Below are 134,466 nucleotides of genomic sequence, written 5' to 3' on the forward strand. Positions count from 1 at the left end.
GCAGAACCACTGGGTGCATTGCACTTATTTGTAATGCCTAGGTATGTTTCAGTGTTGTTTGTGGTCTGGAATACTGAACTTTTTATTTTTAAATTAACTAGCATGGGTATGCAATTTGATGGGGGGAGGGGGCTTCTAAAGGCTATCCTGGCCACAAAAATTGCAGATCACATTCAAATTCCCTTGCAGAATTTCTGAACTTTTACAGACTTTCAACTCCAAACTTATGATCCAGCACCTCTCCTTAAAAGGAGCAATAACGATCACAACTCACAAAGTATTCAAGCCTTCTTTGGGTTTAAGATCTGTGTAGTACAGCACCAAATAAAACAGTATTCACAGTTTAAGCATACCCGTGGAACCCACACCTTGAGATGTCTGTCTCCATTCCCTTCACAGTGCGTGGAAGGACTTGCCCAGCGACGATCAGGAGAGCAGCACAGTGACTAGCCAATATGCAGTGGTAGGCAGTGGGTGGCATTAATGTCCAGGCATACACAAGACTATTTACCTTTATGGAACTCATAAAAACAAGTTAAGGGTAGAAGTAGCCTCTGGAGCAGATTACCCCAAGCCTAGCAGCATGCATCTTTTCCTCCCATGGCAACTGGCACAACTTTATATGCAGGATGAATTCCTTGCTATTCGGTAGGGAACGAGCTAAACAGACTTTGTCTCACATAGCCATTAATATTAAGGGTTCTTTCATTTAGCCAAGCAGACAGAACACGGGCTGGGAAGTTTGGACCTCTGTTTCATCACTCCTCTTCCTAAGTTCCCAAGCCACTAGTCCATAGGGGAAAGGACTCTCTCTCTGTCCTTCCTGCTCCCCTTTTGGAGCTGTTCCATTTTTGTTCCAATGAATGTTTGGTAAGGGGACTGGAATCCAGATTTTTTTTTTTTTCTATCCCTAGGGAGTACTTTAACTGAGCTATATCATCCATTCTTGTGTTGTTTGGGTTTTTTTTCTCCCCCTATGGAAAACAGTTTCAACAGGAGGAATTCGGAGGCATGTATACAACGTTCCCACACTCCAGAGTATCCTGAGCAATACTGCTCAGCTCCCTTTGTGGTATGTCCAACGAACACTCGATGCTCCTTATGCAAAGGAGGTAAAGAGAATTTCAGAAACTGGAATGAGCTGCTTTGCCCGTGTCGTGCAGGTGGTCAGATCACAAATGCACATCCAGAGAATGCTCACAGGGCAAAGCCCATTAGGGAAGATATGTAGGAGAAAACCTTAGGCAGGATTCACAAATAGGAATGAACCACTATCAGGTTCCTCACTTCTGCCCGGACTTTAGTGGTTCTGGGCGCTCCCAGCAAGTGCCCAGACTTCCTGCCCAAACGTAGACTTCTAAAGCCAAAAATTAGATATTACCAACATCCTTGCACTACAAGGGTTGTAATCCCTCAGAAACCATGTTTCCATGGTGCTTGATTGTCGCTTCCACTCATTTGCTTCATAAAAGCCAAATGATGCCTGGCAAATCAGAATTAACCTTTTACATTTTCTCTATGACTGCTATTCTTAAACTGTGATGCTTCACGTGTTCCCCAAGAATAAGCCATGCCATTACTTAAGAAATATATATTCATCCCCATCCCTCTTCATCAAGCAATCCCAGGGGAAACTTCTCCCGATAATCACCTGAGGAAAAGCAAGGTGACAGACTGAAAGGATGAAGGACTAGTTCATCACAGCAGCATTATTTTAAATCTGACAGTCCAATACAGTAAAACCTGTTAAAATAGCTTACATAGTTGAGCTGGCTTTTAGCCAAGTGTTCTAGAGGTGACACAACAAGTTCTATCAGCATCCGACTAGTAGAATTTTCCCTCGTGGTTTGCTAGACAACAGACAGTAAGTTCCTCATGCGGGCTATTAGTTTGGAAAGGCATTCGAAATAATAATAGTACACAAACCCAGCTCATTAAAGGAAGAAGCTTTCTCTTCTCCTCACTTTCACCAACTGTTAATGCTATTTTGCTACACTGTTTGAAAAACAGCTACTAATATGAGCAGGGTAAATAAACTCCCTGCTCAGCACTGGCGGAAGCACATACCCTCTTCTTAGAATCATAGAATCATTAAGGTTGGAAAAGACCTCTAAGATCATCGAGTCCAACCGTCAACCCAACACCACCATGCCCACTAAACCATGTCCCTAAGCGCCTCATCTACACGCCTTTTAAATACCTCCAGGGATGGGGACTCAACCCCTTCCCTGGGCAGCCTCTTCCAATGTTTAACCACTCTTTCAGTAAAGAAATTTTTCCTCACATCCAATCTAAACCTCCCCTGGCACAACTTGAGGCCATTTCCTCTCGTCCTATCGCTTGTTACTTGGGAGAAGAGACCGACCCCCACCTCGCTACAACCTCCTGTCAGGTGGTTGTAGAGAGCGATGAGGTCTCCCCTCAGCCTCCTTTTCTGCAGGCTAAACAACCCCAGTTCCCTCAGCCGCTCCTCATAAGACTTGTTCTCCAGACCCTTCACCAGCCTCCTTGCCCTTCTCTGGACACGCTCCAGCACCTCAACGTCCTTCTTGGAGTGAGGGGCCCAAAACTGAACACAGTACTCAAGGTGCAGCCTCACCAGTGCCGAGTACAGGGGCACGATCACTTCCCTCCTCCTGCTGGCCACACTATTTCTGATACAGGCCAGGATGCCATTGGCCTTCTTGGCCGCCTGGGCACACTGCCAGCTCATGTTCAGCCGGCTGTCGACCAACACCCCCAGGTCCTTTTCCGACAGGCAGCTTTCCAGCCACTCTTCCCCAAGCCTGTAGCGCTGCATGGGGTTGTTGTGGCTGAAGTGCAGGACCCGGCACTTGGCCTTGCTGAATCTCATACAGTTGGCCTGGTCCCATTGATCCAGCCTGTCCAGGTCCCTCTGCAGAGCCTTCCTACCCTCGAGCAGATCAACACTCCTGCCCAACTTGGTGTTGTCTGCAAACTTACTGAGGGTGCACTCGATCCCCTCATCCAGATCATCGATAAAGATATTGAACAAGACCAGCCCCAAAACTGAGCCCTGGGGAACACCGCTCGTGACCGGCCGCCAACTGGATGTAACTCCATTCACCACAACTCTCTGGGCCCGGCCGTCCAGCCAGTTTTTGACCCAGCGCAGAGTACACCTGTCTAAGCCGTGAGCCGCCAGCTTCTCTAGGAGAATGCTGTGGGAGACGGTGTCAAAGGCCTTACTGAAGTCCAGGTAGACCACATCCACAGCCTTTCCCTCACCCATTAGGCGGGTCACCTGGTCATAGAAGGAGATCAGGTTGGTCAAGCAGGACCTGCCTTTCATGAACCCGTGCTGGCTGGGCCGGATCCCCTGGTTGTCCGCACATGCCTTGTGAGCGCCCTCAAGATGAACCGCTCCATAATCTTCCCTGGCACCGAGGTCAGGCTGACAGGCCTGTAGTTCCCCAGATTCTCCTTCCGGCCCTTCTTGTAGATGGGCGTCACATTGCCAAGCCTCCAGTCGTCCAGGACCTCCCCCGTTAACCAGGACCGCTGATAAATGATGGAGAGTGGCTTGGTGAGCTCCTCCGCCAGCTCCCTCGGCACTCTCGGGTGGATCCCATCCGGCCCCATAGACTTGTGAGCGTCCAGATGGCGTAGCAGGTCGTTGACTGCTTCCTCTTGGATTACGGGGGGTTCATCCTGCTCGCCGTCCCTGTCTTCCAGCTCGGGGGGCCGAGTACCCTGAGGATAACTGGTCTGACTATTAAAGACTGAGGCAAAGAAGGCATTGAGTACCTCAGCCTTTTCCTCATCCTTGGTGACAATGTTCCCCCTCGCATCCAATAAAGGATGGAGATTCTCCTTGGCTCTCTTCTTGTCATTAATATATTTGTAAAAGCTTTTTTTGTTGTCTTTAACGACAGCGGCCAGATTGCGTTCTAGCTGGGCTTTTGCCTTTCTCATTTCCTCTCTGCACGACCTAACGAGATCCCTGTACTCTTCTTGAGTCGCCTGCCCCTTCTTCCACAAGCGGTAAACTCTTCTTTTTTTCCTGAATCCCAGCAAAAGCTCCCTGTTCAGCCAGGCCGGTCGTCTTCCCCACCCGTTCTTCTTATGGCATATGGGGACAGCCTGCTCCTGCGCCTTTAAGACTTCCTTCTTGAAGATCGTCCAGCCTTCCTGGACCCCTTTGCCCTTCAGGACCGTCTCCCAAGGGACTCTCTCAACCAGTGTCCTGAACAGGCCAAAGTCTGCCCTCCGGAAGGCCATGGTTGCGGTTTTGCTGCCCCCCCCCCCCCCCCCCCACTTCACCAAGAATCGAAAATTCTCTCATTTCATGGTCACTAAGCCCAAGACGGCCTCCGACCACCACATCTCCCACCAGTCCTTCTCTGTTTGTAAACAGCAGGTTGAGCGAGGCACATCCCCTGGTAGGCTCACTCACCAGCTGTGTCAGGAAGGTGTCTTCCACACACTCCAGGAACCTCCTAGACTGCTTCCTCTCTGCCGTGTTGTATTTCCAGCAGATGTCCGGGAAGCTGAAGTCCCCCACGAGAAAAAGGGCTAGCGATTGTGAGACTTCTGCCAGCCGCTTGTAGAACACTTCATCCGCCTCTTCATCCTGGTTGGGTGGGCTATAACTTGATCAGTCGTGATGTCAGGCTTGGAAAGAATAACTACAGGATTTTTATTACGCATTGAGGTAGCATAAGCAGCACCGTACTCAAATTTTCTCAGTAGCATTAGCTGTTAAAATTACTGCACCTTTCCTGGATTGGCTACTGAAATCTGCTTCACAGATCTGCTTGGTACCGTGTATTCCTGAGACCACGTTTGTTCCTTCCACGGACTCAGGTTTATATGAAAAAGTCCCCAGTGTCCCCATGGAAACATTAGAAAATCCAGCTCTGCTGACTCCCCAGCCCCTGAACCGACGGGTATTTAGCTGTGCTCCCTAAGTAAGAGACCCATGTGGGCATGAGCTTATGCATGCTGTTCCCAGAGAAGATGTCAGAGGAAGCTTTCACATCCACGCCATCTAAACAAATTTGCTAAGGAAAGGCAAAGCTAGTTTTCTGAACTGATGTGGCAAAATATGAAAGATCAGCAGTTCCTATGTCCATTTAATCACTTGAGATTTTACGATTATGATCTTACTGTGACTGATTTGCAAAGATATTGCAGTTACAGAAATAATTTCACTACTAACCTTATGCCCAGGCTATATCCCCCAATAGTCAGTGGCAGACAGATGTGCCCCAAACAAAACAGTTTTGCACTGGAAATAGTAGTCAGTGTGGTATTGTGGTCAGGCAATAAAACCGCTACCTTGAGCTTAGTCTGACTTTTATCTCGTGAGCCAAGCCAGAATGAGGCACATTTGTCTATAAAAAACCCCACAGCCGTATGCAAACTGTGAGGTCCAACAGCAACGCAGCATTGCCATCTCGTATGGCAGCACCTACTAAAACTTGCTTTCCATCACGACAGCTCTACTCGCTCATCTCTCGGCAGTATTATGCCAGACAAATTATTTTTAAAATTACTTTAAGAAAACTTTGCAAAAACTGGAATGCATTATGTGAGCACAGGACTTCAGTTTTAGATTTTAAAGCCAGCTTTAAAAAAAAAAAAAATAGAAATACTGATTACATACTTAAAAGATTTAGGCTTGAAATCATTCCTAAAGAACAAAGCTATGATCATAGCCTGACGTTAATTATTAAGAGCCTGTACTATTTAATTATCTGATTTCAATAGCTCTAGGAAATTAAAGAGGAATATTGGACTCTATTATATGAAATATATGAATAGGCTCTGTCAAAGGCATTCGCTAGAACGTGCATGACAACAATCAACACGCCACTGTCAATAAAACCGATACAAGCATAAAAAGGAAAGGAAGCAACTCCATTTGGTTTGGGGCAAATCCATGGGAGCTCTTTCCTTGGAAACCAAATACAGGACCAAGCAGGAGCGCAAAAGCAGCAGTTGTCACCATTTGTCACAAATCAAATGATACAAGGTAAAGAAAGCAAACCCATCAAGTAGTCACGCAATCAGAAGAAAAACACACGTTTTTACAATATACGCACTACGTATACCCAATTTCAGATGCTGTTTTTAAAGCATTCTAGGTATCTTTTCCCCCGTCAGACACAATGAAGGCCTTGAGAAGCAGATTTGGTTTAAGAAGTCATTTTTCCAGTGGAAATGTGCAGACCAGATTAGAAGTAGACTTGGAGAAAAGTAATTAACATAACATGAGACCATCTGAACTGAAGGTGTTTTATACCAAAGTCGTAGCTTGTTTCTTTTCTACAGCTGCATAAAGCTACATCCTTTCCAAAGCTTCCACATTTAAAAAGGTTCTTTCTACTCACTGTTATGAACAAAATCTTTAAACTCTCATATTATAATCTGACCATTTGATGCCTTCTGAATTCTGCAAATGGTCTAAAATAATGGCTCAGAAGAAGAAAAAAAAAAAAATGATCCCACTCAGCCCAAATTAACCTACCATTTTAACACTATAGCTGGACATTGGGAGGTAAGTACAGAAATAATTAATGGACTGATGTGACAAAATTCCAGTATTCTCCTCTTGGATGGCAAAATGTGGAGGACAGGCTGTCTCTCCTCCTCCTTTTCACAAAGCAGTTAATTTATATATTTATTTATTTTCTGAATGAAAATCTGTATGCCACAAGCCATAGCATGGATGATGGAAACCCAGGGAAAGTGGTGATATATTTACCAATACAATTCAGCAAACCAGTACTCCACTCAAAACTTAACATGAAGGTATCACAAAATTAACCTGGGTGACCTTATAAACACTGCTTCATGTAAGGTTCATCCCCGAGAGGTCAACCTGGAGAGGCATTCTTGTGAGATGTGCTATCCTCTCAGCTATCTGAAGACCAAGTAAGTTCAATTTACATGAGGAAAATGCATCATTTTCTTTTGCTGCCAGAAATGAAAATACGCCATTTAACAAGCCTCTAACTTTCTTTCCCCATTCTTGCTAATGAATTGCCAAGAGTAAATGGAGCGAAGATAAAGACAACCAAATACAACATATCCCATTCAAGGGCTATTAACCAATACAAATACTGAGCAGAAGTAGTATTTTCTAATCATCTTTAAGTACTAGCTATCTCAAAGAAGATGGTGAGGAAATCATATTGCCTACCTCAAGTACTTTTATAACCTGCATTAAAGTGACATCCAAAAAAATTCCACAATACAAAACATCTTTACTCCGTGCAATATCCCAGTAGTAATTGAGGGAAGGTGTTTCTGCATCTGGAGGTCAATGCTACTTCCTCCATTTTGTAGATGGGAATCTAAGGCACAGGCTTGAACGACGTGTTCAAAGCCTCACAAGAAGTCTGGGGTAGAACATGGAACGGACTTGCCATTTTAGCTACGTATCTAAGGATGCCATCATGCTCCCTCCTATCACATACCTTGCACACCAGCCCCAAGCAGCCAAGGTGAACTTGCCAACTTGTCTCGAGTTCTGGGAAAGGTTACGTCTCCCTCAGCAAGACGACATACCAGAGATGTCCAAGTACTCTGTCTCACAGAAAGATACAACATGTCCAGGAATGGTTACTTATGCAAATTTATATGCTGTGAATTAGCTGAGGATGGAATTACTTTTTTCAGACTTGTCACCTGCAAAGTAGTTTCTTTTTACCCTTCCTCCCATTTGCTTTAAAAAATAAAAAAAAATTAAAAAGAATTAAAAAGGGAGACATGGCATACTTTAAATGCCACTGTATTATAAAAAAATACAAAAAACCAACCAAACCAACCACAAACCACTTGTTACTTTTACAATATTCTAGAAGCAGAGGTCTTTTCAGATGGATTAGCCCCAAGGGTGAGGACAAGAGAATCAAACCACTACATAAAATGCTATCCTGGCTCCAGATAGGTTCTTGATCTTTAAAAGAAACAACAAAACCGCAAAACAACAACAAAAAATAATCACTCTCAACAAAGTAAAACCACCTTTAATTAAATTCCTACAGAAAACAACATTTCTATGCAAAACAACTGTTTAGTCAAAAAGTAAATATATATGTTTAATTCTCTTTCAAATGTCAACAAGAATTGAGAGCTACCAGTGTTCCTCGGAGAACAAGCAGTAGTTAAAGTCTATCTTGCTGATGTTCAGAAACAGTATGTTACATCTTTTAACCAGCAGTTCCCTATTGCACGTAACAAATTTGCTCTCCATTTAAGCACCTAAAAGCCTGGTACCTCACTAAATAAATTAAAACAAATCCAGTTTCTTCAGCAACCATCTTCAACATATATATCTTGGTAAAGCAACATTACTGCAAGCTTTTAATAAATACAGAAAGAAAAGATTAATGACTTCTCATTGGTGTTTTATGGAATGATCTTTTCCCATAAACACTTGTTTTTCCAAACTTTTGGGTTTTTTGGTATGTACGCTCTAAAAATCACTGTGTAGTATATTTAATGAAAATTTTCCATACATAAGTCAGTACATTTGCATGGCACAACTAATCTGAGATATGAATTTCAATGTAAGGCTGTAAGGAGCTTCTTGCTGAACCTGAAATAAATGTGCCTCTTAAGGAGTTGAAAACAAAGCCCAGAGGCTGAATGGGAGACGATTACCGATGAGGGATTCTCAGACATGTTTGCAATTGGACTAACTTTCCTCTTACTGAAGGGCTTCTTCTGTGTGTGTTATATCAGGGGAACAAAACTGTGCAACCCTGAACATCTGGATGCTGCATCATTTTCAAAGGTCTCTCCCCTGCCCCCCCATCTTACAAATACCTACTCTTCTTTCGGCAGCAGTATAAGACATTAAGCAGCTCCCTGTAGTACAATGATACTGTGGTTGCTATTTACAGTAGAATTAATGCATCTGTGCCAGCAGGGCAGAGTTCATATGAAAAATATACACAATATGGTCATTTTTAGCTGGATTAGGATATAAAAAAAAAAAATTTACTCTTCAAGTCCCAACTTTAAACAAAGAACAGTTCTGTCAGAGGTCTTCAAACCTCCTGAGTATGTTAGAGTACATTACCCTAACGTATAAAAACAAATATTTACACCTCCATAAAGTACCAAAGAATTTTTAAAAATGCCTAGTAGCTCTCAGCGTGCAAAGTCAGCAGGAACTGATTATCCAGGATGTTCACTATTTGTAGAGACAGTCTTGGAATAAAGCATTCAGAAGCAGAGTGCAAAAGACTCAGGAATTATTTCAGCCCATTCCTTTTTGTTGTTATTTTGTTTTCTTTCTTATTTTAAATAAGTTTTGTTGGTCCCCTTTAAAAACACTTATCAAGGTAACATTCAGCTTAGTGCAAATGCAAAAATCTTCTAGGATCTGTAATCTTTTCGAACAGTGTGAGCCATCCAGTTCACTTTAGTAGTCCAACTTTCCCGGAGCGCTTCATCAAACTTTTGCTTAAATTGTTTTAGTGCTTCTTCCTCACTCTTCCCCAAGGCAAGAGAGTCCTAAGATGATAGGAAAACAAGCGCTGTTAGGAATTTTAAAAACCACAATTAAGGCCTCCTTCACTTTTTAATACAAACCACATTCTGTTTTTTTCTGTTTTGACACTTTTTCGCCTATTATTCATTGAGCAATACATCAGTGGTATTTTCTGGGTTTAAAGATAAAACTAAAGAAGAATTAAGCAAATAATTTTCACCTTTACAGGTCTATGCTTGTGCATGAGCCAAGACATAAAACACCGCTGAAATGACTATATACAAGATGCAGGGGTGCTGAACTCATAGAATGGTTGGGAGGATCATATATTCATAGTTTCCTTTGACCGCTAGGACTGACTACAGACCTTGTTCTATATATCTGAAAAAGAAAGCTTTGAGAACTATATGGAAGTTTTGAGAGAAATGGAAAACAATTAAAATGTATCCATCTTGGAATCAAAATTCACATACTGGAAAAAACACTAAGTCCCGCTGAGCTGTAAATCTTACTTTACCTTGAGATACTGGATGTCCTTGACAGAGGTTAGCTCTGGAAGCCCTGCAGTTAACATCAGTGCAAAGAGTGTAATAAATAGGTTTCCGTGTTTTCGCAGAATCAAGTATGCTTCTTCACAATACTGGCGGAACCTTCATGTTCAACCACAAAACACATCCAATGAAGATAATATGTGAGAACTTACACAGTTGGCAAATATATGTAACTATTTCCAAAAATTGTTATCTGGCCTAACACACGTATCGTAGGAACACAGTAACAGAAAGGACAACAGAGATGTCTACAGAACCTCCAATGCATTCCCACAAAAATATCCCATGCCTCTCCAACTAGCCCTTAAAACATTGGTACAAAAGACGAAAAGCTTTAGAGAAAGTGCTGTTCTTCAGGAAGAGCAAAAAATGCCAAAAGGTAACGCCAGTGTCCCATCTCCCTGAGAATTTGTTTGGTGAAACGCCCTAATGACCCTATATAGTGGGCCTACAGTGGAAAAACAAATGCTCTGTAGCAGTCCCTACCAATCCAGCTTGTCTCTGTAAGGTAATTCCTTCCTGCAAACACGGTCAAAACTGAACCAACTGCCAGATCTGGCATAAAGACCCATCATGCAGACACCTGAGAACTTGCTCAACATCCCCAAACGTGCCACTGCCCAGCGTCTAATCTGTGAATTTCCACAGGAAACGGGAAGACCCCTTCAGACTAAGACTAAAAGTTATACTTCAAAGAATAAATTCTCTCCTGAGGCATTTTTCAAGTGAAAGTGGAATCCTACTACCATTTAAAGTCCTCCATATTCCACAGCTCTTGCAATAGCACAGTCACCTAATAGCCTTTACTTCATGGTTTTAAAAATGGAGCTACAGGTTGATTTGCTCACTCTCCAGGGCAGACATGGGTCACTGGCAGTTGTTTTACATTCATTACATCACACCATTACAAACATGTACAGCTTCTTCTACCAGAAGTAGCCATAAGATTTCTCGTGCCATACCTAAGTACTTAATTTCACGTCTCTGTCAATAAATTCTTCCTGTGAAAACTGACAGCAAAACATCCAGCATGACCCTCCTGTCAATTGGTGAGAATGATACAGAAGGGGAAGAAGAAAAATCTGCCTCAACAAGTAGGATCACAGAGGGTAGTTCTCCTTTGTCACGTGCTTTTGTGTTCCACTGTAGCCCTCTAAACCAAGATGGGAAGGGGCATGCAAAAGTGTTGGATTATGAGCACGACTGTATATGCCTAAGCATCCAAGGCCAGGATTGATTAGCACACTGAACGTGCATTGATGGACAGAAAGGGCAAAAGGGAGCCTGCTTTTAAGTCCAGTGCTTCATCTCGCTTGAACAATAGTCTGTGGAATCCCTCCCTAGTGCCCAGTGCTGCTGAAGGTAAAAAAAGGTGAGCCCAGGAGAATCTGCCATCTCCTGCTGGAGGAGATAAAAAGGAACTGTTATCTTTCCACTGCAGAGCTGCAGTTTCTGATGTATGAAGTAATTTGTTAGCTCAGGTAGAGAAGTAGATAGTATTGTAAATGCATGTTGGCACACGTCCGCACAAGTACAAATGAGCAAACCAAACCCAGGTAAGTTCCTGGTGTGCTGGAAATTATCACCAGAGATCATCTCAGTTACAAAAGGAAGAGATCAAAATAATACTCACCGACCAAATTTTTCAGTGTTCCCTGTTTTTCCTTGTTGAATAACATGAATGAAATCATAGGTGAGTATGAAAGGTACCCGTTCCCTTTTAATTCCAAACTTGGACTTGAAGTTTCCAAGAATATGCCCAAAATCTATATGAAAGAGCTAAAAAAAACAGAAGTGAAAATTAATCTCTCTGGTGAAATATTTCACTTTTCTAATATCTCTACTGGATGCTGGTATCAAGAACAGTTAATTCATAATGCTACTCTCCATAGCCCATAGTTTCAACCCTTTGGGAGTATTTAGTTTTAAGACGTTTCAAGATGTATTTAAAGTCAGTGATAACATCCATGCTCTTACGAGCGACCACTGCTACAAATCAGTGTGCAAAAGATTGATATAATCTTTTGTGTCTGCCAACAGACATCTTGTTGGTAAGATCAGATAGAAAAATGAGCCCAATGATGAGCCCGTGAGGCTCAACATCATCGTATCCAAGGGCTTCCTATATAAAATCAGGAGCAAAGCTAGTAGAACTTACATTAATCTCAAGGAACCCGTGACAGTTCTCCCATTTTAGAATCAAAGATAAGGGCATTTCAGCTTTCTTCTAGTAGGTAAAAACTTAAAAGAATACTGCAAATGTCTATAAAACTCTCACTTTTATAACCCTGGCTAGTTTTATAGGCCGAATAATTTAAATAAAATCAGACAAGTTACAGTAGAAAGTAACAATTAAACAGGAAAATAAATTTCTAAGGGTTTACCTAGGTTCTAGGTTTGGAGACTTATAGTCACAGCATTATGCTGGTACTGAGTTCCATATGGAAAATTTCTGCAGAGGTGGGCTGTAGACACTACCTTCAGGAAGACTACACTGCTCAAAAATGCAATTCATATATTTTTAAGGATGGTCTTTTGCAAGATACTCTAAGACTACTTTTATTCAATGAATCTGAACCATTAACAGGCCTTTTGGATGTTCTGAAAAAGTTCTACAGAACAGCCTCACTTGATACAGAATTGCTTACTAAACAGGCATTAGTCAGTCCCTCCACTGGTCTTGCATTTCCTTTCTTTGAAGCTCTCTTCAATTCTCAGTAAACAGACATCAGTTCTAACAATGCAGGCATTTAATTTTACTGATACACTAAATAAATTAAAAGTTCTTAAGATAATTCTTGCACAACAGAGATACCGTAGTTATTCTGCCTACATGAGATTTTTACCTGACCATTTTTTCTGACCATGATGTTGTCACTGTGTCTGTCACCAATCCCCAATACGTAAGTAGCTACACAGTAGCCAGCACAAGACAGAGTAAATTCTTCAATGGCTCGATCCAAGTCATCTCTAAAAACACAGAGACAAATAACATTAGTGCATACTACTGGTAATTCACGTCATGCGTTGACCTCAGAGAGGATTTTTGCTTGTTTAAACCAGAAGCCCATTAGGATGATGTAAAACTAGACTTATTTGAGAGAAAATACTGTAAAAGGTAGCTATGGAGAATAGGAGAAATGCAAATATTATGAAATGCAACAACATCAAGACTTGAGACCCATATAGTTTTCTTGGGTTTTTTTGTTTTGCCAAATCTAGTATAACTTACTCAACAACATGCAGTCAAAATGCTGCAAATGCCAGAATTTCAGCTGGATCGTTGTTTGGATTCCAAGGGCACCGTGAATCTGAGTCAGAATTTTACATACTAGAAAAATAAGTAGTAACAAACCCGCCAGAGCAGCCACACATTCCTCAATATTGAAACAGAAACTTACAGGAATTTTGTAGCCTACACTATAGATGAGAAAGTAACTGTAGAAATTACCCTAAATTGTATTCCTTCAGCCAGTTTAAGAGAGCATCTTTGTTGAAGGCAGCAGCAGCAGCAACATTGCTACTATTTAACTGAATGTCAGCAATGGTTTCTGAACTAGAAACAGCTTCAATAAGGCCAGAGTGATCTCCAGTTGCTAAACAGCCGTATGGCAATATCCTGAAACAAAACACAGATTCATGTTAAAAACAAAAATAGTAAGAAAGTTTCTTTAGTGTATCAATATTTTGAGGGCTGAATACTCACGCTAACTTGAACATTAAACTCTCAAGGGTTAACATACAGATGTTGCTTGCAAAATTAAAACACAGCAATACATTTAAAACATTGATTTTTCCTATTACATACATATACGTAAAAAAAAATTGTAAGCAACCCTAATTTTCCCCCTTTACTAGGGAACACAATTACTTGTAATTTTATAGGAGAAACCATAGAGGGAGCCCTTTATTTTCATTTGTTAATTTACTGACTAGACAGTAAGTTACACTAGCGTTCATTCTAGACTAAATTATTTGTGTAGGTGGAAAAGAGGATCTTATCCTTTTTCTCCATTCTTTCTATTTCAACTTAAAAAGCTAGAAATCCTTTTGAAGATAAACATAAAATAATATTTTCCAATTCTTACTAATTTTAAGCATAGAAACCTAATGAAAAACAGGCATACATCTTTTAACCTGCCTGATATGTAAGAATATTCCTGTGTGTTCATATACTATGCCTAGTAAAAATATCTACAACAATATCATTGCATTAAAATAAGACACAGATAAAGATATGAATCACGGAGATACGTGTCTAAATAGGTAAGTGTATTTTTCCAAAATGTTTCCTCACTCCAGATGCTTAAAATGCTAAATGGAATGGCAACTTAGATGGGAGCTCAATATACGCAATGGAAACTTAAAGCAAACTCTTCAAAGGCATTGCATCACAAATCGAGGTGTCTACTCTCATGCTAGGCATCTCAGGTCAAGAATATGATCTCAGTTCTGGTCGTGGATCCATGTATAAAAGAACGGATGTCCATGCAAATCTAATGGCAGTACACAAGCTATAAGCTAGCACTCACTAACTTACAAAGCTGTATAAAAATTGCAGGACATACTGAAATTCGTGTGTGTGCGTGTATGTATATATATAGAGAGAGAAGGAAAAAGAACTGCTTAGTGGAGTTGTCATTGGTATTTATGTATAAAACAGATACTAAGTTTGATTGCTACAATGCAGAACCACATCTCTTAACTGACACAGCCTATTATCCCAAGCCATAGAAGAAAAATATGCCAAAACTTTTTGGCATAACAGCTATTAGACAACTGAACTGAAGCGGCGCAAGTACTAGTAACTATATAGTTAGGGATTCTTCTCTACTGGCAACGAAGTGAACTGAAAACCAGATTCAGCAGGGTATTTAGAGAACACCCAACTTCAAAACAAAAAAAGTGCAGATTTGGAACCTTCTTCCCGTTTCTATTCTATTTCCCAATTAAAAACCCCAACTCTCTAGACCAGAGGGTTCTCACAATGAACAGAAGGGTATCTGTAATTAACGAACACCAGCATTCATGATACAAGGAAGCACTGCCCATCCTTATCACGACACGACAAATGTAAGCCAAATATTGCCAGGTTAAAGTGCACGCTGGCCTTCTTCCATGGCATTTCAACCCACCCTACTTGCAGCTTAACCGGGCACATGTCCAACAACTTCCCCTTCAAAAGCAAGCAATGATGAAAGCCTTCAGCCCCTTGAGGACTGTGTGCTTACAACTGGAGGAAAAAACATCCTTGTCAGAAAGACAGTTTGACAGGAGTCAAGTTAGGGACAAATCCTCTGGGCCCTTTCCATCTCATCCTGGTCTTTCTGACTTCAACATCTGTCAGCAGGATATGCTCCCTGCTTTTTAATGCCAGTAAAGACCACAGACAGATGAATACAGCAATCCTGGGCAGGACAGAAAGTTTTCTTCTTCACTCCATTTAATACTGTTCTTTATTTCAAGAGTTTAGTTCTCCAAAGCAGTATCTTTCCAAATACAACACCAAGTTCTGGTAATTTATCAACACATTCTCTGTAACTTCAGGTCCAATGGTTTAAAAATAATTACATTCTTTAGACTTGTAACAAATAAATTTTTCAGTATGTTTGTGAACTCTGATTTCATTCATACACAGCCGCTTAACATCAGACTTCGCACACATTAAGGAAGGTGAAAGTGAAACTCGCTATAAATAGGCAGTGAAATGAAAAAGCAGTTTGGAGAACTCCCTCTACCTGTCCAAAAAGTAACTAAGCACTGAATACTTTTATGACAATTTACCACAGCAAAGGTCACTCAACATAGACCAAACTCCTCAAACTTAGGATTTTCTGTTGCACTGTTACTTTACTAATTTCTCCTTTAACACAACTTCAATGCTGTACTATAGGTAAAGCAGTGGAAATACTTTTTGATGCAAGGATTACTCTCCTAAGTGATGTAACACTGCAGACCCCACAGCATGCTTGGGAAGACATGTTATGCTCCTCTGCTGTGACATGTATCTGTAATATTTAAACATTCCTCATAGAAATAATAGAAAGTTACGTCATCTACTATGAGTATGCCCATACATGACTTCAGACATAGAATTTTTTAAAGCAAAATAACTTGAATAGTTGTAACTTTTCAGGGGGCTTGAACCTCTGAAAGTTTCATTTTGTCACTCTGCAGATGCAACCTCAATATAAATACCATTTAACTGACTAAGTTTGTTCCGTAATTGCCCATATTTAAAGTACAAGAAACAACTAGAGATAAACTACAGAAAGAACTGAGGAAGTTTAGCTGCACATGCTTACTAATGTCTTAGGCCACCTATTTCCTGCTCAATTTTCAGGTAATAGTTTGTCTTAGAAATGAGTAAGTAGCGGTTTCTTTAAAGTATGGGGATTAATTAAAGAACATGCTTTTTCGGTTTTCTAATTTCTCTCTGGTACTCAACTGACTGATGTCTAAGGTAAACTAACTCTGAGCCAGACTTCTCTAAATGACAGAGCAGTGTTCGTCTGGGGTGATGGTCTTTGCTGTGTAACAGTTGGGTCTGTACTGAGAAGGAGATGCGATTTACATCTGAAGTTTTATTTGGTTGAGCACTCCACAGCCCATCCAGTGATAGCCCAGGATGAAGGACCTACTGGAGCACACTGTTGCATCCTGCAGCATACACATACTTCCTTTTCTGATACAAACCCTGGTCTTGTTCTGGTATTTAGTCAGAATGCACACACAGGAACCTAGACAACAGAACACACTATGTGTGAAAGAGGCCAGTTTACCCACGAGACAAATTAGTCGGCAGTTAAAAACAAACCAACAACCAACCAACCAACCAACCTACCTTTCTCCTTCTTCAGCTTTGGAGTTCTCAAAACCAATATATATTTGGTGTTCCTCTCCAGAGCTGAGAAATCCCACTGGGAATATCGTGCTTGCTTTAGACATGGACTGGGCTAAGATTTCATTTTAAATTGCTACTAAATAACTGACTGCAGATTGCAGTGCAATTATAAGGAAACTGATCCTATCCCAAACTCCTCGATGGCAGCATATTGGTTGCCTTTTGATCCATGCTTCATAGAAGCTGTACGATTTGCTTGTGGCGAGAGATTATTGATTGAAAGAGAGGGGCAAACAGCAAATGCTTCTGCTCTTACACTGGTGAAACAAGTGAGAAGCCCTGCTTTTACTGGAATGGAGTTACCAGACTTTCTTCAGTGGAAAAAAGTTGAAAAGCACAAAATCCATTATGCATCCACAAAAGGAAAAAAGGAAGCAGCAGCTTCAGGGAAACTAAAGCCTCAAAGGATGATACAGGGCAAGAAGAAAAGCCTCCACTCATTGGTATGGACGTATGAAGTTGTATTTTTCAGGAAAGCAGATCTATTTGACACTGCTTTTTCGCCTGACGCCATGCCTCTTACCCAAGCAAAAAGAAGCAAGCCAACAAGTCCGGACTCATGAACAGGGCAACAGAACTCATTAGCACTACTGTTAATTCATAGATTTTGGAGTTGCCTCTTCTTGAGAGGCATGTAGACTGTAAACGTGGAGATCACAAAGCCTTACCCTCTTAGCTGCATCCTCATGCTCCAGGCGTTCCAAGTGCTGTTTTGTCCAATTCTGTTTTCAATTAAGGCCATTTCGGAGCCTTCCCTTGGCAACTGCCTGGTTAATCTCTCTTTGATAGACACAGAATTGTAACCCTGCCTCAATCCCAGAATTTTATTTTATAATCATAACTAAAAGAGGATGAATGGAAGGAAGATGCTCCCAGTTAAGTAAATAAATGGAAGAGGCCAATTATAGAACTTCAATTCTCACTAGGAATTTCCCCTTTCTACTTCTTTTCTTCTGAGAGTTTTAAGAAAAATCTTGGCCATCAAAGACACTTTTTGGTTTTCCTTTGTTGAGTTTAAAAAAATGCCTTAGTCAGGAAAAGCATATTTGATGACTCCCAATCACTATTCCTGTTTGCTAGGCACGGTGTGTGGCCCAGGCTGGAACCACAAACTAAGCTTCTGGGAAGGCAGCAACCAAAGAATGCCTCATCTGGGATTCCACAGCTGCCAGAGGTTGTCCTTGCCCCTAAATGCTCGATTAGTCTCCTCACAGTCTATTTATAATGACATAAATTATCTAAAGTTTCCTCAAATCAGTGTTCAACTTAACAGACACTCAGCTACTGCATCGCAAACATACACTTCCAGAAACAATTTATTATTCACATTCCTACTTTATCCCATACTTCACTCAAAAGAATCTTTCAATAAGTAGCATAAGCAACAAGTTTATAATTTTACTTATCTGTGCATGCTCATGTTAACTGCCTTATGAAGCTCACACTATTATGCCTGAACCACAAAAAATTTGAAATGAGCTCAAAGAATCTAAATGAAGTATTTCAAGTAATATTTAAATAAGTACTTCTAGCCATATAAACAACACTTAAAAATTAAACATAAAGGATTACAGCTCTTTCACAGGCATAAAAAATTGAATTTATGGCCTCCAAATGGTTTATAATAATGTGACACCCAGTATCTTCTTTAGAACTATTTTTCTAAAAAGAAATTAGAATTTGAGAATTATATTAGCTAAAACTGGTGCATAGATTTGGCTGGAAAAGTTCCCCATGTACTAGAGGGTTGTATGATAACATTGAACAATGCCTGATACTGTTTCTCTTTGAAATACTCTAGTATTCCCACAATGAAGTCATGCTTATCTTAGCAGGTATATGAAGGTAAGAAAACTACTTTGCAAGAGACTTTGCAAGATACAAAGATATTTCTGGTCTGAAAAATGTTTTATGACATCCAAATAGTGTTTTAGCAAGAAAAGAATGCAAAGTGGGCCTTCAGAATGCAGGCTGAAGATGTTCACGATGACCGCAAGTCTTTGGGTATAAACAGTGATGAGGACTGCTCACTGCAGGAAGAAAAAGTGGCTACTACAAAAAATAGCTGAGTTCATTGCTACTTACACAACTGATGAAAAAGTGACTGGCTTACACAGGAGGAGACATTGCCCTAGAGACTTGACTAATGAACTAGTAAATAAATGAAAATCCCACAACCCTCCTCATCATTCTGAACAAGTTTTCCAAATGCTAGACACTCCTGTACTCGTGGTATCTTGGAAAGGTTTATTACTTCGTTTTTAGAAAAGTGGCTTTGCAGGAGCAGCAGAGCAAATGAGAAGATTCTTCTCAAATGGAGTATTTCTGCCCTAACAGAATACTTAAATTATGAGTTTTCATTTCTACTGTAAGCTTACAACCTCACAAAACCTGCCCAAAGGAAGCAGAAATGGAAGCTTCAGCATGAAATATGGGTGAGTTCAATAACATAAAAACCTCTTTAGTACTTTAGTACAAATGCACTAGAACATTACGCTTTTTCTCCACTGATTTTATAATGGCCGAGTTAGAACTACTTCATTGAAATAGCATTGAAAAGTGAAATTTTAAGGAAGCTGCAACGTATTTTTTTCCCAATATAGTAGTGGTTCTAAATATACCACCTTTCCTGTCAACCTCATCTTACTATAGAATCTTGTCTTGCTCTTGAATGACTATCCACTAGTTATCATGATTCAAAAATACAACTGAAAACATGCAGTAACTGAGATTAGCAGGTGGTAAGCATAAAACAGATGGAGGTACTTTTTCTTACATACATACTTAAATAATGAAAGTCTTGCACCACAGGATGCTGACAAGGCTAAGAATATAAAAATTCCCTTATAGACTCCGGCGATAATCCACTTGTCATGAACCTCCAGGCAGAGTATGTAGTAGTCCACCCACCCAGACTGTAACTTCCTAACTCAAGAGGCAACAATACTATGGGAGTCACTCAAAAGCCTTGCTAAAGTCAAGGTAAGGACATCCACTACTATTTCCCTCCCTCAAAGAAGGCAATCAGATTAGTCAGGCATGGTTTACTCTTGGTAAATCCATAGTGACTGTTCCCAATCATCTTCATTTTCTTTGTGCAGCAGCCCTCTTAGAAGAGAAGCACAAGCAACTAACTTCTCCTCTCCCACGACCCTCATCTTCATGAAGCCTGTTATGCAGTTAATACAAGACAGACATTCCTCTGTTAAATTCTGTAGGAAATAGATCACAAGTATAAAACTTATTTGGACAGTAATACATTCATTTGTGGCCTTGGCTGCACAAACCATACATATCCTTAAGAAATAAGGCCAAGAGAAAAAAGAAAATGTTAAAAAGAAGAACCTGTATTTGTGCGTTCCACAATTCTGGTAATTCTCAACCAGATAGTGAAATTCTATTACAAAGAATCTCAAAGCTCCTACTCCCCCACCCCCAAATTACCAGTACTTAAAGCTGACTAATTTCTAGAGAGCGTTTTGCCTATCAGCTCTACCTATTAGAGAATGTTGATGGTGTATTCCAGATGCAATCCTCAGCAGCTAACTCTTGGCCAGAACATTCTTGTGTTCTATGTTTGTACCTCACTTGCACATGTATATATTAGAACTTAAGAGCTGCAATTCCCATAATCGCTAAGTCCCCATTTTTGCATATCCCTGGAAAATCAGTGACCGTTACTAGATAAGTTTGTTACATGAAGAATTTATGAAACACCTGCTTTTGGAAAGGTCACAGCGACAAACAAACCAAAAAAAGGCACAAAACCTGCTTGCTGGACTGTTAACTCAAGAATTGCTTCCTCACCTCAAACAATGTTTTTTATCTAGATGATTTTCAAAGGATGAAAACAGTGGACTATATAAGAGAACAGTGGAATTTATAATCAGCGTGGCAACTTAGATAAACGACAGGAGATATGGTGCACTAGGAAAAATATTCTGCTTGATAATAAACAAAAATCCCAAAGTTTCACTTCACTTCTTGCATTATTTCTTTTCATGGCTAAATTCTTTTGTAATGTGGGCCATCTGGAGAATGAACTGCAAAGAGAAGTCATCCAATAAGTTAAGGTAACTGCTTTCTATAGCCTGTTCACCCTGGCTATGACTACTGAAACCTTTGGGCATCAATACAGACATTTGGAAAGGGGACAGTAGGGAAGGTATTTAGAAAACAGGAAAGCTTTACTGCTAACAGTGGACTCTCCATCCAAATAAACTAGCCCTCAGGAGATCCTTACCGGAGATCCAGACCAGCTTCTTTCCAAAGTATGTCCATCAAACGCAAAATCTGGAGCGTCAACATATCCTGTCGGAGATCTGTAAGAGAAGGTTGAAACTGCTATTTCAATTTCTCAGTGTGTTGTAGACAAACTTTCTAATGTTTATAAGGCCTTCAGAAAAAAGTATCTAAAAATACTCATCAAGCCTAAAGATTAAAGTGGGATTAACCATAATTATATCATTGTGACTGATAATGTCTATACTTTGAAACCCAGTCAGAAGAAGATGCTTAATTTGTTTACCAATATTAGAGTAAACCACGTTTACATTATGGCAATACAGAGCAACACAGCTTAAGTGCAAGTGTGGGAATGAAGAAGGAAAAGGAAAAATTTAAAATATTTAACATTGCTTACCATCACCATTTTTAAAGATGATCCCTACAAGATCTCCTCCAAACATTTTATTGTTGTATACTATCCATAGAGGCTTCATTTTAGAATCCATATATCTACACTTCTCAACACTAGAAGTAAATACAACAAATGTTTTAGTCAAATAAGAGTAATTCAACTGGAATGTTCAAAACACAACAGAACATGTAGACTTCCAGTTTAGAAGTACTTAAATGTTATCTCTGCTTTCATTCTGCTACTATGCTATGAGCGCTTACCAAGTACGAACGTATCTGTTACAGATGGAATGTATTGGATACCGTGATTGGCATACACGTATCTAATACTTAAATTAAGCACTCACATTTTCCGAGAAAATAGTTTTCTTTATATCCTTTCCCATCAATTTTTAGACTTTATATTTAAATGCTCTTAAAAATTTTAACAGCTTTTGTGCTTATTGTTATAAACAGAAGCCAGGAATGTAGTCCAATTCACTTTTAGGCTTATATTTAAATATATTTAGCTATGGTAATACATTGACTGAGAGAGTATTAAGTTTCATCATGGATCACAAAAATCTTCTAACTTAACTGATATCTTAACCTTAGGAAGATTCCCAACAGACCTTCTCTCACTATAGAAAAAGTTCCCTATGACAGCATATCTGCTGAATAATAAAGCCAAAGGAAGTTAAAGCACATACGCGTTTCTGCTTTACTGTTTCCGTGCAAAAGCTACAGTGAAATTTTATTCACTCATTCTTAACTTACTGTAGTTCTGAAAGTATAACAGAAGGATTCAGAGGAGACTGGAGGTCAGAAAGTGCTTCTCTGTAGGCATTTTGTTTCAAACATGTATGCATTGCATCTTTTCCTTTTGCTTTGCTTTGCTTCATGGCATTCAGCTTAATTAGACTATTTAAAGTCTTCATTTTATTAAGGGCTTCCACCTGAGAGAGAGATTTTATCTTTAAAGGTTATTGCTCTGATTTTACACATAATACAATGCAAAATCCCATTTCAAAACAAACCAGTTAACTAAAGTATGAAATAATTCTACAACTTTTTAAAAATGGAAATAATAGATGGCAATTAAGATGGCATTCCTGAAAAAACATGAGAACAGCCTTTTCTGAGTCACACATGTCCCAGAAATCCCATTTTCTTAAGTAACAAAGACATCAATGGGGTGAAGTGTCCTAAGCTTCAAGTCACTTTTTAAAGCATGACTTAACATCTCAAAAAAAATGGATGAGGTATTTTAATGTATGATACATTTACACAAATTCCTTCTTCAAAATACAATTTTCGTCCACTAATTGAACAAAGCACATAACATAGGTGCCTCTATCCATACTGAAGTCAACAGAAATACTGAGCGCTTCATACCTCTAACAAAATCAAACATTACTTGAGATGAGCTACGGATACAGATACTTCATTGTACGCATTCAGTTAGTTGCATACAATACGATACGGCCATATGACTACTTGCAGACAATTTTCACAATACTTAACTACACATACTTAACTTTCACAGAGCAGAGTCTTAAATGTTTGCTCATTAAAATCCTGCTGAAGTTAGGCATAAGGTAAATGCTGTAATCAATTAAGGTGTTCCAAATCATAATATCTCATCTAAGCAATAGTGTTACCTTAAAAATGTGTAAAAAGGCAAGGCCATTATTTGCAATCAATACAGGTGGGTTTAACCCTTTTTTCTCCCTTCTGTTTTAGAAAGTCTTCTACTGGTACATAATTTCTAAGAAAACAAGTAAACTAGCAATGTAAATATACATAAAACTAACAGAGAAAAGCCCTTCGGTAACAAACCTAGATAGCACATTCAACAAATATAATTTCTACATTGCATCTACATCGAAGCAACTTGTTAGCTGAATATAAAACAGTCGTTATAACAATTAGCCGTATTTGCACTAGCCACAGTTAACATGCTCAGTAATACGCATATTCTCTAGCAAACAGCATCAATTCAACAATTACAAAAGTTGATTTCTATACAAGGAAGCTTCAGTCTAACTTACAAGGTGCTGAGTCAAAACTTACCACTTCTACACACAAACTGAACCCTGTCAGGCAGGATGCTGTGGAAATTGTATGCAGTTTGATTATAAAACTGAGGCAATGGAGACCTGCCAGGTCAGCCATCTGTCAAAACCAAAAGCGCTCTGCTTTTCCACTATTCTAGGAGCTGTACAAACATCAGTGACAAGGGAACAAAATGGAACCTGTGTTGTACAAACAGGAACTTTTTGAAGTATTTCTACTTTGAATTTCTTCCGTGTTTGCACAGTTGGGAATTTTTTTGCCCCTTCTTTGATTGTACTGACATTTGTTTCCTGTGAAGTGCACAAAAACTTTCTGACCTTAAGTCTATTGCTTAAAGCATTTCATCACCTAATCTTTTTATGATTTTGACAATACGAACAACCACACATGCATAAGAGATGGTCTTTTCAATGTCCTGTGAACTGCAGTAATAAAGAGCACAACAGTACATTCCTGTTCCATACGCCCCTCAAAGCATAGTTTCAGCGTAGACAGTATCAAAACTGTTAGAAATAACACTCATCAGACAAGTATCTACTGAGTTAAGTTTTTGTGGCCTGATACAGCAAATACATTAATTCCAGAGAGAGATAATTTTTCAAAGATTTTTACGGTCGCAATCGAAATTAACTTGTAAAACTGCATTAGAGCCTTCAAACATGATTTGAGTGTCTCTATTAATGATCTGATGATACACTTATTAGGGTATTTAAAAGCAAACGTTTTTCCTTGGGTTTTTTTTGTAAACGGCATATCTATATTAACACTAAAATGAGTATTTTGTTTACTTCAGCATCTTTATTTCCAAGGAATACTACATTATACTACAACTTCAGGGTTTTTTGCATCACCTTTTAACAAAAGCCAAAGCTGCAGAAAGTAGTCCTGAAGTCATCTAGATAAGGTTTAGACAGAAAGGTAATAGTTTCTATTGAACAAGCTACCCCTAGGGGAAAAAAGGTCAGAAGTTTCAAGTGCACAGAAACCCTTCTTCAGTTAATAATCCAGGCAGTCTACTGTTCTATCCAGAATATACGCATACTGCTGAAAGTATCTCGCACATCTCAGAACACTATAAAAACAGCTCCCGACCTCTGAGGCCCCACAGCGCTAGCTGCTTTCTGTGCCAGGGAGGACTGCTCCATCATCCATCTATTTAGCCCTTTTATTGCCCTGTCTTCCCATGCTTCCTTCTCTTCCCCGCTCCCCAACAGATGGACTTTGTCAAGGTAACCAATATGCCCCACAGGAGCAATGGAATAAGTATTTGAGTTACAAGCTGGGATAAGTCAAGATTTAAAGGAGAAGGGAAGTCTATACCTGTTTAGCAAGCACTTTCATATGAGCAACACTTCCTCGGCAGTAGGCTTCAAGTATCAAACCAAACTGTACTGAAACGGCAGGTATGTGAACCTCTGACCTATAAGAAAAGCTTCTCATCAGACCACAGCATTTACAGATTAGCATTCTTCAAGCCATTAAAATGAAAAACAAACCCAACACCCCCCCCCCAAAAGCTCATGGTTATGTAGATAAAACAAAAAGCCAGATTAAGAAATAACAAAACACTTATGTGCTGAACACTACGAGGACTGGCTGGTTTCAATGCATGCCACTTGTTTCAAGGTCTAGGACTGTTCTGGAGGCAGCAGTGTTAAGAGGTAGCAATTAGATATTTGTTTTCAGGAACCCCTTTCATTCAAGAAAGTAGTACTGGTAAGTCATAGAAGATCTTGAGAATCAGGGCTGACGTTAAACCACATGTTCTTAAATCTTTGTAAGGGAAAAGCCAAAATTTGCCTGAGGGGGAACACTTTGAAACAAACCACTGAACCTTATACCAGAGCCAATTATCGTCCAAAACATTTTCATGTAGTACTTGTTCTTTTTATTTAGAAATATTAAAATAAGCTGTACTTTGAAGACAGAATCAACCTACAGTCCATTCTGCAAGGTATCTGCCGTTCATGGAACTGATCATCAAAAGTGCAACGACACATAAAACTGCTTTTATTTGCTGTTAGACTCTCAAACATAATGTAAATTTTTCCCAACTGTGAGGTATAAATATTCTACTTTTACTGCACGCACAGCCAAAACAAACACTAAGGTTATATACAAACCTAACTTATCAAATAGTTAGAGCTGAATGCAGTTTCGAATACTTTCGTCAAACAGTAGATTACAAACCACTGTAATATATTTTTAATTATAGGCTTGCTCTAATCTATAAATGCCAAAGGTAAAGAAACATAAAGAGGACTTGTAGGGGACTACGATAATGGCTCATTTAGAAAAATCCTCAATAAATCACATTTGAAAGTCCAATCAGGGTCAATAGTTTCAGAAAGACATAAGGGAAAAACTCCTACCTTAGATGCCAAAACAACATCTGTCCTATTCTCCTATTAGCGAGTGCTCTCTCTAATAGAAATCTGGAGAGAGCGCAATCAAGAAAAGGTTCATACTTCAGGACTTGCACAAGTTGAAGAAGATACTGAGAGAGCTCTTCATCGCTAGAACGAGGTACATAAAAGCAGTTATTAACAGAGTAACTAGGATTACTGATATTTCAGAAATTCAGATGCATATGACAAGTCCAACAATGACAGATTTGTTTCAAAAGCAAGACTGTCCCCCAATTTTTCAGTCACATGGAGAAGGACAATAATAAACAACTTAGTGCGACTGCCAGATTGATGAATTCATCAGTAAGTTCTATCTCTAACAGAACCTTAAGGCCCTCAAACCTGTAAGTAAAAACCTGGTATTCTGTCATGGGCTTTTACAAGATCAAGATCTCAGCCTGAGTGCTACGTTAAGTATCCGGGAGATTAATTATTTCAAATTATTTCAGACTGGACATTGGCTCCCTTTGACCACTCAACCTCTGACTGAGGAGCTGGACCTTTGGAACCACATAAAGAACCACTGTAACCTAGCAGTTAGCTGCAATGGGCACGGACAAGAACTGAGAATACTTGCATATACCTATGAAAGTCACTCAGCTTACAAAGAAGGGGGAGAAGAGTATTCATTCCACTAAAGGAATTCAATTAACATGTCTTTAAAAGTTACTACCTGTCAGTTAATAGTGTTAATTTCTTAAGATACACCTACAAAGTGATCCATTTAACCAAAATGTTTTATTTGGGTTTTTTTGTTTGTTTGTTGTTTGTTTGTTGGTTTTTTTAAAATCATACCAACAACATAAAGGTTTTTAGAGGATAAGGAAAAGTACATCATCTTGGCTAAACCAGCGTCCAAATTACTCCTACTTCAGAAGTGCAAATTTAAGTATTTAGCCACAGTTCATAAACATACCTTTGAAAAGCCTCTATGCTAATTAACTACTTCAAGTAGTATTCTGACATACTAAAAATCATTCCAATAATTTTCTATAAAATCCTGTATTCCCCTTCCCCCCAAAAAACCTCTCACACTTGACAATTGTGTTGTTCTAGAACAAATGTGAATGTTCCTTGACTTTTTACATTTGAGTACCTTTTCTCTTATAAAAGGCCTGCAGAATTCAAATTCTTTGCCTAAGATGGAAGGAAAAGAGTAGAAATTCTTCTGTCCATCACTTGAAGATTTCAGAGATGCAAATACTGAATTCTTTCATTCTCTCCATCTTACTCTGAAAAACTTCAGTAACTTGGTAAAAACTTTCACTTATGCTGTGTTGTATTTATTTTCCCCTATTTTTTTATTTCAGCTAATAGGATCACCTTTAGGTTACATTTTTTACCAACTGCCTTCATCAGACTTTTTAAAGAAGTTGAAAATTTATTTCTGACACCCAGCTTAACACAGTTTTGCTTCAGAGCCAGAATTAAGAATTCTGGAAATAATTCCAGATGTAACAATTCAGTATTATTAGGACAGCCCAGCAGCTAAATTGCTTGTTTGCATTTGAAAGAAGTCAAAATATTTTTTTTTATACCCCAAAAGTCTAGCCTTGACCATTAAAAAAATTAATCATTAAACTATTCACCACAGAGAATTTAGAACTCAAGGACAGGAAATATGCAGTTATGCTGCAAATGATAGCGTTATACAAATCTTGCCCTAGGTTACAGTGAAGAGCAAAATGATATGTGATAAAGGAAGAACTGCAGATAACGAAGGCTACTGTGAAGAACAAACAAATCAGTTAATTCTCTGGTTTTTTATTATATGCTACAGCTTACACTTCTATTAAATGATACAGCCAGTACCTGACACAAAGCGCGAGGCGGCTGGATGGCCACCTCAGTTTTTATAGTATTCGACTATTGTAATATTTTGTCCCTCTGTTACTGAAAAGTTCTCACGCTATCTTGCTCTCCCTTTTGTCCAAGAAAGGGGCAAACACACAACCCTCTCTGGGACAAAGGTACACTGGTGTTCTCCTAGCAGCATGGAAAATAATAATCACTGAATACAAGATGTCAGAATAAGAAGGTTTTATTTGGCTGCCAATGTGCTTATCTAGAAATTAGACTGCTCTGTTTGGTCATCCCTTCATGGCAGGCAGCGTGTTTAAATCCTTCCTCTTTGGGTTCTTTTCTCCCTATAGACAAACAGAATGCAGTTTTTCACCCCAGAAATCCTTGCATGCTGGAGTAGTACAATACACTCACCTCATTTGCTTTAAACAACCCACTGCGTATTCTCTGACGTACTGGTCTGGATAATTGAAATCCAACAATTCTAATGCTTCTCTAGGCAGCAGCTTGGGCCATATCTGAAGGAGAGCCTGAAGCTGTTTTAAAAAGACGACTATTAGGTTACAGGTAAAGTAACTATTTCAGAAAAGAGATGGGTATAACTGCCCATAAAAGCATTCATACTAACAGAAGATTACAGACTGGTCTGGCTTTAAAATAAATAAAAAAAAAAAAAAAAAAAAGGGGGCGGGGGGGCGGAGAGAGAGAGAGAGAACTCTGGGAAACTGGGCCCACTTCTGATTCTTACCCTTTAAAATGATCCAGATTTTTTTTTTTTTTTTTCCCCCCCATCAGGCTTCATTTACACAGTCTGAAAAGTCTGCTTCTTCACACATAGACACAACACAGTAAACAAAAATTAGGTAACCCCAGATGTGTATGATTTAGAAACTGAGTTTCAATAAAATTTAGATAATGTTTTGTAAATACTCTCATACATATATAAATATTTTTATAATGGTAAAGGTTTTCCATTAAAAAAAAAAGTTTAAAGAAGGTTTTTGTTGAGAAAGATCTTAACCAAAAGCATCTATCCACCTCAACTGATGGAGCCTTTTCCCACATGCACTGTGAATAGTAATGAGCTTAAGTTGCAGAAAGGATGATTCAGGTTAGGTATTTTTAAAAAATTCCCAATACTGAAGACGATGTGCTGGAAAAAATTACAGAAGACACTACTGTATTATTTTGGACTACTAAGAAGAAAAACGTCTAGAGTTCTCATAAAATAAACTGGTTTTATTGCATTTTAATGAAGCTACCTGCTGAGGGTATATTTTTAATAATATGTATACAGTTGCATGACTGAAACAGTACACTATTACTCGAAATAAACAGGCTTGAATGTGTGCAGTATATCAACAGCACAAGATTTTTTCTCTCTGTAGGAACAAGTCATAACTCATGACAAAAATACCCTTTCCTACAAATTAGATAATACAGATATTTCATATTTAAATAGGAACTTATAAAATCTGAATGATTAGAAAGATCTTATTTTCCTCCTGATTTAGTAATCATTTTACATCAAAAGTGAAAATTTATATTTTCTACTATATGTCATAATTCAACTAATGCTTCCAGTTCAAGTATGACAAACACGTATGAGTTCATAGTCTCAACCTGCGTTTAACAGGCATGTTCAGAACACTATTTAAACACCTAGGGGGCCAGATTCTGAAACGGTTCATCTGTGCAGTTTTGTGAAATTCAGAAGCAAGAAAAGGTCACAGATCAATCACAAAGCAAAGCCAGTGGCCATGCTACAACTCCAGAAGTGGAGGAAAGATTCAATTAAACTATTTTCATGGGCAAATACTGATATGAATACATGCAAGATTCATAATGATATAAACTAAAATTAAAGATATTTTTAAATACAGATGTCGTATTCCCACAGAAACATACATGCAAAATTTATTCAATCCATAGCCCAGTAAGGGTCAATGACACCATCAACACTTACATATCATGAATACTTGTTCTGAAATTCTGGAAGAAATACTAACACTGAGCAGATACTTAATACCATAAAACAGATGTTGAAAATGCAAGCAGCAGCTATGCTTGTCAGACATGCAAGAAGAAACTTCAAAACAAATGCATCAGAACTTCTAGACAACCTACTTTAAATCAGGTGCAGAGCCAACAAAAATACAGAAACATTTTGTTAATAATGAATGATCAAAATGACTGGAGAACCTGAAACAGTCTGAAAAGACAAGTCAAAGTGGCATTACATGCCTCATATCAGGCAATGAATTTTGAAAGTCATGGTCTACAACATGTACATTAACTGTGAAGTTTATTTGAAGATACAGACCTCCTCACTTTGCTGAAATTATTTCAGAGGTTATTACAATGAGAAAATGTAAAGTGATACGAGCTTAGAGGAAAGCAAGATCTAAATGACCTATGAAACAGTCAAGAAAATTCCCCAAATTCCTACTGCTCTGCTTGCATTCTGCCTTGGAACTTTCATTAAGAGAGAAGTGCAGTCCAACTAGCTCCACATCCCAGGTGCCTTGCACACTTCTCCAAAGTGTAGGTGAAAGGATATCAGAAATACTTGTTGCATTTGCATAAAAGAAACTTGCACCATGAACTGCCCTCATCTGCTTTGGCAGCAGAGAGGTAACTGAAGAACTTCCGAATACATCTCATTTGTAAAAAAATTTTACGTTTCAAAAATATGTTTCAAGTTCTTAAAATTTCTCTGCAATATCAAACACATTAAAATGCTACACACATGAAGTACTGCATACTTCTCCTCTCACATGGTTTGCAACTCCTGACAAGCTGTGAGAAAACAAGGAACTTCAATTCTCAGCAACAACCTAAAGGTTTAGAGAAAGCTCAAGTCTGACTGGCCTTGGTATATCATTTTGGGTTTTTTTTTTCCCTATAAAGAAATAACCATGATTTCTTCCCTAACAAGACAAGTTTACTATAAGAGACAATACAATTAAGCACAGGATAGTATTTTTATTCCAGTTTTTTCAAATATTTCAAAACTTAGCTGTCTGATCAGCTCTCCTTTCTCTAGTTCTCATCAGTGATGGTGTCACTTCACTGAAAGTGGGCAGATTTTTTTTTTTTTTTAAATAATGACTAAGTTCTGTTTTGAGCATAAATACTGCTTGTGAATTCTGCTAACAAGTTCTGCCACCCTACTACTCTGCTGAGCAAGGAGATTATGGCAACAGTAAGAGCAAACACCTTCAGAATTCCTTCAGTGCAACTATTCTACTAAAATATTGCAATACAATGAGAGCTTGGATGAAGTCTATATGGTAAATAACACAAGAAGGCTGATTTAATGCATTGTACATAACTTTAATCTACTAGTTCAATGGTCCATAAAGACTGTCTACAATCAAATGTAATACTCCATTTCTAAAAAAAACTTACTACTTTTGATCTGCATTAATAGAAACACGAATATAGTTACTTAGTTCATTTTTCCTATAAACAGCTGGTGTTTGGTTGTTTTTTGGAGTTTGGGGTTTTTTGCCTTTGCGTTTGGTTGGTTTTGGATTTTTTTTTTTTTTTAAACTTTTTGCCTTAAGTGTCAGACTTTCACTGAAATACTTAAGCTAACAACGGGCATTAAAAAAAAACTCCTAGCACCACGGCATGCATGTTGTTGTAGTAGCACAAATATTGCAATGTACATCTGGTACTATATATATTTAATTTTAATGAGAGGTAAGTTATGAGGCCTGCTAACATTGGAATTCATAAGACTCATGAGGCTGTCTTGCCTCACTTGAAAAGATAAGTCATTGGGAATACTTACATGTCTATGTATTACAGAAATATTTGGCTACAGGCTTGGGGAAGAGTGGCTGGAAAGCTGCCTGGCGGAAAAGGAACTGGGGGTGCTGGTCGACAGCCGGCTGAACACGAGCCGGCAGTGTGCCCAGGTGGCCAAGAAGGCCAATGGCATCCTGGCTTGCGTCAGAAATAGAGTGGCCAGCAGGAGTAGGGGAGTGATCGTGCCCCTGAACTCGGCACTGGTGAGGCCGCACCTCGAATACTGTGTTCAGTTTTGGGCCCCTCACTCCAAGAAGGACGTTGAGGTGCTGGAGCGTGTCCAGAGAAGGGCAAGGAGGCTGGTGAGGGGTCTGGAGAACAAGTCTGATGAGGAGCGGCTGAGGGAACTGGGGTTGTTTAGCCTGCAGAAAAGGAGGCTGAGGGGAGACCTCATCGCTCTCTACAGCTACCTGAAAGGAGGTTGTAGCGAGGTGGGGGTCGGTCTCTTCTCCCAAGTAACAAGCGACAGGACGAGAGGAAACGGCCTCAAGTTGTGCCAGGGGAGGTTTAGATTGGATGTAAGGAAAAATTTCTTTACTGAAAGAGTGGTTAAACATTGGAAGAGGCTGCCCAGGGAAGTGGTGGAGTCACCATCCCTGGAGGTATTTAAAAGGCGTGTAGATGAGGCGCTTAGGGACATGGCTTAGTGGGTGGTGGTGTTGGGTCGACGGTTGGACTCGATGATCTTAGAGGTCTTTTCCAACCTCAATGATTCTATGTTTAAGGATAGGGTCTCATTTTTCAGATAGACTGTTCTTGCTGCCAAAAACAGTATTAAAATATAAACCACACTATTGTCTATACATATGCAAACATAAATACTGTATTTCTTCCAGAAAGTACACAGTAACAAGCAAGATGACTATGTATTTTCAGCCATCTGTTTAAATAAAATGCTTTTTAATATTCCCAAATTTAAAGGACTTTGAGCTGTCAGCTAATAGCCATACTCCAAATAACTTTCAAAACTCTGCTACCGAAGGCCATATTTCAAAGCCCCTAGCAAGCAATCAGAATGCCTTTTCCTTCACATATTTTAATGAATAAACAAATACCTGCTTATATTTCTACAGTTTGTATTTCCAGATAACTTTTAATAACGAACAATACATTCAGAAGCACATAACGGAATTACTAGGGAACAAAGGATTCTGGCATGTGAAAGAACACAAGTGAGCAAGGAATGTGTGGGTGCTACATTTTGTTAGTGTTGTGTTCATGGCATGGACAATGAGCTACAATGAAATTCCATTTATTTTTATAAGTACACTGAACATATACAACTAGCTGGTAGGAAGGATGTAATAGAAAATAAAAACTCTACGCTGAAGGCAAACTAAGATTCTGACTGACTGAATAATCACAAAAATCACATGATGAATAGATGGAAGTTGAGTTTTCACAGAGTAGTTTCCTTTTCTTCCAAGATCACCTAGCTTGTAACAGGCGAAGGTCAGAATACTAAGCTAGAATAGAAATTTATACTACCAATCATAATCCTTCACAACAAATGCTTTTTAGCTCAAAGCTTTTTAAAAATGGAAAAAAAAATAGTTTAAAATTTAAAAAATGAGACTCGTGGAAAGACATAAATATTACCGCAATGTAACAGTCTGCAAGAAGTTGAGCATCATTTAAAGGTGCAATTCCATCAGGATAAGCAGATGAACAAAACAACGTCTGGGGCCACCCCTTAGAGTGAGTACTGTGTTTGTTAACACTGGCCAGACTTTTATCGTTTTGCCCAACCCGCTCTGTACACAATCAGACTAAAAAGTTTCAATACAAATCCAGGGGTCTGTTATTTTACTACTTTTAAGTCAGTCTATCAAGCAGGAATGGTCTTACTATAAACTCATATAATTTTTCCTGTATCAAGGTTCCACCTATTCCCAAAAAGCATCACAAGAGTTGGATTCTATTTGGGTAAAAACAGAAAAAGGCAGCTACACCAACGTCTTCACAGTATAGCAAAATAACCTTGCACATCTATAGAGCAAACAAATGATACAGTTTACTGAAAATGTAATCTTGTATCACAGCACCAGTCTTCAAGTCGTTAATTACTTACAGCTACTTTAAAGGAGACCCTATTTAGTCAAACGGTCAACACGATGAGAATCAAGTATTTTGTACCACTAGTGGGTATCATATCTCTTTGAAAAATCATCTGTCTGCCTCAATGAGGTTTAATTACCCAGTCTGAGATGTGAAGTTTTATAGTCTTTCAGCAGTTTAACAGTTTTTATAAGAAGCTTTATTTCAGATCTTGATTTACAAACTTAAACTTCTTTTTTTTTTTTTTTTTAATAACCCTATAAAAGAAGTTCTTGCTGTGAGGGTGGTCAAATGCTGGAACACGTTGCCCAGAGACATTGTGAAGTCTCCATTAGTGGAGATACTCAAAACTCAGCTGGACACAGTCCTGCTCTAGCTGACCATGCTTGAGCACGGGGGTTGGACTAGATGATCTCAAGAGGTCCCTTCCAACCTAAATGAATCTGTGATTCTGTGAAATTCCTTGCATTTAAGATCAAAGTTGAGCACAAGATTTTAAAATTCACCTGTATAAATAATTGCTGTGCTTTTCTCATCATTCAGAGGACCTCTGAAATGCATTTTGGGTTTGGTTTTGGTTTTTTAAGATAGTAAGTTCTTGCTTATGTGTCCAGGCCACAGAAGGTATACAATGAACTTTGTTTTATACAATAGTACCATTTCAAAATGTCCATACTTGGGAAAGAAACCCTATTTAAAGTCATGATTTGACTCCAGCATTTTTCCCCACCATCATTGTCTTTTCCCTTACCTGAGCAACATCTTCAAGTTTGTTCCATTTTAAAGAGAGCAGCAGTTTTGGCAATGATTGTGGAAAACTTTCACGACAGTCATATCGCAAAGTCCAAATAAGATCCATTTCATTTTCACAGAGTTGAGATAAAGGATCTCTTTCCATTATTTCTTTTAGCACAATATAAAACTTCTTACCACCTCGACCCTAGAAAATGAGAAATGTATAATGTTTTGATATATTCAGTAAGATTCTTGTATTTTAGCTCCAATACTAGAAATCCTACACCAGGAGGAACATCAGATAAAACTCATGAAAACACAGGGGAATGACTACTATGCCTCTCTATCAGATTTCAGATTTCTTAAGGCATAAGAACTGTAACTAATAGATTCAAAATTCAGTGTACAGAAGTTTCTGAAAAAGTACCTAAACTTTAGAGATAATGACACTAGATGGCAATATTTCTGTTTTCCAACTCTAACATGGAAAACTTCCGTTTAGGGTGCATATACTTTTTCCTTTTGTTTTTCAAGTGAGCACATTTAATAGAATGATTTTTTTTTTTAATTAAAAGCTAAAAAATACTTTTCCAACAATAACCAAAAGGGAAGTACATTTGCTAAGTATACTTTTTTTTTTTGTCTTCTAATCCAGACTTGTCTTTTCCAGACATTCTGCTCCATTTTATATCTCTGAAACATTAACATTAGTACTGATTCTATAAATCAGTTTGTATCAATGAGTCTTCACACTGGCTCAATTAATACCTTCTGTCCCCAGCCATGCCCTTATGCAAACTGCAAGGGCAGAAATTAAAGCGATGATATCAGCAACAACAGCATTCCATAAATTAATGAGAGTCAGAGGAAACTGCTGCTTCTGGGTAAGGAGGTAGTGGTTGAAAGGAATAATTAGTTTCAATACATAATGTAAATCTTAGCTGTGTTCCAAATCCATAGAGTATGTAAAGCAATTGTGCTTTTTTGACAAAAACCAGCCAAGTCGTCCAAAATATATTGGGAGAAGTGGATATATATACCTGAAATTTTAAGGCGGTTCACCGAAGTGAATTATGTAAGAAAACAGAGCCAGGAGAACTGTTGTTATTTGAGTAGTTGACTTATTTATTTCTAGATTGATGTAGAAGATAAAAACCAAAAAAACCCAGAAGATTAACTTTAAAATATTCTTTAGCAAATGCTTACCGCCATTGCAGCATTGTCACTGCTTCTTGCAATCTCAGCTGCCTTTTCAAGTATCTGCAAAAAGATGTTTTTAAATACATTAGATTTAAAACCAAATCTGACTGCATTGAAAGAATAAGTATTATAGAAATGAAGCAGATAAGGCAATTTTGCTATCTTTTGGATAATTACAACACTATTATTTTGTATATACAGTGGTATAACATGGACTTCTATGCTGTGTCCCTTTTCTAATCTGTAGGACTATGGAGATCAGGAATAGGAGTGCTCATGATTACCTCCATTTTCTTCTTCTTCACCACTCCTGGACTAAATAGTCTTCCCTATAGCGTCGTTTTCTGTTTCTGTTTGCATTTCCTCCTTATTTTTCAGTACAGCAAACCAATTCCTCAACTCTAAATTATCCTTTGCTTTCTCATCTCTACTTCTGCTGTTTTCGAGGGCGCTGCTTCCATAAGTCATACCTGTTATCCACAGATCCACACTTCTAGCCCTCTATTTCAGTATGAATCCACAAACTTAGTCCTTTCACCATCCTCTCAGATCGCCCACATGATCTCAATTAGCGTTTCCAGTTACTTCTCTAAATCTAGCATCTTCCCTTGTGTAACGTCAGCTTCCAACAAGAACTCATTTAATGATAAAGTGAATATTCCACCAACAAGCGCTCAGCACCAGTTAATATATAGCAACCCTCGGGAACAAAGACTGCTACTTTTATTAACAGCAATGAAACATTTCCGCAGAAGCTGAGCTCCGAGTTACCTTGCTCCTTTTTTTTTTTTATTTTTTGGCCTTTTGAACATTCTACTTAGTTTTTGAAGTTCATGTAATAAATCATGAAGAGTAGTTAAGTATAGATGTAAATACAGTTCTCCAAACTATATTTGCACACTACTGCAACCAACAGAGATGTGTTAGAATGGTGACTGCCTAAGCTAATTAGACCAGCTGAACTGGTCAGGTAGGTCTACAGTTGTCAGATGATGCTGCTTTGAGGATCAATTCATAAAATGAAATATCAATTAAGAAAAAAGTGTAAGGAACTACACCATCTCCTTTCCCTCAGAGGTCTGCCTCTCCCATCACCCAGGAATGTAACACCACCCCCAGACACAGATTCAGCAAGACTCATATTGTCGTTACTCAGGCAATATGAGAAACAACAAAAGACTACAATAATCAGAGCATAAATACCCAGCAGCTAAAATCCTTAAAAAGGTGTACTAACTTGTTTTATTTCTTTCTCTGTATGAAATGCTTATTAATACAATGTGTTAACATCTGCCACTTGCCTACAAAGCTTGTTTACATACTGTGCGTGAAAACATGCATAAACAAAACGACAATGGCCTAATTCTGTTTGGTGCTTGCCTCCTTGTGCTTTTTAGAGTTACTCTGATTGCAGATAAACTTTGAAAGTTTCTGCAAGTCCAGCTTTGTTCAACTGAACTACGAGCCCCTCAGTGTGTCAGCAGCACTGATCACTAACCGGCCCAGTATACGGCTCCTGCATTAGACAACAGTTTTCTTATCAATTGTCAAGGCACTTTTACTCACTCAGCCCCAAACAGCTGTTCACTGCAAGTAGATTGATGCTACGATCAAAAAGATTCATCTATTTTTGCACATTATGTTTCTTAAAATAAAGATTTGGCATCCGATTCTCCATTTTCTTGGCAGAAACAAGTAACAACACTGGGAAAATAGACCAAGCAACCCTCATTGAGACAATTTTGAAAAACATTCTCAGCTGATATAATTCAAGCAGCTATGATGTTACTCCTGATTCAACAGGACCTTCACCAAGAGAACCTTTCTGAGATTGCATATCTTACTCTCTTCTCCGAGGGAGAAATTTCAGTATACCCACAGAAATGGAATGAATTATCAGAGAGTTTAGAACTCAGATTTTCCCAGTGATACTGCAAAACAGTTTCCTAACTCTAGGGAACTGCAAGTGGCAAAAGTTACTGGAAAAAAATAAGAACTGCTAAAAAAAAAAAAAAAGCCCATTTTGTAGCATTTCCTCGAAGTTGAATGCTTTCAATGAATGTTTCATTACCAGCTCTGCAACCACTTTATAAAGATGCTCTGGGATTTTCCTCTATCTGATATGCAGGATTTCTCAGATACAGTTCAAGAAGGGGGCAAAGCCACAAAATAAAAAATGCCAGCAGCCAAATTAAAGTTACAAGGGACAGTGAAGACCATCAGACACCACCTTAATGTCAATACATCAGATAACTTACTCAGTAAAATCTTTTGTCTGTATTCACAAGCGCATTTTAACATACTGAAAACTTGGTATCACAGGTACAAATAAAAGGAACAACAGAGCTAGAACAAATATGCGATTACTTAAGAAATACACTTTTACATAACATCTGTAATATGCACATAAAAGCAGCTTTTTTTTGTCTTTAGAAATTAAATACATATAGTGTAATGAGAAAAAAAACTTTAAGTATTATAAATAAACCAGTAACAAAACTGACTAAAACACGTCCAGTATGAATAGTAAACTGGTCAACCAAAATTAAGGCAGCAATTAGTCAGTACTGTTTTAGCTCTTAAGGCATTTCCAATGCTGTTTTAATAGAAGAACGAGTACTGCACTGACAAGGAGGGGGAAAAAAAAAAGAAAACCCAATCCAAAATCAAAACAAAAAACAAACAAACAAAATCTGTTTTGTTATTTGATTTCATTTTGATAAACCTTAAACCCAAAATCCCTCTTTGATCAAGCTGATAAAGCTTGGTTCTGTCTTTTTGTTCATGCCCCCCCAAAGGTGCAAAACCCTCAAAAAACCCCCCACAAAATTCAGACTAATGTATGTATGAGTTAAACCTTGTTTTTTCAATGCATCATTAGCTGTCTGTTTTAACACTTCTTTTATTACTTGTTTCCTGGTCTTAGCTTTATTTGCTGGTTTGTGAACAACTTGCTACCTAGCATTCAGACTACAGACGTTACCACGTGTATTCCAAATATACACTTCCTTTCTAGACAGACATTCTTATCCCTATCTGTAGAAAGCTGCAGGGCAACTTAAGTGGGTTTAGTTCAAGACCAGATCTTGAGAAATCCCTTTTCATACAGCATTAAAAGTCTATTTATCCTTGAAAGGATTTTAGCTCATAGCGGGAAGAAGTGTTCCAAAGAGTGGGTAACACATCTGTACAAAGAAATAACAGATCTTTATAGATCACAGGCAAGCACACTTTGAAGGTTTCCAGAATGGCAGATTAGCTTTTTGTAAGATCACTGATACTGGAAACTGATTATGCTTCTGACCCTCAAGAGACTACGTACAGAGTAGTTTTAAAAGTATACATCTTCAAAATACTACCTGAAGACCCTGAAGTCAGAGCACTGGCACTCTGACGGAGTGCAAGTTTAAAAAACTGCAGTATATTAACTAAAAGGCAGGAAGTGGGGAATTCAGTGGAAAAGGCAGTGTTGAAAGGAAAGAAGAAATAGCTATTTACGCATAAGCGTTCATGACTGCTCTTTTTGTCATACCTTACCTTATCAAAGGGAGGGTAATTAATAGGCTGTTTTGAATATTCTTGAAATCTGATGTGCAAAGCTGTTGCATTTTCAGTGTAAGGGTTAGTCTGGACGGTTCCCATCGGATTCAACATTTCTTCGAGTTCATCTGAAACGTTAGACAGAACAATTAATATTATCGGCCAGGTATGCATTAGAATTGAAAAATCTGAAAGGCAAAGACGCAATAAGAAATTGTTTACTGTATACAATGGACAGAAGCGTGTTTTGCTGCACAGCACTTTTACTACAATGCACTGCATTTCCAGCATGAACTACTCATACCTCCTACATTCACAAATGTTGGATTATCATCCAACATAATGATTGGAAATGTTGGAATGAGAAACTGATTTTCTCTTTCCAAAATAAACATAACAGTCAAGTGAAGCTGAGATATCCCTATACTGAACCAAATCCCAGTAAGTTCTGCAGCTTCTGTGAAGCAGACAACACGCTGCCTCTATATCAAATAGTATGAAAAAAGAAGAGACTTTTAAGCCAAATTTCTTTCAGCACTACAGCCAAGTTGATAGTGGGTTTTCTCAGGATGGAATGAAGAGTGACATGGAGATTTCAGACACTCTTACTAATCAATCTGAATGTCAGGGAAGGAAGACTTAAAAAAATTCTAATTCATATTTTTTACTGATGCAAATATTGTCACATACAATATAGCTTATCTATTTAGTTTAGGATGCATAGCAAAGGGAACCAAATGAAACCTAAACTGCATCTTAAAAACAGGTAACACTAGATATAAACATGCATCTATTTTTATGTGATTTTCCTTCCATAACAGATAATAACTTTTAGAATACTATTTCCAAGCAGACTCTTGCCCTTCCTCCTTCCTGATACACAATACTTTCAGGAAAGAAATTAAGACATTATGTATTTATCCACATAAAAAATACAAGTCGTAAAGACATTATGACAGGAGAATTGGACATGCATACAGTAAATATTCTACTATTTGATACTACTCTTCTTTAGTCTTATAAGTATTGAAAGTCCAAATCTTAAAAGTTAGACTTTACCAGGAAATGATGACCAGCTGTGCAGTACCAGTTCTCCATTCTTCAGCTGTCCTTTATAATCAAATACCATGGTATTTACCCAGGCTACAGGATAATGCTGTTAAAGGAAAGAATTTTTACATGGAAACTAAGATGCCAGTGAACATTACTATGCAGCAAGCACTACAATATAAAATTGACAGGGTTGCTTTTTTTAAAATGGTGGTATCTTTCAGAAAAGCAGTTAAACACATGCATAGTTTTCAGTATGTACTCCAGTACCACTGAGGACAATAAGACTTAATTTTAAGGGTGTCACTCTGCCAGTGTAAAAATACGCATTTCCCTGAATAAAAAATTAGCATCTAAGCTCACAATCTTTTCCCAATCACAACTCATCTAGAGTTCAGAACAAAACTGACCTTTTAAAATAAAATTCTTTAAACAGCCATTTGTCAACTGGCTTACAACCAAAATGTTGTTCTCAATGTCTGAAAAATATGAAGTTTTTTCGCACCAAGATGTGCAATTCTTAATACATACGCTCCTTTTAATTTTTTTTTCATTTTGCATTCTTGAACGCTAAAGTGAGGACAATGAAAGATCTCTGAATACTCATTTCAATATAATTCAGAGGTACACTCAAGAAAAACAAATGAAATAATTACCACTTTTCCTGCTTTCCTAATGGTTTGGTATTTGGAAGGATTCATTGCCTTGGTTGACTTTTTAGTTTTCATCTTATCCATCACAGCATAAACTGCAAAGCAGAGCCTTGCCATTCTTGGTAGATCGCAGACATTTATTTCAAACTCTAGTATTTCATTCCAAACGTGGTCACTTCTCCCAGATATTTCTGTGCTTACAATAGTTTTACAAAGGAGCTCTGTACCATGGAAAAGACCAGCCCTAACATGAACCTGCAATAAAGAAATGAGAAATTTTGAGCTTGCCACAGAACCTACAGAATTCTACATAGAATATTATGCAGAACATACATATATGCATTTCATCAATATTTCTATCTTAAAAGAAATACTAATTTTGAGGTTTTAAAATGAACCAAACAATTCTTGAAAACAAATTTCTTTACTTTGCTATTCATGTTCCTGGCCAAATCAAAATATATTTGTTTAAATAACATTGGCTACCGATTTTTTCAGTACTGAATTACTTCTATTACCACATATGACTAATAATAACTCATTCGTAGTAACGAATACAATATATGGATATTGTATATGTTGATATACAAATGCTTCTAACTTAACATACTTAACACAGAAAGAAATTGTAGGAAACAAACAACTAAGCAGAATGAAAAAAACGTAAGACTATTTTTCTTAATACAAATTCAAGTCTCCAGGCAGAACCAATTTGTGCTTCTCATGGAGAAAAGTTTGGGGTTTTTTCAGCTTAAGAAAAAATTCACTTTTTACTTCAACTGTTTATAAAAATGTACAGAGGGAACACTGCTGACCCTGACATCAGAAATCACCTGTAATAACAACAATGTACATAATTCCCAGGAATTCTGTTTTGTCTTTAGCACACAGAAACCAACAAAACCAGCTAGCTTGAATGACAAAAATAAGGAACAGGAAAGGAGAAAGGCAAGAAGAGAAAGAAGCTGGAGTTATTAGCACTGAAATTAAACACATTACTGGTCAATGCTAAGATGTGGCTCATTTCTGCATTTCTGTTTAATAACATATGTACACAGAAAACTGCATGTTTCCAAGTATCCATACTCTTGGACAGTTCCAACAAGAATGAGAAGGAGGTCTTTATTTTTGTTGCCTGAGCAAACAACAAAGAGAAGTATGTCAACTTCTTTCAGGTGACCTTCCAATATATCGGGGGGGGGAAAGGGGGAGGAAAGGGGGGGGAATAAAAGAACTTTGAATTCCCAACTGACATAGGCAAGATCTGTTCTGGGAGAGAGCCTATCTTTCCCTCCTTCAAAGAAACAACAGTGTGATCAACACTGAAGCAGTCCCAATCTCGATATATCTTTTTTGGCTACACCAACTACTGCTCAGTACCAAGTTCTCCATTTGTAAACTAGCTGAGATAAACTAGTCATTGGCAAACTGTAATACAGTTTAAATACAGTCTCATGCTAGAGAGCAAATCTGTCTTCAGCCCAGAATAATCCCTGGAGAAAGCATGAGCAGCACCAACAGATGGTCTCCAAATAACACCCATTGTGATCGTTCTGGACTTCCCTGAAACAATTGCTACCACTGATCAAGAGACTGCTGTCACAGCATAGGCATTGGCAGAGGTATTAGGTCCTGGAGAACACACTGTTAGGGGTTATACCACCTTCTTGATACAGGTGCCACAGGAACATCCATTATTAAACTGACTCCTTGACTTACATATATACAATCCCAATTTCATTTCTAAGCTTACAATCAATCACTGAAAGAAAAAGTTCAGTTTAGAAAACTACATTCACTGGAGTCCCAGCGGTACTCAAAAACCACTATTACCTATTTTTGGCATGCACAGCCTCACCACTGTGAACCACTGTGAGTTAAGAACAGCAACATGAACATCCATGAAACAGCTCACATGCAAGTAATCTTACTTCAGGAAATCTAAATGTATACAGACTACATGTGTGTGTACATACCTATATGTTACAATATATACAATCAAAATTCTTGTTGATTCTTGTTGATTACATTTACAGGGTTTTTTTATTTCTCTGTAATTAAAGATTGCAGCCTTATATTCTTCAAAAAGGAAATACTGTGGCTGATGTCAGAGAACTGATTAAAATCAGTTGGTTCATAACCTTCTTGAAACAATTCACCAGATGGTCCTTTATTAATTCATTTGGAGATTCACTGTATGTTCAACTGAATTTATAATCAAGTTCCTTTGCTGATTTAAAGATATCTTATGGAAATATATTATGTCTAGTGTATTATCTGCTTGTGCTTTAACACCAGCAACAGTAAATAATCTAAAAACTGCCTTTTTTTTTAAACCAGGGGTTTAAATTCACATTTGCATAATTTTGAGTATTGTTCTTTGACTTGCTATCATCTGATATTGTAACTATATGCCACCACACTTCCCTGACTTTTCTTTTACTTTATTAATATAAAAAGCATAAGTGATCAAGTAAAATTTGATAGTAACAAAGCATTGTATTGTTGGAACATGCTGCTATTTTGCTTGCCTTCTGGCTAGTTCTAATTTATGATTTCCAATCCTGTTAATGTAAAGGATTGGATCCTAATTTTATTCTTTTCATTCTGACACTCCCCTTTTACTAATGAAATGGTATGTACTGATGGTGCAGCCAAAGAGCAAGACAAAAAGAAAAGCAATTTCAAGTGTCATGTATTTGGAAAATTGGGTGCTAGACAGCTGAATGAAGTCACTTCTGCTCTAGGTGAAAATACTCAATCCAGCTCACATTAGCGGAGTGCTATCCATCTGACAAACGTTTTGTTTCCCACTACAAACACTGCATTTATGAACCCTGTTGGTGGTTTCAGCAAAAATAGATGAATATTGGCTTGATCCAAAGCACAATGAAACTAAGAGAACAATGGCAGTGAATTAAACAGCCTTAGAATCAGGACTAGGAAACAAATACGTTCTCAATAGTGACAATTCCATAATAGCGTAGACAGACAATGCAGGGCAACATGCACAAGCTTGCAAGGTTACTACGTGCATTCTTGTCCTTGGGTAACTACAGGACTTTAAAGTTTTCAAGACCAAAAAGCATTCAAAATACTAAATATTTAGATAGCGTCCACGGGCACCAATACCAAAGAACTGTCATTTTTTCCTGTTTCTCCTTAAGCTTACAATCAACGTATTTTCTTTTTCCTCTAAACGCATACTGAAATTAACCAAAACTCACTTTTTGTAAGCATGGGGGGGAAAAAAAACCCAAACTTGATAGCTATGTTGCTTCTGGAATCCACCTTCTCTTTTCCCTTCCCTTTTCTTTTAAAAACTTGAAGAGTCTACAGAATGTAGAGTTAAGAAGATATTACAACTAGCTAAATAATGTTTTAGACAAAGAAAAGGAAACATCTGTTTTTGCAGACATCCATTTCCACAGTTACAGTGTCTCAGGTAGTAAAATTGTAACTATGGCTCATTAAGATAGGTAGTAAAATGTAATACTGCTAATATACAAGGAGATTGTAACAGTAGTTTTGAAAGAAAAAAAATGCACTGAGTATCCTGAATAAAGCATCAGAACAGCAAACTTCAACGGCTAATTGAATTTCTTCCTAATCTACATGACTGGCTATTTAATTTATTGATTGCCAAACAAAATCAAGGAAATGAATGTTGTTCTACCTCATAGGCAAGTGTCTTGTAAGGTCTTAAAGTAGTTGTGCAATAAATTCCATGTGTTAACAACTTGTGGTCTGTAAAACAGTCAATAGCCCAGTCATGTACATTTTTACAGGAAGTGATACTACAGCTTTTTTTTGTGTTCAGCATGTTTAGAAAATAAAAGACAGATTGTATAGAAGCATGCAGTCCACGCTTAGGCACACACAGAATATATTCTGGACTAGAAAAATACCTTGTGTTCCACTGAAAAATGTTTAATATTTAATCTACTTCTGTTTCTCAGATGTTTACGACAGTTGAATTTGAATAAGCTTATTTCACACCAGTATCGGTACTTTACAGATACCCTCTTTAAAAAAAAAAAAAAATCAAGTACCACATGAACATTCGTGTCATACTGTCCATGATTATTGATAATGTTCTAATGCACATATCCAACTTCAGACAATAAAGCAATACTTTAGCAATAAAGCAAGATTTTACCCAATGCTACCAATGTAACTGGGAATAACTAAAAATGCTTACACTTTTGCTGAAAAATTTTGATTGAAATCTGTATGATTTTGAGTTCACTAAACATTGAAAATCATTAAAATGATGAACAGAACGTCTTCTGATACTAGGCATAGTTACTTACTTTGGCATTTTCTTCTGTATTTAGTTTATTACCCTTTAACAGAATAATCTTGAAAGGGTTGGAAATATCCCATACACTCTGAGAAGGGAAACAAAGATACAAGTTCATTCTTAATCAATGTAACATATTGAGACCTATTTTATAAGCTAAACTTTTTAGGCAAAAGTCATAAATACAAACTAAGAGAGATGCATTTTTAAAAAAATAAATTTGAAATCTTAAAAAAATAAATTGGTTATCATAACTACAGGAGCATACAAGATGCCCTAAAGGGGAAAAAAAGTTAGAAAAAGCACTCAGCTGAAAGGGGGGTGGGGGTGAGAAAACACATTGAGTACTACTTGCTGACAATTCAGAATAACCCTTCAAATCTATTGTTCATTCTGAATATATACAGAGTGTGTAATAGAGCAAAGTCTGTCCACATTTCTTAGAATGGCAGTATGTGAATTATAACTGTGCTATAAGGCCGTAAGTTTAGCAACAAAGGAAACACCGTATTAAAAGAGAAGTTAGATGTATATTATGGCAAAAGTTGCCATCATTGAAGTGGCAACACCATGCAAGATATCCGGGCTAACACAAGAGATCACAGACCACTGCTGCCCAAGCTAGTGGAGCCTACGCATTGTGTTGAAGCCGAAGAACCCAGATTCTCTGCAATAACTTCTCCAGTTGCTGGTAACAGATTATTACCCGCTCTTCTGGGTTGTGAATAAAAGTAGAATCAATAGCAATGGAAAGGAGAGAGTGGGGGGAGGAGGAAGATGGATAAGGCACGAAAGGTAAGAAATTTCCAAAAAGCCTCAAAGTCTGCTATTTCTGATGTAAACCTTCTCACAAGCAACGGGAGGCTCCGTTGCCTCCCATTGGTCACCTACACTGGTGACCAACACCAGTGACCTACACTGGAAAACAGTAGCAGCAGCACAAATCCCAGGCAGCGTGGTTTGTATTCCACAAGTCACTGTTCCTTTGATTATTAGATATTCTCCATATCAACTTACAGTTGTTGTTCTTGTTTTTTTTGGTGGCAGAGGAAGAGGAAGGTTGGATGATTTTCGGTTTATGGCAGCTTCTACGGCAATCATCTCCTGCTCGCACATTTTCTTTATGGTGCAACACTCAACTAGAGTCAGCTGAGGAAGAGTCCTGTTCATCACACAGTTGCGTATATACTAAAAGCCCATGGATAAGAGTTGTTATCAGCTAGCAGACTATTTCTACGGCAACTTTCAAATCAAAGAAACAATACTACATTACAAAGATACAAAGGAAATGGTGCACATGTATTTTACAACTGGAGAGGGCAGCAGACACGAGGAGGAAGTGTATTACTGTTCAGCATAGCTGACCATCCAATGGCACAGGAAGCAAGGTCAAATTTTGGCCAAGGCACTAGAGAACTGTTACAGTAAGTTCCGAAGAGCTTTATGTACCTGAAACTGAATTAATGGGTGATCACCAAAAACATATTCTAGCCTTCCGCTAACTTGCAGCACATAGTCAGCAGGATCAACTTCCTCATCTTCTTTCCCATGGATAGTCAAACGTTTTCGGATTGCCAGCTCATTCAGCTTGATGGGATTCATGTTAGGAGACACCTGAAAACTAAATACATCCTAACAAAACACAAACAGGAATACTGAATGTCAAACTTGTCATAGTCAGACTTACAAAGCTTAAATCATAGCACCCACAATAAAATAGGCAGAAATACTTTACTGTTAAAAACAGTCTATTTTAACACTTACAGTTAATCTCTACATCTTTAGTGCAATCAGAGCAATAGTCACCCTAACAGCTGCAAAATGATCAATTTCCAAACTTGTCTCAGAAATACTTTTATGAACACAGAACTTTATCTAATTGATTCAGCAGTGATTTAAAGATTCTAGATCAGGATATCGATCTAGAAGCTTGTATTTTAGAATGTGAACGAGGGAGGCAATAAATCATGCATACATTTCAAGGTATTTAGCAGTACTAGATGTGTAATTCTTCTTTCTGGCCACGAGCGAGTGATCCTCTTTCTAGGTATCACTGTACTCAGAAGAAAAAGAAAGCTTCAAGTAAAGCAGAAGAAACTGTTAGTGTGATTTACGTACAGAAACACCATCTTATTTGGGGGAGTGCAGAAAAGAGGGGTAGCAGCCAATACCTGTAGCATTTCGAATACAACATGGAAAGACTCTGGATTTTCAAAGAAAATTTTTAGAGGCTATCTACATATTTTCAAAGCATCTCTAACTTTGATGTGTTCCAAAAAGGTACAGGTAAGATGTTACTTTTTTTTAAATTTAAAAAAAAAAAGGTTAAACTCATTTAAAGTTCCTAATGTAAAAGGTCGTCTCTGAAGTCTGTCATCTCCCTTCATCTACCACATTATGCTCTGCACACGTTTATTTGCAAAGGTTGATTCAGTGAGTTCTGGTTTTTTGTTTTCATTTTTTTTATTTACACACACACACACACACACTCCTGAAGACGTAGGCATTCTAAAAGCAGTTATTTACAAATGTAAGTGTTGTCTGGCTAACATTCTTTTGACTTGTGCTTTATTTATACAGAAGTTTACCGGTAAGAAGCCAAGCTGCCCTAATGGAAAAATCTAACTCTCTAAAATCAGGCAAAATTAATTCTCAGTTTCTGCATGGTTCGTAACAGCTTCCCCCTTTCAGAAAGCTGCCAAACCGTGAAGGCTTTCTTCTCCTATCATAACGGAGAGTGGGCAGTCAGGGAAGGACACTTTTTCCTCCCAGGAAGCTGGCTGACGTACTTCCAAATTGTAGGTCTCTACGCCTATGTCACAGAAATGGGGATCAGTCTCTTTCTCTTGCTCCAGAGACAATCAGGTAGCTTTTACAGCTCACCCACACATTCTAGACAAAAAGTATTTTAATATTCCTTCCTCTTAATCTTGCAGCGTTCCTACTGAAAGAACACAACAGTCCCCATACTTTCCTATTTAATTCTCCTGAGATGATTTTTAGTACTCAGTGCAAGTAGTGAAGTCTGGAACAGAGTTTACTGCTCTAAAAAGCAGCTCAGATCTGAAGTGTTAATAGATTTGAAGGTCAGAACTGGCAGCAGAAGCATTCGAAACATTTGAAATGTCAGCAGCCTAAGCTATTACAGTGGCAGGCAAATACATTCTGCAGCAGCATGAACTTTTGCACTGCTTTTGTACTGTTATCATGTGCATATATATACAATATCTTAATCAAAAGCTGACAAACACACAGATATTCTCAACTCCTGGACAACTACAAGTCTCTACTAAGCCAAAGACGACTGGAAAAAGGTTTTGTCATAAAAACACCTATGCATCCAGCATCAGCTAGTGTTACTGGTGACCAAATTTAGTACTCACCTCTGCATTTAGTGTTTCCAGAGTCAGATATGATTTTACCACTTTGGATTTTTTATTTTTTAAGTTAAAAAAGATAGTATTAGAAATAATATAGCTTTGTAAATAAGGTCAGCTGAATCATTAGAAAATAAGTATCTAGGACCCAGGTCAAAATGGACACCAAATATCACCTGATTAAATATTTACACACTTGTGAGATTTTAAGGTTCCCATGCTGATCCCTCACTGTTATCAAAAAGAGCACAGTGCAAAAATGAATAATGGGAATGCTGGACTCAAGTAGAATCATAGCAACTTCAACATCAAAAAAATGAAGCTAAATCATTTTACGTGGAAACTAAAGGGTTTTTTATTTTAAAAATAAGGTATGGATTTGTTAGATGAAACAAAAAGGTAACTCTCAAGTCTCAGCTAGTGTTTTATTTGCCTATATGCATGTCTAGCGTAGGGAATACTAATTCCTCTTTTTTTAAAATGTATTGCTCAACCTAATTAGCAGACCAACCCCAAAGATGTTCAACAATGAATCACACACAAAAAGAAATGTGTTGAATATGGTGCCTCCCAATTCACCAGCATCTCCTGACCCTAAAATTGAACACTAGTGAAGCAACACAGTAACAGTTGGCCAAAAGAAGTCCTGACAACTTTGAATTGTGTTTTATGTTTAAACGAAAGTGAAATAATACAGAACATACAAGTTGTACATTTTCACTTTAGAAATAGAACTGTAATTTGACTTCAGAAATTCAGTTCCCAACCGTAGGTTTGCGTCCTCACTTTCTTTCAAGAGTCAAGCATCCCCATGAAACAATTTGCAGTTTAAAGCAAACACCATAATGTTAGTATTCTATTTCATTTACATCCTTGATCAGTCACATGCTAATTCAGATCAGGGTCAAGAACAGTACATTAAATGTGATGAACAACCATTCCTACCTGGCAGTTATCAAAATGAACAGCTACTACAAGATTTCCACTATAGAGCTTATCTTGGAAGCTCTCTGGGATAACAGGTTCCTGTTCTGGTGGGTAAGTGTGCTTTAACCAGTCCATCCAGGAGAGACCCACAAGCGACTGAATCTTCTCCTCACTGATTCTCCGCATTTTAGCTCGGAAGTCATTCACTTCAGGATCTTGTAAGGCATCAAACTCATGGAGACCTGAAAGAATTCAAGCAAGCAAAAGGATACATACCTGTACAAATACTGCCCGTCTATTTACCATCCCACTCAAACCTTTATTATCTTTAAGTTAAGGTTACATAAGTGGTTTTCTTCAAACATCCCATCCAAAATGGGTGCTCAAAAGTGAGTTGGGTTCCACGTTGTCCTGTACATCAGTGGACTTCCAAAGTTACTTGCGCAATTCCCATGCAACCTGGCATGGGAGTTTAGTTTGAACAGCAAGAACCAATGCCTTTCTTAGGTACTATTAAATGGAAAAGCCAACCTCACCCCGAGTTCAAGACAGTTTGGAAAGTTTTAAGTTTCTCCTCACAAGAGCAAATGCAAAGAAAGCACAGCAAATGCATCAAAGACCATAGAGGGAAAGAAGTGTTTGCAAACTTTTTTTTTAATCCCACAGAAAGATTACATTATCTTTTTTATTTTGTTTCAAAGTAAAAAAGGACAACAGCGGGACCGTAAATAGATAAATCTATTCTTGAATTTTCCTTGTGATTAAAATCTTCTACTCAAGTCAAAATGACAGGACTGAAATTTCAACCAATCCAAGACCGGTAAAGTTCCTTTTCCAAAATATGTAAAGACAGAATACATAGTGGAGAGTCCACACAGCTGTGATTCTTCAGGACTTCAGGAAATATAGGGCCTGCAAGTGTGTGTTTCTTTATTTTCTCCTGAACCTTGGAGGACATTGTCCAAGTTACACAAAGCACTGAACACCTTTTGAGAACAAAACACTAAGTTTAGAAGCTTAGATAGGAACGCATTTTTTCCACTGCTACTGTACAGAAGAGGGGCTGCATAAGGAAGGATCTCACTATATAACAAGCAAAATATTCAATCAAAGAATGTGAATCTTTCAGAATCCGTCAGAATATGTCTGAATGGTTAAACTGGCTAACTGTTTCCATTGTCAGTTTTAACAAATAGGCAGACAGTGTACTGCTGAAATCTAAACAAAACCTGCAGTCTTTATAAAAGAGCTAACAATAGTTCATTGTTTTAAAACAAGAGGTATGACCTCACACGACCCTGTCAATCTTGATTGTATAACCAAGCATAGTAGATTTAAAAGCTGAAAATTCTGAAATAACATCAAGAACAAGTTACTGTGAAACCTTTAAAAATAGCTTTTCATTGTTTGCTGAAAATCAGTGCCACAATTGAGAGCAAAAACAAGAATCATATTGTTAACCAACTCAGAAACCATGTATAACAAAACCATAATAATTTCTAGTTCCTTCTGTGCATCCAGTTTGCTGTTAGGCTATTTATGGTAACGCTTTTCAGGGATTATGCTTTCCTTCACTTAGTAATAATATTATAGATTTTTCCCCCACCTAGTAAGATAAAATTTGCTCTCGATTGATGTAATAATACAATACAGTGCCGAAATACAACACAGAGAGTAGCTTTCACCAACTTCCAAATGTTTCATCTTGAGTATTTAAATTCTTTTAAACTATATCAATATTAGTTTGAGAAAGCGAAATTCTGTCAGGGACAAAAAGAGAAGGGGAATACTTAATTTTAAATTTTTCCACTGTTACCTGCCCAATTAAGACCCTCATACAAAACAAAGTTTACCCTCATTTTTAAAAAAAATTAAAAGAAACTTAATTACCTTTGCCTATAAGGACACCTATTTTGGAATCCAACTTTTCTCCTGGATCACAATTCCTTGTGACTAGTTTAAGGACAGGAAGAAAGGGTCTAACATCACAAAGTCTCCGTGTTTCATCCTCCAATTCTTCATGTACAGCAGTCTGATTCACGCATGAGAACATGTAAGAGTCAATCTCCATGAGGAGATGAAAGAGTGGATAGGCATGTGCCTGCTTCCATAACAGCTGCAAAGAAAATAAATAAATAATAAAGCAAAACAAGAAAGCACGGACATATCTTATGGCACCGAAGGTAACATTAATTTCCATTTATGTTCCCAAATGAACATAAGAGTAACACGTTTGCTAACTTGGTTCATTTTTATCCCTATATATCATTATATGTTTACTTTGTCTTGTTTGTAGTCTCTATCTTGAGGTTATTTTTAAGCAGCAACTTGTGTGCATAAATATCCAGGGGTAAAAAACACATAGGTACAAGTACTACGAGGTGATGAGAGAAGGGCAGCACCTCATCCTGACGCTTATCCTGGGATTGACCCAGTGAACGCAGTCCTATTTGCAGTAATGTTGCAGGACGGCAGCTGTCACTACAGTAACAAAGCACTTACTGATTTTGGAGGCAGATGTTCTTGACACTGACCAGCAAACTGTCACTCTCCTCCACCCATTCCTATAGCTTCCTATCAAAATCCTTCTCCCTCAAGACACATCTACATGTTCTTTTTCCAGTAATTACTGTAATATATAGACAACAAGTTCCCACTATGGAACTAATTCCTGAATAAAAAATTCCCTGTTGTCTGGAGAAGCTTAAAGTAAATTTATTTGTAAATTACTGGCAGGCCACTGAGACATGCAAGTTGCCCACAGAACACTAAATAATGCTTTACTGAACAGAATATTTAAGTAGCGGATTACACCTTAAGTAACACCAACGTATCAAATATATCAAATCCTTAGCAGAAATCAAAATTGGAAATAAAAACAGCTCTCCCGACCTAAATACTATTCAGATCTTTGTCTGTGAGAATATTTTTGTCCTAATTTTAAAAGTTTACATTTTATGGATTTGTTTCTGAAATTTATTTTGAAACAGGAACTGCAGGATCAATAATGCAAAGGCAAAAACCTCTGTTGAAAAATCTCTTCTCAAACAATTGAAGCTGAACTGAACTCCTTTTGCTGAACTGAACATACCTGCATATACTTCATAGATTTGTACAATGAATTCTGCCTTCCAGAAACGTATTCCAGTATATTTTGCCTAGCTGAGTGAGAGGTGAATCCAGCAACTACCTTTGGCGTAGAGCAAAAATTCCAACTTCAAAGGTATCAAAAGACTAAATCTATGATTGCCTCTGTGTTCTTCTCCAATAGCTAATTATATTGATTAAAAATATGTACCTTTTTTTTTCCCCCCCTCCTGAGCTGTCTAACTTCAATTTCCAGCTACTGGTACTTATTATATCCCTCAACAATTGTAAAATTTAAAAGCCATGAAGTCCCTGAAACTGACTTCCACTGAAAGTAGCCATTTGCCATCACCCAAAGTACTGGCCTGGTAGAATTATAAAGTCTACAGAAATGAAAAATTCTTCAGCCCTCAAGTAATTGGTTATTTTTCCTCTGTGCTCTTATTTTAATCTCAACAGTTTCATGTACAAGATAAACTCCTTGTATTTGCTCTCAAGTCCTCTATTTATACATCCAAGGGTCCACAAATTAGGGCTTGTCACAGCAACGTGGTGGAAGCAAAGCTACTAATCCGGTATGCCGTCAAAGTCTTCATTTTTGTTGTATTTTCAAATACAGTGATTTCCATGAAAGACCTCCGTAATGATCAACACTCGTTTTCTTTGAAAAACAGCTAAGTATCAACAGAACCTGTTTATAGCGTGTTAAGTTTCAGTGTGTCACAACCATCAAGAAAACCAGGCAGCTTAGTTCAAGTCCCTTATTGTTGTCACTTACACGCTTGTTTTTTAAATTCTTTACCAGTTTAAATCACTATCAGCTATTCCATTATCTTACCCACCAACTAACCTGCAGTTGCCCAGGTTACCCTTTTACTATAACAACAGTGACATTTTTCCAGTCTGAATTATTTCAAGTATTTGAGTATAGCATAAAACTTATTTCTTGGATTGCTTCAATTTCTAGTGGCACTCTCATTTCTTCTAAAATACTAAGTGGTCCACTGCATTAAAAAAACCAAAACAAACAAACAAACTTCAGTGTCTAGAAAGTTTCAAATTAGGAGTACAATAAATTATATGAAGCTACTACTGATACGAAGAAAATAATTTCTATAAACAAGTGAATACTGTCAGACTGGATAGGAATGAAAAACAATGTACTTATTTACCAGGCAATGCAGTGGAATGAGAAATCACACTTCATTTTCTTTTAGAAGTTTATTATGCTTAAGGAGCAGATTACTTGGTGTTGTAATTCACCCACTACCTAACTCTAAAGTAACTTGCCTAAATGCCCTCACACAGCCATTATCTAATGAAAGGTCAGTAGATTATTCTTTAATATCCGTGGTTATTTCCTTACATGCTCCCCTTCCTTCTATTTGAGTATTCCCTCACTTTTTAAGTGATGCCCCAACAAGGCACTGTACACAACCTTTAAGAAGTGGCACATATAGTTTTTAAAGCGTCCATCTTTGGTGTCAGTCAAAAGAAGCAGGAGCACCATCTGTAATTTCTATATTAAAAATCAAATTAGACACAGCGTCTCCTGTTTCCACGCTAATCAGAGAAATGTTAAATAAACGTACAATGTATTACCAATGTGTTAAGAAAAGGTTTAGCTATAGCAATACAGTATTAATATAGAGCTATTAGAATAATCTCTGCTGAAGTGTAACCATCAGCAAGAATTTCTCCGAACCTTGCCATCTACCCAAAAACATTCCAAACCCCCAGACACATATACATTTTTATTAATCAATCTGCTATGCACGTACCTTAAATACATTATTTTTTTATGCCTACTCAAATTCATTACTTGATTTGCCAAAAGGCACATAAAAATCAGAAACAGCACTCATTCCAAATATCAGTTAACTTTTCAGTTAATTGACCGTTTGGTATTACCTGTTTAATATGAGATATGGTGGCATCTCGAGGGACATCCAGGTTGATGTAGATTCCAGTGGGCAACAGGAAGTCCACAGATATTGAGCCATCAGCACCAATCTGTGAATCCACTGCCCAGATGTCAAGGCTGTCTGTCACGGCAGGAGGCATTATGGAATCGCAATAATATCATAACCACATGGCCTTAGGGGGGAGGAAAAAAAAAAAAGAAATCAGTATATGTAACCTTCTATAATTAGACACACATTTTAAAGCCTTTGGAAAGTTTACATAAGCCTGCTTGTACAGCTCAGCTTGCAAGTCTGGGGTCTCAAATGCCAGTATTGCAAACACATAAGCATAGTTTTACTCATTAATTCCATTTAGTATAATAAAAGCACTTGCCTGCTAAAGCACTATTGTTGAGATGTTTATATCGTTAAGACAAAGTAGTAAGAGAAAAAACTAACCGATTAGAGGTTAGCTAAAAACAAAGTTAGAAATTCATTTTAGATTTTCTCTAAAACTATTTACCTGCATAAAATACAATCAAAGCAAACTTCTTGGACAAAGCATAGCAATATTTAATATGAAAGCACATGATCAATTTTGTAATTTTGTTTTTGCAAATTTCCTGTTAGTTGTCCACAAATGTGGCCAGAGTGACATACTCAACTTGAAAGTCTTTATTAATAGCAGAAAAATAATCTTCAACACTATTACATAGTGACATTTTCCTCTGAAGACATTTACCTCAATTTACTCTCACCCTTAAAGAAAGACCATCTCCTGTGAATTCAACCCACTGTGTAAACTACATCCACTGCAGGGTAGGGGGAAACCCTTTGTGTGATCTACTTCAACTCACTACACTGGCTTCCTGATCACTCGTCCTTCGTATTTCAAGACATTTTTATTTACTCTTAATGCTACCACTAGTTTTTCTGACCTTCCAAGTCTTATCTTTCGATTACCACTCTCTAAAGATGCGTTTTCCCTTCAATCACTTCACTGAGTATTTACCGTCCTCTTCATCCAGACAATGCTCTTCAGCTGACAAAGGGATGGGAAGTGTTGTAAAAGACTATTGTAAAGCACTTCTCCAGTAAAGACAAGTTACCCCTACACCTTTCTAATTCTTGTTGGACATCACGAGATGTGGGAAATCACCATTTGTAAAAAATAAGCCAGAATGTGCAACTCCACTACTATTACAGCTTTCCACTACTTTTATCACTCCTTCCTTTCTCTTCTAGATACCTTCCCTGCTCTGAAATCAGGCCTGTTCTGCTTGACTGAAGGCATTTCCCCTATGTCCTGGTTTCAGCTGGGATAGAGTTAATTTTCTTCCTAGTAGCTGGTAGGTTTGGATTTAGCATGAGAACAATGTTGATAACACACTGATGTTTTAGTTGTTGCTCAGCAGTGCTTACACTAGTCAAGGACTTTTCAGCTCCCCATGCTCTACCAACTGAGAAGGCTGGAGGTGCACAAGAAGCTGGGAGGGGGCACAGCCAGGACAGCTGCCCAAACTGGCCAAAGGGACATTCCATACCATGGGACGTCATGCTCAGTACATAAACTGGGGAAAGCTGGCCGGGGGAGCCGCTGCTCCGGGACTGGCTGGGCATCAGTCAGCGGGTGGTGAGCAATTGCACTGTGCATCACTTATTTTGTATATTCTTTTATCATTATTATTATTTTCCCTTCTTTGTCTGTCCTATTAAACTGTCTTTATCCCACCCATGGATTTTACTCTTTTTTTTCCCCCCAATTTTCTCCCCTATCTCACTGGGGCGTTTGAGGGAGTGAGCGAATGGCTGTGTGGTGTTTAGCTGCCTGACAGGTTAAACCACAACACCCTACTACAGCACCAGCAGAAAAAGCAGGATGTAACCAATACACTGGGCTGCTGTTCTTTATACATCACAGAGTAGGTTCAAACAAGCTCATTGGCAAATGGGGAAAAAAAAAATTTAAAAAAGAAATAGTACAACAGCCTTCTGAAATCCAGTCACCACTGCCGACTACATTGCTAAAAAGTCTGACACACAATTTTCCCCTTTGATAAGACACTAGGCAAAATCCATTATCAAAAGGTAATCCTTTCTACAGGTGATAAACCTACAAAGGTATACCTAGATAAAGTACAAGACTGCTTAAATTGGTCATGCCATAGAATTACAGGTAATTATCATGCTGTGCAAACTTTCCAAATGTATATGCATTTATGAATACAGTTTTTCAATCCCAAAGCACTTTATTAATATTCTTCCCCCAAAACAAGCAACCAGGAAATCTTTTTATAACGCACTGTAGTTGAACCCGCCACAAAACTCCAGGAGACCAACTACATCATAACAAAGGTGTTTCGTTCCCCTCCCTCTCCAGCTTATCTTTTTTCTTTATAAAATAGCTTAGTTTGGGAAAAGTCACACCATCAGCTACTAAATCCAAACTTTATGATATGCAGGAGTTTACGCTTCACTTGTAGCGAGTTAAATTTGTTTGACATTCCTATTTTAGAAATTCAACTCTTTAAGGTAGGCTTTTAAACGAAACAATTCATTGTCATATGCATCATCATCCTTAACTCACAACAGAAATACAGAAGTGGTACTTTGGAAAGTCTCTTTGTAATCCCTTGCTTTACACAGACAGCTTGCAATGAAATAAATAAATAAGCAAGCAAGCATAGGGGAAAGCTGAATGTGCCTACAATGGATAACAGAATATGCCAGCAGCACAAAAATCAACTACTATAGAAGCTTAACTTTTTATTGACAAACAAGCTATCAATATTTTGAACATACTACGAAGGGCTGTTCAGTGCTAACTTTTACTGATCATCACTGTTAAACAAATAGTACCATTTAAATCACCACTAAAATATTCACAGTCCGTCTCTGCATCCTTCCTTAGTATTGGTTTCTATCCCTCCAACTACTGTAAATATATAAAATGGCCCATCTAACATTTGGAAAAATTCAGGAGATTAAAATCTCCAGTAGAGAAAGGCAGCTGGCTAGAGAGAACAGAAATCTCCTAAAGCTTACCAGCCACCAGTGGAATGGCAAGCCCCAAACCCGCATGGAGCCCAGCTAAATACTGAAAGCAGCTATTTGGTACCACAGCTGTGCTACTATCAGCTTGCCAGTTCAAAGCTGCCTTAGATACAAGACAACACACTTAGGTCTCACCTCTAACTGCCATGTAAATACACGGAGTACTGAGACCCGAGTAATTTCAAAACCTTTCCATTCAGCCTTAGCAAAGTTGTGAGGACTCACGCAAGCATGGCTGCTGCCAACACGTCTTGTTACCACACTAAATATGTGGATCACATTTAGCATATCAACTTCTGACACATATTTGCTCTAGTGCTAACAGCCTTATTCCAGACGCCAAGAGACCTTGCAGCTTCCTCCCCAGCCCCCAACAAAAGTATATCTCATCATCTAACCAAAGAGACCACTAGGAAAGGGAAAAAAGGACAAAACAACAACAAAGTTTTGCTTGTACTAGATAAAAATATAGTAGAATTTTCATTAACAGCAAACAAAAAACCTCTAACTTTCAGAAAGCATAAATACATAAGGAAAAACATTTTTTCTCATTAGAAGCAACAATTAGGGAGCTCCTATCATCACCATTACTGAATAATAGTTTATCATCATCAGGTCCTCATTCCCCAAATAAATCCACTACACTGCATCAGACTGAATCAAAACAAAAAGAACTGGGGGGTGGGGGTGTAGACCTGGTGACAATAAACAAATCAGGTATGAAAATATTTTATCTTAATTACCAGATCTTTATAAATCCATCCCTTCACTCATCAATGGGTGTGGAAAATTTAGCATGGTGCATTTCTTAAGTTGTCTAAAGGAAAGAAATAAAATTTAACCCCACCATGCAACACAGACTACACTATTAGAATAACACAGCATCTACCCAAAAAATCTTGAGAAAATGCGTAAGTTCGTCATTACCAATCAGTGTATCTTTAACAAGATACTACTTAAATGGGATATTACTTCTTTTCTCCCATCCAGCTACTTCTACCCATAAAACCTTGGCTGTAATTTTGTTGTAACTGAAATAGCAGACACAGAAAAATCATTTGAATTATGTAAACCGAAAGATTTTTCATACTTGGATGCACACACAGCCTATTTTCAGTTATCTTCTGTGGTCATCATGGTAAAATAAAGTGGTATCGCCATTATAAAGCATTACTTTAACAGGTACAGCAGCAAGGAAAACATTAATCTGTTCTATGTAGTTATTTCATCCATAACTTCTATTTCAATTCAGCATAAGATCTTTTCTATTTTCAGCCTCTTTCAGAGGTTTTTCCACAAAATTTGCAATTGTTGAAACCACTTTAGTGCATCAACAAGAGTTTGAAATGTTCAAAGAAGCAAGACTTAAAAATGCTGCTACATACCCTGTAACCTAGACACCACAACACGCAGAGTTTTAAAGTTCTTGGAAGGTACTTGTTTATAATTATGGACTTCCAACACAGACATCAGAATCTGTTGAAATTCCATTAAAAAGAGAAGAGCCATCATCACGCCAATCTGAGCATGCTAGGAAGCTATTCTTGCTTTCAGGCACTTACTTAATATTTCCTTCCTCAAGGAAACAGGTTAGTGTCTTTTACAGTCGGCACCCAGTTTCCACCAGTAGCTGACATCACAGGGGTCAAGAGAGAGAACAAGTATTTAAACTGAGAACAATACTGATTGCCAACATAAGACGGCGGCGAGAATGAGTCATGGGCCAAACTGTAAAATGTGTGGTGGCACTAGTGACTAACTAACAATATCACATCTAGTAACTGAAACAAAGGCAGAAAGCCATCTGGATTGGGAGCAATAATACAAGAAACATTTTAAACAACTTCCAGCTAAAGGAAAAAAAACAACAATCAAAATAATAATAAAAAGCTATTTCAGGCTGTTAACCTCATAACTATTCTTGCCTACTGTCACGGTAAAAAAAACTTCTCATACAAAAGAAGGAAGTAATTAAAACAGTACTTAATCTTGGCTACTCAAGTATCTAATCAATGATTATTTGAATTTAATAGCAGCAAAGCCCAATACTAAATGCTTTTTTAAGTCACAGGTATGTAGTATTGATAGACAGCATACAAACCTTCCCATGTAAAGTGTAAATTTGCTCTAAATTGACTTACACATTTCAGATTCGTGTCTCTGTGTGTGTGTGTGTATACACACACTTAATCTCAAACTGCTCAATTTGTATTTTAAGAGACCAGCAGTTCTGAAAGAGCTGCTTAGACTAATGGAAAAAATGGAACACAGATTAGTAGAAAGTCTGCAGAACAAGAAAAAGAGAAAGAAAATTTAACACTCATCTTTGTATTTACTTATTTAATGTACACAAACAAGAAACCCTACAACAAGGTTTCTCAAACCAAGACAACTGCCTGCAATTTTTCTATCTGTAAATCTGTACATCTGGTATGTGCACCAAGCATTAAGACTGAAGTAGAACAACTATCACTACAAGCCGTCAACATCTAGACTGTAAGCCTCCACACTGTGGCATAATATGGTTTTCATAATACACTTCAAGTGAAGCTGTGCAACACAATGCCGTGCTCACCGATAGCTAGAGGGGAATGCCTGCATCCTCCCTTCTGCTCCCCCTACTCTGGGCTGCCCAGTTCCGTTCCCCTGCCTTGCACCCACTTCAGCACACACCAGGTCTCCTCATGAACCGTTTCAGCTTATCGTCCAGGTAGAATCAGTGAGTAAATTTCTTTCACATTATCTAGTTGAATCAAGTCACAGAAGGATCTAAAGCGTGCCAGAGCCTCTGAAAGGAGAGGAATGGAAGTGGGATCTTCTCTTTTCATCAGCAGCGAGCCTCCAGATTGCGTCATACCGCTTCAGGTAACTACAGCCTCAAGATGCGGTTTTACAGCTGGCTAAAACTGACAGAAGATCATACTGCCCTTCCTGTCAGCAAGATCAGAGCAGTGATCCAACTGAGATTTTCGGTATTTCTCTTCTTTAAAGTTAGTTTTCACTCAAAACAGATTTCTAAGCAGGCACGCTGCACGAACGCAGAAAGAAGGTGGTGGTAACACTGAGCTGGGAACAGGGCAGGACCATCCCTTCTGACAGCAGCCCAGATTTTGAGCAACTTAAGCAACACATGAAATAACGCTTTCATTTGCTTTCAACAGGGAGAAATCTAAATGCCTAAAGCAGAATGAATACTTCACACTAACATAGTCCCAGCTAGGTAAAAGGGGAGGGAGGAATCTAGTGAACCATACAATAAGTTACGTAGATTTTCATCACTGATATCTTCCATAAACATTCACTTGTCTTGACACTGCTTCACCAACAGACCAGACCATCTGTTGGTGACTGTCTGTTTCACCATAGAAGCAATGTAAGCTATTTTTTTCTTCATTATGGATTCCTGCAGAAGGTGAGAATTTCCTCTGTGAAATCAATGTGGAAGTTACAGAATTTAATTTTCTGTCTTTTCTCTGTATTGTGACCTTGATCACAAGATAATCAGACATTTTAAGCAGAAGAGACCAGCCAAAAGACCACAGTCCCTGAACAGCTGTTGAGAACAGCTATGTGTTCCCAGGCGCACGGTTCTTCCTTGTTGTTCTTGTTTTGTTGTGGGGTGGTTGTCTGGGGTTTTTTTGGGGGGAGGAGGGGGTGTTTTGTTTTGTTTTTTAAAGGATTTACCATCTCTAGGCAGATAGAAGAATTTGCTCTAGTGCTAACAGCCTTATTCCAGAAGCCAAGAGACCTTGTAGCTTCCTCCCCACCCCCCAACAAAAGCATATCTCATCATCTAACCAAAGAGACCACTAGGAAAGGAAAAAAGTAAAAAACAAACAAACAAAAAAAAAGGGCTACCAGAAGCAGGCTGCCTCTTCATTGATTCCTAAAAGGGTTTCAGGAAAGATGACAGTCAAAAGTAAGCTACATATGTTTTTCTGTGAATTACAGCCCACTCATTTTTTTTCCCTAACCAAAACACGGAATTAGAACCATGCGTGCCTGGGCTCTACAGTGCAGGTACAAAAGCAGTCTGTAAAAACAACGTAGGCAACACTTCCAGCAAGTGTCAGTCACCAGCAGAACCACTGGAACATTACACGATATCAGTTAACAAAACCCAGGCGTTCAGAACATCCCCAAGAGTTACAAGACTTATCTTTTAGACTAAAGGATCAGTAGGGTTTCAGAAGCTGTGGTTACAAGTTGGCGTTGTGTTTCCTTACTAAGCCATCCACTCAGAAGCTAATCCCATTTTGCTGAGGAGGCAGGCAAGACCAATTTGTGGCAAACTCAATTCCATCATGACTACTTCAGGACAAGACAGCACTGAGAGCCCAGGACCACCCAGCTGCAAAGGCTTCACACCACTGCTGTAAGAGTTGGTGAACTCAGTTTTACCTGTGTCGAGTAGTTAACTTGATCACGTAAAGGAATTAAATCCAGCAGGTGCAAATATCTGACATAAAACAGTGCCGACCAAGAAGATATGAAGGACAAAGCGAAGCGCAGGAGAGATTTCATAAGGTTATCCTGAAATTAAGAGCTGAACAAGAGCATGCTCAGAGAGAGCGAGCCTGTCTGGAAGCACTGCAAAAAAACAGACATGGAGTAAAAATGCAATGAACTTTCCTTTGAAAATGATTTATCATATCAGCAAAAGACCTAGACATTAAAAAGTACTCACAAATCCACATGGATTGTTATCAACACCCAACATTAATCTGTGTCAGGTAAGTTCTTCTAAAACCAACATTTTGAAGAGTGCACCAATTATGAAATTTCACACTATGTCATTAAGTTAGAAATTCTCCTTTACTTGTGAACTCACCACAAGTCCCCTAACACCCATCCTTTGAGGTGTATTTTTCTGTTATTAAAAGAACACCAATGTAAAATCTAATGCAACATTCAATCTGTTATCTCGAAGCATAATCAAAAAGAATACTAATAAAAGACAAGTAAAAGAAGCTGCAAGGAAGCTGGTAAATATAAACACCCACATAACACAGTGTTAGAGGAAAATTCTGACGCCCTGTTATCTCTCATAGCATTTATTCTCCTGAGCTGCCTCATAGCACCAAGAAAATCTAGTCTTCAGACAATTCTTTAGAAGAGATATTGTACATCCAAAATGATGTCACCTATCCCTGAAATGTGGCCACAGTTCTCTCAGGATGAAGTAAGTATGCTATCCCAAATAGATGGCAAAAAGTTGTATGAAAAAGCTGTATGAAAAAGTCGGTTTCCTTAAGAAATAAGTTTCTTCTACACCACCTCTTTCAAACAAGGGTGCATTTTAAGGCCACGTAAGTATCTAGAGCTCTTCAGATTAAATACAAACCTGGATTTATTTTTCACTAAAAACATATTTACATAAAGGACAAATATCAGAAACTAGCTTGTTTTGATTATGCAAAAGCTAAGAGCAGTCTGCTTATCCACGTTTTTGCTTTATATAATAAGTTATTACAACTGTTAAGCACCACATTCAAGATGGTCATCACCATGATCAATACAGCTTTTTGTCTACTGCTTGCTCTGTCATGTGGCAGTCAAGGGGCTAAAAAAAAAAAAAGTCTTGCAGCAGTGAAAGCAGTTGAAAAGGGCCACCCTATCCAGACACACAAGAACAGCGTTTAAACAGTATCTTACTGTCCAGAACAGACTAGATGACAGTCTGACCACAGTAATTTTCTAGGAAACAGCAGCAGCGTATCACGTAGTCTAAGTAGGAGAAACACTAAGCACTTACACAATATAATCATTGTAATCATTTTTCTAACTACGTAAACATCTAGTACTATAAAAAGATGAGCAAGCTATAAAGGAAATATTTGAGAACAAGTAAGGGAAAAGAATCTAGCAGCAAAGATGGAAAAGGAGTCAGAATATGCAGGAAGGTTTATGTCCTATAAAACTTAGGAGGCATTTAAAAAAAAAATCAAAGGAAAAATTCCTCCTCCTTTATATTTGAAAGAATTCTGCTTTCTTCTGAAGACTCTGAAGTCAAATATATACATTAGATCAGTGTGCCAGTTCATGGCTCTGTAGAACTACATTCTCTTCTATTCCTAAAACTGTAACAAATTCACAGCTGCTGCCACAGCCTGTGAGCTTACAGGTCCAAGACGACCGTTCTGCAGTCAATACACTGGCAGCAGTTTCAGAGTGTTGCATGGGACTCCCGTTTTGCTGACTTCCACTGTATTTATACTGACTATAACAGGATCACTTCAGACACTAGCTTGACTCTCACAAGTCACTTTGTTTCCTGCATGCAGTTTCACCTTATCTGTAGCTCACCTTGAGGGCAGTCTACAGCCAGAAGCAGCACTGCTCTGCTTTTCCCCTTTCTTGGCTGTCCCCCACCTCCCTAGCCACACAATGGAAAAACAATACGAACAAACATTACTAGTTTTCCATCAACTCATGGAATGACCTGCCTCACCCTGTGACAAGCAGGCACAGTATATGAAGCAAGGGTGGAGCGAGAGCACTGTCATTACCCTCCAAGCAGCAGTCACAGGGATGAAATTAGGTGTAACGTGGAATTGCAACCTAGGTTTTGTTTAAAGGTTTCACGTGACAGGAGAAAGCACCTATGCTAAGCAACACATGTACTACTAAGAACTGTATTTTCTGTTCACTAGACCTCACAGTTCACACAGGATCAATAGTGACCGACCCTCTTTTAAAGATGGGATCTAATGCACTGGCAGAGTTTATTCTGTATGTTATGCATTCTGTATGAAATGCCTATTTTGCCCTAGAGAGTGAACCCACTCAAGTTCTGGCCTTCCACAGCTGCATAGGTGAATTTCAATCTAAACTGCTTGCAAATTTAAAAAGTAAATACGAACAACTCAATTATAAATACAAATGCCTAAATCAGCAAAGCTAAGATTTTTCCACTCCAGGAATGTCATGGTTATCTATCTACAATAGCAAAGATTTTAAGAATTCAAGAAATCTACAGTGTAGCCTGGGAAGTTATTTTTAAAGATCATGTGGTACTATAAATATTTCCCAGCAGCTTAGTTCAACTGCCACATGAGCTGACCCTATGGAATGGAAAATTAAGTGTCCATTTAGTCAGGATTCCTCCAGAAATAAGAAGAAAAATATCACCATTTAGTTTTCTAAAAATACCTACGTATAGAAAACATGAAAGGCCTTATTTAAATGCCATTCCCTCACAGTGCTCAGAGTGGTACCAAGAGTGGTCTCAGCTATTCAAGTCTAGATTCTCTCATTCTCTTCATGAATATAACTAATTTTCCACAAACAAAGAGAATTTAACTAGTTTTTTTCCATGGTCCCTGATTATTTTGCCTGTTCACCTTCTGTAGCTTTATTCCTCTGCTGTACCCATAGCGTTACGCACTAAGTTTTAAAAGCTGAAGCCAGGATTTTAAAACCACAATGAATGGAGTTTCTACTTTGATATTAAGGCCTCTAAATAAAAGTGTCCCAGTTTTCAAGAAATGCTGAGCACCTGAATTTGCTTCAACAGGACTTAGAGATACGAAAAAAATGCAAACATGTTAACTGGTTTCAAATGAAAATTTAATTTAATTTTAAGCAACTTGATTTGAACAGATGGTTAGATGAGATTACCTCTGGTCATCCCTTCTTACAGAAATTATTCTATGATTCAATGAAAGTGTAATTTTAAAACTAGTTGTAAATGAGATTTGCAGGAAGAATTTTCTGAAGACAACAAACAAGTCTACAGGTAGAGAATAACACTATTAAAATGGTATTCCAGACTCAGAAGGCTTATCGGAACTGGTTTGAACAATGAGGATAAAAGGAAATTCTTACTCCTCATTACTTTATACTCAGGCAAGTAAACACAGTTCCTGTTCCCTCCAAAGACTATTCATGATGAATCAAACAAGCAAATAAAACTGAAGTCCCAGGCTTCTGACAGACTTCAGGCAATTCACAGGCAGGACATCATTCATAATGAACACAAAATACAAAAGTAACATAACAACTCCTCACAGCTAATTCATGACTATCTGTGCTGGTGTTGGGTGGGATAGAGGCAATTTTCTTCATAGTAGCTGGTATGGGGCTGTGTTTTGGATTTGTGCTGGAAACAGTGCTGATAACACAGGGGTGTTTTCGTTACTGCTGAGCAGTGCTGACACAGAGTCAAGGCCTTTTCTGCTCCTCACCCCACCCCACCAGCGAGCAGGCTGGGGGGGCACAAGAAGCTGGGAGGGGACACAGCCGGGACAGCTGACCCCAGCTGACCACAGGGATATCCCACACCATATGGCGTCATGCTCAGCATATAAAGCTGGGGGAAGAAGAAGGAAGGGGGTGATGTTTGGAGTGATGGTGTTTGTCTTCCCAAGTGACCGTTAGGGGTGATGGAGCCCTGCTTTCCTGGGGATGGCTGAACACCTGCCTGCCCATGGGAAGGAGTGAATGAATTCCTTGTTTTGCTTTGCTTGCATGCGCGGCTTTTGCTTTACCTATTAAACTGTCTTTATCTCAACCCATGAGTTTCTCCCTTTTACCCTTCCGATTCTCTCCCCCATCCCACCAGAGGGGAGTGAGCAAGTGGCTGTGTGGGGCTTAGTTGCCAGCTGGGATTAAACCACAACACTATCCTTTGCTGTCTTGAAATCACTATATAGATACATTAAAATATGTCTAAAAATAAGGAGTTTCAGGCCATCTTTTTGTATTGTACAGTTTAAGTGAGTTGCAGGAAGAAGAAAAACTTTCACATGTAAATGCTACTGTCTGAAATAGTCTTTAGAAGCATTTGATCACTGGATCACACTGAAACTGGGGCCACTATAAGAAAACATCCCCTTTCAGCTCACTGGAATCCAGTTCTGCATGGTCAAGATGAGAGGGAGTATAAAGAAATGGAAGAAAACAGCAGATTAGAAAAGCACTGTCGTATAAGTAACAGTTAATTTGACACCTTGGCCAACAAAGTCAGGGAGACAAGAAGGAGAAAAGCTCAAATGAAGCAAAAAGCCCAGTCAAATAATTAGTATTCTATGTTAATTGGGCTGTGAGAACATATCTGGTACATTCACCTTTAGGAAAATTTGTAAACAGCTCTCTTAGAGATTTTAGTAAGTTTTAAAAAGCAGCAGGCAGAGTGGGACCTGACATGAAGACCAATGCATTCTGTATAGCATGCTCCAGGATAATAAGATGAGACTAAAGGTTTGGGACAAGATTAGACCTGGTTAGTTCACAACCTAGATAATTCGCTTTTGATAATCCAGATCACTGTAGATATTTTATGTACTAGGGGAAGATTAGCATGAAATGTTAGGATATGTTGAGTTCTAATATTAAAAAAAGATTCTACTAAACATTTAAATGATGGGACGCTCACATGGACATTTTAAACAACAACAAAATCAAGCTTAACAAAAAGGGTGAATGGAGCTGACACAAGGGACAAAAGAGGACTGGACAGTCAGACTGAAGGGGAAAGGAGGAGAAAGAGCTGAACCTTAACCCAGAAGACCTTAACCCAGAACAAAGACATCATTTCAACCACAGGTGAGTCAGACAGTTTCCGACAAAGCTGCATAACTGCTTGTGCCAGCAAAGTGAAGATGTAAACAGAAGCAAGATGAGTGGTGGAGGAAGAGTGACAGTTTCTTCCAGCCCCAGGGCTGGCTTGCCACTTAAGCTCATTTTAAAAAATGTAGGTAAAACTACAGCCTAAAGGTCTGGCTTTATAACAGCCCAAGCTATTATTCAAAAGCCTATGTAATGTGTCTGTCATGAATCTGAAAAGATGCATTAGTGATCTGGAGTTGTGCTTTTATTGATTTATTGTACTAAGTAAACTGTAGGGTCCCTGTCCCCCCATTGCTATACAAGAATTGTACAAGAATTCTTAATAGTCTAAGAAAAAAACTAGGAAATATTAAATCAGTACTAGTTCTGCTCTCTGGTATTTTCTTGCCTGTCCTACCACTCAGAGTAATTACTTGTTCCACTGTAAACAGGGAAGAAAGGAGGAGCAAACATTCCACTTACAAGACATTTAAATATATAAATGGTTAATATCTCCTCTCCTTTTGAATTGTACAAATGGACCTAGACCATCAAATTTCACCAGCAGCCACCTGTTTCCTTCAGCTATTAAAATGTTGTGTCTCTAAATTATGAGCTAGACAACTTTCTACTATAAAAAAGTTAAGACCAGAAATTGAGGTTTTCCTATATATAGATATCTCTTCACACAGGGACTAGAAGATTCACTTTTCAATTATTTCTGATATTTCAATCAAAACCTCTAGGAAAAAGGGTTATTCTCCAGCAGACACATTGTACGCATCTAGAAAGAGAGGTAAAAAAGTGAAATAATTAAAAATGGTGGAAAATTAATTAGGAGTGAAATTTTCTCCTAAAAGGAGGGCACACAGACCAAAACACAGAGTTATCACATAAGCAGACTGTGCTTAAGTCTCATATACAGAGATGCCATGGATACTAAAAGTTAGAAAGATGCCCTTGGGGGGGGGGGGGGGGCGGAGAATAATTTACATGCTTCATCAGACTAGACATTCTTCCTGATTGGGTCAGTTTCTTACATAGAGCAATCTGGTCTGGATTTCTGCAGTTAGTTTTCTTCCAACACCAGCTTCAATGTCACCCACTACACAGATTCAGAGGTGGCTATTCACAGCTGTCTATTACATGAACAGGGCTGTTCAATGCTGAAGAAGCATTGAAAGAAATCCAACAATTCAAGTCTAATGCAAATATTTAGATGTATTTTATGCATCTTTTTCATGACACTTATTTATAAAGACAACTTGAAATATAATGCCATTTGGCAGAAAAGAATAATCCTAAAAATTGCACACAATCAATACTTTTGTCATGAAGTTAATGGTAATAAAGCCAAAAGTAGTCCTGGCCATTCATCGTTAAGGACCAAAAATAATTAAGATTATCTAAGAATCACAGACTAATTTAGGTTGGAAGGGACCTCTGGGAGTCATCTGGTCCCAAGATTAGTTTCAACACTGAAGTTAAAGCATGTTGCTTTGGAGTTTGCACAGTTAATTTAGAAAGTCTCCACAGGTGGAGGCTCCACAGTCTCCATGAGCAACCCGCTCCAGTGCTTAACCACCCTCACAGTGAATTTTTTTTCCTTATGTCCAGTTGGAATTTCTCTCGTTGCAACTTGTGCATTCTGCTACTTGCACTCTGTCGTTCCCTCCACCTCTCAGACATCTGGCCACATCTTCTCTAGAACCCTACTTCAGGCAGTGGAAAACTCTAGTAAAGATCTTTCTCTCCTTGCCTTCTCCAAACAAAGGTCGTGCGCACCCCCACCTCGAACGTCACATGCTACAGCCCCCTGACCACCTCCGCAGCAGCCCTCCGCTGGACTCTCTCCAGTTTGTGAGCATCTCCCTTCTGCTTGAGGGCCCAGAACTGGAGACAGTGTTCTGGATGCAGCTTCACAGGTGCTGAGTGGAGGGGAATAACCGTTTCCCTTGACCGGCTGGCAGCCCTGCTGCCGAGGCAGCCCGGTCTGTGGTTAGTCTTCGCCGCCGCAAGGGCGCATCACTGACTCGCACTCAACCTTCTGGCTCCCAGAAAAGCTGCTACCCTTAGAGCCTTTAGTAGCTGCCTTCAGCAGCCTGACTGGTGCGTGGGATTACTCTTCCCCAGCTGTGAGAATTTGGCATCTGCTGCTAAGACTTCATGAGAACTTCACCTGGCTTTTTATCTGTGAATATAGGACACTACTCAGACTTTATTTTCATGGTTTTAGTACTTTAATGAAGGATTCCAATGGCAAAACACTTTGTGATGATTGAAATCTGTACAAGCATACACAAATGTCCAAATCAAACCAACCAAACAAAAAAGGGTTCAAAAACATTTCTCCAAAAAGGACAAATTAGAATCAATTTTAGGTTATAACATCTGAATTCTCTAAGTCCCTTAAAAAAAGGGGGGGGGGGGGGGGGGAGCAAAGGTTTACTGGCTACTAAACACACAAGCGAGTTTTGTGCCTGGCATAAGCCCGTATACAATGATTCAAGATGATTAAAGCTGTCTCCAGTGGACATTTTTTATTTCATTTGTTTGGCAAGCTCAGTTTCAACTTTATTGCCCATCTGTTTTGGTAACTTGATTACCGGAGTCAAGAATTAACTTGTCAAAATAAGTGTGTAAGCAGCAAATAGGTATTATTTTATTTGGACATCATGACAGGTGCCTGTATTTCTACTGTGTTGTCTAGTAAGTTAGTAAAAGACAGATAACTTCATCCAACACAGTTTCTGAAAACTTCAGAGGTCAGATTCAAGTATCGGGTGCTACAGGAACCTTTCGCAAGTATGTTTACCGGCCACTTGACATATGCCCTAGATCAGGAACTGATACAAATTTACATGTGCTGACTTAAGGTTGTAGCACTTGCTTCAAGTACTTACAGAAAGGGAACTAACACCCACATCAACCTCTTTAAATCCATGTTTAATTGAAATTTTATAATAATTTATTTCCTGCCTTTAAAAAAAAATTATCAATCCAAATGTGTTATTCTGCTACTTAAAAACACTTTGGAAAAAATACCAAGTAGGAAAAGTTTAGCTTGTCTGACTAGGTTTCACAGACATTTTTCTACCCAAATTATGACACCATGTACACATCCCTTTTTAAAGAAGAAGCTAAGAACCATCATTTCCTCTTGGCAAGAAAGCAATATGCCAAAATATACTTGTTGTAAACTAAAATCATTTTCCACCCCCTTTCAGTTCTAATGGGCAGATATTTTTCATTCCTAACTATGCATTCAAGTGTACTTCCAATGACTCCTACAGAATTACATTCACACAGCATGAGTAAAATCTGCATCAGACAGAAAATTATGCAGATTTTTGCCAGTTTCTAACCTCTACAAGAATAAGTTTAAACATCTTACAATCTGATGCAAACAAGGTGACAGAAAAATGATTACATTTTCCATTTCAAACAAGTGAAGCACACAGAAATTAAGAATTATACTGCATCAGTATATAAATGTTTAGGTATCTAGTACCAAAAGATGCAACCCACAGACCCTGAGTTAGGTAGCTAAGGTTCTTATATCAGAAATGAGACACACATGCCTCAGCCTAGAATTCACAAATGCTAGAAGTTAACTAGAAACAGTGAAGAAAAGACACATCCAAGATCCCTAAATTGAAGACTTATGCTAGGTTGATGGATGATGGAACTGCAATACAAGACAAATATTAAAATACTGACAACAAAAATATCAAAGTCACACAGAAAGTGCCAGGAGTGGAAAGTTACAGACAAAAAAACAATTATATTTTCAAATTCCCTGGAAGATACAGGCAGGGCTTTAACTTTTGCCAGCAAATCGGGGGTTATATGTAGTTACATCTATACTAGGCCACTTCCTGCTCAAAACCATACCCAGAACACACAGGAGCCAAGAGAAAAATCTGAAGCCCATCTAAATTTCACAACATACAATTGCTTCCAAGATGGGAGATGCTTCAGTAAGAGTCCAAAAGAGTATCCATTACCAGCTGATCAACTGAAATGAGTATGGAGTCACTGATTTTTTTTTTTTTTTAATGGAACTGTAACTAAGTTTAATACAATAATAGCCTAATAACCATGCTACTGACTTTACAAGAGGAAAAAAAAAAACCAAAACCAACCAAAACAAAACTATAATACTTACTCCAGAGAACCTGTTCCTGTTTCAGTCTGACTGTGCAGTGAAGATACTTCTACCAAACATCGTTTTCTTACTGTTACCCTTGTTTTCTCGGAAGGTTCCACAAGATGACCTAAACGTGACCTAAAAAAGCAAAACACAACATAATGTAATTAACCAAATAAGAAAATCAGCAAGTTATAGTTGGTTTAGTAGCTTCATAAACTTTTTGTGCAGAAATATCTGATTAACCACACATTTTCATTCTCTTCAAATACTACAGTACCATATTCATATTACACAATCTAACAATTAAATGAATGTCAAATCCTCAAAGGCTAGGTTACCAGAAAGAAAAAAGGAAAGGAAAAATATGTAGAAGATGCCATTTATTCTAACAATATAGGCATCATAATCATGAATTACATAGTCAAAAACTTTTTAGCTGCTACAAATATTTTTAAATTTTTTTGTACACTCGATTTGGATCAGATCAACAGACATCTATTGCAATTAAAGACAAAAGAAAGGGAAATAGAGTTGCCTTCACTCTCCTAACCACATCTTCTCTTTTACACTTGGCTGTAAGCTGGGGGTTTTTTGGGGTGTGTGTTTGTTTTAAAAAGAATGTAATGTCATCTGTAGTTCTACTGTGGAGAAGTTGAGTTGATGACACAAGCGATCCCATCCTCCTATTCATATTTCAACTTGTGAAACAGCAGAAGAAAGGTTCAATAGGTCTCCTCTTACCAACATCCTGCAGATGTACGGGACAAAGTATCTCCACAGAGCCAAGCCATCATCTCCATTTAGCTCTACCTTGCAAACCAGGCTCTCAGCAAAGTGAAAGAAACCAAAAATATCTAAAACCCCCTTGAGAAAAAAGCAGCGCTATCAGTTTGCACTGATATTATCTACAGGTTTGTAGGCCAAGCTGCAAAACACAAGGCATGTAACTATGCTCCTCCTCCCATAAACAATTCTTTTTCTAACCCACACTAAGTAGTCCACACTGTGCTTTTAGGAACTCAGCGCAGTACAGTGATCAGGAACGAGGGCTGTCATTCCCTCTGTCCCACGCAGAACCTCTCTAGGGATCAGCATGTAGAGCACTGTGAAGCAACTTAGATTTCTTCAGTGGCTTTGCGGGAAAAATAGTTGCTGCCTCATCTGCTTAAGTCTGAAAAAACTAAGTTACTGCTCCATGCACAACCTTTTGAAAACAACCTTGTGGTGCATAAAGGTATGAACTAGTCCAGAAACTTCTCATGATTAAAGCCTAGGAGCCTACAGCAGGCAACAGCCAAAAAGGAAAAAAGAAAAATGAAGGCAGCCTTACATGATTTAGAAATTGCAAGGACAAAGGAACAGTGTGAATCTCTTATAACCAACCTAACGTACCAGTCTGGCATTAATGTTTTACAGCCATGTCAATATTTGTGTTTACGGAGTCAGAAAAATCAGAACCAAAAGCTAGCGCCCAGAAGGCAGGCCTGGGAGGAGGTGTGAAATGCATCATAGTATAAATACAAGATAAACAGTCATTACTTCCACCTGAGGAAGCAATCTTTCATGATCGAAACCTTTCATGGGAAACCTACCAGCACCAACATAGCAAAGGATGGTGTTTTGAAATTGCATATATGCCACTGCTGGTATATACAATATAAAGTTACCCTAACAACAACAACAACCGCTTCCATAGAGGTTGGCAAACCACAGAGAAGCCTCCCAAATGCAATGTGGGAATCACAGTCAAAATGCACAATACTAGTTTTCTACTATCAGCACTGATACACTGGAAAAAACTGTGACCTTATTCCTTCCCTATACCATACTATCTACCCATTTTATTAAGTTCATGAATGGGAACAATGTGTAACGCAGATGTGTTGTCAGATTTCTTGACTAAGAGTGCATTTGAAAAAAAGAAGAAAACCAAACAAGGCTGGCACTAAAAAAAAATAAAAATGCACTTTGTGAAATAATTCAAGTACCAGAAGAGAAAGCAGGCGGCCATATTAGTGCTGCAATTTCTGCTCCGAGCCTTCTTCTGTCTCATTCTTTCCTTTCTCTTCACACCACATAGTGCAAACTGTGAGCTGGAACGGGAGATGGCTGCTCGGTTCCTATCATGCTTCAAATCATTCCCATCTTAGACAGAGTCAACCTCCTGCACTGTATTCATCTCTAAGACACTGGCGAGGCAAGGAGAGCTAATGCTCCTCATGCCTTATTCAGAATTTGGTGAGAAATAAGAAACGTGTATTAGCACAGTGGTCAATGCACTGGCATCCAATCTGAGGGTTAGGCACATGCATGAAGCCCAGAAAATATCTAGGGTCCATAAATAGTACACATTTAACAAGCCAGTACATTGTGAATAGTTCCTGCCACAGCTTACCAGTTCCTGTGTTCTCCACAGTCTCTCGCTTGTTAGTTTTCTGCTTGCTTCCCTACAGCTCTCTGTCCTTTTTCCTCTCTATTCTCACAGTAGTTTGCATCTCCATTGCAATTCAGACATGACATTGACAACAGGCTTCCTGCTGGTCCTCTGCAACCAACCGTACACTGAGGATAGCTAGGAGAATGGCTAGCCCTCCAGACTTTAAAACATTTCTGATGTATACAGACAAACTACCCACTACTATATTCAAGCATTAGAAACAAATCCTTCATTACAGGATGACAGTGTGCAGCTTTATTTTTTTAGTTAGCCGATGTTTCTCATTTTTCAGACCAGCAGAACAGAGGTTACGAGAGACAGTTATCAGCATATACATGTGATCTGCAGATCACATCATGGTCAACCTTTCATATGCCAGTACACTTCCTACCTTCAAAGCATGAGTGGAAAATTTTTCAAAGGCTGGTGACTATATTACTTAACAGACCAAGATACAAACTGCTAGCTGACCATAAACAGCTAGCGAGAACTCCAACTACATAAGAAACATGCAAGCATAATCTCTGGGAACAGAGTAAAGATCAGAAAGACTTGAAGCAACTGCCTCAAGTGGTGAAAATTGGACTCCCTGATGAGCTCACACCTTTTCCCCACTGCACCTCTCTGGGGAACATGGGAAAAATGTAACTGTCACCTGGACGTTACCAGCGGGATCTCCTTCACGGGTCTCTGTTGACTGTGAGCTCAGCCAAAAACACAACACAAAACCACCTTCGGCACTTGCCCTTGGGTCCACACCCATACCACTTCTACAGAAAGTACCACTAGGGACCTAACAGAAATCCTATCCCATTTCAGCTCGCAACTTCTGCATGAGAAGTAGCATTTTGCAAAATAATCATTTTTGTGAATCCTTTCATTACACCTTTATTACATAGATACTGTTTCTATGCAAATCACAGTTTTAGAAAAAACATTAACAAGCTTACAAAGTAATTCAGGAATCATAAAAATGTGTGGTGGCAATCAAAATGCCTGCGACAATACAGTAAAACTTTCTACAGTTCTATAACTACCCTCTATACTTCTTTATGTCCACAGAAACACTTATGAATGTATGACAAAAAAAAAATTGTACCAGGGAAGAAAGGGGGAAAAGGTACAAGAAACTTTTGCCTAAAACTCCTGTGTGGCATCTAATGTAAAACAGAAACAATTATAAGCCAGGGAAGCAGGCCACTCACAAAGAAAGGGGGGGGGGGGAGGGGGATAAAAAAATTCATTCATAAGCAGTATAAGATGCCACATAGAAATTACTGGGCTAATTGTGGCCCTATGGTCTTCTACTCTGTAACAACTTCTAGACCGATCAGACAGGCTCCTCTGTGAATTCCGCCAGAGCACACAAAGAAACCGTTTGTTAGAGAGGATAGTCCGGGTTTGCTTTAGGATAAGGAACTCTGAGTGGGTTGACTGACATGATACAGCAGTTTCTTGAGTATCTTCCTCTCTGCAAATAAATCTCCTGCCCTGGAAGAATGCACTGAGGATGGCATCAGGACCAGTGCTGAGAGCACCAGCAGATGTTTTGGACAGTGATACATACAGAAACGTACAGCTAGGGTATTTTATAGCTTTTAGTTCACATCTTCAGCTACCTCAAAGCCGTCTTGTGCGTTTCATGCCCTCAATAGCACTGAAGATTGGACAAGCAAATGTCAAGCTGAATTAGCTGCTGTAGCATCCACTCAGCAATGAAGAAACTCACCATTTCACTGAGTCTGAGACAAGAGGATTAACCATCAGTAAATACACCAAATATCTTCAAACGAAAAAAAAAGAAATATAAAGCAATATTCTTTTCCTTCCTTCCTCAGTCCTAAGTTTCAACAATAGTAGGCACAAAATTCTTCAAGAACTTTCACTATCAGTAATTAAGCCATTACAACCCAAGTTCAGGAATTAAAACAGTGAGAAAAAAAAAAGAACTTGCAGCAGTGCACATCTGGCTAAATCACAGCAACTTTAAACTTCCACATACTGCACATCCTAGTGCAAATGTTGAAAATGCAAGTTAAAGCCTGAATCTGAAAAAATTATTTCCTATATATTGCATAGTGTTGCGTGCAGACTGATCCAAACAGTAGAACTGTACATAAGCATCATCCTAATTATGCAGTGCCCACAGTCTCTTCAACGGCAGAGACCAGTTTTGACCTTTTAAAGGTGGCACTTATTTCTGCACTCTTTATCAAGAGACAAAATGTTTTATTGATAATAGACAGCATACTATTATACACACAGCACTGTTCTTCCTTGTGTTCTGCTTACACAGGTGTTGGTGGTTGGTCAAAAAACAGTAATATCCTTTAAAAAAAGCCTCAGCCTCTTCTTTAAAATGCAGGACACAATTGCTCTATGAAACCCACCTATCTTGTACAAAAATCTTTTTAACCAAAACAAACAGGCATATAGCTACAAGCTCTCATCACGTAAAAATACCCACAGAAAATAAAAAACCAAGCAGAGACAGAAACTGCAGAATACCAAGCTCTAAGCCAAATGAGTTGCAAAAAGAGATCTGTCAGAACTACAAGTCAGTTTACAGCCTTTCTTTTTCCTTAAGACAGACAAAACAAAGACCACAAAGCATTTTCATGAATGACTAAAAAATGTGGGTCAGTGTTATTCTTTAAGTTAAATGGATAACAGTTAGAAACATGATTTGAAGCTAAATTCAGTCACATGTCTTCATTAAGAAGAACTCGATATCATAATTACATTTGTCCAGTAGGTGATTCAGAGCAGGAGCTCTGTACTCAACTGCTATGAATCACCCTCTAACTAAGCCATGTTCACTCTACCCAGAGAGCCAGCCTCACTAAGCTATGGCTCACCTCTGTGAAATCCCCTTCAGTGTCCAACAGGCTTGTTTAAAAGAAATTTATACTCACACAAGCACGTACTAATATGCTTTACAATAAATCAGATTTTTTTTTTTACTTGGTTACAGACACTGCTGAATTCCTTTCAGTTTAGAACTGTAAGACAATACTAAAGAGATCTTGCAAGCTTTCATCAACTCTTTATTTTGAAAATACTGATTTTTAACAGGGTGTCAGTTACTGACATTTGAATTTAATTTGGGAGGGGGAGGGAAGCACAGAATCCCTCTTTCACAGTCATATATCCTGCTGGTGCTCAGGGTTAAGTAACCTACTCACTGTAGTTTAGAACCCAGAATGATTGCAGTTGTGAGGCAAATTACAATCTTTTGTCCTTACAATAAAGTCAACAAAAGAGCAAACGACTTAGGGTTCTTACTGGCACTGGAAAATGAAGGACCTTCAACTAAAGGAACAAAGAACAGGTATTTCCAGACCGCAAGGCATCACCTGCACGATTTAGGATCAACAAACAAAAACCTAAACAAAAATAATTTATTTTATTTTCCCAGAATGATTCAACCATTTTTCTTCTGCTCTGCCACCTTCAAAAGAAATGCCTCTGGGCAAAGCAGAAGGGGAACACATCACTGTTAATGAAGCTTAACAAAAAAAGACTCTAATAGATAGCAAATTTTTCCTCTCTCATTCTGGTAGGCAACCAATCATTCTCTGATTTGAGAGCAGTGTGCTGAAATCAAGATTAGTAAAGTCTCTGTAAGTGGGAGACCCTGCAAACGCGCTCAGTATTGGAGAGGGCTGGCTGCCAGTGCTGATAACTTAGAACAACAACTGCAGAATACTAAAACATCCTAGGAGAGATTCTGGGCTGGAGAATGTACTAGATCTGAGGGTACTCTATAGTTCAAAAAGCACAAAGTTCTAGGCTGCGCGTGACCATTTTATAAAAACAGCAGTGTTTTTATGATTTCAGATGACTCACAAACAAGTGCTTAGATATGCTTTATATTTATTCATAAACATGGAGTCAAATGAGTAACACTTTCCAGATCATTTCCAGTTCCAATCCAGTTCAGGGCACAAGTGATTACCCAACTGGTTTAGTAGCTCCAGAGCTGGTGACAAAGAAATGAGTAGTTTAGATTGAACACACTCATCCACGTGAAGACATAATACGTTCCCCCACCTCCTCCCAGAGCCCACAGATCACTTATACCTCCAGGTCAGTGCTGCAGCTTTTCTAAATCTGGTTCACTAAATCTGGCTTACAGAAGTGAAGAATTAGAAGCCGTGGTCACAGAGCAGTGCTCCTCCTCCAAGAAATCCATACCTATATGCACACACACGGACACACACGGAGTGTGAAGCTCAAAGGCTTGAGACTGAGCTAACTTAACCACCGAGCAGTAGTTCAGGCAGGTGCAAACAAATCCACCACCCTGCACAAGCCTTTGTGACACCTACAGAGATATTTGCGAGAGTTAATGAACTGCCAATCAACTGGTCTGCAATCACTGCACACCCTCAGCAGTCATACTACTACAATTCATCTTTCTGAATTCTAAAATAGATTGCAATCAATCATAAAAAAAAATTTATTCCGCATGGATTTTCATTACATCTAAAGCAGTACTTGAAAACAAAAGTCTGGGAGAGGGGGACATTAACTGCCAGCAGCACAGCAATTTCTATACCTGTGAGATATCAGTGAAGCACCAGTTCTTTTGGTCCTGTATCACACCACAATTATGCCCCATACTTTTGTTTTAAAACCTACTTTTGAAGCTAACTTAATTATTGGGCATAACACAGAACACGAGGACTTGTTAAGGAACAAAACTACCTCCACACCATCATTTTTTGATAAAGAAATCTTATATTCATTTAATGAGCTCAAGGCCATTTTCAGACATTCTGAAGTTTATGAAGTCCTTCTCCATAATTTCCCTCTGACAGGCTTAAAACCCGACAGACTTAAGGTGCATAGCTCTTGCTGACTAGGCATTTCCTCAGAATTCAGGATACCTGAATATGGCCTTTATTGTTGACTCACTAGTGCGTCATAGGTGTAAAAAACACTGCGAAAAACCCTACTGGTTCCACCCAAAAGTTACTAAATGAATAAGTATTTATTTGCATTTTAAACAGAGAAATAAAATAGTGAGTCTTCATCTTGGCTCTGCAAAGATCGCAATTATTTAGTTACTTGAAACATTATTAATAGGACTACTCATGATTTCTGTTTCTTGTGATCTCTTCTGTGCAGTTTATTTTGTTCACTGCTTTCAGATGCTGATGTTTCACTTCCCATTTACATTCTATTAAATGCCTAATATGGTGAAACTATGCAAATTTACTTCTATTTAGTTCTGAAATTCTGCTTTTTGTTGTGTGCATATTTGATTTTATATAAATGAGAACACCATTAGTAGTTAACTAGCAAGACTAAACAATTAATTTTTCAGTAATTAATTGTTATGAGCCATTTTGTGAAGCTACTTCCCACTCTGCTCCAGATACCAGTTTAAAGGCTTTGTTCTTTACGATTAAAACAAACTCCAAAGTGTGGATTGCAAGAGATTATGAACGAACACAGTAGTGTCTAGCTAAGCGTACTTCAAAGACATGCTGCTGTGGTCCAACTTGCTGTTTGATTCCAAATATTACCACATGATAAATAGCAACAGTATTTCATCACTAACATCATGTGTATAGTAAATACCATTTGAAACTAAAAGTAATCACCAAGAGTATTTCTTGTGATGAAGCAAGGAAAAATTCAAGCACTTCACAAACACAGTTTACCTTCAGCTATATCCAACACTCAAAAACAGATCTATTAAGCTCTTTTAGGTAATGAAACACTGTGCATTTTAATTTGCTCTTGCTCCCCACTCCCCCCTCTTTCAGGTAGCGAGACTTCTATTGCCTCATACTCTGGTGCTGAAAGCTCAGGGTGTTATCAAAAGAGTTGCATGCTATATGCCGGAATGTACAAATTCAGGTTCTCAGTGTGTGTGTATGGAAACCCTCCAAGAACCTCAACTGTGTTACAAAACAGAAAGGGAGAGCGTCACTAGGGGAACATGGAAGCAAGATGAGCAGGGTTTGAAGAAAGCAAGGACAGCCACCCTCCTGCTGGTATTAGCTGCTCAACAGCAAACCTGATACGCATTTAAAGGGGTGGAGAAAACCAGGCAAAACTGAACAGAAAACTAATAGCAAGCCTGAATACAAGTTTGGGCTTTTCGTTTAATTCTTACACTTCCTCTGAAACATTGAAATGACAGAATTTTTACGATACCCCTATTCCTTCTAGCTCTTATCTATGAATTTAAGATTGGCAGTACAATGGCAATCAGTGCACAGTTTACAATCTAGAATGTATCTGGGAGTGATTTTGAGACCAAGTTTTCTGATCTAAATTTAAATAATCACATTCCCAGGTTCTAATATAATCCTTTACATTAATATCTATATTTATAGCAAGATTATTTTATCCCTTTCGTTAGCTATTTTTTCTTCAATAAAAGCTGCCACGCAATATATATTGGTAGACTGTCTCCCTTAACGCCTCTTTACATAAAAGTTCTATAACCTTCTTGATCATCTGGGATATCCATTATTTAACAAGAAAAAAAAAGTCTGCGGCTATCAAAGATTCTGTCGTCTTAGAGCTGATAAATAATTCCTAGCATCACCAACAATTTTTTTTTTTTTAAAAAACTAAATTCCCCTCCATATTAATAAAATTAATTGGGTTTCTTTATGAAAGTTACTACGTATCAAAAACAGGAAGAATAACTCAACAAGTATGCAGCTACCAGGCTCTGCTCATGGAAGCTTGGTTGGGTTTTGGGTGAGTATTCTGAGGGTTGGGTCGTCCCCCCCCCGAAAAAAAGTAAAAATATCAAGCATAATTTCAGCATGACAACTCATAATATTACATAGTTTAAGAACAGTAAATTTGCACTACTCCCAGGCTAAAAGCAGGGGAGTGCTTGGTTTTAAAAAAAAAAAAAAAAAAAAAAAAGACAACCCTCCTCTCATCAAATCAACAGTTCAAATCTGGATTTGGATCCGAAAGTCAGATTTGAATAGTATTCATATGTTTTACACTGCTTTTAAACATATCACCTAAAATTACAGAACACTTGATGTAGGAAAAAAAACCCACTTCTGTTTTCATCGGCTGCAATGCTCAGCATAGTAATTTAGACTATACAGCATTTTTCAGCTTCCTTCATTAATGAAAAGGTTTCAGTAAAGAACTATCTTTTCTACAGGCTTATTTCTGACAGAAATAAAAGCTTTTTGTGGCATCAGGGAACACTGCAGTGAGAAATTTACTTCTATGCTCTGAGAGGGAACAGAGCTATAGTAGTACCAGAGCTGTAACTTGCTCGAAGTACCCTTTTCAGTGCATTGCCGTGTGTATTCCCCTCAGTGAATTTCGCACAAAGAGTAGCAACAGCTATGACCCTGTGTGATAGCAGCACTGGCAGAGCACAGAAATACTTGGGGAATAAGCTTCCTCCATAAAGAGAGCAATCTGCTTGGCAAATCTCTAACACAGGTGAACGAGTTCTTACCCTTAGTATCGTAGATGCCATAGTGAATAGAACTGTTCTAACCAGATTAAGAATAATTCTTTATTCAGTATGATCAAATTGCAAAGCAATTCCTGACACTGAGATGAACCAAGATGGAAAGAATAAAATACAACCCTCTTAACTTTCTGTGTAACATCTCCAAAACCACAAGACTAAAGAGGAACCTGACAAAGGCTGGACTGAAAATGGTATGTTCTCTGACATTCTCACAGGCAAGGTGTGGAAGGACTAAGGAAAGGAGGCAACTGATATACTCTGGAGAATGTATTTATCCTCCTGCTACCACTGAATTAGGAGATCAATATTTACATCAGTTTCTGGCAATAGGCACCTAAAAGCTCTCTCTTTCTCTGATAAATGAGCATGAGCTCCTCCTTCTTCCAGAGCAAACCACTAGAGAGACTTTCTTTTGACAACCACTTCACAACGTCAGAACAACTTTCTGTTCCAGAGCATGTTGCTTCACCTCCAATCAACGGTAGTAGTAGTAGTATACAAGGTATATAAGTCCGGGAACACAGAAGAGCACTGGAGCAGCAGCATTTGTAGTTAAGAAAGCAATTCTTAAAATATGCTGTAAGATCAGAAACCAAAAAAGTAACTCTTGCAAATGAAAGCAAAGGGTTTTCAGTTTTCACACAAGCATCAATGGTTTGACCATGATAAAAATTTCTCACCATCACACCTGACAGCAAAGGAGTGATATACCAAAGGGTGCAAGTCCTGAGGAAAGACTCGAAAAATATTTGCCTTAACTCCTTTCAAATTCTCTCCCATGATAAGGCAGAAAGAAAACAAAGCCCCTCTATAATCCTATTTTACTTCTCACAAGTACATCACAGAAAATTAAACAACACACCATTTCATTTGCCACCGCACCCCAAGAGACCTTTCTTCAGGTTAACTGGGTCTGTTAATCACCAAAATTAGAAGCTTGAGCCAAAAGTTTCAGGAATGCTGCCATTTCTGAAGACTTCTTATATAAGGGGTCTAACCAACCACACTGCCTGTTTGTCAAGAAAACCACCATTACATAGGTAGAAACCCTTTATTACGCCACAAAGAGAGTTAAAAAACACAGTAAAAGTAGCATGCTATTTTCCTGGCCAACAAACCCCAATTAAATTAACAATGAAGAAGCAACTTTTGGTATCAAGACGGTGGAAATTTTTCATAATTATTGGTATATATTAGGTCTGGCTCTTTCGAGCTTTATCAGTATAGTGCATATAGCCCGCATCTCTCGTTCTCATGAGCCAATAACCCCAGATCAGTCTTAAGCAGTGATATACCAGTATTTTAAAAATCAACAAGTAGTGATGGGAAGACAAAAGGAGCCATCAAATGCTGAAGGCCTTTTTAAATCCTGTAGTTGCATGCAATAGAAGTTGACAAGTTATCAAAGTACAAATAAATCTGAAAATACAGCAACATGATTTGTGAAATTCACATTAAAAAGAAAGTAACTTGAGGACACTGAAATCGTTAGCTGCAGTGATAAGACTAAGGCAAGAATTGCTCTGGCTTCTCATAAAATTTACCTAGAAGTTAACTGGAACAGGAATATTAACTCAGAGAAAACAGCTATAAATAGAAGGGGGTTAATCATTGAAATTTCTGTTCCCATGACAATACACTAAAGATTCTAACTTCTTAATCTTTTAATAGGATGCTTTAAAAATACTTCAGCTGCTATACTACAGTCTGCTTCTACCTACTTTTTATGGATTTTTTTTTTTTTTTTAAATACAAAAAGGAGGTTTTCTTTCAACAAAAGCATTTTCACAGATACTAGGCAAAGGGAGGCTGTGCATCAGCTGGGATGATTATATGTGGCCACTTAAATGGATTTTTTTTAAATGGGGCCACTTAAGAATACATTTACCTTTTCTCCATCCTAATATAAAGCACACAAAACCTATTTGCTATTCATTTCAACTACCATAGCTGCTACAAAGTATTTTTCAATTAAACATTTGCATTTATCTTAAAGTAGCATCTCACATACCGTAAGGTCCATGGCAGTTGACATTATGTATGTTCAAGGACATAAACACAAGAGAATTTTACCAAGCAAAGACACCGAAGAAAGAAAAAGTAACCGCCTCATCCCCAACGCACAGATGAAAACATACCATGATAACCAAACTTCTCTAAGCTCAAACAGCACCCATGTGACGCGCTTGGAAACAGAATCTAATTATTGCAAATGCCTAGCCAGTGCTTTACCCACAGTATTTCTCACCCAAGTAAATTAATGTTGAAGATTTCAAGTCAAACATAATGGAGTAAAGGAAAAAACAGAGAGGAGAAGTTCTTTATTTAAAAAGTGGAAGTAGATAAGGACTTTGTCATTTTGTGGTGAATAGCAAATCAAATATAAAGTGAGTTGTAATCCAGCCTATTTGCAGTAACAGACATTACAAAAGCACCCAACATGCTCATTCAATTTCAAAAGATACAGAGCTGCTGCAAATCTTGATGAAACTACTACAAATTCAGATAAGAAATGATGAGGAAAAGACTTGATTCTCTGATCTTAACATTACTTATAACTTTTTAAATTACATCTTCCCATTCTTGCAAATCTTGTATTTTACTGAAGAATTCAATTCCTACTAAATAACCTTTCCTTTCTATGCAGTACTTTTCTGCTATTCTTAATCACTGTAGCTCTTCATACACCAGATTTATTTACAGCACCCAAAGGAAGTAGAAATTACTATAGTTATCAAAACAGACTGCCATATAAAAATAAACAATTTTTATGTACTTGTGTTAGCTGAACTCTAAGAACTTAGGCAGAATCACGTCGAGTGTTAAAAAAACGGTACCCTAACACTTAAAGCAACAATTCAGTGCAGAAAAATGCTTTTATTATTATCCAGGTAAAAAATAAAGTTAGATCATTACATTGAGCTTACTAAAATTTTCAACATAGCTAGAGATCACCTAATTCAAGTGTAAATAAAAATTTTTAATAAAAAAATATGACTTCCTTATATTACTACCACTAGTAGTAGATGCAAAACACTACTTCCGAAGTGCTGGGGAAGTAAAACTGGCCTATGATGAAGACTCACTGTATTCCACACAGTTTAATACACATCTTAATAGTGGTATCTCTTTAAGTAACATCTGAAATTTTGCGATAGTTTATACGTAGTTCATAATAGTTTGTAATCATAATAAAGTTACTATTTAAAGAAAAGTTAGTTATGTAGATGGATGCAGATTATCAGTACATGAGAAAGTATTTTTTGATTTTTAATAAAATATAAAAGGACTTCTGTCAAAAGCATTGTGTCTGTCTTACATGGATATTAAAAAGAAGCTGAACAATATCAGCCTGCTGAGAACAGATAATAATAAAAATGAGGGACTGATGTTAACAACAGAAAAGAAAGTCTCTTTTTTTGCTAGCAGGAGTTTTGTGCCAAAAATTAACGTACCATTTGCTGCTGACGGTCTGCCAGACTAGTGATACTTTTCTTCACTCAAGAGGGTTCAGAAACTACTACTCACTTTCCAGTCAGCATTTATCACAGATTCCCAAATACAGTCCTCCCATGAAAAGAAAAACAAGACAGTTCCTCTCCACATACCTCTTCACACTTAAATTATTACTACGAGTAAATAATTTAAAATCCTTCAGCAGACGCAGACAAGCGTTCTTCACCTCCCGGTATTACGGCTCAATTCTAATGTCATGTTGCACGTAAGACTCCCATGAAACTTCCATTCAAACCTGACATAAGAAAACTGAAAGAATAAAATCAGAGAATCATAGAATCATTTAGGTTGGAAAAGACCTTTAAGATCATGGAGTTCAACCGTTAACCTGGCACTGCCAAGTCCACCACTAAACCATGTCCCTAAGCGCCTCATCTACACGTCTTTTAAATACCTCCAGGGATGGGGACTCAACCACTTCCCTGGGCAGCCTCTTCCAATGTTTCACCACTCTTTCAGTAAAGAAATTTCTCCTCACATCCAATCTAAACCTCCCCTGGCGCAACTTGAGGCCATTTCCTCTCGTCCCATCGCTTGTTACTTGGGAGAAGAGACCGACCCCCACCTCGCTACAACCTCCTTTCAGGTGGTTGTAAAGCTACATTTCAAATTTTGTTTCCTCTAGGTTTGGACTCATTATTGGGCTTTTTGTTCTGGTAGATTTCCATAAATTAGTAACAGGACTTACATTCTACTGTGTCTCGTTGGCATTTGGCCATTTCATGTGCCTATACGGACTGCATACACATATATGCACTATCTCTGTTTTACTGCTGTCTGTATACCAAGTACTAACTCTTCTTTGCCTAGAGGATCCCTGGTTATGACTCGGACAATCCTCCTTAAATATCTTCACTGACGTCTTGAATTGCATCCTTAGCAGGGCATATAGATATCTAGATAGTAAATTCAGAGGTCCTTCTCTGTATCAGCTGAAGCAAAAGGAAGACACTCAGCACTAAAGGCCAGACATACAAATACTTGAAGCCCACATGATTTTCAGAACACCACACACAATGGAGAATCCCAAAGGCCTTGTCTCCCTTAGCAACACCCATTTAAGTCCAAAAGGGATCTGAAAAAACACCCCAACATCCCAACGCCAGCAGAGAACAAACAACATTGCCAGCCATCTTCAAGCACTGAAACATACAGGATCCGAAAGCAAGCCTCCCAGTATCACGATTCCTACCACACCAAGCCCCACATCTCCCTGGCGTGCCTCTAGTCCCAGACTGCTGAGCCCTTACCATGGCAGTCCGCTTGTTTCCCAGCCTGGACCTCATCTGCGATTACTGGTTTCCTTCCCTCCCACAGCTGTCCCCAGAGTCCTTTCTTCTGCAGATTCCATTTTACAGAATATTATACTTTGTAAAGCATAAATTATTTCTAATACACATTTTCAGGACAGGACCACACAAGGCACTGTAAGGAACAATAGCCTATGCCTCCAAGAACCAGCAGTCTAAAAAGACAAGACACAGAGTGAAGACTCACACATGGTTAACACACAGGTCCTTAATTTCTTTGGGGGTTGGGATGGAAATAATGGGGCATCTGAGGAGAAGGAATAAGCCAAGAGTAGTAAATTTAATGACAGACTATAAGAAGAAAAAAAAAGTAAAAAACCCAGGTATACTGAAAGGTGGATGAAGTGGAAAAAAGTAGACATGAGGACCAAAGTGCTTTTCAAAAACAGAGGAAGGAATTTGAGGCATGAAGCCAATCAGGAAGGGGATACAGTGCCCAATACAATTTTTAAATAACATTTTATGTGCTTCTTTCTACCACATCAACTTTGTACTTAGCTTCGAGTTTCTACTGACAACATTTACCTTTGTTTACCTGGTTCTCCTCTGTGTGTACCTGTGTCTGTATTCACAAACCGCAGGCTAACTTACAGCCTTCTGGAGGACACAATACTAAATAGCAATACTCGCATCACTGACAGAAAACCATCATACTGCAGTACTTGAAAGCAGTCTTTCTGGGGGTTATTTGTAGTGACACAAATGTAATCAGGTATGCTTTATATTCTTCTGTTATTAACGTTCTATACTTAGGAACACCAAATTGTTAACTGCAGGTGACATAGCACATTTCAAAATAGCACTTTTCGAAAATAAAATGATGCAACAATATCAAAATCCATCTCTCAAGCACCTTATTTACAAAAGATAAAACAGGCATTACTCAACAGATAGCTACCACAAGAACTCAAGCTCTACAAATGTTACCAGTTATTCTATTTTCTAGAGATTTTTTACAATATTCTCCAAACCATCTACCTACTCTGATTTTTAAACTGCTTCTAGTACTCTGTAGCTGCATACAAGCACAAGTCTTCTGCATTAAATCTGTCACAAAACCACTTGACAGCAGGACTGTGAGCCTCTTGCAACGTCAGGTCAATCCTACTGAACGCCAGCTATTGCACATTCCACACAAAAGCCTTCATAAACAACTGACTATTCTTATTTTTTATTATTTTTTACATTTATTTTTTAAATATTTCATTGCTTTGTTAAAGATACCTTCTGTGCATTCCAACAACAAAGGACCTTCAGAAACACTGAAAATTAGCAAGTGCTTGATAACAATACTGTATCATAAAAATCAAAGACACTAATATTCTTATTAATTCTTATTGACAACACAAACCACAAACACTCCCATGACTTCCACAAGACTATTTATCTACCTCTACTATCCAAACAAGCTATTGCGCACGTGCCGCCAGTTGATGCAAACTCAAAATTTACATCATCTAACTCATCTTTGAATCCTCCCATAGTATTTTTTAATCCAGTGAATATATGGTGCCTGGGAGCAAGGGGAGGACAGGAATGACCCAAAGCAAGAGCAACCAGTGCAAGCTCCTAATGGCCTCCACATCACTTAAAAATGTTCATCAGTTCCAAATTAACACACGAACAAAAGCCTCTGCTTTCTGCTCTGGATACAAGAAATATGGGAACAAAAGCCTCAGAAAAACATTGTGAAAAGAAGTTTAGACTTTTCAGTCTAAACCTTTGGTAGTTCCCAAAAGTGAACTTCAAAAGATTAGTAATGGGAATACACCGATTACTTGCGTCTCATAAAAAGAAATTAGAAATCACAGGGTGGTCACCTCCTCCCCTCTTACAAGTAAACTCACGCAAAGAAGAAAGATACCATCACATACAGGCACAAAAATTAAACCCACAACCTAATTTTTTTTTTTTTTTTTCATTTTCTTTCCCATTCAATCATCATAGTTTGGTTGGTTGTTTGGGTGGTTTTTTTTTGAGGGGGAGTGGGGGGAGTGTATTTAGAGAGCTATTTTATGTGCAATATTCACAATTCTTCATGATCTCCTAGAAGTACTTTATTTTTAGAGGCAGATCTATCCCATCAGGTCAACTCACTTCACCCCTGCCACAAGGAACTGTACCTCACTTGTTCAAATATTCTGATTTAAAAAAAAAAAAGTGAAAAAGTAAAAAAAACTGGGGATCATTTATCAACTTAACATGGGAATTAAAACTGTTCAGCATTACAACAACACGGAGAGTAAGTTACACAAGTATAAAACTAGACACTGATATCTCTGATGGAGTTCCTTTAAGATATTTTGATGCAGAATTCACAAAGCTATTCTAAAAATCAGAATAACTACCGCAAATAATAGCAAGATATTCTGGAAACAGAAGAGCACCCTTTACAATGCAATTTCATAGTGAAAATTTAATGCAACACTACTTATCAAAAATATGCAGGCTTGACAATTTTGAAAGAAACAAAAGTAAGCTACGAGTAGCAAATTTACATTAAGTATATTTTGCATCAAATGAAAAATTATAGTACTCATAATTCTTATGCTCTTTTTAAAGTAAATAGAAAAGTATTTCTATATATGTAGATTCAGCTCCAAAGACACAAAATTACTCCTGAGTTCAATTAATTCACAATTTTAAGTCAAGAGCTTCTAAGATAAGAAACTGAATAATCAAAGTTCTCACAGCTGCCCCCCCCCCCCCCCTTTTTTTCCCCCCTCCTTTTTAATGCAACTGAAAAAGATTTGGGGCATTTTTCCCCCATGGCCAACAGCCAAAGCCGTCAAGTGGAAATAGCAAAGATTGTACCTGAGGACACTCTGGGTCCTCTCTTTGCGTACGACCAATTTAATGAAAGGCCATATTCTGTAGCATACTAGCAATTAAACTTTGGCTACCTAAAACTGCCAAAACCAAAACAAATAAACAATGTGCACGCCCGCCCCCCACCCCCAAATTATCAGTGGGAGACAGTATAATTGCTCTAATCCTACTTCTCAAAGGAAGCTTTTTTTTGACACATCAGCATCACTATTTGTTTCTTTAATCTTCTGAAGCCAGTATGTAAATTCAATTATTTTGGTAGCTACATATCCACAAACATTTGCACATGAGGGCCTCACTCTGCAACTCTAATATATGTAAATGAAACCACATTCCTGAATTTATTTCCACCAAAGCTTGAGAAATAAAGATTTACCCATGTAAATTTAACAGATTGTAAAATAGATTGGTCAACTAACTGGTACTTCAGGCATTATACAAATTACACGTAACCTTAACACTTTGTTACCTGCTGTTAATTCTGGACCATAAGTATATCTTACCAACCCAAAGCAAAACGGCCTGCTTACAAGTTACTACTCCGATTTCTGAAAATTAATTTTAAAAAACTGTTAAATTTCTAATGCAGGATGATTTTTGCCACCAGATCCGATTTAGTTGTCAAAACAAAACACACTGAAATTCTCATTTGGTGAGTGACTGTGAGGACTAACAGCACTGCCACAAAACAGATTGCTTAAGGCACTCAGACACTAATTTTTTTTTAGCCCTCTGTGGTTCAAAGTCCTCCTATTCTGATGAAAGAATTGAGATTTGAGATGTAGTACATAACACCATGTGTGTCAATGCTCTGAGTGTATCAGTTTGAGTACAAGCACACATTTACTTAAAAAAAAAAAAAGCAAGCTTTTCTATGTAACTGTGTAAATGATGATGCTTATTTCAGATTTTTCTCTCCTCTCCTGCTTTCACAGAAACTTCCCCTTGTGAAAAAGGGGTTAACTTCGTAACTTAACGGTCTGCTTGGTCTGCTGCTACCAAGCGTGGCAAGTCAGAAAGTCCACCTCAAACCAAAGCAGCCCCATGGACTTTGCATAAAATACAATGCCACATTCCACAGCCCAACAACCCAGTATTTATTTTCAGATAAGTTAACTGGTAGCAACTTTTAGAGGACCAAAAGCAAAGCTTCCATGTGTATCTCTAGATCTATGAAAAAGCATTTAAGCTACTTGAACTCTGTGCCTCTGGTCACTGAAACACAACACCAGCTTTCTAGCTAAACAGCCAAAACACCAGCATGCATTTCCACCCAACTTCTAAATAATAACAGTATTTTTCCTCCACCCTCCTCACTTATATAGCATTCTGACAGCCTGTATTTTTACCGGATTTTAAATTTCACATTTGCGAAATAGAGCATATTGCAGACATACGCAAATTTTTAAAAAAGCGTGCAAGATTTCACAAGCCTATTGACTCTACGTTCAACTTCCAAGAAAGGGAAAGGAGTAGTGGAGCAGTGAAATCGGGGATAAGAAGCAGGATACATTCCCTCCGTACTACATCACAAGAATCAAAGAAAGATTTTCTTTTTTTTTTTAATAAGGCTTTCCTACACTAGAATTTGGAGTTCTGCTAGAATTCTATAGACAATTGGAGAACTAGCGAATTTATGACGTCAGATATTCCAAGGAAGTGAAACCTGACTTAACAGAAGTGATTTTTATTTAAGCAAAACAGATATTTAGATAGACTAACAAAAATATTTTAAGACTGTGTATGAAGTTCCCTTCTAAAAAATTTTTTGAAAACGTTTAATTACAGGCTGAAAGCCCACCGAAACATGCTTCCAAGTCAATCCACAAGAAAACATTCTTGGTATTACCGATATCCCTGATATTCTTTTAAAAAAGGCCGAAAAAAAAGTTAACCAAAGAATTTTTGTTCAGTAATCCTTTTCTTTCTCTCACTCTTCTGAAAAGCACTGCTTGCTGGCATGAAACTTCCGAAGCCTGGAAAACCATCATCAGCCTGAACTGAAGCTTCTAGACCGAAGTTTCCAAGTGACCTGGTGATTGGTTCCCCAGCCACCCTAATGCATTCCACTAGACTTCGCAACCTTTAACGAGCGTACGGATATTCAGTATTTCTTTATATGTAATTTTCCTAAAAGCAAATGTATTATAAAGTTTTATTTCACCTTTTAATTAATCTCTGAAGACCTACAGTTGCGGGAGTCTCTAGCTAAATACTGCAAACCACAGGCCGATCAAATTTCTATGACATCCTTCATGTATTCACATAACTTTGAACCCTAAACTATGGTCCCAAAAACATAAATAATGTGTTACTGGGGTTTCTAGTAATGCCCTGCTACAAGACCTTCCTAAGCCTGAATAAAGTTCAGTGTCAACAGTGTAACAGCAGCATTGGCTTAGAGAGTACGTAGCATTTACTTTGGCTACAGTTGTCAATTCCAAATGAACAAAACTCATCAACATATCTGGTGACAAGAAAAGTCTGTAAATGCAGGAAGTTCTGGCAAAAAAAACCCTAAGCTTTCTTGATTTTGGAAGGTATCCAGCACCAGTCTGTAAGCACACATGCGTCGGAGCTAGACAAACCAGCGATTCTGGCACGAAAGGTTTCCGTTCGTCTTTCAGGAGCTCTTTGGGACCAACGAAGGTTTATTCCCCCCTTACACAGAAAGGGGTCCTCATCTGTGGAGGAGTTCAGTTGTCTGTTAAGAAAGTATATGACGACAGCACACCGCCAAAGCGACCATCCCGCGTACTACCCACTCTGAGCCGCGCAGAGAACGAGCATCTACCCGAGCATCTGACTGGAAATACGTTTCATAAACACTGCTTCTCCATACAAATTCCTGCGGTTCAGAAGGGAAACAGCGCTCAGAAACCCAGCCGAAAACAGCCAGGAGTATCGACTACTCTAAACGCCGCTTAAAAATCACAAAGCGATCACTGAGGCGCTCAGCCGGGAAGGAGATACACAGAGAGTATCACCAGCCATAAAGCGAAGACCGAGCTTGTCCGGCGAAACCTCGCGGAGGAGAGGGCGCCGAACACCTAGGGAGGGCCGAGCCTCTTCCAGGCGCCGCTCTGAGCCCCCGAGGCCGCGGAAGGGCCGCGCCGGCTCTGCCCGGCGGCACGAGGGGGGCCGGCGCCGCACGGGGGGGACGCCGCCCGCGCCCCACGCGCGGGAGCCCGGAGGCCGCGCCAGACGCCGCGCGAGCGCGGCGGCGCAGCCCCGAGCCCCGGGCCGGTCGCACGAGGACCCGCCGTCCCGAGGGCGCAGGATGCGCGCGAGACACTTGTTGCGGCGGCCGCTACCGCCGCGCGCTCCTGCGCGACGCCGGCCGGCGGCACGGCAGCGCACAAAGGCTCCCGCCCGCTCCGCCGAGGCCGCCGCCCGCCCCTGGCCCCTCACGCCGGCCCCGCGCCCCTCTCCGCTGACAAACGGCCGCAGCCTACCGAAACCTCCCCCCCGCGCAGAGCCTCCCGCCCAGTTGAGCAACTACAGTGTCGCAACAAGCGGCAGCCGAGAAGTGCCCTCTTCCTGCGGGGCGGGGAGGGACCGAAACGAGCCGGCGGTGGCGGCCGAGGGGAAGCCCCGCCGCACCCCCCCCCCCCCCCGCCGCTACGCAGCCCTGCCCGCCCGCGGCTGCCCCGCCGGTCCGCCCCGTCCCGTCCTCCTCAGAGCGCGGCACGCACCCCGCGGCACAGCCAGCTCGGGCCGCCCGAGCCCCCCGCCCCGCCCGCGCACACCCACCTGCCCGGGCAGCGGCCGCCGCCGTCTCCCGCGCCGCCCCCCAGCCAGCGCGGCGGCGCTGGCGCTAGCGGGGAGCCTGCTCCCTCACGCCGCCACCGGCGACGGCCGCGCTGCTGCCTCCTCCGCGGGCACGGAGGGGCTGCCGGCAAGGGGGTTACCTAGGCAATAGCTTCGCCCTCGGGTCCCGCCCCCTCGGCGTGGGCCGCCAACCCGGGCGCGGCTTTCAGTATCAAACCGCAGGCGGCGGCCAATCGCGCAGCGCGTCCCCGCCCCTTCTGGGCGCTCCCGGGCCCATTTTCCCGTGAGGGCCGGAGTTGGGCGCGGGGCGGTGGCGAGGGGCTCCCGCCGCCCTGCCCCGGGTGGCGACGGGGACCGGCCGCGCCTCTGGTCGGCGCCGGCCGCTGCTGCGGGGCTGGCGGCGAGGGGCGAGTCGCCCGCCCCGGGCCGCGCCAGCCGGGCGTCCTGTCGCGGGTCGGGCCTCCGCTGTGAGAGCCGGGCCGCGGAGCCCCTCGCCAAAACCCCGGCTGCCCCCGCCTCCCAGCCCCGCTTATTTACGGGGAGTTTCATTTCCCCCCGCTTCTTTGGCGCTCCCTGACTACACTTCTCCTTCGTAGTCGCGATCATCGCCGTCGCCCCCTAAAGCTGCTGCTGCTGCGCACGCCGTACGCGCCCGTACACCTCATCCTACGGCCAGGCTTAAGCATTACAGCCGTGTTTTAGATGGCTGAAAGAGGCAGTCGTCTACGTTCACACTGAAAAGGGCTCATCAAAGAGCAGCTTTCCCGAAGTGGCTTTTGGAAATCGGCAGGGAAGACCTCATTATAGCAGCTTCTTGCCTCGCCAGTGATGTCCGTGACGCATCCCCCTTTTAAGAGTCTTGGTGCTGAGCTGTTAGGAAATTGCGTTGAAACTAGTATGTATAAAAAACAGGTGGTTTTCTAAGGCTTAAAAGAAGCAATCAAAGAAAAGCAAGGTAGAATGTAAGCAGTAATGAAACAACTTACTTTCACACGCAGCTAGCCCCGTCCCCGCCCACTGAAATCAGCAGTAACATTCCTACCGCCTTTAATGAAAATAGGGCGAGGCATAACATACTCTTGTCCACATTCAAAAAGGGTATGATCATATTATGCATAGTTTAACACCCCCATGCCAAAAATCATGTTGTATTATTAGTCGTTTATTTTTTTCTGTTCGTTTTTCCAGTTATTCCCATTTTGAAAATGGATGGATGGATTTACTTCCTCATCACTTACTCTCAAGGCACTACAAAATCATTAAATTTGGATTAGAAAGCATCTAAGGGATGTTCAGTTGTTTATTCCAAACAAACCAACCAACCACAACGTGGACTGACTGGAAATTTATGGGAAGGACGATGATCTCCCCGCTTATTATAGCAAATGCAATTTTTGCATGAAGGGTGAGCGTGCAGTGCAACATCTAGGCAAATCTCAATGGAAGGGCGGAAGCTAACGAGAAACCTTGCCTACCACGTGCCAGTTGCCTTCGCGGCCCGTCTGCGGTGTGCATCAATTAATAGTTCCCCTTCCTGCTTTTAACAATTCTTTTAGGGCCGCTCAGTACCACAGGCATTGTTTCTGAACGCCATGCTCCTCCTTCATACTGCAGGAGTGTGGTAACTTCACTTGGCTTCCCTTCTTCCTGGGGGGAAAAAAAAAAGCCAATAGATTTCAAATGAAAGTAACGGGTTTATTCGACAAGCGTACAGATCATACAAAGACAGTATCATCTCCACGGGTCAGGTCCTACATAATGAGGTTTATTTCAGCACATTGAGTCACTTGTCTCTTTTGTTTAAAGTTTGTATTGCTACTGAAATATATTTCTGAAAAATAAGGTATTAATGAAATCCAGTAATGCAAAAAGTCCCAGATATGTAACTTTTCAAACCATTCTAATACTTGTGGTTTTGACATTCGATACTCCAGATAGTCTTGGCCTAGATATTCAAGCCTTGGCTCGCTAGTCGGCCTCACTGATGACAAATGGTTTTGTGCCTGGAAAGGCTGGATCACGTTTTTTTAGAAAAGAGCTATTTACTCTGGATCTTGCAACATTAGGTTGTTGTTCTGCAGGATCCAGTGCAGTCTTTGTAAGGTGTAAGTCAACTATGATGCAAGCGATTTACTAGACCGAGCAGAGGGCTACAATCCAGAAACTTCAAAATCTGTTTACTGCACTGCCATCTTTCCAATTGAACAATGATGCCTTGAAGTGCCTGTCATGCATAAAGCCCCAAGCACTTAAAAATTGTCTTGTATAGACAATTTCTGCTATATCTATGAATAGACTTCAATGAAATCTGCCCACACAGAGTTTTTCTGTAGGGTTGTAATCCCTGACTTCAAATTTTCTTTCAATTTTGTGTTTTAATGCCTCCAAATACAACATCAGTATTCAGCAGTGGGAGTGAAGAGATCTCAACAGTCGTTATCAACATACTTCAGATTATACTTGATCAACTTGCATATTCACATTCTTGTCACACATGGAGTTGTGTGTGCAATATGGATAAGGAACTTGCCTTGAAACATCTTAAAGAAATGTTTTTATACCCTACATAGCAGTGAAAAAAACAGGCTTTAAATAGAATTTTAATTTTCAATTTCCTTATCTTTAGATTCTCTTCCCACCCCCCTTCACAAAACAACAAATGTTCTATTATTCTCCCCCCTAGGCTATTGTTACATGTGTTCTCAGTATAACAAAAGGGTTTTGTCTAAAAAGGCTGTATCTGAGTCACGTCTTTGCACGTGAAACAGCTGTACACCTAGGGCACATTATTGGTCACTTGAAAATGTGTCATTTTCAGCATTCTGGGTTTACATTATTTTAGCCCTGATCACTGCAGCGATCAGAAGAAAGGAACTAACGCACAAGTTGTCTGCCTATCTGCAGACATCACAGAACTGTGGCAGCAGACCCAGGCAGAGGGAGAAAGAAAATGCAAGTGGAAATGCCACGTGAAGGATGTTTGGCCTAAAGTAGAAAAAGCTGGTCTGAAAAAAATTCAAGTTAGTAAATCTAAAGGACAATGATCCAGAACACAGACGAATACTGGGCAGGAGATACTTAGAAATAATTTAGTACAAAACTTAAACGCTCATAGCAACTTGGTAGTGTCTGATACTGTGATACAATGGCAACATCTACAAACCAAATCAGCTTTGGGTAGTTAATGCCCAGGAATGTTTTGTGGTGAATACAGAATAACATGAGAATCTCTCATGAGTATTTCTTTTCTTAAAAAAAAAAATAAAAAGTTATATTCAAAACTGTGTGAGCAACGGTAGAGAGAATAATGGTCACTCTACACCGCACGGTCATTCCTTTGTCAGCGTGCTGCCTACTGTCATCCAAATAAAAGGCTTTAGAACATCTTCTGTATAAAAAATAACATGACAGTCTCCTAAGTAGTCACTAGAGGAAAGCCAGTTTGGGTTATAACATTCAAAAAATAGCGTATCTGGAATTAACAAAACTTTCAACTCCCATTTTAAGTCCCTCCTTCATCTATACTAGAAAAAAAAAAAAGTCCCCTGTTGCCTAAGGTAGTAGGTTGTTACCATTTGGGGGACAGAATCTCTCATTAGTTACTGAAATTTAAGAGGCGTTAATAGGCAAGTGAATAATTTTGGCGTGACTGTTTCAAGCCGTGTTTAGAAAAAATAAATCACAAAACCAGGTTTAACTCTCAAAGTCTATATTTAATCTCCCAAAAAGGAAATACTAAGTTTCCCAAGGAATTTTGTATGTTAAAAGTACATTTACTAAGTCTATACATGATTTCATGCACTAGGTTGAAGTACTGCAACACATACAAATGATATGATAGAGAAGATACGGTATGCGGATAGCATGATCCTGTAACAGTCTCAGCTGATAAATAAAAGGTGGCCTGCTGGACTGGACCTTCCCCATCTCTGCAGATGTTAGACCCATCTGTGAAATCAAAGCTGGCCATTGCCATTAGGGCCTCTCAGGGTGCACCGATAAAGTGCTAATGGCATGGTGAAAAACTCAGCATAACGTGCTAGCTCAATTTTGTAAGCATAATATTCCCTCAAAGGTGTTCTGTACAGTACGTTGGCCTCTTTTCCTGCACTTGCACCAGTGTGTGTGTCTATAATAAGCTTCTCTTTGTTTCTCACACTGACTCCGGTGAAGGGGGAGGCAGCAGCAAATAATGGACTGAGTGACATTCAGTACCAGACTGCAAATGCAGATGTCAGACAAAACGGATGCTGAATTTGGCTAATGAAGCTACAGCCTGCAGCAAGAACAAGCAGCTTTTAACAGTGCTTTGCTAAACCAAGTTATTTGACATGTGTAAAATTCAGTGGAAAAGTTCTCTGAGAACTTATAGCATACGTACGGGCGCTAGAGAGGCAAACCGCTCTGTTATCTACAGCAGCACCTCAAATAGCCAGCAGCACTGATACCCAAATATTCAGCATCCTGGCACTTCACTCTTCTGTTCCCCCTACTGAATTTGGTGTCTGAGGCCTCTCGTTTTAAAATTTTAAGCCTAACTTAAACGACGTAAAGCCACTTGAAATATAGGGCCTCTTCCTCAACCTCCCTGACCTCCCCTAGCCGCTGCGACACACCAGAAGTACCAGCATGTCAGCTGATTCACCCGTCAGGGCAGACAGAGCCCTGCTGTGAATGAGTGGGCTCAGCTCCTTCCCCTTTTCCCCGCTTAGGCAAGCTGCGTGAGCTGGCGTGCAGCAGCAGGTCCAAGCTGGAGAGAGGCCTCAAGCCACCAAAGCTCTCCTTCTGGAGCACCGGCTTTGCCTGTGATCCCACAGAGCACAACTGCTTCTCTTGGGCTCCCTAAATCTGGGCCGTGGACTAGGGGAATTGGAAAGGAGGGTCCCTCTGCACTGAGGCTGCAAGCATGCCAGTAAGAGCTGCAGGCTGAACCCTCCTACCCTACCCTGTAAATCCACACCTAGAAGGCACATCATCATATTGCTTCCAAATCACAGAAGCTCCATGATCGGGAGCTCTTAGGCAGATACTTTTAAATGGCGGCATTCTTGATCAATTTATGCCAATTCTATTGTAATAAAGCAGCATTTTTTTTGTATCACTTATCTGTAGAGAAACAGGTTGAAAGTACTTAGTTGTCACTGATTCTATGCTATAGCAAATGTATATGGGGTTGCTTATTTTCTGTGTCTGTTCATGGCAAACAGAGGTTTCTGGGTATGGCCACACTTTACAAGACAGCTTGTTCATGAGGTATGTGGCCATCTATTACATCAGCCAGTGAAGCTCAAAAAAAAGAGTTAGGAGGAGTAAGATCTTTGCAAAGATCAACAGCATCCTGAAGCAGCTGTCTGACTTTGCCGCTACGTTCATTCTTTATGTATAAATATCTCTACATAGTTTTTCATTTTTCCCGTTTCCTAACACAGATTTTGCAAAACTAGTTCCATTCATCAATACAAAATAACTTCTTTCATCAAAAACATCTTGAACAGCTCGTGCCTAATAGAACCAGGACTTCTGTCCACATGTAACCTCACACACCACACAGGCAAGCCTCCCACCAGCTATTATCTCCTCTGCCCACTTTATGAGTCTGACCTCATACCCATTATTAACATATTTTTGTAATAAAAAGCAGCACTGGATTGTTAGAATTGCCACTTTTTAGATGAGACACTGAGTTCCCTTGTGTTATTTCTGCTGACTTTTCTAATCAAATATAAAGATCCCATGACACATTTTGACAAAAAGTAGGGCACAGCCGGCTTATTTATTCTTTTACTAAAAATAGGCTTCAACGTCCAGCAGGTTGTAACGTGTTAGATAGCACAAGTGTAATAGCTGCTGTACCTGCCTCAATACAGCTATATTAGCAGTTCATCTTTGCAATATGCTAATTATGAAAATCAAACATCAGGCTTCACAATTACTTTAGTAGTTCCATTTTGCTAAAATGCTCACTGGGATTAGACTGTCCAACAATTGAAAAGGCAATAAAATAGCTTCTCATCCTTACAGGAGGAGTTTCTGACACCCTTCCAAGCACAGCGCAGCATGTTTTACATCTCTTGGGTTAATGGTATATTACTATTCTCAGCCAGAGGCAAAGACTAGGAAGAGATTCATTATGGGAACTGGAACACAAATGGTTGAAAGAAATCTGTATCTCTCCCATCTTCTTTACATATTTATTTTCTAGCTGGCCTTTTTGTTAAGGCTATTCTGATAACAGAATGGATGTCACACTGTGAGAATGAATAATGATCATGAATACTATTGAGTCTATCACACTTTTTAATGACTATGCATATGAAATATGCTATATTATTTCTGAATTTGGCCTTGCAGAAGACTTTCAACTGATGTTTTGTCAAGTTTGCTTAGAGAAGCTCATTGTCCGGTCACAATGGTGTAAGTCAGGGTCAGCAAGACTTCGTGTAGAACTGCCATAAGAGAGAAAACACGGAGTCTTTAGCCCCTAAATTACACCAGTGTAGTCACCCTTTGAGTCAAATACATTTACTGACCTGAAGTACACAGTGAACATCACTTCTGAATTTGGTCACGTGCCATTTGTGAACCATGTAAGACTTGCTCAGAACCAAATCTATCTTTATCTCGCGCAAGTTATGTGTCATGTGCAAACCAAAGAAAGAGATAAAAGCAAATGTGTTATACTACTGCTACCATAAAACACACGTACCGCATTAGCATTTCACTAGCCCATGGAAAAACATGATCACTTTAATCCCACTGATATACACACTACTAGAAAGGTAGTACATCTGTACCTACATATCAGGGCAAACTGAAAAAGTTCACATTGAATTTTAAAAATCAATAAGCACAAGAAAAATAACAAATATTACCTGCAACATAATTCCTCAAAATATCAATTCTTACTCACAAATGGACTATTCTTTTGAATCCCTATTTAAAATCTCAGATTTGAACTTCTTCCCTTTGATGAATGTGTTACAATTTTACTACTACTTAGGAGCTTCTATCTTTAAAAGGACTACCAAAAATACAAAAGGCATTTATAGATTTCTTATTAAGGATGTCTCAAGTGTCTAGAAGGCTCTCTAATACTAATTTATGAGCGTCTAATCATATCAATGTTTGTTTTGCTATAAAACTGTTCTTCTACACTAAGATCAGTGCAAACAGTCACTAAGACACACTGAAATCAGTGAGAACCAAGAATATTCAGTGCTCTGCTGGAATAAACAGAAACACTTTCGTCTCACAATTTTATTAATTTAACTTCCCATGATCGGGAGCCATGAGTCCTACCCTCAGAAAAACCAGCACTCTGACACATTTCAGAACAGCGCCCACAAAGTTATTAATGGGCACTACACAACCAATGCAGGAGAGGTTCTGGGAATACTCCTAAAATGCCAGTACATAGTTTGAAGCAATACTCTGCACAACCATGTGTTGCTAGACAATCCAGTCATCCTCAATCAGGAAGACTCATTTTATTTCTAGGAATTACATTTTAGACAGTTTCTTCGAGCTACATATGCACCATCTTCATTTTTAGTCCTCAATAGCTAAACTTACTAAATCTGGCTAGATGCCATTTAAAAAAAAAAAAAGATTGTTGCGGCATAAGAGGAGAAGTGTATTGTTATTACTTTCAAAACTAACAAATTAAGCCTGCCTTACTACTTCGAAAACTCCAGGCTTTGTGCTAAATCTCTTTTTACAACAATGTTTCCAGGTATTGATTAACCAAATAAAAATATGTGTGTCTTTCACCCACGCTGTCTGGCAATCTATCACACGTATGAAAGCTTCATTTATATGACTCATACGCCTTTAGATTAAACAACTACGCAAATGATGCCAAGTCTCTATTTATCATAGCTTTGTCAGCGAAACAAATCATTCAGCAGGTGAATCATTAAATTATTGTCTGCGTGGATGCTAAGTAAACACAGAGGGAAGCAGAGAGATGCCAGCTTAACTTCACACTTCCCCATCTATTTCTCCTTCCCATCTCCTCACTGTATCATTGTGACATTGTTAATATGAGCAGACGAACTCTTCTTGCCTTTTTCTCGACACACAGTCAATTTGGCTGCAGTTCAGAAGGTCCGTTAGACACATCAGGAAAACTGAAGCACGTGCTTCAGTGGTTTGCTCAGGAGAGAACGCTTGCTGCGTACGCCTCTGAGAGGGAAAGTGGGCTTTCATTTCCAATATGAGAAGTGCATCCATTTAAATGGCTCCACCACTTAGTGTGTAGCTCTCCTGCTTGGCAGGGGCTCACAGGGGGCTTTTGTTGCAATTCCGCTCTACAATGAAGACAGGCTGATAGGATATCACTGCTCAGGAAAGGGCTAGCCGCCTGGACGAGGTTAGGTCACCTTTGCAAGAGAACACATTCCAGCAGTTCATAAAAATGTGGCTGAAGAGCTTTTTTTTTTTTTTTTTAATTCCTGGAATGTACCTCATTGCCAAAGAAGGTAGCTATGCTAAGGAAAATATTCCATGGGGAGCAAACAAATTCTTCTGTAAAGCCATTCCTCCCTGCTCCACCCCAGCTGACATTACACAAGTTGAATAATGCATGTCAAGGTATTAAGTAACATGTAAACATTTCCAGTAAATGTTTCTGCTGCAGACCTTGGCTTAACTGGTATTGCTTCCCTCTGTGATAGTGGAAAAACAACTTCCTCAGTTCTTCTGCACCTAAAGCTTATGAAGCATTTCCTACCAATCACTGACTGGAATCTTCCTCCTCCCCTATGTCCCAATATAGATTTTAAAACCCTTGAAAACTTACCTAACGAAGCCTTACTCAGAGATGTACTTCTCTGAAAGTCTCTTACTGGCCTTATAGCCTATGCAATGGGGTAACCTGATGTCCCCAAAATATTACAGTTCTGGTAATACATTTAAGGACAAATGACAAATTCCAACTGGAAACAAGTTGGATTCTTCTCATACCACCAAGGGTGTTTTATATGAACCCCTGGCTTCCCATCATGAATTGCCCAACAATATTTCCCGTGGTCCCCCCCCCAATTTTGAGATTATGTATTTTCACATTTTTTTCCCAAGGGTGTGAGAACATGGTGTTGGGAAGCCACAGTCCTTTTCAATCTGGTAGAGGAAATCCCCTTGGAATTTAGTATCGCTTTAGGCATGCACGCTGTTTGCACAGCATATGCCAGTAATTCCTTTTCCTTTACTGTCTCTGATACTCCACAACAGGGGCAAATGCAGTTCTGAGCCAACTAACCAAAAGGGGACATGCTTAAAAGCTAAAACATCACTGGGATGAAGATGGGTTCTCGAATCACCTCAGTGAGACTGAGAACCATTAGTCCCAAAGGAGAACTGCCCAAGGAAATTTCTGGGATTTTCCACTGGAATTTGTACTTTCCCAAAGGGTTTTCTGTAGGAGAGACTGACCTAGGGTCAAGTATCTAAGGAACTCCCAGGAAACAACACCAAATTCCACTCTGAAAAATGCTTGGGCAAAAGCTTTGAAGAGCGTTTTTAAGTAGGAAGGTAAAGTCATGCATTTTCTGTAACTTCTTCCAAGTATAAATTATTTCTGTTAATGTCGGTTAGCAGCACAGGGCTAAAAGCTGTGGGGCGAGTTGGATTGTTCTCCTTCGCGTAAATGAATTGTTTTCCTGGCAATCAAACTTGCAGCCCAACTGAGAACATGACACTGGCAGCCCTAAACATTACTTAGAGCCAAGGGTCTCACTGATCCTGAAAAATCTTTCTCAGTACACAAAGATACTTGAAAAGGAAAAAGCTCAACTGATCTTCCAAGCTGAAAGTATGGCAAACTAACACTGGGTTTTAATGTGGTTTTGATAGGGGTTCACAAGCAACACCACACATGGAGTCCTGTGGCACAGCAAGACACAAGGACATCCAAAGAACAGGAGATTAATAACCTGTTTTGATGTTTACAGATCATTTGGCTCCAATACAACTTTTTGGAAGACTGTCTTAAAGTGAAATTAGTTTCCCTGGGCTTCATTATTGAGTTGCAACAGGACTGCTCCCAGAGACAAACTGCAACTAGTAAGAAATGGTGCTCCTGTTTGAGCAATATATGGAAAGCAGAAGTAGCAGAGAACAACCTCCTCCAAGCCCTCTCTTTCCCACTGCTTACAGCAGCAGCCTTTTTTGCCCGATCTCCCACATCTGTATGAGAAGTAATGGGTTAGCAGTACTGAATATCACAGATCCCAAGGCCACCAGCTCTTAGTAGGCCTCCCCACTCTGTATGGTAACTGCAGCACCGGTATGAGTGACTGTTCAAAGAAAATAAAGCATAGGGAAACAGAAATTATGGCCACCATGGCAAAATCAGATCACAGTAACACAAAAACTATTGTGCGCACCTCAGTAACTGATGTGGGCCTATTTTTATGTCTGGGCTGATCAGGACAGGCACAAAGCAAGAACCATGCCAGAACAAGCCTGTCCTGCTCAGAAAACTGTTTCCAGCAATGCAGCAATGAGTTAATGATTGCATTACAGCTATCACAGGAATGCCAGTGCTCAGTAAGGAGTGTTTTGATGAAAGTTTTTGAATGCTACTTCCCTGCTGCTTTTAGTTCCCCCACAGAAGAGGAACTACTGGAAAGACCAAACCATCCGCAAACACCTTTGGAGAAAGCTTTGGCTAGCCACCGCTGCTTTCCTAAGAAAGAGTAACTCACTGCATTCTTAATTCTTCTTTATACTGTGAAATAACCTTTCTTTGGTGAAAGACTAATAAAACTACTGATTTCCAAACTTATAAGAACGTTACTGCCAGGGCTAAGTGGACTCTCAGAAAGACCAGTGGCTTCTAGACTTTTCAAGAAATTATATTCAACTGAAAAGCTGTTTATCTTTTGGTCAGGGTACTGAGGGCACCAAAGCTCAGGTATAAACTCCCTATACAGGGAGGAATGTGATGACAGCAAAAGAAATGCATTTGCACTCTCCTTTTTCCCCTCCACCCCCCCACCACCATCTGCAAACAAGAAGCGTGTCCCCCAGCTCTTGCCCGGAGACATCTCTACAGGGTGTGGGGAAGAGGCAGGTGTCTGCCGCAGCCTCCGCACCGGCAGCGCGTGGGATAAAGCAGGATGCAGTACTGCAGACAGAGAAGAGGGGCTTTTCTGAGGGGGCTTCTTGGTGTGCACACTGCACACACGTATAGATGTATATAATCCACACCTCCCTGCAACTTCACAGCAATTTGGCCTTCTGTCTTTTAATACATGCAAGAAATGACAGACCTCAGCCTGATATCCACCATAATCTTGTTGTTATAAAGCAGCATCTGGCAGGACTACAGCAGCCCCTGCACAGCAGCACAGCCCCCTAGCCCTCTTTGCACGAGTCCTGTATACCACATCCCGCCAGGGAGCTGGGAGCAGACTCATTATTTGGCAGATAATGATGACTATGGAAGGCCAAGACTGGATGGTAATGAGAGCCCATACACATTTGGCATATGGAAATGTTTACATACCTGTCTACCCATAGATCTGTATCCTTACTACTGTACGCTAACTCACAGAGCTTCGAGCAGAGGACTCTGGCGAGCCTATTTCAGCTGCAGTGATCCATATCTTAAACTACAGTGAGCCGCTAAAGCAAAGCAGTGATGTAATGCCATTAAACAAGAGCACACTGCCTTTAACTATCCCATGCAAATCCAACAGCATTTCTAATGCCACCATACAACAGGCACAAACACAGAATCATTTAAACTGAAACTTCAAACACATCCTTACCTTGTCATTAACTTATATTTAAAATTTCTTTTGCCAAGTACAACTTCCAGTTAGGGTCAATCGATTGTAGTGTGGACTAGAGGGGTGTTTCACAACAGCAAAAAGTATCGAGTGTCAGCTCTCATGCACCTTAAAAATGCCATCTTTGTTCTCAAGCACCATTAACAACAAATGGATCCAATACCTAGAACGGCCACAATACAGAAAAAGAAATCTTCTCCACACTTTAGTGAAACAAGAGTCTCTATTCGTGAAATACCGCCTGTAAACTTAAAAACCATCCTATGCCAATTTCTTCATATAACATATCCAAAATAACCTGTTAAAACACTATAATTTAACATTAGTGCTTTCCTTTAATAATTTAACTTAAAAAGGTATACTTAACCTTTAAGTCTTGACTCTAATGCTAAATATTCCTTTGAGAAAAAGTCTTGAGTAAAGTATTAGAGAGATGCGTGCCTCATCTCTTCTAATCTTAGTCACATCGCAAACTACCATTTTTCACAGATACATGTTAAAAAGAAATACACATAGATAAGGAAACTAAGGTCCTGTTACAGGATGTCAGGTTTTCTATCAAAGAATATGCCATTACACTTTGTGGCTTAATCATTTTACGCAAACCTAAGAATTAATGATGCTCAGCTAAATTATCATTTACCATAAATACACCTTGAAAAACTGAGCATGATTTTCTTTCATTGTTTTCTCTCCTTCCCCCACGACAACAGCTGAGGGAATAGACATGCAGTTCTATAGTGGCTTGGCCATATGAACTCTATTAAAAACCTGATTATTTCAAGTTGTTAAAGATCAGGTGATAACCTCCCTCAAAAGATGAAAAAATACGAACAGATCCTAATTAGTATCCGGTAAAGAAGTGGGGCTGTTGCACTGTGTAAACCCTGAATTAGAATAATAATGTAGGGAGACTGAACAAAAGATGCTTTGTGTTTCTCATCACAGCCGGTAATAACTCCTCCGGGGGCCTGCCCCTTCCAGCACTGTTAGCGTGCTGAACACTGTCATAGTGTAATACTGTTTTTCCACGCCCTCCTAAGATATACCTGAAAGGCGCTTCTGTAGCGTAACTTAAAAGGACAAACCGGTGTCCCATGCTACACGTCTTGCCTGAAACAAAGCATTTTGAAATAAATCCTTCTGGGCAAACTCTGAATAAATCACACCCCCAGTAAGATAATTCTGAACATAACATTCAAGCACACATATTCAGAGAGCACATGCAAGTTTTGCCGCATAGTGGGTGCACCTGTGGCATCGCCTGCAGACTGTCAGAAACCTCGGCTATCATAACATTGCTCCTCCCAGTCTTTACGCTAAAAATGAGTTCTCTCTTCTACCTGCATTTTGTACACATGACCGATTCACTCATTAGCAAACAACTAATCTACGTATTAGCAAAGTGCTTTGCGCTTAGCAAATGATGGCACAGAGACGCATTAGGATTAGATTTAAGCCTACTAAAGTCAGAAGACTACAAATGAATGCCTGTATAGCAAGTTTATTGCCAGTTCTGCATTACTGCTGTTGCTTCATTCAAGTTCTTTGACAGATACCGAGATACTGAGTATCTTAATTAGCAATCTGCCTTTTTAATGCATGGAAAAAACCCACACTTTGTTTCGCACTCTGGGTCTGCAGTGATCGATTCCACAATGCCCACACACGTAACCTTACACATGCAAGCAATCCCGCTGTGTTCAGCCGTCTTTCCAAACCGGTCCACGCTCAGCGCATGTCAGGTTCTGTACATTTTGCCCTTTTCCAATTCATCCCATCTGTTTATAGCCTTTCCATCTAGTTGACTATGATTTTCCAAGGTTTCAAATTCACCTTTTTCCTTTCAGTTTTTCCTATCTGATGTACATTGTAATGATATTAAGGGGAAATTTATTAAAGAACTAGCTTAACTCAATTTCTTTCCACAGTGTTTATCCAAACTGGCTGGCTGAGTGTGACCTTTTCAAAGGTATTTGGCAGAGGCCTGTCATTTGTCAAGTTATTTTTCCAATTTTTGTCAGTGTGAGTTTTAAAATGGGTATAAAATTATTTTTGTTACATCAGATCAAAAAAATGCTCTCTAGCTGAGCTGACATCTTTTGGTCTAACTCCTTAAAACCGCATGAGACAAATGAAGTACACGGTGGAAAAAACACACAAAAGTCTGGTTTGGGGCCAAAATTCCACCTAGACATAGAGCAGGAGGGGGAGAAAAATTACATCAGTTGAACAGTATTTCCCACTTGTTTGTTAAGAATTATTTTCTTTCTTAATCTCAAATTAACAGTAGTCTCAAATCAACAATGCTAGTTCTGGGCTTGATGAGATCTCTTGAAAGTATAACAGGACAACGTCTCATTCTGCTGCCCTGCCATCTCCAGTAAGTTACATGTCCATGGCACATGCAGACCAAGTTGCTTGTTTCTTACAGCTTTTATTAATCACTGATTGGCGTGTTGGTTCTGGATGCTAGGGTGGAATCAAGAGACCAGTTCAAATATCTTCTTACAGTTGCTGCTAAATTGTAACTATTTTAAAAGATTGAGTATGACAGGTCAGAGAGAGGAACAGAGAGTTTTATTCATGGAAAGTCTTACTAGCCTTCAAAGCAAGTCATGTGAGAGATATATGAATACATATTTTTATAGCTTGTGCCTAAATTAGAAACAAGATTAAACATCTCAATGTCCCTCATGAACTCCTTCCCTTCTCTCCACATTCTCCTATTCATTTTGGATGATACACTGTCCCCTTTATTTTTTTTCCTTCTCTTATCCCTTCTTGTCCCTTGCCTCTCCACTCTTCCCATCCTACTGCATCTTGACTTCATGTTCACTTGTAACCACATGTTGGATTCAGAGATGCAACACACCAAGTTCTGGCGTTTTGGAACTCTGGCAATTCCCAGCTATGAAAAGACCTTCCCATTTTGCCTCCCCCAAACAAGCCATTAATAAATAAAAAGCACAGGAGGAAAAAACCAAACAGCAAAACCTAAGACTGCTTAAAATTACGGTGTTACCTCTCCTGAGTGTTCCCAGTTTAAAGCAAAGTGATCAAACTACACTGGCAGCAGCCAGTAACAGATGCAGCTTAAACTGTCTAGGATTATTTTTAATATTTTAGTTCTACGACGTATGCAGAAACCGTAACTACACAACTGTGCCAGAAATCCCAAGGGGCGGGGCTGCCTTCTGAGGGTGCATCTGAACTCATCATCCTTGCTGCAGGTTCTGGCTCAGTTATTTTATCTTAACCAACCTGCCTATGCCTCCCCGTAACTGCCTCAGAATAACTGTAGTAACAGAATATTCAATAATGGGACTTATACTTGCTTGTATTTTAGAGGTGAAGAAAATAAGAACATCCCAGGTGTGCCATATGCTTCTGTTACTACAGTGTGGTTTCACAAATCTGTAGCGCTTCAGAGAGAGAAAGCACTTCTGCTCTGCAGCCTGAGCGCTGGCGGTCTGCAGCACCTCTGCCACCGACCACTGCCTGAGAAGCCGCGCGTCTCTCTGAAGCTCAGGCTAGCAAAGACAGACAACTGAGCTTCACGCAGAACCGTCTGGAAAGGGTCTTCCTTCTGTTCACTTACCACCACGACATGTTTCAGAAAACAAGCCCAGCCTATGTCCCCGCTGCTTCACTTTGCAGGTGTCTCATCTGTCTGCTAGGTCCTGTTTTGGACCAGAAGGCTTTAGCACTGCCTTCTGCTATATGTTACGTCCTCACCCCGCTATGAAAGACAGACAGACTTACAGGAACACAGTCACTACCAGCTCCTTCAGCTTTCTCAGACATTGGTACAGCAAGGCTAACTGTATTGCGGTTCTGACAGTGCATCTCTAGGGGACAAGGACAAGCGGTGCATGTGCACCCAAATGTCAATATTCGTACCAAATGGTACCACATCCAATGATATCCCAACAAAATTAGTACAAAGCCAGAACCTAGCTCTCCTAAGCGAGCTATGTTCAAATATACTTCATAACAAGGTAAGAAATACACCAATTTAATGTGGTAGACGTGAATGAGAAAAATTGTCAGAGGCAAAATTCACTAGGAAGAAGGCCATTTCCTCACCTTCTGACTTTTGGAACTAGACCAGGACAAGCTAACTGGGTGAGGCAGAAGTGCTAGCCATTCAACGAGCTGAACGGGGCACGGGCGGGGGGAGAAAGAAAACAAGTGAAAACTGTTTCTACATGAATACTTAGGGCCATCCAAGTATGCCATAGGCAGCTATGTTAGAAACCACTTTTGCACACTTGCTGAATTAAAGGTTTGAAGTTGACCAGAGCAGTCGTTTTCTGAGATGTAGTAAAATACAGATAGCAACTTCTCACTTGGAAAGAAGAGATAATGAAAGCAAGAGGCAAACTTCTAGCTGGATGAAAAACTCTGGCTACATGGACAACGACCTGTGAAAGAGGTAAAGGAAGCCACAGCAGCTACTCGGATTTACATCCGTGTAACAGAACAGAACTGAAACCAGACGTTAGGTATCTCTAAATGGTACCAACTGCTTTATTGGTAGGTATGAACAAGTTTACAGCCTCAGAAGATTGCAATCTCCCTTGCCATACAGGAAAGGAAAATCGTTTCTTTTAGAGGAACTCAGAGTTACTCAACTCTAATTAATCTTCTAAAACAGGAAATCCCTGCCAACACAGGTGGAACTATAATACGCTGGCTGTGCAGCTGGGGAACATGAAAAATGGGATTTCCGTGTTCCCATCTCACTCACCAAAAACAGCGCAAATACTGTAAGTAAAACAAGCAGCTGAAAAATCTGAAAAAAAGCAAGCAAGTAAAAAAAAAATGAAAGGAGGACTATAAAGGTCACTTAGGTCACTCATAATAAAGTTCCCTACAGTATTACCTAAGGTTTGAGCCCTTCTGAGAAAGCTACCATCACTTTGAGAGCTTAGTTACAGGGCAAAGGCAATTCATCTGAATCTGTATTTTAGGAAACAAAGTTGAGAGGACACTTTGCTGACTTCTGACATCACCTGTACTCCTGAAGGAGCTCTGTAATGTGTACTGACACCACCAGCTTCTCTCGGCCATGTCTTTGTTCTCTATAATTGGTATTTTTAAATACAGTTTACACTGTTACTCACTGGACCACATCACAAAAGATGAATGACAGGATAGAAATTTCTTTGCCATTGAAATGTTACTTGAATTAAAAGTCAAGACAAGAAATAGACATTCCTTTTTAATATTTACTTGTCTGCAGCATTTTAATGGTGGAGGCACGTAGAAAAGAGGGATATAAGCAATTATTTACATGGATACACATTTCTGTCTATCTAATTGGAAGCAAAAAGACTTAGGGACATGTGGAGATGACGCATGTCATCACTGCTTGTAGGGTATGCCCTGCACTCTCTGCTCTGAGCACTAAGGCTGTGTTTAAGTTCAGCTTAGGATAAACAGTGTTTTTCATGACAGCTTATTTCAAACTCCACAAAACCATCTGTATCAAAAGAACAAAGCAGGACAGATTTCAGCGGAACTAAAAAAAAAAAAACAAAACCTGTGTCTACAATGAAAACAACTAACACAAAGAGGAGCACCAAAGCTTTGTTTAGACTGGGGAAAGTTCAGTAAGTCGCTGATAAAAGAGCTGTAAGGGAGGGACACTGAAAGGTATGTTTTCATCGGAAGAGTAGTGCTCTCATAAACCAACTTGACTACTTCTGACCATATGAAGTGACTCTCACTCAGCTGATGCCCCAAAACAAGCGAGGAACTAAACCAAGAACAGATTAATTTCCTTTAACTACTGATATGCCATCACCACACCCGCTCACTGAGGAAAAAGATAAAGATATTTACTATTAATAAAAATAACACTGGGGGGGGCACGACTTTTTTTTTCTTTCCTACAGATACACACAAGTAGCTCTCTATTTAGACTGTTAAAGGCTCACTTTTCTCACACATAGATTTCAGTCAATATAATAGGTACTCACATTATTATGTTACTTTCTCATGAATTTATGTTTTATTGCTCCATTTTCAAAAGCCATTGAACCCACAGGACACTTTAGTAGTCAATATAGTATGGTACCGCACAGCACACACACGCTTGGAAATGACCTGAATACACGCCATGGAGGCAGTAAAATGAGTAAAACTACATAGCTGGTCTTTCATTTCAACCTGGATACTAGTTCCAGCAAGAAACTAATCTATATTCACCAAAACAAATGTCCATCAAAGCCACAAAAGCAATTTAATGCTTACACGTATGCTGACAATACTATGTCAGAGCTGTGAGTAACCTGACAAAGGAGGCTGTAGGTAGATCAGAAGTGCAAGCTGGTCCAAAATGTACGTATCGTCTTCACCAACATTAAGTCCATTCTCAGTCTGGCCTCTGTGATTCAGGCTGCTACACTCAATATTGAAAGTAAATACACAGGAACAATTGAAAACAATTTTCCTTCTGGCCGTATTGGTGAGGGAAGGTGTTTAATTGAAGGAGAAGACAAAAATTATCCTGTGATTTAACAGACATGTTCTTCCTCTTAAGATGGATTGGCAAGACAGAATTTAATGTAAGGTAACTTTGCAATGTTGAGATAATGTCATGATGTTCTGCTTTCTACAAGACGAAATGAAAGCCCTGGTTTTGGTCGCTACATTAAGTAAGGGGGGAAATTGTATTTTAAATAAAAAGCTATCCTAAATTCCTGGCAAATTATAAGGTTTACGTCAGCTCTAAAAGGAATTTGTGTCAGCTAGAAGAGGGCATCTATATGAAAGATTAATAATAATGAAAAACAACCTCTTTAAAAAGTAGAAGTAATGCTTGTTGAATTTATCATCACTTGCAAGACTGGTTATGTTAATAATCCTTCACATTATGCCAAGTAGACTGAAAATAATTAATAGTTCACAAACAACCTTCCCACAGAAGCTTCAGTGCCAATGTTGTTTTTACTGATTAAAATTAATAAAAAATATAATCACAAATATTCATGCCTTGAACACAAATTCCTTACATCTGAGAAGCTTCCATGAAAAATAATAATAAACCTATCCCTCACAGCATTACCCTGTCAAGGGTAATTGAATTCCTGGATCCCAGCGTCACTGGGGAATTCTGGTCTCACTGTTCACAGCTCTTACTAAAGTCCATTCCGTTCATGAAATGGAAAAGCTGATTCGATGTATACATGCAGGAGTTCCACCACTGAGCTCTGCTGAGCCACCACAAATGGTCAGGAATCAGAGGGTGAGAACCAGGGTACTGTGATGCCTTCAAAAAAATCAGAGCTTAGCTGATTGTGATATTTAGAGGGTGCTCACTGAATCCTGAAGGCTATCCATCTCACCGCGCAAGCTCTTTCCTCTTCCAGTCTGAAGTAGCTGTGAAACAATGGTCAATTGGCAACATGTCTCAAGCCAGCAATAAGGAACGTCTGCAAGGACACAGGACTGTGAGAGAGGATGAAGAGGAAGAGAAGGAAATGGAGAATAAAGCAAAAGATGGAAGTGAGGAAGGTCAGAAGGTTGTTTATACATTTACAATATCTCTAAAATAAAGTCACACCCTAGAGAAATGCAGGTGGCAAACTGATCTCATTAGAAAAAACACAATGGTTCAGAGACAAGGTTCATTTTTGCCAAGGATCCTGTTTCCAGCACTGCTCATACCCAGATGTTGCAGAGGAAGGTTCCCAGCCACGCTGTTTGACAGACTTAAATGTGATTCCTGCAGGACAGGCCAGAAAAGTTTTGCTAAAATTCACCACCAAGTTAGAGAAATATTATGCAAGGCAGAAAATAAGATCCGCTATTCGGAACATGGCATCCACAGTCATAAAGTTTAGAACCTGTTCATGACATTTTCCCCTGAAAACAGCACTTGGTACAGCATCCCAGCAGAACTCCCAGGTCCTAAAAACTTTCATATATGCCTCAAAAGCGTGGAAAATGAATCTGGCTACTCACGGCTCTGTTAGCCTAGGAATTAGGCAACTAGTGTACAAACAGTACAAAATCCACCAAGGCATGAAAGGGACTAGTATTACCACGTACACCACACAGGCTTTTGGAGCGAAGCGTAAAGATTTATACAGGCCACCTACTCTCAGGGAAGAAAGCGCCACACCGGGGTGACGTGGCAGTCAGCGTTTCACTCATGGATGCTGTCAAGGCGAGAAACGGACAAGATTGACTGCATTCATTTCTCATCCCTCCATTAATATTGGATCTTAATAACTGCTGCCCGGGGCTGCTCAAAAAAATCCCTTCATGATGTTTTTCTACTGAAAATTGTGGCTTTCTCCAGGGGAAAAAAAGCTTTCCACTAAAAGCACTCACTCTGTCTAGTATTTTATTTCTAAAAACACAAGATCTATTATCTTTTGGTTTTTAACAAAAACTTGGTTTTGAAGCAGTGCCTCACTGGAGCTGTGGTTCAGTCACCCTGGATGCACCCGCCAGAGCGCACCTCCCACGAGACGGAGTGAGATCACCCAAAAGGGAGATGATGACACAACTGGGGAGATACAGCCAGCCAGGGAAGCCAGTCTGCAGCTGAGTCAAAGCTGTCAATCAGAAGTATTCAAAACTTTAAAAAAAATATACTGCAAGTGTTGGCAAAAGTAATACGCTTCGCTTTAAAATTTTCTGCAAAATAATGTGTTTGGTTATCAGGTCTGCTCCTCACCAGTTCTGGGTACCCTTGAGCCTGCCACTGCTAAATATGAAGCCAATTACACTAGGAGACAGGAGGCCCCAGCAACAGGAGCCATAGCCCAGCACTGCCAGGCTCTTCCCGTGCTTGGGAATTGCAAGTACTTAGCCGTTCCTTCCCCATTTCTTCCCCTCCTCAAGCATCTCAGCTCCAGTACCTGTCCACTCCAGTACCTGTCCACCCTTACTGCCAAAAGGGACTAAGCTCACCAGGGAATGTTGTGCATCACCCTGACGTCAAAGATTAACTCGCTGATCTTTGCGTTTAACATACAGAAACTATTACTGGAACATCGCATTCAAATGTTTAATATAGATTCCAATCCGGGGGCAATGGATAGCCCATAGTGGCTCCGTAGTTCGCCGAGCTCTCTTACAGGATGTAACGTCTGTATGAAGTAAACCCAAGTGCACGTATGCATATGCAATCAAGGCTCCGCTCTTATCAGACCCCTCCCAGCCTGGTCATGCTTTAACCGGTCATTGACTCAAGTAACCTCCCGCATGTTACAATTGCCAGTAAAATACAATAGCCTGAAACTGAAAATACCTCTGGTCTAACCAAGAATCGAATCTGAGGGACAAACGTGCTGATAATTCTGAGACCAGCTCATACGATAAGACACTGATTGTCTCGGTGCTCCAAGTGAGCAGCTTAATTGGAATAGGAAAACAGGGTGATTACTCACGGCTAAGGAAAACACCTTGCTACAGAAGACAGGCAACATTAATGCTTTACATCATTAGAAAAATTTGAGGTTACCGTTCAGGACAGCACACGTGGAAAACAGTTAAGGAAAAAAAGATGAAATGTTGTTTAATTGGTGAATTCTTCCCATTAACACCCTAAGCGGTTTGACACATGCTGGCAGGCAGGAGGTGTTAGCCTCAGAGACGCTGCCAGCCACACTTCCCCACTCCCGGCAGCTGCCAGACCTTCCTGGCGTTTGAAAGTTTCCCTACTGCAGGCCCTGTTCCCATTGCGTTCTGGTAAATTAGCCTTTGTAGTCACAGCTCCTTGGCGGTTTTGATTCTTTTTTCTTTTTTCTCCTGGTTTCTTTTTGATGCAGCAGCATCTGATCTTTTTCAATCTCAGCCCCTCTTCTCATCCCCTCCCCTCCGAAAGTGGGAAGAGACCCCACAAGCACCTCCAGGGAGGGGGGATTCACCTCCTGGGGACGCACCACCGCGAAGGGCTGGGCAGCCGCTCAACCAGCATCCACTAAAGCGGGACAGAGGAGCTCCTCACAAAATGAAAAAGCCCCAGGCGCCAGCGAGAGGGAGGGGACCACACCAGAGTCCACACAGCCAGGAAGGAGCCGGCTGTTAGTAAGCTGGAGCAGGGAGGAGCAGGAAGGAGCTCAGCTCTTCCACCGCAGAAGCCGATGCCCAGCCGGGCGCTGCCACGGCGGAGGACCAGGCTGTCCTGGTCCCTCGTCCCGGGCTTTTCCTCAGCGTCTCGGCGCCGGGCAGCGCCGTCCCGGCGAGCCCCTGCCGAGGAGCGCTCCGCAGCGAAGTTCAACCCCTCTCCCGCGCTGCCGGCGGACGGAACCCGGCCGGGAAGGAAAGGCGCCCGCCGCGCCCCGGCACTCACAGCCCGGCTGGCTCCGGGTCGGGCGAGCGGCCGCCCCGGGGCTCTCGGTCCTGGGAAGGGGTCGGGGGGAAGGTAAAAAGTGAAATAAAGGAGAAACAAGACTCGCCGTCCTACCCGGCTGTGCTGGCGGGGACCCCGTCTCCCGCAGGCTCGCACCGACAGGGCGGGCGTCCCCGGCACAGGCTGCCCGGCAGCCCGCCCCACCCCGGGGCCGACCGGCCTCCTCCGCCTCTTCCTCCTCCTCCTCCTCTTCCTCGGCCCGGCCCCGGAGCAAAGGCACGTTTAGACCTGAAGGTTATTTGACCCTGGCTATCCCGGGCTGCAGCGGGGCTGCCGGCACCCTGTTCCCCGCAAGGGCTTCGGACCCGTTCCTTTGTTTTTTTCCCAGGCATTTCCACTTTCCTGAAGCACCGCTGCCTGCCTAGAGCGCCTCAGGCCAAAAGGGAGCGCAGCGGGGGCCCTGCCTGGGTGCCACCGCCATACGCAGCCCTGCGGGTGCCCCGGAGGGCAAGCTACCTTCGCCCTGGGCAGGGCAGCAGGCCAGCCCCCAAAGTTTACAAGCATGATTTCTTCAGCCGTGACTTTGCACTTGGTAGTGAAATACTGAGTCATGCTAAATGCTACCCAGCTATTCCTCACTCCCTCCCCCTTTGTCTCCTTCCCTCAGGAAAGGTAACTATCGCAACGAAACCTGCTGGTCCATTGAGCGCCAGTCTCCAGTTCCCTCAGAGGAGCTGGCTGGAAAGGGCCAGGTAATACGTGACACCAGTGGGGGATGCGGGGCCCTGGTCTGACACAGCCAGCCGAGGGCACTGCATTCCTGCCATCTCACACCACCTCCTCCCAGCCAGGTCTCACGGTGGTGCATCTCACTGCCCACCCACGGTGCCTGCCTTCCCCACAAACGTCACGCATGCCACAGGCCTCTGCCCACGACAAAATTCACGCAGGAGCCCCTTGTCAGCCCCTCAGGCTGACACACACCATCCCACAGACACCACCCTGCAAGACCAGGGGAGGCTCCGGCCTGCCTGAGCCAGCACAGTACTGCTGCACATTTTTCAGGCATCAGCAGAAACCCGCTACCCACAGCCGATACAGACATCTTGCTAACCTCCAGCCAGTCATCAAAACACCTTCACTCAAAGCACTCTCCTCTGCACTTCAGTAGCATCTTGTGCCAACCTTCACCAGCAACACAGCCACCAGGTTTTGGGCCACCACTTGGGAGAGGGTGTTTTAATAAGTCAAAACTTGTAACTTCAGGTGTAGTGTTCACCAATGTGCAAATCCCGTCACCGCATTTGGCAACGTGTCAGGTGGTAGAGCACAAAGCTCTGCCACTGCGGGTTGCAGGCTGTATTTGGTGGGAAGGTCAGGGTGTGTCTGCTAGGAAACATGAGGCAACTGTTAGAGCTGAGAGGAGGACAGTAAGCAGCCCGCATGGAAGGGGTGGCCTCAATCATGAGGACCAAAGGCAAACATGGCTTCTAAGAAAAGCCTGAATCTGAAAAATGCCCTTGCAGGAGGATTGGGACAAACCACGGAGCAAGTTGAACCTTGTATTCCTGTTTTATTGGCTGTCATAAGCAGCAGGAGAATGGTGTTCGTCAGCAGAAGAACTTGGGTTAATGGTCTCTTGTAAATTTTAGTACTTAGAGGAAGGTTTAATGAGAATTTTCAAACATACAAAGTCAAAAAATATGCCAAAAATGCATCAACATTATGTTTTTGAAGCCTGACATTCTTTTCATGCTTGGTATCGGCAACAGCTTACAACGAACAATAGCAATTCCAAACCCTCTCCTATAGCAGGGCAGGAAAGCCAATGTGACAGAACAAAAGAACCGAAAGCTGCCTCCACCTGGAGCTTCCTTTTCCACGCTCCTCTGGAGCCTGTGCTCATGGGTTTGCTTCGCAGAGCCGCAGCACCAGAGCTCTTCCCCTGTCCCCTGGAATGAGCAAAGTCCTCCCTCCTCACTGACAGAGAACAAAATACAGCTAGCAGTAGCTTCCTTGCCATTTCTTGCAGGGTGCTGGTCCCCCTCCCCTCGAACAAACATCCCTGCCTACCAGTTACATTACCATACTGCAACATCACCCTTCCACAGGCAGAAGGGCTTCGGGGCACTCTGTACATGCAGATTCCACCCAATAAAGCCAGAGTTCAGTCAAAATTTTATCTGGCATAAACTCACACCACAAGACGACACCACCTTCCCTTGCCCACTCGTGCTCTCTGCATGACCCCCTCCCTTCCACTGTTGCAAGCTTCTTTGCCACCGGACAAATGGGATGAGTGAACTAACCCAGGCTAAAACAGAGCTTTTTGCTTCTTTTCCCAATGTACTTGTGACTTCTCCTTAACGACTGCCCTCTTAAAAGAAAACAAATATATCCTGTTGGTTTCTTTCAGCACAGAAGAGCCAGTACTCACTTCTGTATCTGGAAGTGGCCGTTTAATAACCTAAATTCAGGCACCTATCCTAACACCTATATAAATCAACAGCAGATGTGATGAAAACCCTATAAACAGCTGAGAAGGAACAACTAGGAAAAACAATTTCAGTCAGGAGCTTATGAAGTGTTTTCCACCAGTAAGTCTCAGAGACTGCTGGTGCTTTTGAGTTTATATCTGCATCAGAACTGACAGATTTTGAGTGACGTATCGCTCTCCATGACTGACTTTTGACAGCACTTTACCAGCAGCCTTTATGGCATCTGTAGGTTAAACCATGCTTTGAAAGGACTCTACTTCCTTTTGACACCCCAGTATGAACCAGAACAATTCCACCTACGCCAAGGGAGCTAATGTGTCAACTTAAAAATCCCAGAGAACAACCAGCAGCAAAGGCACTGCTGGCTCTAATTCTCCACTGAGTGTCCCAAAGACAGTTCCTTAATCCAAACTTCCAGTTTCCTCCCACAGAGCACGGCTAATACTTCACTTCTTCCACCCTCCATCAGCTGTCCCTGCTCAGATGATGCTCTCCAAGTAAGGCTGTTCCCCATGCACTGAACACAGCTGCGGCACCTAAGCGTTGCCTGAAAGGATAAAAATAAGCACTGAGGTACTGCAGAGACAAGTCTGACTTGCTCAGTTTCTTGACCTTGCCGTGAAGAAATCTTTTTCTGAATGTTCACTATCATAGTTGGATTCTTCAGCCTGCAGACAGCTCATCTGCCCGGCCTAACTTACATACTCCTGACCACAGTTTCATCTCACCTAGTTGTCACTTATCAGCGTATTTAGCATTCTTCAGATCCTGACAATCCATGCCTCTCCCTCACCACTTCCCAGGATCTTTTGTACTCTTGTCACTATCTAGTGCTGCCTTTTATTCTTCTTGCTTTTTCTTTTCACTGTCGTCTCTCATTACGCACCTTGAGGGGGGTGAGTTTCCTGGAAGAAGGTTTATGGAAAAAGATCTTGCCTCACTCTCTGAGTAAGTAATGGAGCCAGCAGCTATTTACATATTTTCTGATAAGCAGTGAGAATGTCCTGATGGTCCTGGAAGGTCTGCAAAGAATTGGCTTTGTGTTGTTCCATATTTCTTGCTTGTCTATGCTTGCCCAATTCTAATCAAGTAACAGTATTAAACATACTTTTACATATTGTTATAACATTGTTTGGAGGAAAAAGCAGTATCGTACTCTTGAATTTAGCCATTAAAGAGACGATATTGCCAATACTTAGCATTTAAAAATCATGCAAATGACTTTAAAAGTATGACTTTTTCATATTAATTATCAGTTAATTTCTGCCTGAACTATCAGGTTACAGCTGCAGCTCATTCCTAAGTCTTTCTCATGCAACCATTAGGGCAAAAATTATATTTTATAATGTATTATTAATTTTTTTTTTAATAAGGACTACAATTGGGTTTTTGGTGTTTTGTTTTTTAAGGTTGACATTTTCTTTTATTAACGTAATTTTAAAGATCCGGAATCTCACAAGAAAACCTAAAACCAGAAAACACCCCCTTCACATACACACACAGAGCAGAAGATGTGCTAAGAGTAGCGTCTGGCGATACCACGGAGAGCTCTTGCCCCCCTGGCACAGAGTCACTGTGTGAATGGGGAGTGGGAGTGCTCAGTGTTTTGCTTTCGCTGTGGGAAGAGGAGAAGGCAGCCAAAACCGACCGTTCACATAAAGCAGCAGCACAGGACCAATCCCCAGGTAGTGAGCAGCCCTGCAGGAAGCGTTAAGAGTAAACCGTGAGCTGATCTAGGCCGAGCGGAGGGAAGGAGGCGGCAGGCTGAGAGGCAGAGCTGCCCGCTGCTCCCCAGGGCCCACTCGGTTTGCAGTCCCTTCTGGTAGTCACAAGTCCTGGGTAGGGAAATGCAGGGGAAAACTGGCACGTTACTCCCAAACATTTCGCTTTCAGTAAGTGATCTTTGCATATTACGAACGCAGCAGATTTCTGAGTGTTTCTTGCTCTGTAGCTAAGAAGTATGAAAGTAAGACTAGGCTATGAGATGACTGACTACTAGTGGAGAACCATTTGCTGTCAGCAACGTGCATGACCACGTCTGAAAACACAGCTAAAACTCTCTCGGAGGCAGATCCTGAGATTTTAAACTGTTTTTACTCAGACCATATTCAAATCAGCCTGTGCTGACAACAAACAAAACCAAAACTAAGCCAAGCCACAGTCTTGGGAGAAGTCGCGAGCAGCTGGGAGAAGAGAGCATGCTAACTGCCTCCGCAGAGGCTGCCAGCTGCTTTCAGGGACGGGGTTATTGCTCTGGTGGGAACTCTCTTGTTCCCACTAATTTCATTCTTTAATTTTTCATTAGATACTCGACCTTGTATGACTTTCAAAGTGCCTAATTCCAAGTTTCATCTTACTAACAGCACTTACCGAGCCCTAGCACTTAGTAAATACCTCCAACACACCTGCTTTAAAATTCAGTTCAGATTACAATATAAAAACTACCAATTTGGTTAACTAAAGTTGGTTGGTCACCTGTCAGTCCTTGACAGTCCCACTCATCCTGTCTCTGACATTCACCTGGTGCAGTGCCTGTTGCAAGCAGATTAAAGGAATATCTATTAATTTTTGGTTCTTCTAATCATTAAAATCAAATCCTGCTATGGACACATTTCCTGAATTTTGAAAAGGCTTATCTAGGTGCAGTTTGGGCACAACACTGACTTTAAAGCACTACAGACAGATACACCATTTGCACAAAAAACATCCACACAGAGAGCAATCAGATGGCAAGCTTCCTGCCAAGGAGCAAATTCCACCATCTCGACCCAGATGAGCCTGACACTAATACAATACTTTGAAGACGGTAAAGTAGAGGCCTGAAACACATGACTCCACACATCCATCTGCCGCCATGCCAAATCTCAGTCCAAACGCTTACATGTGAAAATCCTTCTTAACTTGGTTTTTGAACAATCGTACTCATTCATATTCTGGTAAGCTGCTGATGGAAATGGTGCAAGTTCTGTGCAGTTCTATGTGTGATACTTTATTCAGCTAAACATTACTGAGCTGTTCCTTCATCTTGCTGCACCTGACTCAAGTAGTGCTGGAAAGGGAATACACAGCTCCACCGAACAGGGCAAGGAGGGCTGAGGAAGTGGTGGGGCGTCCTCTGCTACAGGGGCAGGAGACGAAGGAATAAACGAGGGAGAAAGAAGTGCTGACAGAGAGAGCTCAGGGATGGGTAAGTTTGCCAAAAGCGTTTCTGGGTGCTGGCACTGCTGGAAGGTGGGTGCTCGCTTGCTGCCTATGCGAGAGGGAAGGGCTGGCTGAAGGAAGCCCCAGAAGCTGGCCTCAATCCCCAGCATCAATCACTCCAGCTGCTCCCTGTGAACAGTATCTGGGGTGAGAGCCCCAAGGCTAGGGTAGCCCAGCTGCCCACTCAGAGACCCTGGGGGACAGGCAGCAGGGCTGACAGATGCACGAAAGGCACATGAACTGTGTGGCTCCTACGCAGCTTGCAAGTGCTGAGGAAAGTAACATTTCAGTGCACTAGGTACTGCGCAAGTGTATCGTAAATAATCACCCCTGTACCATGGACCTCGCAATCTGAGAGGAAGTACTGCACTCACAGCCCCGTTAACAGCCTTGACCTTGAAATGGTCCTGAAAGCAGGGCTGCAGAGGAATGAAGCAGCAGAACATTTGCAAGTAGCTGCATTCAAGTGGAAAGACAACCCTGCAGCACGTCCGACATGGGATCGCCTACCGCTGCACAATTCTGCCTCACCGCGCAGCCAAGCGCGGTACCTCTGGGAGGGCAGCTCACCTCTTCATGACCCTGAGGCTCAGCCAAGCAGCACTGTGAATTTGAAAACACTGCGCTTGCACTGCAGAAAGAGCCAGCCGGCTTACTCACCTGCGAGCTTTCTGTGCACAGCGCCGACTGTTCCATGATCAGCATTTTCTTGATGCAAAATGGCATTCATACTGACGGATGCTAACAAGATGTTTCCCTGTGAAAAAGCAAGGATGCTTGTGGGGTTTACTTTAAGACAGTCATTGCCTGCAAAGTCGCTGTAATGCTTTCTAGAGTCCCTGGGATATTCTTATACTTGTTCATTACAACATCTACCGACTGCTACAAAATAGCAAGGGCTGTAATCACAGCATTACACATTAAGGATGGCTTTAATTATGTATACATTAAGGATGGCTTTAATTACATATACAATATCTATGCAAATGCCAGATAGCATCTTCTGCATGAAAGGCAGGGTTGGTTTGTTTGCTTCCTATCCTCACAGTATGGAATCTTATTGCTTCTTATGATGCAATATTCATTTGGTTAGACTTAATTTAATTACTTTGGTTGGTAATTAAATTGACCTTGCTTAAATTAAAAAAAAACAGTACCATCACGAAGTATTTCTATTATGGTGGCTCCTAAAATATCTCCATCAGGACTAGATCGCTGTTGTTCAAGAGGCTTTAAAGAGTGCACGAGAAAAACAGGGCCAGACAACCCCATCTGCCTTATAATGCGAGGAAGCCACTGCTGAATGGCATGTGCCTGGCATCTCTGGAAATGAAGTATGGGTGCCTGTTTGGCACCAAAATAAAATTTTTTCTCAATCAGATATTAGTTTGAAAACCTTGGCCTGAGTGTCATGTCCAGCATTACACCATAACTCACCAAAGCAGCTTTCGTTTCACAGCTTTTCTTTTAGGTATTTCAGCCTCTTTGGTTAAATCCTGAAGCACTGGAGAGTAAGTTCATAGTGATGATACTCCCATGTAACCCAAGGCACCGAGAGGTAAAGTAGCTTGACCAAGGTAGTGGCTAACTCAGTGGTTTACCCTTAACTGTACTGCTGTCATAACTGTGCTAAGTAGTTGGGCTCCTGCTCCTAAGTAGGAGCAAACAGATCAGGCCCTTGCTGAGTCACTGGCACAGTCAGAACTCCAACATCCCGCCACTGAGAGTGATGCATAAGGCACAGTACGCAAGGGAACGGGGGTCTTTTGACTTTTCTACAGGAGCAGCTTCCCCAAATGTGGTCTGGCCAACCAGGCTTGACTGTGGTTTGAGGCAAGAAGCAAGCATTAACTCCAGATTAACACAGCAGTCATGGAATAAAACTGTTTGCTTGATTATGACTATTCCAGAATATCATGTGTTAGGTGCAACGTTACATGCACGCTGAACAGAACCAACCCCACAGATAGCCAGGACAAAGGTTACCAACACAACTTCAGCTTAGTCCTCTACTCTACACGCCATGTGGCACAGTCTTCATTCCTTATTTCTCCTGCATGAATTTACCAGTGAAGCTGAAGCCCAGACTCTCCCTTGCAGCTCTCAGGAAGAGGTTGCTCCCAGACTCTCTCTTCCAGCTGAACGACAAGGGAAACATTCAGTGTGGGCCAGGAGAACACATACCCGGCAGCAAGTTACACAAGCATTTGTGAGACAGCACTGGAATGTCAGCGAACAGGATCTTTGGGTCTAGCCCGAGCTCTGGAGGCCGAGAGCAGCCTAAGTCATCATAAACGAGGCCAAATCACACCAGCAGGTAGATTTGTTTTGAAAGGTGATATGGCAAAGCAGATGAACCTCGCTGCTTTAGAAGCCATGGCTCTATTCCCAGCTCTGTACGCAGCCCACTTGCTGGCAGTTTATCTGCGAAACAGGTGAATGACCATTGCCTCCCTACAGGAAGGATCGCTGGCTTTTAGGAGTGTATATGCTAACAGCAGCAGTGGAGCACGTGGGATTAGACATCATGGACTTCGGGGCAGCGGTAAACAGTATAATGAGTGTATCTTACTTCTCCCCCTACACTCGCTCTCCCCTTGTCATTCTGTGGGCTGGCAGGAGACCTGCCAAATGTGTCAGAGCCACATGAAATGCATGACACTTGTGAGTCCTGACCTTGTGGCCCCTAGGCTGACGGTCAAGTCTGAGACACAGACCAACCCAAAAGGAAACGTTGGAGGTCCTACCCAGACCATAAAGGACTGCAGGACTGGTCCCAGTGTGTTTGTTTATTCTGTGATTTTTAAGTTGGAAAAAACCCCTGTAATAACAACAAAGCTTTTGAATTCTCTGCTATGTATAGCAATTCTCTTATATCTGCGCGCTGCATGTGCTTGTTGATGTCAATGCCCTGTAACCGAGAGCCACTGCCGTCTATCACACACAAGTCCTCATTATGTTGCATAACAAATTACCTTTGTTGCCTAACAGAATGGCACAGTAGATTTTGTTGTTGCCTTGTGTAAACTTTAGTCTTGCGAATTCCATTTTGCACTGACGCATTGCTTCTGCCTGACAAGTGCTTCATTTCTGTTGTTAAGCGGCGAGCTTCATGATACGCAGGCAGCCACAGATCCTGAAAAACAAGTTGAGAGATACATAAATACGCCACCATTATGTCTGCAAAACAATCGGCCACGTGGATCCCGACTGCTGCCGTAACACTGGGCTTAGAGGCTGCAGCTACACATCCTGGGAGGCAGCACCGCTGCATATTCATTGCTAGTGGTCATCTGATGTTTACAGTTACAAGAAAAAACAGTAGCATACAGAAACAGAGACAGTGGCAGAATAGCAAAGGAATTTTAAACCAACAAAGATTTCACGGTGTTGGCCTTTTAATGTTATACTGTTGCCTTTTTGATGGATTTATCCAACTGCATTACATTATCTATTGTTTTCAGTGTTTAATTACTGTTTTTAACCGAACAGTATTAATTACAATGCTCATCTATTAAAGAACAAAGTGTGAAAAACGTTAACAAATCCATACATACCATTACAAAATGTTAAACCTCACTAGACACTTCTTCTGAGTCTTCTTTATATACATTCAGCACATATTTCAGGGGAAGGAAAACATTTATTGCCAGGCTTCAAACAGTGTTTCCTTTCTTAAAACATTTTAGTTGGCAGCTTTTTCTATTGGCATATGACCAATACTCTGTGTAAGTGGAAAAATAGTGGTGATATCTACAGGCCAGATTTTGCCACTTCTTGTAATGAGTAATGCTATCTTATTTTCATATGTGCTGGCCATACCCTCTACTCAGAGCACTACTGGCAGCTCACTGATAGCTGCTCCCTACTTTCTCTGGACAAAATCCGAAAACGAAAAAACCCCAGTCATTACACAAGCAAACTTCAGTAAAGTCTGAAGTTGGGATAACCTGGCCTGTTGGGATAACCTTAAATAAGGGTAACAAAATCTGGATGCCAGCTTGTTTAAAGATGCACATATTTTGACGTCCCCTCCTAGTCCTTCGAGAAACATACATTTCAATCTCCAATATACAGTCGTCTGCGATGCACTCTCCAAATTGCTCAGCAATGAACCTGCTTTCTCATCAGTGCTCCTCTATGTCCTAATGAGTATCATTTCCACTGCTCACCCCATCTCGTACATGGCCAAGCAACAGTCATCAAATAAATCATTGGAGACATTGTTGGACAATGGGTGAATGAGTTACTGCTGAGGGGTTGGATTTTGTCTCTATTTACTGGCTGTAGTTAGAAACACTTCAAGCCAAATTTCAATTACAGGAGATAAAATAAAGGCTAGCCCAGTCTGGGCTTTTTAACAGATAATTGTACTTCAGTAAAGTAATAAGGCACGGTTGTTTTCAGACAGTGCTGCGCACAGTTAATGGTGCTAATACAAAATATACCTGGGTATTACTGCGAACAGCTTAGGAAAGCCTTCATGGGAACACGTAGCTATGGTCAAAGAAGGCAACAAGGTGTCTGGATGCTAGAGGTACAGGACAGTGAAAAAACAAAATAACTTTGTAGGAACCTGAGATATGTGGGCACTGTACAGCTGTGATTATGTGAAATTGTGCAGCTACTCTTTCAGCTTACGGAAAAAATCATGAGCCGTGCTAAGCGGCACTAGGAAGGAAGGGAGATTACAGCCCTGCCTGCTCCGGGGTAAAACACCAACCCTCAAGCTGTTGGCTACTTCATCTTCACAAAGATGCTGATGATACAGGGCCTGGGAAAACTCAAACAAAGATCGAAAGACCAGGACTTTTCAGGACAGAGAAGAAGTGAGTAAGAGAAGACCTGATATAAGCACACCCTGGAATTAATAGGATCGGTACAGGAGACAGGAGCTTGGGTCTTTCCAGTCTTGATGTTTGAACACAGGGATATACGAGGAAATGGAAAGGGTGGAAAACTCAAATCTGAGGAAAGGAAATACTTTTTCACACAGGAATTTAAGGTGAGTTTAGAGTGAGTCTGGACATTAACAGGAGTGGATAGTAACCTGTTTATGCTTAACATGTTTTGACACAACACATACTGTTTAAGTCCCTGTTGTCAGCTCTGGGCTGACTGGTTACCCCCTTTTAATAATACAAGAGCAAGATGACTTCAATACAATTTGAAAGGCAACCTTTTAAATTATAAAATCCCTTTCCATACAGCAACATAATTAACCTATGGAACTCCTTCCCACAAGATTTAAATTGAGCTGAGACTCCTCTGTATCCAAAAAGGATTGGACGTGTATTTATAAACTGGCTCAATTCCACTTGGGGCAAGGGTAGTAAACCTTCAATTAGGTATTTGTAAATGATCCTTTTAAATCCCCTCGGAGAACATGCCAGAAGGCCTAAGGACCTCAACAATGGGCAAATACAGCATCACATTCCCAAGAGGCGGTAATTCACAAGTGCTGTATGTTAACACGATTTCTCCTCAGCAGAAGATGGAGCTGAAATTTCAGCTCCATTGAAGTTGGCAGCAACGCCCTCAGGACTTCACCTGCATCTTTGACTAGTGTGTATGCACAAAGCGCGGTACAGTACTGCTCAGTAACTCCATACTTGCCTGCTGACCTCATGGCGTGTTAAGATTCAGAGTATTTTTACTGTCCAGCAGCTCCCAGTAGAGTCTGGGCCCCTCTATACCAGACACTTTGCAAATATACACTAGGTTAAGTCTAAAATCCTGAATATACAGATTTTTTTTTTTTTCTTTTTTACCGGGGACATCAGCAAAGCCATCGTTTCACCTGGCTCCCGCGGCGGGAGGAGGCGGGGAGGGATGGGTGCGGGAGGCGGACACGCGGCGCGAGGGCTGCCTGCCGGCCCCGCCGCCGCCGGGACGCCCGAAGCGCGGCTGCCGGCAGCCGGTGCGGACGGGCCGCGCCCCTCCGGGCTCCTCCCCCGCGGCCTCCCCGGCCGGGTGCCGGCAGCGCGGCGGGCCGGGGGCGGCGGGCCGGGGGCGGCGGGCCGGGGGCGCCCTCGGGGAGGCCGCGCCGCGCCCCACGGCGCCACCTGGCGGACGGGAGCGGCAGCTGGGCGCGCCGCGGGGCCGCCGGCTCGCGTCGGTCCGCCGGCCGGCGGAAAGAGGGCGTCCCGTGCGCGCGGCGCCCCGCCCAGCGGAGGCCGCCGCCGCGGTCCGTTAGACGGGACTGATAGGGGCTGGTTCCAGGGGAGGTTTCCCTAAGGGCCCCTGGCACAAACAGTCGCTATTTCGCAAGCAGAACGGAGAACGGTTTGGGTGACTGCGGACGTGGAGCTTTTTATTCCTCTGCTCAGCCAACGCACAGAACTCTTAACGCGGAATCACTTAGAGAAACAAAATGCTCCAAACCAGCCTAAACAGCAAAACAGCAGCAGAGCATCACGGAAAGCATGCTCAGCCCAAGACATACTCAGTGTGGAAGCAGAATGATTTTTCAGAGGAGCCTTAGGCAAATGTTCATCAGCACAGAGATGACGACTGTGGACGATTCTCCTTCACTCACAGAAACCTGGACGTGTCCAAGTACCGCCTGAGAGGGTCACGGCTTTGCACTGTGTCCAACAGCTCAACCCCCTGGAACAAAGGCTCCCGCACAGCTGACAACAGCGGAGGCAAAGACAAGGAGTTTCGTTCTTTCACGAGGTCCCGCTATCACAGCCCCCTGCCTGCGTGCCTTCAGATGAACATCTGTAAAACCCAAATGGTCCAAACGCAGAGGCACTGCAGGATGCAGCAGCTGGGTGACCACTCTCTGGTGGGTGGTCAACAACAGCCTGAGCCCCTGCTCCCCGGCCTTTTCCTCAATATTCAAGCTGCAATCCAGTGCTCAGTGCCAGATCTCCAAGTCTACCGAAAAAGGAAGCCCTCATGTGTAGGGTAGAAAACAAGTTTCTATTACCATAAAACAAGTCGTATCTACCCATCTGCTCCTTAAAAAATGAGACATATTAAATGTTCTTACAATATCCAGGCTCCAGCAACATCCAAAGCCTTTCCCTCCGCGTCCATGTTTTCACCTACATGTGCTACAGCCTTTCCGGGCCCAGTCTCCTTTCAGCTGCCGCTAAGCTAACGCTCAGGTGGGGAGGCCAGGCTGGCTGCAGTCCCTCTGCAGCACTGCCCCAGTTTGCCTCTGTAGCTCAGCGGGAGGAGAAGGTGAAGGGGCTGGGACTGGGCCTCAGGAGGGAAGGGACACATCCTCCCACAGCTTGGCCGTGGGGCAGGGTAGCCTGGGAAGTGGCTGAATTGCAATGGAACTCCTGGGAGCTGTGGGCTTGTCTAAGATGCTCAGTTTGGCTTCTCCCATCAAAGGGAAAAGTCTGAGGGCCTTTCGGAAGGCAAGAAAGAGGTTTGCCCTAGTACCTCCTTGGAACCCTATTAACTGCAAAGCAGCCTTAGCAGCCTCTGCTGGAAACAAAGAACATTACCAGCAGAGCACAGGTGACTGAAAAAGAAGCAAAGGAGACCTGAAAGCTGATGTTGCTCTTAAAAAAGACAAAGCAGAGTCCAGGCAGGAGCAGAGAAGGGAACCTAGAAAGGAAAGGCAACATTCAAACAAGCTAATTGAGGAGAAGTACTGGAAAACAGGGGAATACAGATGGGAATTCTACCATTTTTGCCTCTGCAATTTATCTCCACCTGCTAGGATACACTGACCCTCCCTGCACAAATCTACCATGAAGGAGTTTCTGCACCTTACGCAGAAGGGTTCCTTCACCTCCGGACAGAACTCACTTTCTCTTCACAAGGATGGGGGAGTTAAACATTAGGCCCCTCTCCCAAGGCCTGTCTTCCATGCCAAAATGCAGCCAAGGCTGCCGGCTCCTCACCACTCTGTCAACATGCCTGTCCCCTTCAGGTCTCCAAGGCAGGTCCATAGTGACAGGGCAGGTCTGAGGCCAGGCTGTGACATCGGTCTGTGGCTTGGGGTCCAGATCAACAGTTGTGGCTGTGGCCGAGCTGGAGACCAGCACTCCTGCCATGTAGATCAGGACTGAAGGCTGAGCTGAAAGGGACTCCTGGGCCATGGGCAGGGGTGTGGGTGGAGGCCCCAGGCCAGGCTGTTCAGGCTAATTAGGGCCTATTAGTGCCTTCTGGGCCCTGACACAACAAGAGAATAGCTTTGCTGACTACAGGCTTGTGGTCACTCCAGAGACCTCACTAACAGGTAAGAAGGGATCTAACAGAAAACAGTTGATAGAAGCATGGGGAGATACTGTGCTGATGCACAGTACCATGGCTGTGGTGAGACAGTGCTGTATCATGACCCCACCAGGTCTCAGCAGTAAAAGCCTGGCTTCCCTAAAAATAGCACTTGCAACGGCAACGGCTCCCTTCTGAAGTGACTAGACAGAGGGCTATCACCGATATCCTAGGAGACAACACAAAGGAACAACATATTTTGAGAGTAACTGCAAAAATGAAACACGTTATTTCAGTATTTTACAATGGTATCTGTGATCCCACAATTAAGCGGGGTTTGGAGAAGCAGCTCCAAGTTTCAACAGTTTTCAGTTCCATTTCAAAACTGATACATGCCTTGTCTCCCTGCATTTGCAGCCTGAAGTCTCAAGACAGCTCAAGCTTCGCTGTGCTGGATTTCCTCAGCCTCAGCCCCTCTGGAAAACATTCCATGTGCACATTGCATCTCTCCAGATTTTATTCTCATTCCAAATCTGCAAGTACAAATATAGCAACATTCCACTCTCCTAATGCACACTTACAAGATGTGCTGAAATGTCAGATGCTAAACGGTACAAAAAAGCACTTTACCACGTTCCTGTTGATGTGCAATATAACAGAGAAGGCAGAAACTGCTTTAACCTCTGTTGATTTATCAGATCTGAATACTCTCCTCCTTTCATCTGGCAACAGTAGAGCTATTAACGCTGCAACAGCTTCTTCAGAGCTTGCAACAGTGCACTGGTAAATACATACCTCGAGAACAATCTCATTTCTGCAGGATTTTGAACGTGACTCCCTCTACCCAAACCAGAGCTGCCAGGGCAGAGGGATTAGAGGAAGGTGAACCCAGAAGAGGAGCGGACAAGCAGGTAATGCCCCTGCTGCCGGGAGGAAGCAGGGGTGAGGCTAGAAAGCTTCCTACCGCTGTAGCTATTGTCTCACTGCTTCCTCTGCCTCACAGCTAGGGAAACCATCGATGACGCAGCCGGTGGGATTGAACTAACTCAGCAGCAGTTGCAAGGCTCTGCCAACCTGATCGGAATTGGTTCTTGACAATTAGTATTGCTGAGTCATTCAAATTAAAGCGATGCAGGGTTATTCCCCATGGTTGGTATTGTTTCTCATGTTGCTAAAAACAGCCATTTGGCAATATTCCTTCTGCACATTTGTATTACCCAGAAAACCCAACTCAGCCAAAAATTTTGAGATAACAAGATTCCCTCCTTCTGGATGGGAAACAGAATATTTTAACATATTAAGTGTCTTCAAAGTGAAAAAAAAAAAAAAAATCAAGTTTTTGATCTGATAAACTTGGATTTTCTCAGGGAGCAGAGGGCCAGGGAATCACTTTGTTAAAATTTCCCAGTCGGCTTGAATAATAAGGATATGACTTCAAAGAAGTCAACTGTGACATGAACATTTTCTCGTAACAGAAGACACAATCACTACCTTACTGTGGGTCTTAAGCAGTGTGACTGATATGTTGAACACTGTCCAAAGGAGAAAATGTGTGTTCAAAGGGCAGCATCTTGTCCAAAACCAAAACTCGATGTAAAGGCAGCTCAGGTGGGAGCTCACAGGTCCTTGCACCACCTCCGATCCTGTCCTGCTGCAAGGTTTCTAAGAAGACAGTTGGAGCTTTCTGCCAATTAGGGACACAGCCTTCCTCCTCTTAGAGGAGATTTAAGAAGGGGAATAGCTGTCACGGGCTGTTGTGTTGTTAGCATGGGTTGCTGGCATGTTGGCTTTTGCAAGGGTGTCTGTAACATCCTCCAAATTGGCCCATTGCTCCCTTCCCTTCCAAGGCATGGGCACAAATCCACTCTGACCATTGATCGGTCAGCTACAGCAGCTGTCAAAACCCTTAGGCTGAAAAAACTGTGAGGACAAATTTGTTTGGACTCAAATTAGAACTTCAGCATGGGATAAGCACCAGGTTGAGCTGAACCACCTCAAAAGCATCCTTTAAACAAGCAGTCCTCAGTTCTCCTCTGCTGGCAGGAAGCCTCTTGACTTCAGCATATCACTTTACTCAAATACTCAACTCTAATGTTGAAATTATAAACTGCCAGAGCAGCTAAATACAGGAACAAAATAAACTAACTGTATGAGAAAGAAAAGCTTATTTTGTGTCTCTTCTGATTTTATTAGTAACATTTCTTTCCTTTTTCTAGAGTTCCTTGCTGAGCTGGAAAAAAACTCCCTGTTGCCAAATCTGTAATTAATCCGATGTTTCTTTCTATGTATTTGTTATATATTCTTTCCTTTTTTTTAGTCAAGGTTCCTCTGTAAACGCAAGTTCTCCACTCTGTCCTAGCTGAAATATATGCTATATTAGTGGGAACTAACCTCTTTGGTACTCAAGGAGTGTCTCAAGGGATTTTTCTTCCACAGAAGGTCTGCAGTACTCCGAGCACTAACAAATACTGTAATTCATGTCTCTCATATTTTGTGTACAAAATTTAAACTTCTCACACCTGCATTTCTGGCTGTGATCTCCGTGGAGATGTCACTGACAATTTCCCTCCCGACAAAGGGAAATGTGTGACCTAAGCTGGGACTCACACGGCTCCTAGAGCACACTCATGCTGCAGCCGAGCAGCCCCTTCTGCTGCCTGGAGTGCGGCACCTCACCCGGCACGCTGCAGTGCTGCCAGACTGGAGGTGCGGAGGCTGATTGCTCCAAACAACCGCGTATCTCAGTGGGTTTGGGATCAACCCTTCCATCTGGAGCATTAATCAAGTGGTGACCTGAAACTGGAGTACAGCACAGTCCTGAAACATTTTTCTCCATCTATTTGTGTTAAGTCCAGCTAACTTTTGCCATCTTCTGGAGGAATGGAATAAAATTAGGATGCTCAATTATATTTGTGCTTTATCAAACTCGAGGCATTAAGTAACCTATTACAACCCCTTTCTGTAGTCATTCTGAGACAGGTATTGCAGGTATCCCCGAGAAAGCTCATGCTGTGATGACGTTACACCCACTTCTGTTACTCACTTGAGGCTCTAAACTGAGGATATGACTCACTTTCTGCGTTATGCAGTAATGACCATAATGCTATACTTCATTTAGCTGTTTGCTGTTTATTTGCTATTCTCACAAAGATCACTAAGTTTTTGGGGGGCTTTTTAACCATTTCATCCCCAATTCTCCAATGATGTTTTGGTTCCACCTCAGACTCTAGAAGCTGCTTTCATCTGGTTGGTTTGTTTCATTCTGTCTCCTTTTTTCTCTTCTTTTATTAAAACATAGGGATTTTTTTTACACCATCCATCCCTTTAACGACCTCAGAAGTTCCAACTTCCACTTGTTTACTATATTTAGTGATGAGAACCCTGATCTCCAGCGGCTTGAGGATGCCTGGCCCTAGACCCAACTGGGTTTCTAGGTCCTTATAATGCCCAGAGGCGGGCCAGGGATGAGGACAAGGTAAAGGAATACCCAAGACATGGACGAGGCAGGGGACTCTGAAGAGGCCAAGAGTTGGAACGCAACAACTGGGGAGGTACTATGGACTAAAAGAGGTCGGACTCAAGTGGGCACTAAAAATTACACCTCTGGAAAAGGCAGGATATGGTATTTCTTTCTCCCTAGCAAGCCCATGTATGCAATGCTGAACTCAGTATGAATTTGCCATTGACTTCACACTGGTAGACTACGAGCCATTTTCATCACCATCTTCATCAGAAATGCTCCCAAGGTACACAGAGGACGCAAAGGGCACATTTGGGGTTTCCTGACAAGTTTTTCAGCACCACAGCCTGCTGAAAAGAACTGCTCAGTACCAGAGCAGCGGTGCATTTCCCCTCAACTGAAACAAAAATCTCCTTCGCAGGAGAGCTGTGCTTTCCCGTGGATAGTGAACTCACTTCCTTCTGTTTTGTTTATAGCCATATGGGAGGTTTTTCCTCTTCCATTCCCTTTTCCAAAAGCAATGAGACAATAAGACATTGTTAAGTGTTAAACATCCATGTTTCTGTTTCTTGTCTTCATAACAGGACTATTAGAACGATGAGAAATTAAACAGGGAAATTATGAGGGAGAATGGCAAAATTTAACTCAGATTTTTATCCAAAACAGCAGAAAAGACATTCAGAAATGGTCCAGCAATGGCTGGAAGCCATTTTTTCAGAAAAAAAATACAAATTAACCATGTAATGTTTAATGAACCTGTGAACCATGCTTAAGCTAGAAAACTTTGTACCCTGGAAAAGGTGATTTGAACAATGCCAACTGTAACAGGGCATGGGAACAAAGCATACAGGTCACTAACAAAATGCAGAGATGCCATTTCTAACAGCACCAGGAAATAAAGTATCTGTCACTGAACTACAAATGTACAGATCCCTTGGACTCCTCAAAAAGGTGCCCTCCCTGGAGGGACAAGGGTCCAATACAATCATGGGAGGACCTGAGGATACCTTTGGAGAAGAGGAAGCTCCCTACAGTGTATGGAAGAAAACTGAAGGAGTCTGACCCTCCTCACACCCTGGGGAGAACCTCTAAGGCAAGACAAAATGGAGCTGGAATGGCTTACGCAAAACTAGGAATCAGTGCAAGCCCAGGAGCCAGCTGTATGGGTACGCTCACCCATGTAGACATCCAGGAACAGATCAATTGCTGTGCAAGATGAGGAAATTTTCCGCTATCCTCAACATCCTGGGTGTGGTGGGTGTGAGAGTTTGACCTCAAGCAAGAGAAGAACACACGCCGGGACCGTGGGCAGCTTTGAAATGAATCTTGTGATCAGCCAAGAAGATCCGGAAAATGTGTATTTGGTTTAATGAAAAGAGTCAGCCCAGCGCATGGACAGGTAGATGGCAGGGAGATTTGGCAGCACGCCTGCTCCAACAGGCATCAGAAATTCCTAGGGATGCTCAGCTGTCTAGAGAAACGTGTATCCACCAATCTGCCCAAGCCAGAAACCTCATCTATTTTCCCATTTCGCTGAGACAGCCTTCCTAAAGCCAGATGGATGATCACATCCAATCCATTTTTGCTTGCCAAGTGTTATTTCTCATATAATAACAGAGCACAGTTTACTGGGCATGAGTATAAATAGTCTTAGTCAAAGATATGTAACTGATGGTCACAGTAGTCCCCAAGCCAAAGGTGCAAGATGAGGTTAAAATAAGAAAGGGCCTGTTTTAAAGGAGGCAGATAGATTCTGATCAATATTTAGGATTGTTAAACTATCAAGCAGTAGTGCCTTAGATTAAAATATCACTCAATGGCTTTTTAGTCAAAAAAGTGTGAAAAGTTATGCCATTTTACTAGTAGCTGGCACGTAGAGGGACAGACAAGGCAAAACCAATAAACCCCCCCCAACTAATTCAACAATAAAACATTTGACGTGATTGGGATCAGCCAGTGTGAAATGAAAATGCTGCCATGAATATCAACATAAGGAAACAGCGACTGCAAACAACAGTGGTATCTCAGCGGACAGCCCCAAGATCGTATCAGGCTGTCATCTCACCGGGGGCCGCATAGCAGGGGAGCCAGAAACACCATTTCCAGCTCCGAGAAGGCAGGACAGAAACAAACAGCAAATCGAAACAGAAAGCCCTGGCTGACCGCGCGGCACGTAGGAAGGGCATTACTGCTGCCAGACACACGGCAGCGCGGGGAAAACTGTGGCCCCAGGGAACAGTGCCAGATCCCCAGAAAGACTGCAATTTCTACGTAATTGTCTTTATATAATTATATGTGTGCATATATGCCTATATAACCATCAAAGAAAGACCCTCCCACATACTTTCAATACATAAGTAGTAGCCTTTAGGTCTGCTCCAGGCTTTGTTCTCCTAAAGTGAAAGCTGCCAGATTACACAATAAAATGTCATTATTTTTCTTGCT

The 134,466-nt window shown here is 40.5% G+C and overlaps 1 protein-coding gene across 7 annotated transcripts; it reads right to left on the reverse strand.

Moving 5' to 3' along the window:
* Positions 1-7,982: 7,982 nt before the first annotated feature.
* On the reverse strand, positions 7,983-114,842 carry PIK3CB (phosphatidylinositol-4,5-bisphosphate 3-kinase catalytic subunit beta). Of its 7 annotated transcripts, none has more exons than XM_076340836.1 (26): positions 114,799-114,842; positions 94,050-94,221; positions 71,250-71,369; positions 61,934-62,078; positions 54,486-54,671; positions 51,378-51,603; positions 49,506-49,729; positions 46,633-46,815; positions 46,201-46,371; positions 45,194-45,271; positions 40,884-41,135; positions 40,237-40,333; positions 39,175-39,305; positions 35,644-35,697; positions 34,454-34,642; positions 28,243-28,364; positions 25,990-26,133; positions 24,938-25,037; positions 22,319-22,497; positions 21,567-21,676; positions 21,168-21,246; positions 13,472-13,639; positions 12,867-12,990; positions 11,654-11,799; positions 9,987-10,119; positions 7,983-9,492 (listed from the first exon to the last, which is right to left on the reverse strand). In XM_076340836.1, the coding sequence occupies exons 5-26, from the start codon at positions 54,636-54,638 to the stop codon at positions 9,355-9,357; spliced, it is 3,201 nt and encodes a 1,066-aa protein (XP_076196951.1). In that variant the 5' UTR covers positions 54,639-54,671; positions 61,934-62,078; positions 71,250-71,369; positions 94,050-94,221; positions 114,799-114,842; the 3' UTR covers positions 7,983-9,354. The 7 variants fall into 7 exon arrangements, with proteins under 7 accessions (XP_076196951.1, XP_076196950.1, XP_076196944.1 ...); XM_076340835.1 differs by having other exon boundaries at positions 61,934-62,122; XM_076340829.1 differs by lacking the exon at positions 61,934-62,078.
* Positions 114,843-134,466: the final 19,624 nt, after the last annotated feature.

The sequence above is a fragment of the Aptenodytes patagonicus genome, chromosome 6, assembly GCF_965638725.1.
Source record: "Aptenodytes patagonicus chromosome 6, bAptPat1.pri.cur, whole genome shotgun sequence".
NCBI lineage: Eukaryota > Metazoa > Chordata > Aves > Sphenisciformes > Spheniscidae > Aptenodytes > Aptenodytes patagonicus.

Bases quoted from the DNA above. Each gene is read 5' to 3' on its own strand.
- PIK3CB (XM_076340829.1), bottom strand. From the start codon at position 54,638: ATGCCTCCTGCCGTGACAGACAGCCTTGACATCTGGGCAGTGGATTCA. The intron at 45,272-46,200 runs GTAAGTTGATAT...TTCCCTTCTCAG, and splicing joins AAAAAACAAGAACAACAACT to AGTGTATGGGATATTTCCAA. The intron at 41,136-45,193 runs GTAAGTAACTAT...TCTTTATTGCAG, and splicing joins ATACAGAAGAAAATGCCAAA to GTTCATGTTAGGGCTGGTCT.